The 144,179-nt window shown below is 35.0% G+C and overlaps 7 protein-coding genes, 1 long non-coding RNA gene and 1 pseudogene across 11 annotated transcripts; 6 read left to right on the top strand and 3 right to left on the bottom strand.

Moving 5' to 3' along the window:
• Positions 1-22,436: 22,436 nt before the first annotated feature.
• Positions 22,437-23,393, bottom strand: LOC126695491 (photosystem II repair protein PSB27-H1, chloroplastic). The gene has a single exon (XM_050392249.1). It carries the CDS (start codon positions 23,313-23,315, stop codon positions 22,770-22,772), a length of 546 nt encoding a protein of 181 aa, XP_050248206.1. The 5' UTR covers positions 23,316-23,393; the 3' UTR covers positions 22,437-22,769.
• Positions 23,394-37,509: 14,116 nt separating this feature from the next.
• On the top strand, positions 37,510-40,500 carry LOC126696286 (uncharacterized). The gene is made up of 5 exons (XM_050393049.1): positions 37,510-37,587; positions 37,753-37,840; positions 38,836-39,015; positions 39,089-39,486; positions 39,570-40,500. The coding sequence occupies exons 1-5, from the start codon at positions 37,510-37,512 to the stop codon at positions 40,101-40,103; spliced, it is 1,278 nt and encodes a 425-aa protein (XP_050249006.1). The 3' UTR covers positions 40,104-40,500.
• Positions 40,501-54,890: 14,390 nt separating this feature from the next.
• Positions 54,891-62,571, top strand: LOC126695490 (probable protein phosphatase 2C 52). Of its 3 annotated transcripts, none has more exons than XM_050392246.1 (6): positions 54,891-55,103; positions 56,953-57,455; positions 57,537-57,884; positions 57,962-58,079; positions 58,192-58,415; positions 61,871-62,571. In XM_050392246.1, exons 2-6 carry the CDS (start codon positions 57,207-57,209, stop codon positions 62,348-62,350), a joined length of 1,419 nt encoding a protein of 472 aa, XP_050248203.1. In that variant the 5' UTR covers positions 54,891-55,103; positions 56,953-57,206; the 3' UTR covers positions 62,351-62,571. The 3 variants fall into 3 exon arrangements, with proteins under 3 accessions (XP_050248203.1, XP_050248205.1, XP_050248204.1); XM_050392248.1 differs by lacking the exon at positions 54,891-55,103 and adding an exon at positions 56,074-56,378; XM_050392247.1 differs by lacking the exon at positions 54,891-55,103 and adding an exon at positions 56,074-56,383.
• Positions 62,572-69,026: 6,455 nt separating this feature from the next.
• On the top strand, positions 69,027-69,643 carry LOC126695488 (putative cell wall protein). Its single transcript, XM_050392245.1, has one exon. The coding sequence runs from the start codon at positions 69,083-69,085 to the stop codon at positions 69,395-69,397; it is 315 nt and encodes a 104-aa protein (XP_050248202.1). The 5' UTR covers positions 69,027-69,082; the 3' UTR covers positions 69,398-69,643.
• A 1,016-nt stretch (positions 69,644-70,659) lies between these two features.
• Positions 70,660-72,039, bottom strand: LOC126695487 (uncharacterized). Its single transcript, XR_007646034.1, has 2 exons — positions 71,582-72,039; positions 70,660-70,937 (listed from the first exon to the last, which is right to left on the bottom strand). It is a non-coding gene; the product is annotated as an uncharacterized LOC126695487 (long non-coding RNA).
• Positions 72,040-77,995: 5,956 nt separating this feature from the next.
• Positions 77,996-81,921, bottom strand: LOC126695486 (uncharacterized). Its single transcript, XM_050392244.1, has 7 exons — positions 81,248-81,921; positions 80,595-80,735; positions 80,386-80,499; positions 80,129-80,302; positions 79,330-79,445; positions 78,553-78,637; positions 77,996-78,240 (listed from the first exon to the last, which is right to left on the bottom strand). Exons 1-7 carry the CDS (start codon positions 81,680-81,682, stop codon positions 78,235-78,237), a joined length of 1,071 nt encoding a protein of 356 aa, XP_050248201.1. The 5' UTR covers positions 81,683-81,921; the 3' UTR covers positions 77,996-78,234.
• Positions 81,922-91,276: 9,355 nt separating this feature from the next.
• On the top strand, positions 91,277-92,447 carry LOC126696285 (pentatricopeptide repeat-containing protein At1g03560, mitochondrial-like; annotated as a pseudogene).
• A 21,402-nt stretch (positions 92,448-113,849) lies between these two features.
• Positions 113,850-117,685, top strand: LOC126695485 (indole-3-acetic acid-amido synthetase GH3.10). Of its 2 annotated transcripts, none has more exons than XM_050392243.1 (4): positions 113,850-114,443; positions 114,867-114,944; positions 115,155-115,975; positions 117,123-117,685. In XM_050392243.1, exons 1-4 carry the CDS (start codon positions 114,094-114,096, stop codon positions 117,656-117,658), a joined length of 1,785 nt encoding a protein of 594 aa, XP_050248200.1. In that variant the 5' UTR covers positions 113,850-114,093; the 3' UTR covers positions 117,659-117,685. The 2 variants fall into 2 exon arrangements, with proteins under 2 accessions (XP_050248200.1, XP_050248199.1); XM_050392242.1 differs by having other exon boundaries at positions 113,852-114,443; positions 114,867-114,968.
• A 5,653-nt stretch (positions 117,686-123,338) lies between these two features.
• On the top strand, positions 123,339-135,016 carry LOC126695484 (cytokinin dehydrogenase 3-like). The gene is made up of 5 exons (XM_050392241.1): positions 123,339-124,036; positions 133,103-133,230; positions 133,485-133,751; positions 134,162-134,433; positions 134,559-135,016. Exons 1-5 carry the CDS (start codon positions 123,439-123,441, stop codon positions 134,860-134,862), a joined length of 1,569 nt encoding a protein of 522 aa, XP_050248198.1. The 5' UTR covers positions 123,339-123,438; the 3' UTR covers positions 134,863-135,016.
• The last annotated feature ends 9,163 nt before the right edge of the window (positions 135,017-144,179 follow it).

Below are 144,179 nucleotides of genomic sequence, written 5' to 3'. Positions count from 1 at the left end.
TTGTTTTCTCCTCATGGTAGCTACATGGTTTCTAAGGTTTGTCAACAAAAGAATATCTCACACTTTCAGCCATCATATAGTCATTGAGGTGAGGATCAAAATGGTACTAGGTTTAATCAAAGTTTTGGGTGAAGATTCAAGAATACTCGGCAAGATTTGTTTTTTTATTTTTTCAGGATAAATGCATCAAAGGAACACTTCTCCTCTTGTAAATTCTAGATTCATACTTGTTTGTGAATATGCAAAATATGAAGTAGATCCTAGATTTATTTATGCTGCGTTTAGCATCTATAAAGATGTATGTGAATTTCTCAACATAAGTAACAACAATAGAATATGTAAAAATGATCTCAATGAGTTAAAAAGACATTCGATATCTAAGAAATTTTATCATGAAAATTTTCTTGAAACCAAAATTAAAAAATTTCAACAACACTAGTTATTTATATACTTACTTTCAAATCCAAAGAATTTTTTAAAATTTATACGTGGGCCATTGATTTAGCATTGTATTAAATTCGGAGATATCATATAATGAAAAAGTTGTTGACGTGATGATATGTAGAGCTTCCAAAATGCCTCTTATATATCTACAAAGATCTTAAAAGAAATCTCATGTGTTTTTCAAACAAAGTGAAGAATTTAATTCATGAATAAATTAGAGATACAAATTTTTGTATAATTCTTGATAATAGTCGAGATGGGTCAAATAATGAGAAAATGGTTATAGTTTTAAGATTTGTAGGCAAAGATGGCTTTGCGTGTAAGAAAATGTTTTTTCAACTAGTTAATGTCAGGTACTATAGCATTAATCTGAAAATTGAGATATATTTTGCATTGTCTCATCATATATAGTATAGATATTCAAAATACTTCAGGGCAATGATATGACAATACAAGTAATATGCGTGGTGAGTGGAATTGACTAAAAAATATGATTTCAAATGATTGTTTATATGCTTACTACATCTATTGTTTCACACATCATTTGCAATTAACATTGGTGGCAGCATCAAAAGAGATTATCCATGTTCATCATTTATTACTAAAATGTCCATTGTCAATGTTGTTGGTGCATCATTCAAACACAAAGAGCAACTAAATCATATTGGCACATTACAATGGGTTGGAGATACTTGTTGGAGTTCTTACTTAAGATCAGTTTCTAGATGGATAAAGATGTTCACTGCAACATGTGAAGCTTTACTTAACATCATTGATTAAGGAACTACTCCTTCCAAACAAGGAGAAGCAGATTCATCTTGTCAGGCATTGAATTCATTTAAATTTGTGTTCATCTTTCATCTCTTGAAAGAAGATATAGAAATCATTTATTCACTATGTCAAGCTTTGTAGTGCCGGTCTCAATAAATTTTAAATGTCATGCATTTTTTTCCACCCACTGGAATATTTATCCAAAAATTCAAAGACAATAGATATAGAATGGTTTACTTATTTTAGTGAAATCATTATGTGAGACACTGTTGGAAAAACACATGTTTGTATCGCATACAAAACATATGCAACGGAAAATTAACGAATCTATTTCATTTGCAATTGATAACATGTACTATATAAATTTCAGAATATAAGAACAAGATAGTGTACCTTGATACAGTGAAATTCAAAACCAAAAATTAGAAGTGTGGGGGCCAGTTACTCAGGAAGTATTGATTAAAAGCGATACTAATTGGGCCTATGGCCCTATCCAAGGATGTTGGACCATCCGAGGAGGCCCAAATAAGGCTATGAATAGAATAAAGTTAAGAAAGAAGAGGAGGCTATGTGAGATGGGTCCAATAAGTGTCCGAGGACAAAAGTATCCTCAGCAACATGCGTTCGAGATAAATCTGAATACCTTATTGTGGGGAGTAAAGGACCAGTAAGCCTATGTCGATGTCTATATTGGGCCAAAGGTCTAGCCCATGGAAAAAATTCCTCCTCAGTCGCGGGGAGGAAAAGCCCTTCCTCGGCCACGGGGAGAGCCCTCCTCGGCACAATGTAGCCGAGGATGGAGGAGGTAACCTGCCACTAGTAGTGACACTCTCTATCATCCCACGGAGTGGAAAAAGTACTAAAGCAGAAAAGAACAACGAAAGTGTTTGAAAGAAAGGCTGTCATTATTGCATTCAGTGTCTTGTGCTTGACACGGCCATACTTCTTTGTCTTTACAACCACTCCCAAGAACTAGAGGGAAGGACTGATGGGACAAGTACCTACCGTAGGGACCCCATCTAAGAGGAAGAAAACTATTATAAAAGCAAAGTAAAGAAAAACAGAGAAGGCGGGGTGCGGAGACCCCCAACATACCAGAGGTACAAAAAAAGGCTCCCCAAGCCGTGCCGAGGACCGACCCACTCAGATGAACCCAGTTCACCTCAACTTGATCGTAAAGAACACCATGATAATCGTTGTCTACACCCTAAAGTCTAGCTCTTTGGCCCACTCTTTACAAATTCATTGTACCGGGCTCACTAGTCTAAGGTCCCACGCATCTTGGACCAAGGCCTGAAAAACGTGATCCTACAAAAAGTATTTGGACACACTTTTAATCTTCACTCTAATTCCACTTGTGCCCAAGAAGTGTGGTCTCTTAATCAGTTTATATGTGTGTGATCAAGAGAGAATAAGAGAGTGTCCTACACTCACATACTAACCATTTCATTCTCTTACAAAATTTTGTATGTTTCTCTCTTTATAACTGATTATCTAATTGGGCTAGTCTTTTGGACCATTCCAATTGGGCTTTAGTATGTGGCTTGAAGTGAGACCAAAAGAAAACAAATAAGACACTAGTTTTAATGGGTCTTGGACTTTTCTGTCAACTCTTGACAAGTCCAAAATTACTATTAATTATATTTAATACCACTATATAAATATAATTGCACTCTAAGCCTTATTAATAAATTATCTCACAAGACTTTATTGTACATGCAACCCCTTCATAAAATATTCATAGTAATATAAAGTCATGAATGTAAACTGCCACTTTAAAAATTACTATATCTTAATCCTTAAGTATTTAGTTTAATCCTTTAAGTTATTAATCATATATTTAAGAAATCTAATTTCATAAATAAATATTTTAGTAACTTTTTACTAAAGTGGTTAGGCCTAACACTCTGAATAACTAAACTCATTAAACTTATCTCAAGGGAATATTTTATATTTCCGTTAAAAGATTATGAATTCCATCTCGAGAATATATGTTCCATCAATACTAAATGTGGCTGCCTAACATACTAAGGTTTTGATCGTGATTTTAAATTTCACTCCCGATATATCCAAGCAATCTACACTTTATGATCAAGTTCATTTTTCTCTCAGGATTAAAAGTTCATGTAAATAAAAGTCGTGAGATTTATTATTCATTTGACAGTCGTTAGGGAAATAATAAATCTCACAGCGGTCTAGTTCAATATGTCTTAACTCTTAAAACATATCAACTAAAAATCTCCAACTCCATAATCAAGACAAATCATCTTAGTTGATATGTTATAGTCTTCGCAGATGAAATGCTTAAATTCATTACCAACTACGAACTAAAATTTTGAGTTTATAAAGAATTTGTGACTTATATTTTCTGTGACTAAATTACATAAATTACATTCTATGCATCTCGTGGACTATATGATAATGTCCAAATATTAATGTTACTATTATTTTAGATAATAATAAAACAACTTTATTAATCACAACTTTAAGTCATACATAATGTCATACATAGCTTCATACAATAGGATTTAAGGGCACTAATCCTATCAAACACAACATAGATACACCATATATTAAGGCTCCTTAGGTTGAGAGACAAGGTCAAGCTCATCATCAACAAGATGATTTTATAATTGAGCATCATTATCAAGTAGATCTTTTTTATGCTATACTAGATTCTCAATTTCTAGAATCTTATTGCTGGTTTAGTTTGAATAAAGTGAAATTGCATAATCTTAGCTCAACTCTTGATCCTAGAGAGGCATGTGAATATTTTAGAAATGGTTATATTTAGTTATAGGTAAGCAAGTTTTATCTGCAAGAATTCATATACCAAGAAAGTATATTCTTAGGAAATGGAAGTTCATCATTATGAGCATAATTTGGACTTCAAAATGTTGTCAAGTATTTTCATATTGTAGTGAAATCGCATAATCTTAGCTCAACTCTTGATCCTATAGAGGCATGGGAATATTTTAGAAATGGTTATATTTGGTTATTGGTAAACAAGTTTTATCCGCAAGAATTCATAGACCAAGAAAGTATAACCTTGGGAAATGGAACATCACCATTATGAGCATAATTTGGACTTCAAAATGTTGTCAAGTATTTGCATATTGTACCAATAGTTAATGAGAACTAGAAGATCAATAGCTTACCAACTTGTTTATAGAGTGATTATACGTTTGCTTACTTTCCCAATTTTTGCCGCAACTATGAACTGGACTTTTTCAACCATGAATATTGTTAAAATTAGGCTTCGTAGAATAATGAAAAACAAATTTCTATTGAACTCTTTGATTTTGTACATTAAAAGTGAGATTGTTGCAAATTTTAGTACATATTCAATCCTAGATAATTTTGAAGAAATGTTTATTTTTGTATCTTCTCTTTTGTTGATATTTTGATAATATTGAATAGATTTTAGTTCATGAACTATTTTTGGTTTTTGTTTCCCCCTAGGTCAAATCATGTGTCCGTTAAGAGCCTCCCTATAATGCTCACGGCATACATTTTTGATTCTTTTTTCCCTTCCCCATCATTGATTATGATTTCCTCAATTAAGGCTCTTCCTTCATGTTTTGAATTCAGTAACCTAGGAACCCAACCATCTCGAAGTTAGACTCAAAGAAGAGAGAATACTAGTCTCTTGTGTCCAACTTATTTGGTTAGCTCTCAGCTTTTAGCATTTGTGTACTGTAATTTAAAACTTCACATTTTCTCACATTTTGAAAGTACAAATATAATTTAGCACACTTTCAACAGAAAACTAAACAAGCACATGTACACATCCTTGTTTTGCATTAGATGAAAACACTCTAGCTATAAAGTGGAGAGTAACGTTAGTAGCTTAGATGGCTAAGGTTATTATGATGGAGATTTTGTTTCCTAAACCTTAAAAAGAACTTCAAAGAAAGAAAAATAGACAAAATCGATCGATATAATTTTTACAAAACTTAAAGTGATTGCGCTTAATTTCTAATATTACTAATGGGGTATCGGTGATGATGTGTCAATTTTTAATTTGAACACATCATCTAAAAGAGTAAAAGTAATCAAACTTTATGAACTAAAATCACTCATGAGCTAAACTTTAAAGACCAGTAAGGTAACTAAGTCTAAATATTTGGCATCCACCCATCTCTTTTATTTACTTATTTGACAAATAAATAAATAAAAAGTTTTAATTTTAATGTCCTTATTTCTTTTTCCTATTGAGGAATATAATTTATTAGTGACCCAATAGTTCAAAGATGAGCAAAGACAACTAAAGCAAACTAGCAAATATAAACGAAGAAGTTTTCTTTGATATACGTACCTATATTTTTAATTTACCCCAAAAAAAAATAATAAATAACCCAATATTTATGAAGATCACCCAATATTTTTGACGTAAATCACTGAAAAAGTTTTTGTGTTTTTAGGTTGTAATCTCCGAAATTGGAAGAAAAGAAAACACATAATTGATTGACAGAGACGTCCTTGGAGGCAGTACCGCCACTTTCAGCTGCGTAGTTTGTGCACATTATGTTAACATATTATGAGTTCCAAATGTTGCATATATACTTTGTACAACAAGCCTCGAAATGGCCTTGGAATGTTTTTTTGTTTCTCTTATTGCTGCATTTATTTTTATTTATTACTATACATTACCTCGTGTCTATATGAGTTTGATTTTTTTCCTTTTAATATATGGGAGATTCATTAATCCTATGAACTCACAATGGGAAATAATTTTCAATTATCCAATAAATGTGGGATTTAATCTTACGTCCTCGATACAATATCAAGAGCCATTATCTTAAGGTTTCCTGTTAACTCAAAAAAAAAAAAAAAAAAAGGCATTATGATTCTTGAGCATGCATATAGTTAAACATTTGTCTAATTCTAAATTTCCATAAACTTCTTAAACCCAATTATTATAACTTTGTGGTTAATGATGAAGAAAATGACACTGATTTTGCTAGAGTGACTGCTATCGATGTCACATTATCTCTAACATTTCATTGTTTACGTCGGTCCACCAAAGATCAGCTTTTGATTCTCAGTTTCACATGTCCATGATCTAAAGTCTCTCACTCCCACTCAAGTGGGCCTACTTTGGTCCATATTTATTTGACATTACCCTACGGGCCTACGTAGAGACCCCAAATACATCTTGAAAAGAAAATTAAACCACCATAATAATGAAAGAAAAGCTTTTTTTTTTTTGGAGAAGAAATGAATGAAAGAAAAGCTGATATACATACGAAGGAAATAATGTTATTTCAAAAAAGAAATAGCATTAAACTCTGCCCCACCTCATCAATGTTCTGTCTGCTGACTGAAACTGATCAGTGTAGCTGTGTAGGTGTAGCCGAATTCTTTGAAATTAGCCACAACTAGCAAGATTTCAAGCTCTTGTCCTATGTGCGCATTCAAGAGATAGCCCTCGGTTTGTGGCAATGGGCTCCAGTCCATATGGCATTTTCTAGCTGAGTGTAGTGTGAATTCAACGAGTAAAACTTAGAAAGAAACTTGTGTTGATTTGAAACTGGGATTACATGAAAGTAATTAACCGTCATTCATGATAGAAAGTTGTGACAAATGGCGTTAAATTAAAAGAATCAATTCATAAATAACTCTAAAGACATAAAAAAATTCCCCTATATTTTGTTGTAGGTAAAAAAGTGAAATCATTAGTAGGCTAAAATGAAAACTAGTTAAAACTTACCATCTTAATTGTTGAAAAATAAATGTTATAAATTAGTATATTAATTGTGAATTCAACTGTTGGTTCGATCTGGTTTAGGTGTGTAAATTATTTTATATTATGGGAAAAATCTGTTTTGTTTTGTAATTAATGCATGGTTGAAAATTACATTTGAAGATGAATTTCAAAAAATAATAATAATACTCGTATTATATTATTATTAATTTTTTTATAGATATAATAGAATTTCAACATTTGATGTCTATTCCATAATAATTTATCTTTATTATCAAATCAAAACATCAATTGGTTTTTAGTATAAGCAGGATTCGAACTTTAAATTTTTTATTCAACAAAAAAAAACTTTACTAATTAAGTTAATCAAAATCCACCTACAATTTTTAATTGCTCAAAAATACTTTCTTTGGAAACTCATGAAATATTGAAATTAATCAATTTTAAGGAAAAAATGCACGCCCAATCAAATTCGTTTTCTATTTTAAGCATTGTTAATAGGTGAAATGGTTTTGCCAAAGAACAAAATGTAAGATTGTCAATAGATAAAGCAAAGATCAAAATCTATTAGAACTTCGGCCCAATCAAGATTCAATTACAATTGGATGGAATTGAAGTGTCGGTAGAATCGGCCTAATAAAGATTCAAATCCAAGAAAAAGGAATTTAATCATAATCATACATAATTATATGTGAATAGCTATGATTCTAATAAAGAAATTATAGTATTGTGTGTATTACAAGTATTAATTAAATTCAGGTAATATTATATTATATTATATTATTTAAGTTTCAAGAGATATTTCAGCAGAGTTTCTCAAAGTCAAAAGTTTTTGACCTTTTGATTGATGAAAATGGGGGTATTTACAGGGAAAATGAAAGTCTAGGGTTTGATGGGACATTTGGGCAACCAGTTGATCAAGTTGGTTGCCCTAGAATCTTTTTAAAATCAAATTGAGTGAGTTTAAGCTTCCTATCTAGAAGGTGCGTACACCATAGATAGGGCACATACATGTCATATACCCAGCGTATGCACCTTTTGTAACCCTTGGCCAAATTAGGTCAAAAATGAGCTTTTGGGCTTCATTTCTGGTTCATAGCCGGGCTTGTGCTTGGACTATATTAGGCCACTTTTAGGGTTAGTATCCTCACTGGACTCCATACACGATACTAATCATTTTGGCAGTGATTGAATTTCTTGTCATTAGGACTGGGGAGTTCGGGTATAGGTCAGAACGAAATGAGTTGTATACATCAGTAATATATGATTAATTTTTTCTCATTTTGAGATATATATATTATGAGTTGAAATGATTTTGTACAAAATTGAACCCTTTTTTTTTTTGAAAACCCACCCCTTAGGGTAAATATTTTTAAATCAAATGTAAGTCATAGTTGTACACACAAGAAACGTCTAAAGGAATATCCTCCATATAAACTTGATAAGGCAAAGACTCTCTAGTTCATCTAGCTAGTATATGAGCAACACAATTACCCATTCTCTTAACATGACAGAAACTAGTTTCAAGAAAACAAGAGGATACAGACTTGATGTCGTGGAGGATGTAGGGAGTTGGAGGAGGACATATTATCTTTAACAATAGCCCTAATGACCATTTCTAAATCACCTTCACCAATCACCTTCTCAAAACTTAGTTCCCTTGCAAACCAAATAGCTCGTCGTTCTGTCAACACTTCCACCATCTCTACCAAGGTAGGTGGTGGAATTAAATGTGATAAAGCAACCATAACTAATCCATTTTCATTACAGATTATCTCTCCCAAACCAACAATATTTTCATCTTCAAAGATAGTTCCATCAAAGTTGACCTTGTATGAGATTGAACTATTTGAGGAATAATAACCTTTATTCCAAGTGGAAGCACCAATTCAATAATTAAGAACCATCTAAATTCCTATAAATAAAATAAAAAGAACAATTCAAATTTTTACCATTAAGGTAAAAATAAAAAATAAAAAAGAAGAAGAAGTAGAGAGACTAATATGGAATTTGAACTATTTGAGGAATAATAACCTTTATTCCAAGTGAAAGCGCCAATTCAATAATTAAGATCAATCCAAAATTTTAACACTTAGGCGGGAAAAACAGAAGTAGAGAAAGACTAATATGAAAATTGATAAGGTGGATGTAATTGGAGAAATTGTTGGATCAATAATTTCAACGGTAAATTAAATCTCCAATTATATTTCTTATATATTATAAAGTGAAGAAAATTATGGGCCATAAGCTCAATTTTTGGATTTTAAAGGAATTTAACCGAAGATCCATTGTTTCTTGCTTATATAAAATAATGTCGATGTGCATGGTTTACCCAATAATATTAAGCCATGTGGCCATGAAAAACAAATCCTCAACACCTACTTTGCATGATTACTATGCCAAACTTGCGTTGCAATAGTAGTCTGAAAACTGTTTTCAATTTTTTTATTTTGAAAAAAATTTGATAATTTTTTAGTTCCATTTGACTTTAGTGCCTAAAATTTAGCATATTTATGATTAGATAATGCTAGTGGATATTTAGGAAGTGATTTATTTAATTAAACACTTATTTCTAAGAGCTTTAATTAAAATATAAAACTAAGACTATTTATCCATTACTATTAAATCCTACATATGATAGTGAACCATTGTCCTAAGCCTAGACCAAATGGGATTATAAAACATCATTAATCATAATAATCCGTTAACGGACCAATCATAACTAATTTACTATACTTACACATGTCTACTTCTGATCCTAGGGATGCATATTAATCGTTAAAAATTGATTCTGCTATAATTTTTTAAACCAGCGGTCTAATTGAAACACATGATATATCATTTTGATTGTTAGCACTTTTATGGAAAAAAAAAGTGTTCTTAAATGAGGCATTTTAAATAGGCGTAAATGCACTTTTAGTCCCTACATTTTGACGTTTTTCCATTTTAGTCCCTACATTTTATTTTTTCCATTTTTAGTCCCTAAATCAATTAACGCGTTCCATCACCAATGACACATAGCATATAAATTTAAAAAATTAATTTATTAATTTTAACAAATTTAAAAAACATAAAAACAAAATTTAAAACATAAAAATACATCAATTTGAATCAAACACACAAAAAACCCAGAATTGTGGTGACTTTTTTTTTCTCTCTCTTCATTCTCTCATCTCATCTCTCTCTCTCTCTCTCTCTCTCTCTCTTTCTCTCTCTCTCTCTCGTGTTGCTCTCTCTTCTCTTCAAACCCATTCTCTTCAAGGCTGAAACCCATGGTCATGAACACCATCACTAGAGCCACCCATGGCCGGACCCACTGTCACAGTCCACTGCAAGCCACCACCCACTCTTATTATTTGTCTTCCCTCTCTTCCTTCCTTCTCTCTCTCATTACAGATCAGCGGATGGTGTCAAGATTGGTGTTTAGGTTTTGGTTGTTTGAAGATCAGCATTTGGGGCATGGAGATCGGCCTTTGCCGTAGTGGAGATCGACATTTAGGGTTTCTATAGGGCGTGCAGATTAGCGTTGGCATGGTGGAGGTAGGCGGGTTGTGGAGGTTATGGGCCGTGTGGGTCGTGTGGTGGAAGTTTTGGGATGTGTGGGTCATATGGTAGAGGTGGGTTGTGTGGCGGTGGCATGGCAGTTTCTAGGTTTGGTTGGCAGTTTTTGAAAAAGCAACCCATGGTCTCCACCAAGCAAAACCCAAACCCACAACAAACAAAACCCAAACCCACGGCGAGCAAACCCACGGCGAGCAAACCCACGACAAACCAACAGCGAGCAAACGACGAGCAAAATACATGCAAACAGTGAGCAAACCGAAAACCACCAACCTAGATCACAACCACCGAAACACAAGACCAACACACCGAAACCCAGATCGCAAACCGAAAATCACCAACCCAACTACCACCTAAATCGGCCAGCCACCACCATTGAAACCCAAATCGCTACCCACTGACCAAAATCTTAACCCACCAGCTAAAATCTTAACCCACTACACCCAAATCACAAGACCCATTGATCCACAGTCCCTCCAATCCACTGCCAAAAAATTGAGAGAGAGAGTCCAAGAAAGAATAAAGAAGAAAGAAGAGTGAGAGAAGATGATTTTCTGGGTTGTAAGCTGATGACTGATGATGGATGTTCTTGGGTTTAATTTGATTCAATGGGTTTAGTTTGATTCAATGGGTTTAATTTTGAATTTGTGTTCTTGGTTTGATTTTCTGATGTATTTTTATGTTTTAAATTTTGTTTTTATGTTTTTAAATTTTGTTAAAATTAATAAATTAATTTTTTAAATTTATATGCTGATGTGTCATTGGTGATGTGGCATTTTTATTATTATTTTAATCCTTCCGGCTGCCACCTAAGCAATTTTCGGTAGTGGGCTAACGGAAAGGACCAAAATGGAACGTGTTAATTGATTTAGGGACTAAAAGTGGAAAAAATAAAATGTAGGGACTAAAATGGAAAAACGTCAAAATGTAGGGACTAAAAGTGCATTTACGCCTTTTAAATACAGTGATCAAAAATACGATTTTGTCCTTAGGTCTTAAAATGCTGATTTTGTCTTTAGTAAGATTAAACAAAGATTTCAAAATGTTAGGAGCACGAATTATGGAGGATTGTGAAAAATATTTGGGTTTGCCCATGGTTGGAGGTAAGTCGAAGGTTAACACCTTTAGAGAGCTTCACGAAAAAATAAACAAGAGAGTCTTGGGGTGGAAGGAGAAGTTTATATCGAAAGCGGGGAGAGAAGTTCTGATAAAAACAGTTGCACAAGCCATTCCTACCTATTCGATGAGTATTTTCAAACTTCCTAAGGCGTTATGTGACTCGATAAACTCCATCCTAGCTAAATAACGGTGGGAGCAGACGAAGGATGAGAAGAAAATCCATTGGATTAATTGGAAAAAATTGTGTACTGTTAAGGCCAACGGTGGTATGGGTTTTCGTAACATACAAGCTTTTAACATGGCAATGCTGGCTAAACAAGCATGGCGACTCCTTCACAACACTCATTCTCTTTTCTATAGGGTTTACAAGTCTAGATATTTTCCGGAGTGCTCCTTTATGGATGCTGTTTTGGGCTCTAACCCCTCTTATGTGTGGCAAAGCCTATTGGCTGCTAGGGATGTTCTCAAGGAGGGGGCATACTGGCGCGTAGGGGATGGAAGGCATATTGGTGTGCTTACCCATCATTGGCTGCCACACAGACCCCATTTCCTTGGGGAAGAGCAACCAGATCTGCGGGTTTGTGAATTGATTGATAGCACCACCAAACAATGGGACCGGGAGAAGATTTTTGATCTCTTTGATCATAGAACGCGAATGGAGATTCTGGCCGTACCACTTCTGGACAGGTATCGTAGAGATGAGCTCGTGTGGAAGGAAAATAAGAATCAGGTCTTCTCTGTTAAGTCTGCGTATCAAGTTGCTCTCCAGCTTACAGATTGTGTGCATGCGGAGCACTCGGCTGCTAGATTAGACCGTGCTACATGGAAGAAAATTTGGGCTTTGAATGTACCCCCAAAGGTACGTACATTCGTTTGGCGGGCATGCTCCGATATTCTGCCCACACGTGATAACCTTCACCGGCGTCGGGTGCGGGTAGACCCCAGGTGTGAGCTATGTTGCTAGCAAATGGAGTCAGCGGGTCATCTTCTATGGGAATGCCCTTTGGCTAGGAATGTTTGGGCTCTATGTCATGGACGGATTCAGAAGTGCTCCAATTCGGCTCAGGATGTGTTTGGTTTGTTTCATCAGATGGTTGGCCGTTTATCTCAACAAGATCTAGAAAAATGGGCTGTTATTTCATGGGGGATTTGGAATGCTCGAAACAAGTTTTATTTTGAGAAGATCCAACTTCATCCAAAGGTTATTTTTGATGGTGCTGTTGGTTATCTAGACGAGTATCAACATTTGGTTGCTGCTCAATAGGATGACTGATTTTTTGCTTCTGGTTGATAGGGCCCTTGGCTTTATTGTAATAGGGTAATAGTTTTCTTTTGGCGTGTCTGGTTTTTTTGTCCCCCGGTTTTGAGTTATGGGGTTTATACTTGTATTTTGGGTTTGACCTTTCTTTCTTTTTAATAATATTTTCTAGCATTTATCTCAAAAAAAAAATGGTGTGTCTAGTGTCAGCACATATAAGCTACCACGTCTAAAATTAAGCCGATTTGATACATAATAACTCTTTTCCATTACTAAAATAAACGACCCAATCCAAATAAAAATTTGAGTCAAATTGTATAAGCTATTGACATCATGGCATGGACGATGTGTTATAAATACTACCAAGGAAACAAAATTGCATAGATGTCTATGCCCAGGTACTTTGGAGTAGGGAAAAATTGTGCTTGCTTCTCTCATATTCGTGATGGACGTTACCATAAAATTTAGTGAATAGATCATACTATAAATGTGAAAAAAAAGTGCATCATTTTTCGTATTCCAAAAATACCTAAAAATTACTTAGTCATACCAAGAAGATACTAACAAAAACTGTATAGGATAATGGCAAAGCCGTAAAGGTATAGAAATAATTAGTTATAATCAAAACTAATCTCTCCGTACATGTGTGGATGTCATTTACTCTTACATTTGTATTCTGTAAAGGTACTGTGCATTGCAAATTTGCAACAGGCACCACATTTAAGCAATCATGGAAGTGAAATTATAGGAACATGAAGTTATGATAATGCTACCACTGTCCATTTGGCATGTTGCATCAAGTGCATGCCCAATTAATGGTCGGACTTTGTGGTTGAAAGTCAACAACCAAATTGTGTGACTCCATGATCAATGTGAACTTTGAAAAGAATATAAACATAATTCAGAGGCAGATAAACGTTAAGCACCGTTTGGATAGTTGATTGCGTTTAACGTTTGGTGTTTTTGCTTCTCTTTTTTTGACGAGCGTCTCCTACACTATTTATGGGATATGAACAGTGTAAGTAGGCAAATGAATAATAACCCACGGGTGAACAGTAACTTTTTTATTATTTTCAATTTTCAGCAAAATAAACTGTATCCAAATGTCTAAGTGGGATGTCAACGTCTCTTTTATGCATTAAAATTTAAGATGCTTATATATGTATTAATTAAGCACTCTTTGAGAGTCTTGGATAATAAATTTAAATCTTTTCACTATTTGTTTTAGGTTGGAGAACCAGAAACTAATCTCTTTCAATTATTTAGTAGTACAAGGTATTTACCACTTGAAGTGCAATTGTACCACTGAAATATTGCCAGCCAACTGTTTATCCAGAAGGATAAAATATATAAAATGTACTACAATATAAAAATGTATCTATACATATTATATATATATATATATATATATATATACATATATTTGTTCACTATTGCAATGGGTCCACTGCCGTTTACTTCACTTGTTTTTCTTTTGGGCAGTACAACCTTGAACTTGAACCGAATATTGGAATGACAAAAATGCCCCATCTTGCCCCCACTCTGTTCCAACGGTTTTTCCATGATGAGAAGACAGATTTCGCCCTTTCCGTCCCACCTCAAGTATGTATATTATTTTTATTTAGAATATATTTATACATATCATTTAATATTTTATACCTGTCTTATTTATAATTTAATTTTTTTTTACATATTTTGTTACAATCATCAAAACACTCGTTTATTAGCACTCTCACTACTACAGCTTCCTTGTTTCTCTTGTATTTATTTCATCAATGTTAAATTATCTCATTAAGAATGACAAAATACCTCCATCTTACATCATTCCAACATGCTTGTCCCATGCAAGTTTATTTCGTCCGAATAGCCGAAAGGACAGAGGCAAGCCAACAATAATCCAACCCCGGTCGCACCCCGCTGTCCCTTCAACTCCAACCACAATTGCAAGTAGTTAATAACCCTGCTTGAAATAGAAACAATTTATAAGAGAGCGGATGAAAAGAAAGTAGTTTATCATCTATCCAATCTTAAATTTGATATGTTTCTCAAAATCAGAATAAGAGTGTAAACAATAACAAGTGTCATGGAATTGCTAGCAGAGTATTCTCATTATATAATGCATAATGTTGTAAATCAAATGGGTTAAGCAATGAAAGGGCTGTTAACACTGGATTTTTCGTATCCCCAACCCTGGGCTAGCGACACGTGTATCATCTTGTGCCCAAATGTGCCATGTGCATACTCTTGTCAGTATGGGAAAAGGTGAACAAAAGACAGTTGTCACCGATTATTGAGTTTCATTTTATTGGTCACCTACATCTATTTAATTTTAAATGAAAACATCATTTTAATTCTTGCATTTTTGGAGTTATCATCATTTTGGTCTCTATAATCAATTCACTAATGAAAAATACTTATGTGATTAACGGATTGTATAGTTAGCATACTAATTATTGACATGTCATATGTCTATTAAAATAATAATAAAATATTTTGATTTCTATTTAAAAAAGCCATGTCAAAAAATTTTAAAAATTATATTTTTTTTACAGAAAAAATTAAAATATATATATATTTGTGGGGCCCAATAATTTGTGGTCCTGGCCCATTTTTACATTGGGACCCAAGGCCCAAGCCGAGGAAGGATATAGCCGAGGATGGGTAATAAAAGTCCAAATAGTCTTGAGATACAGTCGAGGATGATTCTGTCCTCAGCATATCCGAGGTCTCCTTGGAAGAAAGGGCAAAAACGGTATAGGAACAGTTTGGGAAAAAATCTAAAATATCTATGTCAATAGAGAAGGAGACGCTGGATAGTATAACGACTAAAGACAAGGGGAAAGCTGTCATTACTGCCATTCAATACTCTGCACCTGACAGAGCCATGCCCTTCAGCTTTTACAACCACCCCCAACCACTCTAGGTATGGGCTGACAGGACAGATCATAAATCCTGAGAAATTGAGCTTGCACGTGGACGCTAGTGAGAGGATAAATGCCAATATAAAAGGATAAGAGAGGCAGTGTGAGCAAGGGGGGGGGGGGACAACCCGTCCTCCCAGCCATGGTGTCCTAGAAACGAGGAGAATAAGACGAGCATAGAGCTCCCCAGACTCCTCGGACGAGATTCACTGACTAGAGCCAACCCGAACTACCGTTCGGTGATCAAGACCTAGCCTTTCAAACCCACGCTCTATAAGTGATATTATTTGGGCATTTTTACGAGCAAACCCAACATTATTATGGGTCGTTACAAATTGTGTCCTTACAATATTAATTCCTAATTTTAAAATAAAAATAAAAATGAATTAAAAAATCAACTTACAATTTTCTTTTTCTTTTTCTTTCTTTCAGTTTCTTGACTCACTATTTTCTTTACATAAACTTATAGCAACAGGCACATCACGCAGGACAATGACTAGTTAATTATATCATAATTATCTTATTGTTGAATAAGGAACTTAACTCCTACTTTACATTAGAAAATATATTTATTGACAATGAGTTTAATTTGTCAAGATTTTTATCAAAACTCTCTCTTCTCTCTCACGCTGGAATTATTACGAGAGCCTAAGTGTGATAAATACGATACGTCATGCGATAATTGGATTGGAGAGACTGAATGGAGAGCTCCTGAAGCTGAGTCTGATAGCCCACAAGAAATAAAATGGAGAGCTCATCATAAGAAAATGAAAGCACACTGTCTCTTAGTACTCAGTAGTGTACTAGTGTCACCAGTCACCTCTTGTTTTTTACCCAAAAACCTCTAAATTCTCCTGCAGAACATGCTTTCACAAAAGGTCATATTCCAAGCACGACTAAATGGGGGGAAAAACAAAGTCAACATTTTGTCAAGCCCCTCCACTGCTAGACTTTAGGTTAATATTGCATTTTTTAATCACATGATTCACATTCATTGAAATAATATTTTGTTCCCGCATTTAATGGGATTATATTGCTTAAAACCTTTCTTATGTCAGGAAATTTAGAAGATGGAAAAGTTAACTTTAATATATTAGGGGAAGAACATGGCTTCCATAATCCTGTTAATTTGAGCATGACCATTGACCATTTAACACCCTTGTAAAATTTAATACAGAAAAAGTCACTTCAAACTTCAAAGCCATCTCCTTAGTCAAATATTTCAATGAGAAAGGGATTAGTGAATAGTGAGGCCGGGAAGGGGTGGATTTTCCATTACATGCTTTGTCCATTAATAATTTCACGTGCTCTCACTTAATTTCAGCTTTATTTGGTTAGATATTTTGCTCTTTGATTAATTATGATTTTCAGTAAACTTTTTACAATTTTCTTTTTATTGTAAAGTAATAATACTAATATGAACATAATATCAAATTATCAATGAGGATAATTGGAATTCAAATTTCCCCATCACTTGAAAAAAAAAATTAATGATGATCATATAAAGTCATTGAAGAAGGGCTAGCTGATGAGCTCGTTGACAAGGTTATAGTGATACGTGAGTGAATGTACATTTTGATCAGGTCAAGAACTTGGATCAGGTCAAGAACTAGCAACAAAAAGTTCTTGACAATATCTTTCTCTTACTCAGTTCCTGGCACAATTTCCGGAAATCAATTAAACCAGCAAGATTTTCAAGTATTTTAGTCTTCTTGTTTATCGCCCATAATTGGCTGACGTGCCAATTGGTGGCCTAGACATCACCGAGTCTTTCCAATTGACTTTATGGTAATGGTGGTTTCTTTGATAAGTTTTACAACACAAAAAGATAAGTTTTTATTTATTCCCCAAAGCAGTTTATACATGAAAGTGAAACACCTTGAGTACTGCTGCACTATATAAAGGTATTGTGACCAAAGTTTTGAATATCATTTTTAGTCTTCTAGGATCATTTTTGATGGGTCACTAAAACATAATGTTTCAGTATTGATGTGTATTGTTTCAAGATTGTCATTATATCATAAATGCTACTATATAAACTTATTATAAAATAAATATAAGAATTAAATCATTCATCACATCTCATTATCAATTATAAAAGGTTTATAACAATTAAAGAATAATGAACAGTAACCAAATCCTATCATATTCTAATCTCAGAATTAATCTTTAAAAAAAATAAATAAATAACTTATTAAAAATTGAAATGTAAGAGATTTGGTTTGATTTGGGAGACAAAAAATTACCAAAACACCCAAAATATATATATTTTTTAAAATAAAATTAAAACTTAACCCAAATTCTATTTCGAGCTGAAAGAATTTTTTGCCCACCAAAATAGGTTAAAAATGCTTATAATGGATCAGAATGGCTTGATATTTGAGTCTTTAGGGAACAAGTGGTTGTTGTGTACTAATTTATGCAATAGTACAATAAATATTGATCAATACGCTCGGCACATAATGGAATTCAATGTGACAAAGACAATTGACGTCCACCAATCTCTAGACAACAGTTGCCTTGTAAAAATTTCGTTTTTGCTACCATCAATTGTTAAGTTTTAGCCTTTTAGCTAGGTTTGTGTTGACAATTTGCATGTGAGAAAACATATGTTGCTTGAAGATCACTAAGTTTAGAAGGCTCATTAAGTGTAAAGTGATCATTAAAATCCGAATTACTGCGAATGATCGAGTTCGTTCATGGTGGATATTCTATAGAAGAGATCCAAAGTTCTAGAGCTACTCTGATGGGATGCAAACAAATCATTAATTTGCTAGGTTTGGAAATATAGGTTGTAACAAAGGTTTGGAAATATAGGTTACTACAGTAAATTTTCTAGTGAGGTATGTTGCTCTCTAAGTGTTTTTTTATTCTTCAAAATAAATAAATAAATATAAACCTCACTTTGTCACCAAATGCTTGTTGATTTTTTTTTTTATACTATTTGTTGGATTTTTCTGATATTCTTGTGATTGCAATATTATCATTGTGAGTGCTAAACTATTATTGAAAATTTGTAAGGTAAATTACATATATCACCCATGTGGTATATATATCCTTAAAACATGAAAGTTCCATGGAGGTTATTTGTGAGACTTGCATCCCTTTTTTAACTATTTGCATCTGCGGTCGTTTTTATTATTATTTGGTAATAGTAGTAATAAAGGTAATAAAATAAAAAAATAGAATAGAAAGAAAATTAATATTAATGGCTTGAATCATGTATCAACAGCCAATATCCATTAGAGGTAGAAATGAAGGCTCCATCAAAACAATTATTTATTTCTATTTAAAGGCACCTTGTCTCCTTTTTTTTTTTTTTTAATTTAAAAAAAAATGGGAAGTGTGAATAAATAAATGACAAGAAGATATTGAAACATCCATTTGGAAGAAATGATGGAAGCAAGAGTCCATTTTGGTCATAATACTGGTAAATGAAATCCTAGAATGAAACCTAATATCTCTTCCAATCTCTTTAAATCCTAGAATCCTAGAATGTAACTTAGTGGTATAAATCGGTTTTCTTTATAAGAAGAACTAAAGGTTCAAATCTTCGTTTAGTAACAATTATATTATATTACTACTAAACTTAAGTAAATGGTCATGATTGAAATAATAAAAATAAACGACTAAGATTTGGATGGATATAGTACCCGCTTAAAAAATAGGTGGATATCATAAAATGACCCATATATATATATAAAATTAAAAGAATTAAATAAATAAAGTATAATGTAATATAATATAATTCTTTGATAGCCATGTCGGAGGAAACCGACATGGCTCTCCTCCGACATGGCTATCAAACATTTGGAGTTCGGACCCACCAGTAAATACAAAGATTGTAAACAGCCACCTAAACATGGTCCCCCACGGGAGGACTTTAGAAAGCCTAACCTATTATCTATATAGCCCAAAAGAGTTATCAATGGGCTGCACAACTATGCTTACAAAGCTACAAATGTATGCAACTTATTCGGTCACTGACTCACTATATATTATGCATTCATACTTTTGTTTTTTTGTTTTTTTTTTCCTGCATAATTTTAAATACTAAGAAAAATATTATACTATATTAATGTTAAGCTCTGAATTCTGAAGGATTGGTTAAACAAGGAACCACAAACATACACACAAAAGGGTCAAATATTGTCTGTTGGCCTAATTGGATAAGGTCAAAAATTGCGAGAGTAAGAAAACTTGTGCTTTTATCCACTAAATCTTGTTCCTGTCATAATTTCCACAAAGCTTTAGAAAAAACAACAATTTTTCTTTTCTTGGCCTAGTTTATCCACAACGGTTTCTTAAGTTCAAGATAAGGCCATCATATCAGATAAAGAAAAATTCGTTTTGAAGAATGTTCAAAATGTATTAAAAACGTTTTTAGGCCCTAAGCCATGAGGTTGCTCGTGGGCCTGTACTATTTGTAAATCAATTTCATTCCTCTTTATGAATTTGCAGCTTTTACTTGGTACGTGGAAACAATTAGCAATTTTCCTAATTTTAAGATTTTGGACCTAACCCAATCACCCATGGGCTAAGGTCTCTCGACTCGCCTCTGCAAAAAGTGGATTCAAAGGGAAATCAGTAACTGAGCTCGTAGTATGCAATATCCACAGCTGTTTTGTGGGCTAGTTTTCGCAAACTAGTTATTTTCATTCTCATAAGAATTATTGTGCAGAAGTTGGGCCAGAGATTAAACATGAAATAGGAAGCACGTCAATCATTGAAATTGTTTCTTTTTACAACCTCCTCCGTGGCTATCTCCTGGTCATGGACCCATGGTGATGGAGGAAGAAGAAAATTACATAGTGCCAATAAAAGAAAAGAAGGTTACACAAAGGAGGGTAATTCAATACAGAAAGGGTTCTGTGTCTAAATTTGTGAACAATGAATCTATTTACAAAACTCTTTTATATATATATATATATATATACACATACACTAGCCTTGAGCATGCGCTTACACATGTACTTGAAACTCTTTTATTTTTTTAAGTAAAAATTAATAATTTGCATATATTATAATTTAAAAATATACATTCTTATTTTTCAAACAAATAAAAATGATAAACTTTAGAGATAAATAGTAACTGTAATTTCTTTTTTGAACACTAAGGGAAAAAAATCCTAAATTTTAGGGGAGTTCTATTTTTTGAATTCATAATGAAATTTGTTATTTAACATTTATGATCTTATTTCTAAATGAAGTTACCTTTCATTAATGAGGGTAATTTTAAACCACATAAAAATCTAGTTGAAATAGAGGAATCCTCTTATATATATGTGTGTGTGTGTGGTTCTTTTATTTACAAAACTTGCTATTGAGATAAGACACATAAGACGGCAGAAGACACATAAAATTGTACTTTCTCCTTCTTCCTAATCCCTAGGAAAAAAGATTATCTCCTATTTAAATACTCTCATTTTCTCTAATTTGAATATAAGCGTAAGACATGTGACAACTAAAAAATTCAATGCTCTAAAAGCAGCCATGTAAACCACAAAATTAAATAAACGTCACGTGTCTTTCATCAAACTAAAAATTTGAGGTAATTAGAGGTTTTAAATGAGAGGGGATCTTATCCCAATCCATTGCAATGTTGCTTGCTAAGACTACTCTTCCTTTATAATTTTTAATTTTGATAAGTTTAGTGAAACAAAATTTTCATCTTCCTTCCTTCCAAATCCCTTGCCTCCTACAACCTCTCTTTCTTTTTTAATTTTTAACAAACAATAACCCAAGAATTGAACAGAAAATTTTAACACAATATGAATTTTTTTTGCCTATTTTATTATAATAAGAATGTATATGGAATTGTCTATTTCACTATTTAATGGAAATATGATTTGAAAATATTCTAGTGAAGCAATTAAATAGAATGTTGTAAAATTCTACCTCAAAAACTTTTGTGGCAACATTAGAAGAAGTTAACAAAAAGTCAAAGACATTATATTATATATATTTTGTTTGCAAACTACACTCCTAATGGCGTCAATTTATTGGACGAACTAAACACACGTGACAAGCTTATGTAACACTCAACAGAAAATATGGACAGATGAAATGCCAAGACAAACGAAATGTAACTTTAGGAAGTAAAATCCAAATTCTAAGATTTCAAGGTGTAAAATTCAAAGACCTCCAAACTTTAGGGGTTTAAATTCTAGATGTTTCTATTAGAAACACCAAGGTGCCAACAAATTAAACTATAAGGCTCTTGCTGAGTACCATAAGTTTAGGGAATCAAATAAAATTCACAAGTGTTAGCCATTGCATTGTATTTAATGTAAAATAAAGTTGTTCCAAACTCACATGAAAAGTGACGATACACTTATCCAAAAAATTACCAATTCAATAAGATGTTAAAAAAATTTTGATTATTTTTTAATAATTTAACAATTATTACCATGGAGAGAAGGATTTGAATCCTAGTTTTCTTAATAAATGAGAGCATGTTAGGCACTCAATTACAATGCACTTGACAACATAACTATTAATAAATATATTGGTAAAATATACTCTATATAAAAACCCCTCCCCAAGGAGGAGAGCAGAGTCTCTACCCCAGTACTAAGAAACCCCTGCTAAACAAATTTTCATCCAAGATTGTAGCCACTTCTACCCAAAGAAAAGGTTAATTGAAAAAAACTCATAAATCGAAAATTGAGAATAGTAAATTTCATTCTGTATGAACAGTGAGATTGCTAATTGACATGCCAGAAACTACACACGCCCCTCGGGCATGGTTGAGCATATGTCCTTACTAAAACATGCACATCTCAAATTTTTCATGTCAATGAAATAGACTCTATCATTTATTTGTAGAATTCCCCCCAATAGTTCACAAAGTGAACTTCATGCTGTAACTGATCAAATTCAAGCAAAATGATATTCGAATACTAAAAATGGAATAGCAAATAAAAAAAAAACCCAAAAATTTGGCCAAAATAAAAAAAAACTTCCTCCATTAGTTACTAACTTCTCTTTATCTTCCTCTCAACAAGGCCTTCTCGGCAGTGTTCACCTCTTCCAAAATCCTTGCCTTCCGCTTTGCCGGAATAGGTGCTGTTGGGCCAAAACTAATATAATGTCCCGAAACAGCATTGAGAGCTGAATATATGTCCCGGAATGAAGCCCTGCCAAGCAAAGATTTCTCCCTCCTATACTTAGCCACCCAATAATTTGAAGTCTCTCTTAGCTCAGCCACTGCAGAAGCCACATTAGGGTCAGTCTTGTCCATGTTAATGGTGTTTCTGACCCTGTTGATTACTTCTTCTGACTCTTTTACGTACTCTTCGTCTGAAGCAGCTAGTGCTGCTGGAGTCATTGGAAAGAGCCATGCAGGAGAGAGGATGGTGGTGGCTAGTGACAAGAATTCACGGCGGCGAGGTTGAAAGGAGGTGGCGGCAGTGTTGGTGGTGGTGGTGGTGGGGGTGGAAGAGCTGCTGGTGATGGTGGTGGTGAATTTGGGTTTGAGAGGAGAGAGTGGTGTTGGTTTGGAGGTTGGAGTTAATAGGGTTGGTGATGCCATGGTTTCTGGCTGTGTGGTGAAAGAGAAATGGAGGAAGAGGGTGATGGGTGTTTTTAGTTAGGGAGGGGAACTGGGTTTCTGCCACGTGGGCTTATCACCTTATCTTAGTTTGTTTGGTTTTTATGGATGAGAAAATAGTAAAGACCCAATGAGATTGATTTGAGATGTTCGTGTTAGATACAGATCAGCTGCAAGCTAGTGTCCTTGAGGTTGAGATCTATATTTACCTTTCTCAAAACTCAAAACCTTGGCCATAGTAAATAGGCAAAGGAGGAAGAGTAAATATAAATTAACTGTCCCAGTTTTTGAAAAGTAAGAGCTCAAGGCCCATGCCCCATAAAAAAAAAAAAAAAAAGAGTTCAAGGCCCATGAGGAGGAGGCTTCTATAGATGGGTAGAAATTTTAAATTAAAAGAATTTTTATTTTTTATATAGGGGAGGAATTTGATTCAAGATCTCTAAGGTGATGTTAAATTGGTGGGCTGAGATCGTAAATGAAAGAGTTTAGAAAGGACCCGAAAAAAATCTATATAAATTTTGGGCCTAAAATGGGATTCATTGGGTCTTTTAAGGTTATGCAAATGTGTCATGTCCCCCAAGTCTTCGACTACAAACATTCCAATCCAATTCTGTGGAGAGGCATGCGTATTCATGGGCCAGTGAAAGAAGTGGTGGACTTAGTTGAACACTTGAACCTCTTTAGGTAAAGGATTAAGGAATGCCTAAAATGGTACGAGACTGGTCGAATGCGTCAAAAGTCTTGAGTCTTTCAAGGGATTTTCCCGTAATCGATACAAATTTTCAAACACCACCCCCCCCCCCCCCCCTTTTTTTTTTTTTTTCCTTTTTCTTTTTTGGAATGGGCAAGCTGTTTAAAATAATGATCAGAATATATAAAATTGTACCATTTTTGTCGCAACTTATCACGTGACAAATTATGAGTAATAGATATGTGTTCTCATATAAACCTACCATAACACTTCTACACTCGTCACATAAAGAATTTTGATAAAAATTGTATTATTTTATGTGTTTCTAATCTCTAGCATTACTCGTAGTTTAATGACATCACTCTTTTTCTTTTCTTTTTTTTTTTGTTGACGAAGACATTGCCCTCTTGATAGAAACGAAGGGCGTCTCCAATTCTGATTTGGGAGTGGAAGGATTGTCCTCGTTTGTAGTCCAATGACAAAAAAATAAATAAATAAAGAATTAGAAGATATTGTGGCTTGGTGATAGTAGCTGAACTAAAAAATGAGAATAAGGCGATGAATATTTCAATCTTTGTTTTTGTCTTGATGTTGAAACAAACAAACAAACACTTCTTAACATAATTTTAAGTAGGAATAAGATTGGGAACAAAACTTATGTTGGATGGGACTTTGGGGTAGCACATGAATTTTTTTCTCTTTTTTATTTTGAAAGAGGTGGGTAGTGGAAGATGTGGAGCGTTACAGATACAGACATAAAAGTTAAAACACTATAAAAAAAAATGCCATTACTATTAAATTTTTATTTGAATTTCATTATATGACTTTTTTGAACATGTGTCATGTATATGAAACATTAAACTCAAGTCTTAGTCCTAGGATTGGTGGAACAGCCTGTTTTGATCTCCCAGATTCTTCATTTTGTAGCATATGGCTATTTCACCTTTCAACCTTAATTTAGGGACATTTTTTCCCAAGATTTCCATTCCAATCTCAGTTTCAGTTCTGTTTATATAAATATTGAAAAAAATAATAATAATACAAACCCCACCAAAGTGTCAATCTCTTTATTTTAGATACTGGATGATAAAGGTGTACAGTCTTCGTAAAGAAGTTAAGGGCAAAATATGTCCCCACTTTTAATGATTGTTATTTTGTACTCATGCTTTAAAAATATAATTGCTCATCTCTTTTTGACTAGAAAAACAGGAAAAGGCAGTCAATTTGTAAGTTTATTGATTCTTTACCTGCCTCAAAGATGAGTAATATAAGTCAAAAACTTTGTGGTTTTTTTTTGAGATGTCCAAGTTTGAACTCTTTGTACTCCATGGTAACTATCAAATTATAAAATTAACTTAAAAAAAAAAAAAAAGAGTAATATAAGAAATAATTTATTTATAATTCAAGCATTCTTTCAACCTGATTAGAAGCTACTGTATTAAATTTAAGAACTGCCTACTGAGTTAAAAGAAGACTAGTTTCAATTAATACAAAGTAACAAAACAAAAACAAGAGTTTAATACTACTTGAGCAGCCAAACCAATAAAAGGCATTAAAGCCAATAGCATTGTAGTCTCCCGAATTATCAAAAATAAATAAATAAAAGGCATTAAAAATAGAGGAAACAGCGATGGAGGAGTATGAATTAATATTAATGTTAAATAAATGAAAGGCATTAAAAAGAGGTGACAGCTAGGGAGGAGTATGAATTAATATTAATGTTAACAATTACAGCTTAAGTTGACATTGATAATGTATTTATCATTCACCTAAAAGAAATGATTCTTATCCCAATTTCATATGGTAATGATCAATAATTGAGCACAAATAATCATTTCTCAAGCTGAAATGAAGATGATGGTTACAAAAAAAATAAAAATGAAGATGATAAATTCAATTGAGAAGAGCTCAAGTTTAAATTGTAGCTTATTCCCCAAGAGAGAGAGAGAGAGAGGACCAGTGAAGCCCATCAAGTTATCAACGGAGAAAACTACAAAACAAAGTACAAAAAAAAGGGGGGGGCCTACATTTTAGACTATTTGTTGTAAAGATAGAGAGCATTTGTAAAGCAATGAGAAAAGGTTGCGGAAAAGATAATGTTTGTGTTCCAATCAATCCTCAAACGAAACAACAAGGAAAGAGAAGATTAGAAGAAGGATATTAGTTTTTGATTGGTGTAGCTGGATATTTAATGTAAAAGTCGTATTATAAATCTAAGCGACTTGAAGAAAGGTAGAGGATATCCGTGTCTCTGTCCACTTTTCTTCTTGTTGAAACTTCAAAAGAGAGTAAGATAATGTTTCAAAATGTTTAATAAATAAGTATGGCAGAGTGGTTTGGAAAATATTTTCAAATTTATTAATAGTAACAAATTTTAAAAGTATTATTTTTAGATATCATTAGTGGAAAATATGATACTTTTTGAAAATTTTTAATATGAAATTTTATTTTAACATTACAATTTTAAGCAAAGTTGGTATGTGCTAACTTGGCAAGGATTCGAACAAGTATAGCTTAAAATCATGCGATAAACCCATGGTTTCAGCTTGAGATAAAATCCTGGTTTCAACTCATGTGGGTTGAATCCAAGTTTTCACTTTAGGAAAGAAAAAAAAAAATCATAAATTGTTTGAAGAAATCTTCTTCAACCATTATGCTTTAATAAAATGACAATACAAGTGTACTTTATTACCCATTAAGTAATTTGAACAGTCATATGGACTATTATATAAGTAAAGTAATTTATAAGTTCGTGCTAATCATCTCATTGCCTTGTATCCGAAGATCTTTGCCCCAAATTGATTTACAAGAAAATTATTCACAAAGAAATTAATATCATATCGGTACCGATCTTATGGTCCATATCTATGGTATGTATTATAATGATACTCACCTAAAACGAACTAGATAAAATACTAGAGTGTGCCATCAATATCAGAGATTTTTCAAATAGTTTAGCCAGTATTGATGTTTTAGCAAATACAATAAAAATAATTAATAAATATTAAAAATTAAAAATACATACACATATATATATACACATGCATGCGCACACATACTAAAATATATTATTTAAGCTAATATATTGGGTTAACATACTTAAACTAATATTTGAGATTATAAAATATTTTGATTTTGATTTATATGTTTGTAAATATATAAATAAACACATGGAGACAAAAACATATATATAAATAACGATACACTAATATTGAATAATACCGAAATATATCATTTTTCTAACCAAACCAAAACAACATCCAATATGATATTAACTCCCTCAGTCCTTCACTTTGGCTGATTTGGGTAATTGGATATGATGAGCCAATAAAGGACTTTACCAAGTGCAAGTTGTAGGACTTAGGGTTAAGGGTTATCGTCATTTTAGGTTTGGTTTGCATCATGTTCATCGTGATAATTGTCATGGTCAGTTAGAGCATTTTCATCCAATTTTATGCAAAATAAATAATATTTTTCATCAAAAAGGACAAAATTAGCCTTGTATCTCATTATGCATCATTGTACAAATTTATACACATTGCTACAATATCATCTATTTTAAATAACGATTGTAGCTTCTCTCTCTCTCTCTCTCTCTCTCTCTCTCTCTCTCTCTCTCTCTCTCTCTCTCTCTCTCTCTCTCTCTCTCTCTCTCTCCTTTAAAAAGCTTTTTTCTCATCTCTTGCACTCCTATTTAGATCTGTAATGGCAACATCTTGACATTGGGTTACGACAATGATTGTCAATCTAGCCATGGGTGGTTATGGTGATCGCTGATCTAGCCTTGTGTGGGTCATTAGCCATTTGGTGGTCGTTAGTGTTGTTGCAATTTTTAGTGTTGTCTCTAATGTGTTGTTGCGGTTGTTTAATCTATTATTGTTGTGTGTTGTTTGGTGGTTGTGGGCTTTTGTAGGAGTTGGGGTGGGTTGTTGCTAGGTTCGAATTATGTTTGGTTTTGGTGACAGGTGGCAAGGACGATGACATGTTTGGCCATGAGGTGGTGTAGTGGTATTTTGGGTTCAATTATTGTTGTTGGTGTGCGTAGAAAATATATTATTCTAATGGAATGTATAATAAAGAATAAGACGTAGAATGTGTTGTAAAAAGTGATTATGTAAAATAGATAAAGTGTTCTAATTTAAAATACTTTTTTTTTTTTTTTGGCATATTCAAATGGGAATGCTCTTAAGCTATTGTGCCAAATATCGTAGGCATTTGAATATTGGACTTTCATGAGGCCTTGCCCACCACTACCAATAATAATCATATTCAAATGAAAGCTTTGGCTAATACTCAAGCTTGATTTCTATCTTCTCTCACCTATTGTTTTGCTTTTGAAAAATGTTAAAAATATTACAAATTTACTACATATTCTTTACAAACTAATATGAAAATAAATGTGATTAGTGAATGTCAAAAATATAATAAATAAATGCTAGAATCACTTTTTTGTGATTGGTGACACATAGTTTTGTAGTAAAATGTGTAGTATTTCAAACATCACTCTTTACTTAAATTTTTTTTTCCTGCATAATGTATTTTTGTAACTATAATTAACATCAATGTTCCTACAAGCTTAATTAACCATGTTAGCGCCCACCTTTCAGTAAAAGTTTTTTTTTTCTTCTTTTTTTACATTACCGCCTTAGCATAATTGTGGGTTTAACACTTGATTTCATCATTGTGTGAAATTTTTAGTCGAATAAACAATTTTTCGTCAAGGTGAAATTGTTGAATGAATTGAGATTTTAAAACTTTCCTTGTTAGATTCTTTTATAAGTTAACACTGGCTAGAGTCAATTTAAAATTGTTAGAAATAGTTATATATTTACAAATAGTTTTAAGAGTTAATTGCATTTTACCCACCTATGGACATATGATTTTTTTATTTTAGAATTGCTTACCTGTGGTATGAAAAGTGTCTCCTTACCCACTTGACATCACCTGCATTAGACTTCCATAACCCATCTCATCACTTCACAATTAAAAAATAAATAAATAATAATAATAATAACAAAATTAGAGAAGCCAACATAAAAAAGTTACGGCCTTTTAAAAGTTAAGAACAAACTCAGTTTCTTTGCTTAGTAGATTGTGCTTTAGGTGGAGCTTCAAAGACTGTTTATGAGATTCCACATAAAAATTAACATCTCCATGTTCATCATCTTCTTCATTTAATATCACTTGCCTACTTGAAGCTCTACAACCAATACTCTCAAAAATAAAATGACATTTGAAGCTTAGGTGATTAGGCAATTAGATACCAGCAAAGGTAAAGCTATTAAAATTGTGGATTCCAACAACTACTTCAACTACGCCAAGGAAGATCAAAATGAGAGTCAAACTAAGAGCAACCTTAACAACCATGGTGAGAAGCTCTTCTTGTTTAGCTGCAAATAAAACCCTACAACAAACTCAATCTAGAAGATTCAACAATAAAAACAATATAATGTGTGCTTAAATAAGATATTTGGATAAAAAATTATAGTTGGATAAAATTTTATCAGTTAACTTATATTAAGTTAAGTCAACTATACTTTGTAATTTTATTTATTTTTTATTTTTGAAAAAGTTAAGTCTAACTACTTAAAATTGTACAAAGCACAGTTTTTAACTAGTGTATCTAATTGAAGACAACCTAAAATACAAATAAAATGCATATAAAATAGTTCAACTACATAGAAAGAATTTTAAAGAAATGGTCATAACACAAACAAATACCCTTATCCCCATTCAGCTTGAAACAAAGGTATAATTGCAAAATATGAGAAATATATGACAATGTAAGTATGTAACTCTTGAATTATAAAAATAAATTAAAAAAAGAATAGCATTGACCCAAAAAAGAAAACACACCATGTTTAATATAAACCTAATACAAAATATATTTTATATACTCACAAACAATGAAAACGACTTAGCCACAAATTTTGAGATCAGTCATAGATCCCCGATAAACTATTAGCATCAACCATACTAAAACACAAATAAAAAACGCATACAACATTTCAACTATAGGGAAAGAATTTTAAAGAAATGGTTAACATAAACAAATATCCTAATCTCTTTTCAATTTGAAACATAGGTATAATTGCAAAATCCAAAAAGTATATGACAACTTTAACTTACAGATTGGCTGATGGGAATTTGGTAGTATTCTAATTTCAAACCAATATGAAATTAGAAATGTAAATGCATGTGAGTGCATACAAAGAGTGATCCATAAACATAGATAATAGCAAACAAAACTTGGCTCTCCAAAAGACGATATCCGAACTTTTCAAATCATTAGCTTCTTGTGCATTAAATTGTTTACAATTTTTTTTTTTTTAACTTTTCCATATCTACAAGGAACAAACATACAATCCAGTACTAAGGTATTTATAGTATAAAAGGTATTTGTTGAAAATTTGCATTAAAAAGTATTTCTGATTATTCATTTTTATGTTGCCAAAGAGTTGGGAACTATATTCCTAAGCATGGGTGGAGCTATGTTGGTGACTGGGGGGGCCATGGCCCCACCAAAAGTTTTTTAAAAAAATTTTAGAGTAGGTAAAATTGCATACTTGAATAATTTTTCTAAGAACTGGCCCCCACATGAAAAATTATTTGGCCCCCCCATTTGTCCACGTTTAATATTTTCCCTCATTTATTATTAGTTTTTACTGCTGAAACTCCTTCATATGTCAGACCATTGGCTTGATTAGAAGTTCTACTTTTTCAATTCCCAAGCTTCAATATATTTTTCTGATCTAGTGTAAGCTGATATCGCTCTTTATTGTTATTATATTGCTCTATGTTGTAAGCTGAGATTATTGTCCGCATTTGTTGCTACTTGCTAGTAAATGTCACTCTCTATTACTGAATATACCTGTAGCTATTTTTCCTGCTTTGTTTTTTTTTTTTTTTTTTTCCTGCTCTATTTTGGTGTGGCCATTCTTTTGGCTTTGTATTCTTTCTTTTCTTTGCATAAAATTTATAATTTTGTCTCAAAAAAGAGTGCTGAGCTTATTTGAAACTAGCAAAAATGACTTTAAGATCTTGAGAAGTACTAGAGTATTCTTCTCCTTCTATTTTATTTTATTTTATTTTATTTTTATTAAACCAATTGATAAGATTTATTCAAAATACCAAAGTCATCTTGTATTTTTATATATAATTTCATATTGGCTTATAAGGATTTTGTTATTTTTAATTCTAAAATTTTTATATTTTCTTGTAGACGTAATTATTATATTTATATCTAATTTCTTGAATGGTTGAACTTATGGTTGTTAAAAGGACTAAGAGAAACTTAGAAGGGAAAATGAACTTAAGATACTTAATTGGTCATTTAGTTTTTTTAAGTGCTAATAAGAATTACATTGATTAAACCAATGCACAAAAACATATATGTAGCATTTTGAGTTTTTCTTGAATTGTGACTCACTACAAGATAGTTTAACCTCGGCCCCCCTAAACCTAAATTTCTAGCTCCGCCCCTATTCCTAAGTATATTTGGGTTTCAATTAGTTATGCCTAAAGGTTTTTTTTTAATAGTTCAATTGTTATAATTATTCCTATGAAAGAGACCAAATAATGCCATTAATTACATAAGCACCAAATAATTTTTGAACCCATGACTATACTTTTCATCTCACTCTTTCGACTATACTTTTGCTCTTATGTTTTTTTAGAGTAGGTATTTTGTTTTTCATGCTTATTTGAAAATATGATAATCAGCCACTCTTTCATAAACACTTAATCTTAAAAATAATGAAAAATACCTCATCATAAATTTTGTAATTAAGAATTTCAACCTTTTTCAATCTAAGGTTCAAAATTTGCTCTATTATTGGAGTATTATCTAGATCTCCACTAGAGACAAGACTAATAGTAGCACGATTGAATTCATTATGCAAAGACCGAGTTTTAGCATTTTCAGGATTAGAGATGCATCAAATAAGATAAAAATAAGGAGTAGAAAACTTGAACAACAAAACAAATATTAAACAACCAAAGGTATGCACAAAGAATTCCTTAGACTTTGCTACTTTTGTAGCCATTTTAAGAACCATATTAACTTTTCAAACTTGCTTGGGACATCCTTAACTTTCTCTTCAAATTTTTGTGATAGTATTGCCAATTCTTGTTAATGAAAACAAAATTTAAATAAAGTAATGTCCAAGTCAAGTAAAAAATTTGAACTAAATAATAAGAGATAAGACATACTTTTTTACGAGCCAAAAACAAAATATTCTTGTATGTACCCAACATAGGCAATAACATATTATAACATATCATTGTCCCCTATACTATACACATAGAAAAAACACTAGTATCATAGTTAGATACATGTATTTATTAAGGAAAATTACACTTTAACCCCAGAACTATACTCCTTTTTATAATTACCCTCATAAACTATGAGAATGCACACTTTGTCTCTTAAACTATTACCAGCATAACACTTGCCTCCTTAAACTATGAGAGTGCATACTTACCCCCACTCCTAAACTAGTACTCGTGTAACACTTGCACCACATCTCATAGATAATAGTCTAGGAAAGTGTGTATTTTCATAGTTTAGGAGGTTAAATGTAAAAATGGTCATAGTTTAAATGGGAAAAGTTCACATTCTCATAGTTTAAGAGGGTACGTGTAAAAATAGTCATAATTTAGAGGGGATAAAGTGTAATTTCCCAACAAAAAATAATCTCAACTATTTCATTATTTAAAACTTGCCTGTTGAACTGACAAATATATCCAAAATGCCTTCTCAAATCAACGAGACTTGAACTATGAATGTCATGGATACATTAAGAGATATCAACCAGTTGAATTACAAGGCTCTTGACCAATGCTCTACATTTTTTTTTTTTTGGATGGGAACTAATCCATCTTGAATTACATTGTTTCCTTATATACCCTCAACGCTTTGCAAATGATTAAGTAACTATCTCATTAATAGTTCAAAGCTAGGATATTGCTGGCCCAATCTCGTGGACATCCAGCTATGTAAGTTGGCACAAAAGTTTCGGCAATTTGATCTACAGTTTTACTTAAAAGAAGCAAATAACTTGTGACAAAATAGCAACAGAAATTGGTTTGGAGGAGCCGTGGCATTCAATTGCCAGCCAACATTTGCTGTAAGTTTTAAGTCCTTGTTAAAGGCCTTCAACTGTTGGGGGTTGATTCGGGAAAGACCAAAACTCAGCATTTTTAATTTTTATACTTCAATTTGTTATTCAAAATCTCATAGTCAAGCGAGGCAAGCATTTTCTTTGCTTGCTTTAAAGATCTAAACTCCAAATTCATTGCAGATTTGCGATCATATATAGTCTAATTTGTGGATGTAATTATTTGGTTTTCCTTTTTACATTTTTTAGTGCTTAATAGCAAACTGACCAAAAAGCTCTAGCCTTTCACATGGTGCTTATGTCATTAGCATCGGACTGATGCACTTATTTATTATTTAGAGAGACAAATAGATTAGGATGAATGCAACACGCAAAAAATTATTTCCATTTTTTTAAAATTCTTTATTCAAGTTTAATGGGTATTTCAAATAAATTAGCCAAGCATAATAGAAAATTTCAGCATCTACCCACAGGAACAAGAAACTAAAAGTTTTGGAAAAAGCTTGGCTCTAAACTAGATTGGAGCTATTTTTCTCCAACCTACTACTATATATATATATGGTGATTGAATAAATCATTCATGTGTAGTTTTAGTCATATGACGATTTTAATAAGTCGTATAACTTGTTTAAATAATACACATGGATAGTCTTATAAATCATTTGGTAATGGGTTGGAAGAGATAACTCAAAACTGGTTTGAAACCAAACTTAATCCAAAACTTTTAGTGTCTTGAATTTTTCTATTATATTGATTATTGTGCTTGGCTAATTTACTTGGAGTACCCATTGAACTTGCATAAATAATCAAAAAAATGAAAATAATTTTTTTGTTTCTTGTTTGTTATTAATTGACTCCTTTTTCTCAATAACAATAACAATTAAACCAAACAATCATCATTTTGTTATCATTAAAAGCTCAAATTTAGGACTAACCACATTCAATTTTGACATATATAAAAAAATCCCTCGAACCATGAAATATGGACACAATCCAAACATGGAGATACCGTTTCAATGGAAAAGAAGAAGGTTTTATTGTAAAATTTATAAAGTAACAATTAAAATTAACTGAGAACTTTATAACTCAAATAGTATTTTTTAGATTTTTCAACGGAGATATTTAGAATTTAAAAATAAAAACCGTACCATTAAAAGGGGTTCTCAATGACTGCAATTATTCTTTGTGCCATTATTTTTATAACACGATGTACTTAAGGTGTTTTGGCATTGATAATTGGTATAATGCTGTTGCAGCAATCCTTGTCAACGCTGTAGACAACACACTAACGACTAATATAATATGACATGTATGTCCCTCTCTCTCTCAAGAAATGAAGTCATAATTTACTAAATTGTACTCCTTGATTGATATAAGCTCACTGTTATTTTCTTTTTAATGTTTGTAAATATCGTGTAAAATTAAAAGTGATACCGAATCTTCCCACATATATCACATGTCTCTACTGTTTTTAGGTTAGATTTTGAAGGGTGAACCTGCACTGGGCCAGATTGATTTAGATGTTATCAAAGAAAGATTTTGCCAATCTGAGTTAGAAATCATTGAAGTTGTAGAAACAATATATTCTCCAGATACTATATCGAATTGTCCATTGACATTCAAAGGTTATAAAAAAAAGAAAAAAAATTCTCTATTTTGGACTTATCCCTGCATGTAAACATGATTTTATTCGCTAAGACAAAAGACTTTTCTTGCTTCTTTTTCCATAAAGTGTAAAGGCACAAAACACAAATGGAATATGCAGCAGTAAAAAGAGTAAAATTGTAGTCAATTTACCAACATGCCTTCATCGAAATATTATGAGAAAAGAAAGGAAATTAGATAATTGGTTTTTGCTATGCATGTAAAAAAAGGTGGACCAATGCTAATAATGGATTACATAATTGCATTAAATAAGATAAACTATAGGTACAGGGGTGCATGGGCATGAATGATTATGGCATAGTGGCATGGTTTAATTAGCTTTTGGGACATAACTCCATTAACTATAAAGGCTATATATGCAATCTTCAACTAGACCTCTTCAACTAACCCAGTGGGTTTAGCGAAGTGGTTGGACACTTGATTTCAAAGTGACTGTCTTAGGTTGGACATTTGGTCTCAAAGTAGCTGTATTGAATTTGACTAAGAGCTCTCTAGTTCAAGTTCGGACACCAATATTTTGCAAAAACTCTCTAGGCTAGCAATTTATCCTATTATAGATCTACCTGTCGTGAACAATAATTAATCTCTAATTGAAAATTTTGAGAAAACATTGAAAAAAAAAAAATCAACTTTTTTTTTCTCTCGTATGTTAAAATTTGAGAGAGAGGGCAGCTTGGAAATAAAAAGAGAGAAGACAGCAAAAGCCAGCACGGACTGGAGGTGAGTGTGTACTATGAGTTTGTTTGTGGAGTTTGTTTGGGTTTTAACTTTTTGACGATGGAACATTTAATTTAGCTTAGAGTGCCACGTCACGTGGTCCGTAGCATGTGTCAGTTAGGCGTGCTTTGCTGTCTTTCAATCTGTGACGGAACCCATTTTCACCCTCTCCTACAGCGCGTGTCCTCACCCAAATTTAGGTACAACGCCACCTGGATATTAATTATCTTTACTTTTTTTTTTTGAGAATCAATTATCTTTACTTTAGCTTAGCAGTTAGCACACACCCATTTGATTTGATTTTATTTTATTTTATTATAAAGATATAGGTTATATTAAGTGGTATTTCACGAAGATAACTCCAAATAACATTGAAGGGGAAGATAGTACAATAATAAACCCTTTTAAATGAGTTTGGAAATAAAATAGAACATAAGAATAGGCGAATCAAACTATATGCATAGAAGATAATTTTAAGCAATAATAAACTCTTGGAAAAAAAAAATTGGTTTATGATGTTTAATTCAAGGATCAGTTCATCCCTTAAAAAAAATTATTAGTTATATTTTAAAATAAATATAAAATTTGTATTCATAATTAATATATTGGGTTAATTTACCAAGCTAATATTTGAGTTTATAAAATATATAAATTTTAAATTATATGCTTATAAACATATAAGTAACCTTAATACATATATACAAACATATATATATATATATGGGTGTGTGTGTAAATAGTAGTAACCTTAAAACAATACATTGATATTAATTAGTACCGAGTATTTTGTTCTCTTAACCAAATTAAAACAACCTTAATACAGTATTGATTCTCTTGAACGTATGGAATATTTACAAATTCTCTTGTTTGTTTTCATAAAAATTTTCTATGATATAGGTATCAAAGATGCTTAGCTACATTGGTGTTGTACCAATTGTTTTTGCTTATTACCGTACAATCAACTACATCACCAATATCAAGGAATTCCTAATTACTAATTAGTGTCTTTGAGGCAATTTGTTTATATAGAAAACTTTTTTTTTTTTTTTTATATATATAGAAAACTCGTATTTTAGAAATTTTAATATAAAATCTTCTATGCACATGCGTAATCTTTCTACAGGACTGATGGATTAGAAAAGTGTTTTTAATTTTCAGTCAAAATTATTGAAATATTATCCTATTGTCTTAAATGAGTATTCGTAAAAGTAAAAAAGAATTAGCAATTCCCTTTAAAGTTTAGGGTATTAGTAAATTAAACCTTAAACTTTAAAAGAGTATCAATTAAAATTTTCACTTATTATTAAAATATTTCAATTTTCCCAATTTGATCATTTTTTGACTAATACCTTCAATTACACATGTTAAAACCTGGATTCTTATATGGTACCTCTACGTATGAAAATAGTATTTTGTATCAAATAATACCTCTGATGACGTCGAAAACCGTCACCAATGGGTCACACCGTACTCGCGACTCGAATCGAACCTGCACGACGAAACAAACAAAAGAATCCTTCAGAGAAGCACCGGTGTGGTGCCGGCCGAAGGCTCTCCGACGGTCAAGTTAGAATTCCTTTGTTTTACTTAGTGCGTTAGAGAGGGTTCATAAAAGCATACCTCGGTTTCTGTGGGTATTACGCCTTTTTATAGTGATAAGGGGTTGACTTTCCCTTTTTGGTTTCCACATCTTTTCAATGTGGGACTCTATTCCCAATTCTTCCAAACGTGGTGAGCAAGGATTCCCATTTCCGGATCACGGGCCCTCGCTGCGTCAGCAGTGATGGGCCTTCAAAGTTGGGACCATACTTACGCAGGCCCAAGAGACCCAATCCGTCAGGCCCATTAAGGTAAGCCCATCATGCCCAATATTTTATCATCTTCAGTTGCCCCCTTCACCCCAATGATCCGTCATCTTTAAGGACAAAGGATCAATGGGGTGACGGTCCTTATGTATGGCTATGACGGATTCATGCAGAATAGGATGACGGTCCCAGATGGATCAACTCGTCAAAGGAAGAATCATCAAGTTGACGGTTACATGACGGGTACAAATCTGTTGGTACGTACTGACAGGTTGTCAGCATTTATTAAGCATGCCACGTGTCACTCTCTGAATGGTCGTTGTATAGGATCGAAGCGTCGCTTCGTCTTCCGTGCACTTCCTATATATATAAGGCGCCTCACTCTTTCATTTTTCAATTTTCACTCAGAAAACATTTGTCAGAGCAAAGCCGTCAACCTTGTCAGAGAAATCCGTCGAGGACGAATATTTGCTGATTACACCAACCGTCACCTATCCTCTGCTAAGTTCGGTAAGTGCTTCTAATTTACTATAGTCAAGTTACATTTTCGTCCATGCATTGTTGTTAGGCTTTCCATACCCGTCAACACTTTCAAACCCATCAGTCTTAGGTTTTATTGTCAATTGTAGGAAATGTCTAGTGCGTCAAGTAACCAGTCGGTGGTTCGTGATGGGACGGAATACGAGGATGTATACCCGTCCGGTCATAAAGACCAAGAGAGCCCCGGCGAAAGTAGGAGTCCGTCTGCCTCCTCTTCATCCTCAACAGATGAGGATGTGGAGATAGTTGAAGTAGATGGTTCCGACGATGACGGGGATCGAGCACTGGAGTCTGTTGTAGGTGCTGATGGACTAAGGCAGTTCATTATGTTACCAGAGTGGACGGTGCATAGGTTTACATCCGTCATCAGAGAGAAACATTTCAGGACCTTCAGAACCAACTTTCAAATCCCTGACTATGTTTCCATCCGTCTACCTTACGTGTCGGAGAAGTGTTACTATGAGGGGGTAGACGGTGTCGGAGTGTACGAGCAGGCGTTGAAGGCTGGACTTCGATTCCCGCTTTCTACACTTCATAGGGAACTCTTACAGTATCTGGGGTTGTCCGTCACCCAGATATCCCCTAACGCCTGGAGGGTCTTCATAGCCATGGAGATTCTTTACGGTGCAATGTCGAACGGGGAAAGGAAATTGACGGTCCGTGAATTTCTTCACTGTTACCGTCCAGACGAGATTTCCGGATCAAGGGGGATGTACAGTTTTGCTAGTCGGAGCTCCTTGTTGAAGGTGATTTTTGAGACCCCAGACTCAAATAGAGACTGGAAGAGTCAGTACTTCTTCCTGGAGGGTGACAGATGGATGAACCATCCAGGGGAGACGGAGTACATGCCCGTCGACACAACTTGGGCAGTAATAAATCAGACACGTATGCATCCGTCTTAATTTTATACTGCTATTCATATCCGTCCATTTTTATGTCTATATCTTGATCACCTTTCTCTGCAGGTAGACGGCGCCCACAAGTCAGCCTTGAGGAGTTTAGTTTCCTTGAAAAGATTTGCAGGAAAACTACGCCGGAGGAAAGGACTTGGGCTAAGTTGGTGAACCCAAGGACCATACATTGGTACTGTGACGGTCCTGAGCCCACCCAAGAAGCAATTAGATACGACGAACGAGTTCATAAACGTAAGCCCGTCAACTTTACTTTGTCATCTAACTGCCCTTACGTAGTTTTAATTTCATCCGTCATTATTTGCAGAGATGGATGACGCAAAAAGGAGAGCTTTGATCAAATCCCAAGCCGTCAAGAAGAGGGAATCCGGCGAGGTGGTTCCTAAGGTGTCGGCTTCAGCACCTAAGAGGAAACCAACATCAAAATCTGACCGTCCGTTTAAGCAACCAAAAGTCTCACTTGAGCCCGTGGTTGGTTTGATGGCAGAGGGTGTCAAGACCGTCACCCCAGCTAAGAAGGGGACGGGTAAAGGACTGATGACGGCCCCAGAGGGTAAGCAAGAGAGACCTCCTCCCCTTCTCCGTGATGACTCCAAGTATGCATTGGAGAAGCTGTCGTCCATCATCACGGCAGAAGACTATGAAGACCTGGGAAACCATTCGACGGAGGCCATGGGGGAGACGGGCCTCTTCTCCGTCGCTCAGGTTGGTTATGTTTGTCAAATAAGTTTTTATTTTTCTTTCTTCTTGTTACCTACATTATGTGACGGTCTCTTGTCTATTTGCAGTCCTTGGTCATGATGAAGGGACTACTTGACCGGTGTCTCAACCGTGAGAGTACCTTGGACCGGGTGCGCGCGAAGGCGCAGCAGACGGAGGAAGAGCTCGGACAACTTCAGAGATGGAGGTCCAAGATGGAGAAGAAGCTGGAGCTTTCTGAGCAGGCGAGGAAGGAGCTGGAGGAGAAGACGGCCACTTCGCTGACGGTCATAGAGAATAAAGAGGCTGAGATTAAACAACTCAAAGAAGATCTCCGTCAGGCTAAAGTGGCAGCCGTCGAGGAATACCGATGCTCGGAGTCCTGTTTGAGCGAGCTGTCGGACTCCTTCCTCCAAGGCTTCGATGATTCCCTCCGTCAAGTCAAGAAGGCTTATCCAGAGCTGGACTTGACAATGGTCAAACTTGAGGATCAAGCCCAGACTTCTGCCCTCCCCGTCGCCTCCGAAAACACGGAGGACCTTTTTGGCGACGGTGCTGCTCAAGGAGACGGAGAGTCCGCCCCGTCGAAGGATGTCCCAGTTGCTGAAGAAAAGAAAGATTGATGCCTATGTACTTTATTTTGTGAACAATCCGTCCCTCTTTTTTATTCATTTTTTAAGACAATCCGTCCTTTTTAATTATATTAAACATTTGCCTTTGGGGCTTTTGGCTTAAAGTTCACATATGCTTTTTATAATTGTTTGGTACTCTGTTTAAAGCTCCGTCTACCTTCTTGAGGGAGTATTTTTGTGAGAATATTTTGTTTGTCCGTCCATATTGAGGACTTATTTTTTTTTATTGAGCACTTACAATTGGGGATCAGTTCATTCTGTGGTGTTGTATGACACTTTTGAACGGACTTATAAAAATTAACGTTGCTAGTGGTCCGTCCACTTTGCGTACATGCTCTTTTATTATCCTTGTGGGATAGTCCGTCCACTGTGTGGAATTATTTTCACCTTAGTGATCCGTCCACTGTGGACTTCTGTGTAATCACCTTGGTAGTCCGTCCATTGTGTATGTTTCATCGCATTAGTGATCCGTCCACTGTGTGGGATTATGTTCAACTAAGTGATCCGTCCACTTTGTGGCCTTGTATTTTTAATCACCATAGTGATTCGTCCACTTTGTGGACTTATGTTTCTTCACCTTAGTGATCCGTCCACTTTGTGGACTTACGTTTCATCACCTTAGTGATCCGTCCACTTTGTGGACTTTCGTTTCATCACCTTAGTGATCCGTCCACTTTGTGGACTTACGTTTCATCACCTTAGTGATCCGTCCACTTTGTGGACTTACGTTTCATCACCTTAGTGATCCGTCCACTTTGTGGACTTTCGTTTCATCACCTTAGTGATCCGTCCACCTTGTGGACTTTCGTTTCATCACCTTAGTGATCCGTCCACTTTTTGGACTTATGTTTCATCACCTTAGTGATCCGTCCACTTTGTGGACTTACGTTTCATCACCTTAGTGATCCATCCACTTTGTGGACTTTCGTTTCATCACCTTAGTGATCCGTCCACTTTGTGGACTTTCGTTTCATCACCTTAGTGATCCGTCCACTTTTTGGACTTATGTTTCATCACCTTAGTGATCCGTCCACTTTGTGGACTTACGTTTCATCACCTTAGTGATCCGTCCACTTTGTGGAAGTGATAATCCTTGTAGGCTTATCCGTCCATCCTGCGGACTTGTCTGTCCATCCTGCGGACATCAAGTGATCATCCATTTGAAGGATCCGTCCATCTTATGGACTTTATTTTGCATCCGTATATTTGGTGGAACTCAGTTACTTTGTGGGCGACATTCAAGTAGAAAATCTAAGTTGATAGAAATGTGTAAAGGAAAAGTGCCTGCCCCCCCGGGCTTAAAAAGGCACGACAAGATTGTAGCAAAAATAGTTAAACAGTTGATGGAAAAGTTAATAATGTCAAAAAGTCTTAAAGGAAAAACTGGTTGTCGTGTCGCTATCACTGGTAGTATTTCCTCAAGTGCTCAGCATTCCACGGATGCGGCAGCTTTTCTCCGTCTACTGTCTCCAGGTGGTATGTTCCCTTCCTTTTCCACGACGCAACTTTGTAAGGTCCTTCCCAGTTGGGGCCGAGTTTTCCCTGTGTAGGGTCTCTTGTTGCACCCATGTCCCTCCTGAGTACGAGGTCTCCTACTTGGAAGCTTCTTTGTCGGACCCGGGAGTTGAAATGCCTGGACATGCAATCCTAGTATCTAGCGATCCTCTGCTCTGCAGCCGACTTGACCTCATCTATAAGGTCCAGCTGTAGCCTCGTGGATTCGTCATTCCTGCCCTCGTCGTGGTTGTGAACCCTGTAGCTTGTGAGCCCAACTTCTGCTGGGATGACTGCCTCGCTCCCGTATGTCAGTCGAAACGGTGTCTCTCCTGTCGGAGTCCTCGCCGTTGTCCTATACGCCCACAGTATGCTTGGCAATTCTTCTGGCCATATGCCCTTTGCCCCCTCGAGCCGAGTCTTGATAATCTTTAGCAGGGATCGGTTTGTGACCTCAACCTGACCGTTAGCCTGAGGATGGGCGGGTGATGAGTAGTGGTTTTTTATTCCTAGCTGTGTGCAGAAATCACGGAAGGGGCCGTTATCGAACTGCCTCCCGTTATCTGAGACAAGGACTCTAGGAATACCAAACCTACATACTATGTTCCGCCAGACAAAACTTCTAATGTTCTTTTCTGTAATGGTGGCCAAGGCTTCTGCTTCTACCCATTTCGTGAAGTAGTCAATACCCACTACCAAGAACTTTAACTGCCTTATCGCCGTTAGGAAAGGTCCCATGATGTCCAGTCCCCACTGAGCGAACGGCCATGGAGCCGTTATGGGGGTTAGCTCTTCAGCTGGCTGTCCGATAAAATTGCTGAACCTCTGGCATTTGTCGCATCTTTTAACGTAGGACTCAGCATCCTTTTGCATGGTCGGCCAGTAATACCCAGCTCGTAGCAGTTTGTGCACCAACGACCGCGATCCAGAATGATTCCCGCATATTCCTTCGTGTACTTCCCTCATCACGTAGTCTGCCTCTTCAACCCCGAGACATCTTAGGTAAGGACGGGAGAAACCTCTCTTGTAAAGAATGTCTTTTATCAAGACGAACCTTGCCGCTCGGACTTTTAACTTTCTCGCTGCCTCCTTCTCTTCAGGCAATATCCCGTCCTTTAGGTATGAAGTTATCTGCATAGTCCAGTTTCTTTCGGAGCGTATCTCCTGCATGTTGTCGGGGTCTATTAGCGGAAAGATTTGAACAAAGGAAAGCACATTACCCGGTGTTATCATATGTTCTGCTGAAGCGGCTTTGGCTAGCCGATCAGCGGGCTCATTGTCTCCCCTGGGGATCTGGACGAATATTGCTTTTAGCCCGTCGACTCTAGCCCTCACTTGATCAAGATATCTCTTCAACCTTTCCCCTTTGCATTCATAATCTCCGTTTACTTGATTGGTCACGACTTGAGAGTCGCAATGCACGACCACACTTTCAGCTCCGGCGGCTTTGACTAGGTCGAGTCCTGCTGCTACCGCTTCGTATTCTGCTTCGTTGTTGGTAATGGGGAAGTCGAGACGGACCATAGATTCAATCTCGTCTCCTTCAGGTGACAACAATATTATGCCGGCTCCTCCAACTCGCTTATTGGATGATCCGTCGGTGTAGATGTTCCACTGGGGGGGTTCTTCTGCCCCCTTGTCCGCGTCATGCGTAAACTCTGCTATGAAGTCGGCTACAGCTTGTCCTTTAATGGCCACACGTGGACGGTATTTGATGTCAAACTCACTCAATTCTATTGCCCACAGCGTCAGTCGACCTGCGGCCTCAGGATTACTTAGTGCCCTTCGCAAGGGCTTGTCGATCATTACGTTCACGGTATGGGCTTGAAAGTAGGGCTTGAGCTTGCAAGCCGCCGTGACCAACGCAAAAGCGAGTTTCTCCATAGGTTGGTATCTTTCCTCGGCACCGCGGAGCGCCCGGCTGGCGTAGTACACGGGCTTCTGTGCCCTGTCCTCCTCTCTGATTAAGGCCGCGCTGACGGCCACAGTGGAGACGGCCAAATAGAGGAAGAGCTCTTCACCTGGTTGCGAGGGGCTCAGTAGAGGTGGTGAAGATAGGTAGGTTTTTAACTCCTCGAATGCTCGTTGACACTCGTCCGTCCACTCGAATGACTTTTTCAATGTTCGGAAGAAAGGTAAACATTTGTCCGTCGCTCTCGACACGAATCTATTCAATGCCGCTACCTTGCCGCTAAGGCTCTGTACTTCCTTCACGTTTCTCGGGGGGGCCATCTCCATTATGGCTCGGATTTTGTCCGGGTTAGCTTCAATCCCCCTTTGAGATACCATGAATCCTAGGAATTTTCCTGCCGTTACACCAAACGCGCACTTTCCTGGATTGAGCTTCATGTTGTAGGATCGAAGTGTGCCGAATGTTTCCTTGAGATCTTCCAAATGGTCTTCCTCCTTCCGGCTCTTCACCAGCATGTCGTCGACATAAACTTGGACGTTCCTCCCGATTTGCTGTGCGAACATCTTGTTCATTAGTCTCTGGTATGTTGCCCCTGCATTCTTCAGACCGAATGGCATTACTTTGTAACAGAAGAGACCTTGACTGGTTACAAACGAAGTCTTCTCCTGGTCGTCCTCGTGCATGCGGATCTGGTTATAACCCGAGAAAGCATCCATGAAGCTTAGCAATTAGTGTTGAGCCGTCGAGTCCACTAGGATGTCGACCCTTGGAAGGGAATAGCTATCTTTGGGGCATGCTTTGTTAAGATCGGTGAAGTCCACGCACATCCGCCATTTGCCACTCGTTTTCTTCACCATTACCACATTCGCCAGCCAATCGGGGTAGTAGACTTCCCTGATGAAGCTTGCATCTTGGAGTTTGCGGACCTCTTCCGCTATTGCTTGGTCTCGTTCCGGGGCGAATACTCTCTTCTTTTGTCGGACGGGTGGAAACGAGGGCAACACGTTCAACTTATGTACCATGACCGAGGGATCGATTCCTGGCATATCGTCATGGCTCCAGGCGAACACATCCTTATTGCTTCTCAAGAAAGCCACGAGCTCTTGACGGATTGCGGGTTTTGCAAGCGTTCCGATCCTGGTGGTTCGGTCTGGATTGGAACCGTCGAGAGTTATCTCCTCTAGCTTCTCTGTAGGTTCTGTCGTCGTTCGGTGTTCTTCTATGTTCAAAGCCTGGATCTGGTCTTCCACCTCCATCATAGCTACGTAGCATTCTCGTGCGGCAATTTGACTTCCGCGTAGCTCTCCTACCCCATACTCTGTTGGGAACTTGATCATCAGGTGGTAAGTTGATGTTGCCGCCTTCCACGAGTTGAGCGTGGGTCGCCCAATAATAGCATTGTAGGCTGACGAGCAATCGACCACCAAGAATGTTACGTCCTTGGTGATTTGTTGTGGGTAATCTCCTACGGTCACCGATAACGTGACTGCGCCCAAAGGGAATATTCTACTCCCTCCGAAACCAACGAGCGGGGCGTTTGTTGGTATCAGCAGCTCCCTATCAATCCTCATTTGTTGGAACGCCGGATAATACAAGATGTCGGTCGAACTACCGTTGTCGACCAACACTCGGTGGATGTTGTAATCGCCTGCCCGCAAGGTGACGACGAGGGCATCGTCGTGTGGATGGTGTAGGCGCCTTGCATCCTCTTCCGAGAACCCGATAATAGGGCCTTCCCTTCTTGCCATCTTTGGCACTGTGCCTGCTAATTGGACATTCTGTACCATCCGAAGATATGTTTTGCGAGCCTTTTTTGACGATCCGGCCGCACCTGTTCCTCCAATTATCATCCTTATGTCCCCCAATGGGGGCCTTGGTCGCTCGTTCTCTCGGCGGGGGTGTTGTTCTTGTGGGGGTTAATCCGTTCTCTCCTTACTGACGAACTTCTTCAATTTCCCTTGTCGGATAAGGGTTTCGATTTGTTGCTTCAAATCATAGCAGTCGGCCGTGTCGTGACCATGGTCACGGTGGAAGCGGCAGTATTTGTCTCTGGACCTTTTGTTGGGATCACTCTTCAGCTTTCCCGGAAACGTCAGGGATCCTTCGTCCTTAATCTGCATTAGGACTTGGTCTATCGGGGCGGTCAACGGAGTGAAACTTGTGAACCTTCCGCCCATTGGTTTTGGGCGTCTCTCCTCCCTTCGATCTCCCATCCGTCCTCTCTTTCGCCCCTGGTCCTGTCGGGGGTCCTCTTGTCTGTCCCTTTTCTTGGGTCTGTCTTCTCGGGCTAACAATGCGTCTTCAGCGTTCATGTACTTGGTGGCCCTGTAAAGCACCTCTGACATGGTCTTTGGGTCGTTTTTGTATAGGGAGAACAAAAACTTACCCCCCTTCAGCCCGTTCGTGAATGCTGCCACCAATATCTTGTCGTCGGCTTCGTCGATCGTGAGCGCTTCTTTATTGAAGCGTGATATGTAGGCCCGTAACGTCTCCTCCTCTCTCTGCTTGATATTCATTAAACAAGCTGTGGACTTCTTATACCGATGTCCTCCGATGAAGTGCGTAGTGAACTGAGCGCTCAGCTCCCTGAAGGTGCCGATGGAGTTTGGTGTCAGCCGGCTGAACCAAATCCTTGCCGCGCCCTTCAGGGTTGTAGGGAATGCCCTACACATAATTGCGTCCGCCACTCCCTGAAGGTGCATCAGGGTCTTGAAGGTCTCTAGGTGATCGAGGGGGTCCTTGATTCCGTCATAACTGTCCATGCTCGGCATGCGGAACTTACTCGGCAGGGGGAAGGAGTTGACGGACGCCGTAAATGGCGAGTCAGTCCGGTTGACAAGGTCGTCAAGATCGCTGGACACTCGCCCCTTGAGAGCGTTCATCAGGACTTCCATCTGTTCCTTTATCGCCTGCATCTCCACGATGATGGGTTGTGGAGCTGTGTCCGTCACTGAGGGGATGCTAGCGTCCCGTCGCACTTGTTTGCTCGGGGCGTTACTCTCCTGTGGTCCGTCATTATTTCTCCTTTCCTCACTGTTCCCTTCTTGATCTTCTCCTTGGCTATTCACGGCTGCACTCTTTTGATTCAGCTGCTCCGTCAGGTCGTGGTTTTGTTTGGTGAGGCGCTCCACGGCTGCGGCGAGCGTCTTGACCTGTCTCTCAAGGGCAGTCGTAGGGGCTTCTTCTTGGACGTCATTTGTGGTTGCCATCGAGCGCGTGAGTACCATGTAACTCCTTTATCTAGGAAATGTTACCGTACCCGGTCGTTTTCCCACAGACGGCGCCAACTGATGACGTCGAAAACCGTCACCAATGGGTCACACCGTACTCGCGACTCGAATCGAACCTGCACGACGAAACAAACAAAAGAATCCTTCAGAGAAGCACCGGTGTGGTGCCGGCCGAAGGCTCTCCGACGGTCAAGTTAGAATTCCTTTGTTTTACTTAGTGCGTTAGAGAGGGTTCATAAAAGCATACCTCGGTTTCTGTGGGTATTACGCCTTTTTATAGTGATAAGAGGTTGACTTTCCCTTTTTGGTTTCCACATCTTTTCAATGTGGGACTCTATTCCCAATTCTTCCAAACGTGGTGAGCAAGGATTCCCATTTCCGGATCACGGGCCCTCGCTGCGTCAGCAGTGATGGGCCTTCAAAGCTGGGACCATACTTACGCAGGCCCAAGAGACCCAATCCGTCAGGCCCATTAAGGTAAGCCCATCATGCCCAATATTTTATCATCTTCAACCTCATCATCCGTATCACAACTTAATAAATAAGAAATATGTGTGTAAAAATAACTACTTACTACACATCTTTCATTTGTTAGTTGAGTACTTATTTTTTACTGATATGTTTCACACTTAATGAATTTTGATACCGTTGATATGGTATCATTTGATACCAAATACTTTCTCCGAAGTATGGTACTCACTATGATTAAAATTGTTTATTTCAAGTTTTACAATCTTAAACCTTTATTTATATTCATAAAATAATAATGAAAATTAACACACTTGAAAATATATGACAATGATTAAAATGGATATCATACCCTTAAAAAATACAGAAATAAATAGTCACATATTATAATTTAGCAATAATATTTTACGATACTTTAATATTCTATTGGTGGAGTTGGGGATCAAGGATGAAATGACCCTTGATTTTTGAAATGCTCTCATCCTTTTGTAAGTTTTTTCATAAATGAACCTTTTTTTTTTTTTTTTTTTTTTTTTTTTCCAAGAGTCGCTCATACTTTACCCTCTAAAGAAAAATTATTGGTTTTATCAACACATAATCTAAAAATTAAAATCATAATATGATTTAACTGGTCATTCAAATCATATTCTTTGTTATCATTGCCAATAGTGCTAAAGCTTATGATGATGAGTACCATTTGACATTCTTCTAATTTGATTTGAATAATTCACATAAAAATCTAATTGGAATATCATCTCAGTTCTCAAAGTCAAACACTTCTTAAAAAATTTCAATTTTCCTAAACCGATCATTTTTCACTAATACTATCAACTAAAACAGGTGTCTTAAAACCTGGAATCTTCTATGGTACCTTTGTGTATGCTACTCACTGTAATTAGCATTGTTTATTTCAAGTATTATAATCTTAATTCTTTATTTATATACGTAAATGAATGATGGAGATTAAGAAACTTGAAAAATACATGGCGATGATTACAATGGATATCATACCCTTAAAAAATACAAAACAATCATAAAAATTTTCCCTTAAAACTCGCATCTTATAAATTTACCAATAAAGGGTGACATGACCTTGACCTTTAAAATACCAGTAATGCTACATACATAAATTATTTTATACTATTTTTACAAACTGTAGATGTAGCAAATTCTTACTAATTTTAATATGGACTCATCACTAACATCATATTTTTATTTACAATAACTATTTGGAAAATACTAAAACCACATTAGCAGTTTATAAAAATGTTGTAAAATAATTTGTGTATATAGCATTACTCTTAAAATACTTGTAGGTTTTTCATATATGACATTATGGCTCTACTTTTTGAAATTTCCAAGAGTCGCTAAATACTTTAACTCCTAAAAAAAATTATTGGTATTGTCAACACATAATCGAAAATCAAATTATATTCTCTATTAATATTGTTGATAGAGCTACAATTTATTGTGATGAGTATCATTTGAGATTTATATAACTTCTAGAAATATCTAATTGGAATTTTATCTCAATCCTCAGCCATACACTTATCTAATAAACAAAGTTTATTGCATAAATGGTCATCATAGCTAATTTTTTTTTATAATTAGGCTAAAAAAACCATTAGATTTTTTATTTTTATTTTTATATGTAGGTGGGATTTATATCTAAGTTCCTTATTCAATGATAAAATACTTTACTAGTTGAGTAACAAAAACCCACATAAATATATTAAATAATTGATTAATCAATTTCCTCATTCCTCAATTGTCAGTCCTTATTGTAAAAATCTTTTTGTTCAAATAAAAATATATCTTTTATTATATCTTTCTATTCACATAATTTCTATGAGGACCAAAAAATCTAACTTCCCAAGCCCACCTAGAGCAGTGAGTTGCACAGTTAAACCTTAACCCAAATCAATAGAATTTGTAAGAGAGGGAAACAAACAACAAGATGGGGCTCTACCCCAGGATCAAAATAGAGAAGAAAAGGTTGATCTTATAAAATAAAGGGGTATCTCTCTCGCCCAAGGAGGCTAAGTTTGTACAAATAGTTACATTGTTCACTCTCCTTTCTCTCCTTTCTTCTTCTCCTTTGTGCTTATCTCTTTTTGATACCTGTGTCCCGATCCTTTTCTTAGCACTTCTTCTTTTCCTTATATACTCATATCTCAACCATCCATTCTCACCTAACTTTCCTCCTTTTATGACATTTGTTGTTTTTAACATCTGAAAAAGATGGTGGAAGGAATCTGCTTAGCTATGATTTACACTGTTCAGGTCATTTCCTCATCAATGCGGTTGATAAAGCTGTTGCCTACCATTTAATGCGGATGCAAACAGGCTACACCAAACCAGAACCTTCCTTAATGTCCACTGACTTCCTCTCTCTTCAGATTCCAACTCCCACTTAGAATACTACATAGTACCTTGATTCATTTCTTCCCTTCCTCAGGCGGCTTTCTTCCTCGGGCCTGTGGCCCGTGGCATTCCCACACCAAGGTTACAACCCTTCAACTTCATCCTCGGTTCTTGGGCACCCACAATTTCTATCTTTGACTTTTGCATATTTATTTTGTTAGTAAGGCTGTGTTTGGTTGCCGTAAAACATTTTCCGGAAAATACATATTTTCCGGAAATACTAATTTCCGGATAAGGAAAATATTTCTGTGTGTTTGGTTGCATTTCAAAAAATTTTCCGGAAAATATTTTCTGATGTTTGGAAAAGAAGAAGGAAAACACAAATCTAGAAAAACACAAGCCACAACCCAGAAAACACGAATCCAGAAAACACAAATCCAAAAAACACGATCGCGATCTCGCCGGCGCGATCTCGCGAAGGTGAGATCGCAATCAACGGCGCGATCTCGCGAACGACGCTTCGCGAGATTGCGCCGTCGATCGCGATCTCGATCTGGCGCGATCTCGCGAAGCGTCGATCGCGGTTGTCGGACTGGTCTTCTCCTCTCGCGCGCGCGGACTGGAGCTCGGACTGGTCTTCTCCTCTCGTGCGCACGCGCTCTCTCTCTCTCTCTCTCTCTCTCTCTCTCTCTCTCCGGAAATCTTTTGAAGTGAAAATGAGGAGAGAAATTCATTTTCGGGTCAAAGGGGAAATTAGTGGTCAACCGGAAATCATTTTCCGGAAAATAATGTTTTCCGTGACAGCCAAACACATGGATTTTCCGGAAATTGATTTCTGAAATTGGTTTTCACCCAATTCAAACGTAGCCTAAATCTACTATTGGTATGTTCCATGACACAAAACGTTGTAATTTGGGTTATTTTCTTTGTATTTTTATAAAAGGTGTAAAATGGGTTTAAGAGTGATGTTCACTATATAGACTGATGAGCTTGTTTGAGTGTAAATTAGAGCTCTCTTGAGAGAAATTGAAAATTAAATAGAAAGTTTCATCAATTTCTAGCTTGACACTCTCTTAAGTGAAACCATTTTGTTAGGGGCATGAGTCCACGAGTTTCATCAATTTCTAGCTTGACACTCTCTTAATTGAAACCATTTTGTTAGGGGCATAGGTCCATGAGTTTGGCAAATCTTATCCAAAACGTTGTTAAAATGTAACTTGAGTTGTGAGTTTTTAGTGTCTAGTTAAGTATTTGAAGATACAAGAAATTGCTAAAGAAGTGCTAAAGATTATGCTAAATCTACTACCTCAACTGTAAGCTTGATTGCAATTTAATTGATTAAGCTTCATTAAAACTTGACTCGCACCTCGGCACTAGTTGATCAATCGAGCTTCAGGAATATTGCATTCTCATATTCATGCCCATGATGATCTAAGCCTTGGGATTTGTGCCCTAGGGTTCTAGACGTATAAAAGGCCATCTTATGTCATTAGAATGTCTAAGGGAACATAAAGAAAATAGGAGATCTTGATACGTCTGTGTGCGCAAGAGTTTTGTTCCGAGCATCATCTCCGGTACCATATTTAAGATCTTAAGGTGTTCCAAGCGAAGATGCTGCAAAAACCTACTTCCATCAAGTTGTTGATGTAGGATTAGACACAGATTGAGTGTCTTTGCATTGAAGAGATTCAGAAGATAGAAGAATCCAACTAGGTTGGAGTTGCCTGTGGACATGTGAGTAAGTCCTATTGTAGGTAGCAATATTAGGATTGGGTTATTCTATATTGTTATACTTCCATTCTACTATAATGAGTTCTTCTGTTGAATGGTGATCAATAATCTCTTGAAAGTTTTTCCTGTTAGGATTTCCCTTCGTAACCATATCGCATGTGTTCTTTATTTTCCACTACATTGGTTAATTGCAATATGGTTGTGCCTATTACACACTAAATTAGATCTTCACATAGGCTTAATTAATCAAGTTGGTTAGTTAACTAAAATCAGCCTTGCTATAAATTTTTCCTATACACATTTTGTAAGATTATGAACCTACCTTCTAAAGGTCACTGCAACCCTAATCCATTCCCATAATAAAAGCATAACTTTAATCCTACTTTTTGGAGAAGAATACAACCACAAAAATAGAGATAAACCACTAAGAGAAAATTCCATTGTCTTTCCAAATTTCTCCATTGAATATCCTTGATAGGTCCTTGAGCCAACCATCTTGATCATCCATTTGTGTGTGTTTTAATTAGACTTTTATCACTAAAAACAAAAAGACATCCTTAGTTATGCATACTACTAAGAAGCTCTTGGAGTGACTAGTGAGTTAGTTCGCAAACGACAATTGTTTGTGAAGTGGATCACATAAAAGGAATAAGGTAGGAGTATGTAGTAGCAATTAGCTCAAGTATGGTAGTTTGTCAACATGTCTAATGATGTTGTGTAATTACGGGCTATATCGCAACAATTTTTATAGTGGATTTGCCTTTTTGAGGTTCTGCCCCAGAGTGTTTTTACCTTGGTAGGTGTTTTTACAAGAGTTTTCACTTCATGAACAAATATCAACGTCTATGTATAATTGTTAAATGCGCTTTTAACTATGTTTATGCTTCATCAAGTAGTACTTTATTTGTGCTTTGAATCCATTGCTAATTAACTACCTTAGCTAATAATTGAATCAATTAATTAAGAATTGGTAGTTAAAATGTATGGGTTTAAAATTTTAATTTCATACTTCTTATTTTGTTAAACCTTAGACAAATCCAAACATCATTCTATTCTTGAAGGAAAAAGTACCATTTAACTAACACAACTAGAATATAATCAGTCTCTAATTTGTAATAAAATAAAATTCCCCCATTCTTATACCATAAATTTTTTTTTTTATCAAAGAAATAGGAAAAAGAATGATTTAAAATATTATAGAACATTGAAACTATAAAGAAGGATGGAAAACTAATTTAAATCTTCTAGTGTTTTAGGGTAATTTCACTGTCAAGTTCTTGAAATCATTTCCACGAATTGTGAAATGAGTGGATTGGATTTGTCACATCACCAATTATTTAAATTGATACCAAAATAGCGATAGTCAATGGTTTCAATTTGATAGTTGGGGATGGGGGATTAGGGGGTGCTTGTTGAACTATAAGCAGGGATAGAGGTAGATATAGACTCGGGGGGGCAATGCCACCCCCACCCCCTCCCCCCCGCCCCCTATTTTTTTGACAAAATATTAGTATATACATAGGTAGTAATTTTAGTAATTTTGTTTTATAAAATTACACTTTATACCCTTTAATAATATCATCGATTTTTTTAAGTGTAATGTTATAGCCATAGACTTTTCTATAACATTTTTACAAACTGTTAAGGTAACAAATTTTTATTGGTTTGCATCTAAGCCTACCACTTATATCATTTTTTTATATACCAATAATCACTCACCACATCAATAATTTGTAAAAAAGTTTGTAACTCTATCATTTTCCTCATTTTAAAGGCCATAAAAAATTAATAGATCTAAATCTAAAACAAAATATACAAGCCCAAAAAAGTTAGCCCAACAACAAAAATTACCGATAGTACACCTAAAATAAAAAAATAAAGCCCAATCAACCTTGTAGTTGCACGATTTTCCTGGCCCAAACCCTATTGATCAGGCATTGGTCCAAGGCGCAACCCACAATAAGTATTTGTAGAGGATGGGTCAAAGAACTTAGCCTCAGTTAGCTTAGTCGGTCTGATGCATGGAAAATATTGTTGCAGGAATAAAAACACAAGAATGGATATCTAACAGAAGATTCTATTTCCTGAGTGCCGAATACATTTTTCGTCCCCCTCTTTGAGGGACTCCACTACATTATATAGCTCTCTCATTCTTATCTGAACCTTACACTTGTTGATCATCTAAGCCCCCACTTGAGCATCTGTCCTATCAGACACCCTTATCACTCCCTTGTGAGTTGTAGTGGCCAAGGTAGTACTGTTCAGGAGTCTTTTCCTCATTAATGCGGCCAAGAGGGTGGTTGTGACACATTTAATGTGGTGGTGGCAGCTTTCCATGAGATATTTTGGGTTTTATTCTTTTTTATATGCTTGGAGGATGAACTGTAATGGTTGGGGCGAGCTCTTCGTCCGAACTTCGTAATGTCCGAGGAGGAGTCACAGCCAAAACCTTATTCAAGCCCAATTGCGGTGTGTAGTAGTGGTACACTCATGGTTGCTCCAGAAGCTTATAAACCATGAGTGGGAGGGTTCTCCAACCGATGTGGGACTAAGGGTGTCAAGCCTCAAAGAAGGTGAAAATCCCAAAAGACCACACTCGGGGCCGAGGACAAAACCGTGAGGGACTGGCTCCCCAAAGCGGACAAAAATCGATTGGTGCGAGTTGTGTACTCACAAACCTATTTTACCCAAAACAAACAACTCAACCCTTTAAAAAAGTTTAAACAAAATAATTTTTTCCTTATCCAACATGAATGCAAAAAAAAAAAAAAAAAAAAAAAAAAAACCTCAATGGTTAAGCAACAGAGTTGGAGGCTGGAGTTGTCACACACAACCAGAAGTAGAGCCACCCCCTAATTCCAATGCCAGAGTCGCCACACACAACTAGAAGCAGAACTGCCCCCTAATTCCAAGTCCTAGCTTCGTCTCTAACTACAATGATATTGGCAATATAATCAGTGCTTATTTATTTATTTGGAGAAGATAATCAATGTTTATTTAAGAATTATATGGTGTAATTACTCTTAGAATTTTAAAAAATTATGATCCCCACAAAAACTTTATGATACAAAATTTAAGACACACAAAGTAAATTTACTTTGGTAAATCATCATATTCTCTAACATTGCATTTAAAATATATCCAAAATTTTGATTTATCATCCTCTAAAACCCTCTCTCTCCATCACCCTCCCAACCAAACACAAATAATTTTTCTCTTTTAATTTTTTTCTTTTTGGTAAATGAAATGATCGGATTCCTGCCCCAAACACATGACCATAATAACTCAAGTCAATGCCCGAAAGACCACAAATGCCCATGTGAAAACATTGACCTCCACCTCCTCAACAAAATCACATAGCATAGGTAACGAATGACTCACATGTGGTGACAAATCATTTTTTCCTCCAGTCAGCTTACCCCGTAAAATCATATTCTTTAAACACGTACTTGATGTTTTGTAGAAAAAAAGATAAAAACAAAGGTGATAGACGCGCCTTGAAGAGGAGAGTGTGGAGAGTTAAGGTGTGTTTTCCTTTGGCGTCATGAAATTGATCCAAATATATAATAATCATTTCTCTCCCGGGAGTGCACGGCCATGGCCAAATCTCTCTCTCTCTCTCTCTCTCTTTCTCTCAAACATAACTTTCTGCTCTGCTTTTGCAATTAATGCACCACTACCTTCTCAATATGATATATTTATAACCAAAACCAACTCTTTTTATTTCTTTCTCTTCTCTCTGCTTCCAATATTCTGAACCCAAAGCTTCATCCTTGCCAGAACACCAAAAAGGTAATCTCTGCTAATAATCCCAAACTCACACCTTTTCTGTTCACTCATTCTCTTTGGTTAATCTTTCCCTTGCAATACCCCTTTTTCTTTCAATTCTTTTTATGCTTCATTCTTCCCATTCCACTCTACTTTTCATAGTTTCTTAACCGGGTTTATTCTATTTTTCCTTGTTGGTATGTGTTTGTTTCAGTTAGTAATTACTTAATTTATTGCTTACGGTTACTACTTTAGCACCCAAGTAAAGCTTGTTTAGTGGCATTGAGTAATGAACCATTTGCATCACTGCATGTACATGTAACACCAATTGTGTTTTAGTTTTGGGTTCTAGGCTTTGTTTGTTGGTTGAGAAAAAACAGAGGAAACTAAACAGAAAATCAGAAATGCTTTTCGATTTCATGTTTTTTGCGGCTGTAGTTAACCAAAACTGAAACTTTAGGCTGTGCTTAGACCGATTGTAAGAAAATTTAAGTTTTTGAACTGTTAATTTCTTTTGTAAACCTCTACATTTTTCTAAACAAACAGGAAAGTAGTCATTTTTGGTTACCCTGTTTTATCTGGTTTTGTCTCTTAGGAAAATCAGCTGTAATTGCTTGATCTCGTTCGTTCTGTTTCTGGGTTTTCTTCTACATTTTCTAGGTTACCAAACGGAACACTGTTTGTCTATTTTTTTCTTCTTCTTATAATAGTATAATTGCATAAGACTTATTACTTTAATCTCTTTATGCTCCTTTTTGGGTTTTGTTCATTGATACTGTGTTGACAAAATCATGCTTTTCTTTCGTCCTTTTCTGCTTTTCTAGCTTTACTTTTATCTCTTTTCGGTTCTCTCCCAAGTGGGATTTCAAAATTTTGTACATTTTTTTTTTCCTTTTGCCCTCTCTCTCTCTCTCTCTCTGCCTGTGTTAAAAAAGAGTCCACTGACCAGTCTTCTGCTCCGTTTGGTTGCCGAGAAAAAAAAAAAAAGCACGGAAAAAGGAAAAGAAAAAGAAAAAAAATCGAAACTTTAACTATGACTTTCTTTCTGTTAGTTGGTTCTTAAGTTCAATAAAATTTAAACAATTTTGAACTGGGCTGAATTGTTTTTTGAAACATCTACAGTAAGAACCAATCAAAAAGTAGGCAGTTAATAATCCTATCCTACATTTTCTAAGCTGCCAAACGGAGATTTAGAGGTTTAAATAAGGACATATTGTGAAATTTTGTCATGGGGTGCGAAAATGTCTGGCTTGCCCCTTGGTGTTGATCTATTTTTTGGTGATGTGTTGAGCAGGAAAGGTAAGGTAAGACTTTTGAGAATTACGTGAATATTCTTATTCTAGTTTTTTTTCTTGTGTATTTCTGTGAAATACAAATGGTGGATGCTTCTTTGTTTGTGTGTTTATGTGTGCAAAGAGAGAGAGAATTGTTCCTCGAACGGCACTATGAGGAGACTGTAGTTGCCTCTTGAATGTACATTTTTGCCTTGTCAGTGGAGATTCCATTGGTCTTAATTCATTATTTATATTTTTTGATGAATATGGATTTGTATGAAAGGGCAAGACATTGTTTGATAGTACCTTTTTTTTTGGCCTTTGCGTGTTCTTAATTTCCTATTTTCAATGGCATTAATACCTTCAATACGTAGTTTGTGGATTAAATTACAATAAAATATCACCACTTGATCTGTATCTCCTGATGAAGACAAATGATCTGGACGGTCTTAAAACATTTCTATCCTTGTTCCCATGGAAGATTTAACAATACTATTTTTCTGATTAGTTGATTTTTCTATACTTTGCAGCCATTGATGGGTTCTGTGAAATTATAGATTAAATTATTTAATAAACTAATATTTTCCTGTTTTGTTCAGTTGGTTTCAATGTCGATTCTCGTAACTTCCAACAGGCTATGCATTTGACCAAGATAAAATGAGGCCAGATTTCTATACAGAGGTGTAAAGTGGCTTGTGTCTTGATGTGTGAGAATCTTTGGTGTTTGAATGGTCTTTATCCTTGGTTGACTATTCTACTATCTCAAAATTTCATGTGAGATCTGGTCTGGCTAAGGAGGAAACTTGTCCCTTATTTACATCTGATGTAATGTTTTCTTTCTGGAGCTGAGTAAATGGGGAGTTGTGTATCAACTAGTAGTCGGAGTACTTGTAGTAGCGGGAGCAATGGAGAGACAGTCTCTCCCTCTTGTTTTTGTGGGCAAAAGAGAACGAGGAGAACATTCTCAGACCATGTTGTTAGCTTGCAGCATCTACCATCCATACCAAACAGGATTTTTATGAATGGAAAGAGCCGTACTTCTTGCATATTCACACAGCAGGGCCGCAAGGGTATAAACCAGGATGCCATGGTTGTCTGGGAAGTAAGTTCTGTTCTTTAGGTTGGAATGATATCTAATTATATTTGGTTGCTGGTTTCTTAGTCTGGATTTGAATTCCTGCAGGATTTCATGTCAGAAGATGCTATATTTTGTGGTATCTTTGATGGCCATGGCCCACATGGCCATCTTGTTGCACGCAAAGTGAGGGATGTCCTGCCAATAAAGCTATTATCATTCTTGCATTCTTATCAGTCAAGGTCAAATGGGTCAAATACAACCTGCTTTAAAGGGAATCTGAAGAGATCGGATGGTGGAGATTCAGAGAAGGATTGTTCAGCGGAGGATAAATTAAATTCTATATGGAGAGAAGCTTTCTTAAAGTCATACAAGGCCATGGACAAAGAGCTGAGGTCTCATCCAAATTTGGACTGCTTCTGTAGTGGTAGCACCTCTGTCACCATAGTGAAACAGGTATGCCAGAAAACATTGCCCATACTGATCATTATACTCCACTTGTTCTGCCTCATCTTATTTGCTTCTGTTTATAGGGCTCAAGCCTTTTTATGGGATATATTGGGGATTCTCGAGCAATTATGGGGTCTAGGGACAGTAATGATTCCATGATGGCAATCCAGTTGACTGTTGATTTAAAGCCTGATTTGCCAAGTATGTATTATGATATACTTATATTTCAATTTTCTTGATTATATATATATATATATATATATATGCTTATCGTGTGTGCCTAATTCTGTTGATGTGATGTAAATTCATATAGGGGAGGCTGAAAGGATTAAACGTTGTAAGGGTAGGGTCTTTGCTTTGCAAGATGAGCCTGAAGTGCCTAGGGTATGGTTGCCATTTGATGATGCACCTGGATTAGCAATGGCTCGAGCATTTGGGGATTTCTGTTTGAAGGAGTATGGGGTGATCTCTATACCTGAATTCTCTCACCGGCTACTTACGGACAGAGATCAGTTCATCGTTCTTGCCTCTGATGGGGTAAATGTTTCATTCTCTGATGGTTGCATTTGTTCTTTCCTTTTTATTTTATTTCCTTCCAATTTCCGTATCTTAATTCAATTCCCCTCCACTTTGTAAAATTCATGGGCAAGAATAAACTAATTTGCCACTCTTAAGTTATGCCGGTTGCTCACCATAAACTAGGTGGTGCTGCCTGTGGATCATATTCTACAATTTGCAATAATCTGGTGACTGAGATTTATTTTTTGGGGGTGGGTGGGGGGAGGCTAAAATGGCTTCCAGAATCCAATATTCAAGTAATAGAATTGGAAAGGATGTTTCTTATAGATATCACCACCAAACATAAAAAAGTTGGATGGACTTATGCTGGGCTAATGAACCAACAGGAAAAATTTTTAGACAGTCGTGGTGTGCTAGGTTGCCCAGACTGCATTCTCTGATTCTCTCTCTTTTTTCCCCCTTTTTCTTAGTGCAATAATTTTTTGCTTTACTAACACTGAGTTAATAAGTAGTTTGAACTTTGCTGCTTTTGATCTGTTTTATGGCTTTATAAAACTTCTTTATGTTCAAAGTATGATGATTTTTGTACATCATTGCTAATCAAAACTAGTGATTTATGGCACATATGTTTGGCAAATGCATGGAATTTCACTTAACAAGTATTGTCTGTTATGTTAGTTGATAGTGATCTGATACATGATATGTTAACATTTAGATGGCCACAAATTCATTACTAGCTATGAGTTGAAAAGAGGCGGATGTCTGTAAGGTTTCCATTTTAGATAGTCAAACATCATGGCTTTTTTGGATTATTGTATTGATGGGGTCAAAGTGGTTGGGTTAAGATTGGAGCGATGGAGCTAGTTCCTTTTTCATGCTTTTTTTCATGTTGTAGAATCACATGGTTTCTTGTTTGGGTGAGGATTGAACTGGGCCAGATTTATATAAATAGAGGCACATGCATCAGTACATATGTGGATGCATGCTAGTGCACTTGTGCACACTTGTGAGCTTGCACACATGCTCGTACATAATCAAGTTAGGGTTGAATTGCTTCTTGAGAGCACACACACATGCGTGTATGTAGTGAAGTAGAAGTGGAAATGCTTTTTGGAGAAATGACACTCAAAAGGGCAAATAGTTTGTTAATCTTTAGGTAATGCTCTGCCTCTTGTATGAGGTTTGTGGAAACAATATAAATGATTCCCACAATTGTGAAAGCAAACATTACTAAAATAAAAGGAACCAATGGTCAGAAATCTTATTGAACAAGTATAAGTGATATGATCCCAAGAATTAGTTGACTCTGAAAACTATTTCTAATTAGATTTGAAACTTGATTAGTTACTTGAAAGTAGACCTAGAGGGCCAAAAGTAAAACTACCTTATAAGCGTTAGTCCTTGCCTTGTATGAATGTCTTCTTGATCATCATAATCTGGGAGTTTGGTATATTGGAAGCATATACCTGTTACAACTGCCCGGTATAGGGGAGTAGTTTCTTCTAGGTTGTATGTTATTGTTAGCCAACCAAGAAAAAGACAACTGCCCGGTATAGGGGAGTAGTTTCTTCTAGGTTGTATGTTATTGTTAGCCAACCAAGAAAAAGAAGAAAGAGGAAAGTGAGTACATACTTATTCTCATAATTATAGGTATTGTGGAGAATAAGAACCATTATGCATAATGATGTTAGGATATGCATAATTAGAATCCTTGGCTTGTAGAAGTGTATGTATAGTAAAAGTTTTTTTTTTTTTTTTTAATGCAGTTTTCATCCTATGGATTTCCAAAAAAAAAAAAAAAAAAAAAAAAAAAAAACATATGAAGACAATACAGTTTAGGCCATAGTTTTTTTTTTTTTTTTTTTTTTTTTTTTTTGAAAACAAGCCATAGTTTATAATAACATGAAAAATTAAAAATATTGCTACATTCTAACAGACGTAGTAGTTCTGAAAAAAAGAAGATGTACTAATTCATAAAAGCAGAGAACTTAAATAGTTTGCATTTTTGCAATAATATAATACTGATGGGTACAACAATGTTTGCACTGTAATTTTCATCTAGGACTTCAGATTATGAAGTCAGTTATGCAGAATGTAAAAGAACTCTTTGAGGTTTATGTCCATGAGATTTACCTCTTATTAAATAGCAGTAATAGTTGCTCTGTTTGCCAATCAGGTGACATCTATGCTAAATTGGTATGATGAATACTGTTGATGTTTTGAAATAATACAAGATATTGGGAATCATCCTCATAAAATAGTTATATTCAAGGATATCATGGTTAAAGAAATTTTACTTAGTTATCAGTGGAAAGCCTCTCCAACTACAGTACAATGTTATGTAAACTTAAATTCTTATTTTACCATTCTTCCCCATTCCAAAACAACTTACTAAGTTGTTAAGAGCTAATGGGTAGGATGAGGGAATGGTCAGATGAGTGATGGTCTGGAATGGAGCCTTTCATGGGCTTACTAGTAAGTGCTTTGATGGTCCTCCTATCTACAAATGATTCTTTTTTCCCTGTAATTGTAGTTTTTCATACACGGAACCCTTCGATCATGGTTCATTAATATGAATGTCTAGATTTGCTATAAAAGCAAAGAAATTGTTGACTCTTGTATGCTAGATTACTCTAATTCCAATGGGAATTGGCCTCTGCCCATTTATTTGTGTTATCCTAGATTTGTAGCCTTGGGAGAGTTAATTCATGAAATATTTTTCACCCCCAATTTTATAATTTGCTAAATTTATTATCCCCCTTGGAATCAGCTTTCTCTGGGTTAGACTTCCTATCAATTACCTCTACTAGATTTCACAAAAGTAGGAGCTTTGTGCATTGGGTACAATCTAATATCGTTATTACCCAATTCTTCTATTGACTAGAAAATTTTGTGCATGCCGTATCATAGAGGTTAGAATTTATCCTTATAGATGGATCCCAATAAAGAGTGTAGAAACTAGGATAGATTGAAGTCTCAACATAATGACAAAGCAGAAACTTAACTGGAACAATCAAAATGATCTTTGTTAAATTACCGATTGCCCCAAAAGCTTAAAATATTAGGAAATGGTGAGTTTAATCACTTAACCATAATTCTAACACTCCCCCTCACTTATGGGCCTAAACTTTCCCTTAATAAGTGGGGGCCCAATAAGTAGGAATTTAACATTTTAAATGGAAGGTAGAGTGAAGACAGGGATCGAACTCAGGATCTTCTACTCTGATACCATGTTAAATTACTGATTGTCCCAAAAGCTTAAGCTATTAGGAAATGGCGAGTTTAATTACTTAACTATAATTCTAACAATCTTCAAAATTATTTTATGGGATCTGGAGAATAGAAAAAGACTTACATGACTTTCTGATAACATTTTCAAGTTTTTCATCTTTGAGCATTGGGTGTCCTCGAGTTGCGTGAAATCATTTTATGTTCTTTTTCTTTTGAATGGTTCTAATTTGGTTTCATTACAGGTTTGGGATGTCTTGAGTAATGAAGAGGTGGTTGAGATAGTATCCACAGCTCCAACCCGATCGTCAGCTGCAAGGATCCTGGTGGACTCGGCTGCTCGTGAATGGAAACTCAAATACCCAACTTCGAAGATGGATGACTGTGCAGTGGTTTGTTTGTTTCTGGATGGGAAAATGGATGCAGAATCTGATTATGATGAACAAAACTTCTCTTCTGCAACCCTTCAGAGCAATCATTCTGGTAATGCTATTGAATCAGATGATGGCCAGAAGTCTGAACCATCTTTGCAAAGGAACTTTACAGTCAGATCATCAGAAGAAAATGATGCTTACGGACGATTACCTGTTGAGGTTGAAGGGAATGAGGAAACCGTAGCAGCTGAAGATCAGAATTGGTTAGGTTTGGAAGGCGTCACACGAGTGAACTCACTTGTTCAACTTCCCAGATTTTCTGAGGAGAGGCCAAACCCCGAAATTTTGTGATTTCTATAGAAATGGAATGGAACTAGTTTTCTTGTATTACCTTGGTCTTGGCACCTTACAAATACAAGAAGAAAACCTTTCTTCTTTGGTGACATATTGTCCAAGGTTTGTGTATGTACATTTAAAGCTACAATCAATGTTTTGTTCTTTTGTATTGCACAGAAATTCAGTCGAAATCACTTTCATCAAGGAATGATATCAGCATGGTTCCAATTTCTGTAGTGATAATATCTCATTGCGTTAAGGATATTTGGATATGCCAAGTTTTGTGTGACACCATTATGGGTTCAGGTCTTAAGCTAAATTGTACTTAATGATACCCTAGTTAAGTTTATATGTTGTGATGTGGAAGATCCTGAAATGCCTGTTTTGTTACTTGAAAGACAGCTTTTGCTGCCTGGAATAGTCTCCTCTTTTAAGGGTATAATTGTCACCGGGTGATATGCGATTGAAAGATTAGTGAAACAAAGGAATTGGAATGGATGTTAATCCTAAAACAGTATTGAGTATCATTTTCAAACAATGTGTTCAATGAGTTGTCCTTGGGTTGGTGAATATGATAATGGTAGATGGATACTCGTGATTACAACTTGCAACAGGGCGTGGGGACGTGGTGGTTCCTAGTCTGCACAATACATTAATGAGTAAATATGCTGTACAATGGTCGGAAGTATCATATATTGAGGAAGTAGTGTTCTAACCTTTAATAAGATTATTCTATTTATTGTTTGTGAAGACTAGGGAATCTAATGAATCTATAATATGATGGATGGAACTCTGAGACTTCCAGGTACGGTATGTCCTTGAAGTCCATTGAGCTCATAACCCAGATGTCTCTAAGAGATGTCAAAAGTAAATAATTAAGTTTAAGTAAACAAAATAAGGGTAAATTAAATTTTTGGTCTTGAAACATTGTTAAGTTGGAATTTCATTTCTAAAATATTTTAAAATGTGACAATTTAGTCTCTCCATCAATGTTTTTGTCATTTATTTTATTTTGGCAGATGTCATTTGATACAATATTTTTAATTAATGTGGCATTAATTAAATATTAAGATAATTGATTATATTTTTGTTCTCTAAAATACGTAAATTTGATTTGTCCCTCAATTTATTAAAAAAAAAAAAAAAGAATTCCATCCTTCAAATATTTAAAATGTAATAATTTAGTTCTTGTGTCAATTCTTTTCTATCTCACATCACTCTCTATTTAACATGGTTTCAAATAAGATGATTGTCATGTGGGATGAGTTTAAGAATCTTGATTGCGTGATGATTTATAATAATATGATGAAACACGACCCCCCACCTCATTAATTAAATATTAAGATAACTAATTATATTTTTGTTCTCTAAAATACATAAATTTGATTTGTCCCTCAAATTAAAAAAAAAAAAAAATTGAATTCCATCTTTCAAATATTTAAAATGTAATAATTTAGTTCTTGTGTCAATTCTTTTCTATCTCACATCACTCTCTATTTAACATGGTTTCAAATAAGACGATTGTCATGTGGGATGAGTTTAAGAATCTTGATTGCGTGATGATTTATAATAATAATAATAATATGATGAAACACAACCCCCAACCTCTTTTCTTATGGAAGGAACATTATTAATGTAGACAAGCTGCATGAGAGAGGTTTTATTGTGTATTCAATTAGAAAATCCTTGAATCTATGGCTTAAAGGCATGCCGTTGTAGCATTGAAGAGGCATGGATGGAGTGGGTTGTGTAGTAGCAATAATTATTTTATGCATCAGGTATATGTACTATTTTTTTCTCGCAATGTATGGGTCTTGTAATTGTGAGAAGATATATATATCTGATACATGAGATACATGTTTGTAATTATCAACCAAAGAGTCGTAGTCGGAGGCAATTTGTTTGATAATTTACATTTATAATGATTTTTGTTGATTCTTACTTTCCCATGGTTGTGAGGTACATGGTTTGGTGGATGGAGAAATAAAGAAGACGGGGAAGAGAAAGATCTTGAAAAAAAAAAATAAGAGAAGGAAAAAGAAAAAAAAAAAAAGTCATATTAATGTAAGTGAGAATTTACGGAAAGAGTAAATTATTATTTTTTAAATATTTATGAGACAAAAAATAAACTTACCCGTTATTTAAGGAGCCAAAAGGTATAGGTTAGCTACGTCAACACTCTATTCAACACTCCACCCACGCCAGCCAAAATGGATCAAAATCAAACTTTTTAAATTTGGAATACCAAATTAATCTTTAATCATATTTTAGGGACCAAGAGTATAAATTATCGTAAAATAAAAATAAACAGTATAATATGAGTCCTATATCCTCCTCTTTATTATTATTTTTGTTCTCTCACTCTCAAATGAAAAATATATATTTAGTCCTTCAAATTTAGTTTATGTTATATTTTAATCTTTGAAATTCTTTTTAGTCTTCAACCTCTTTTTTTTTTTTTTTTTTTTTTTTTTTAAATTTTATAATTGTGATAATTTAATCCTTACACTCCCTTCCTGTTATAATTTTTACTTACATGGCTAATAGAGCGTCAAAGCAAACCTTTTTTTTTGGTCCTTTTATAAATATTTTTTTAATACAAAATAGAAATTCTACTTTAGTCTAATCTAAGTATATATGTGTGTGCTTTCTCAAAAAAAAAAAAAGTATATATGTGTGTGAAACTTCCTACTATAGACTTGAATTCCAGCTCTTACCTCCACGCTCTACAAGCACTTATACTTAGGTCATTTTATTCGTAAACTTGACTCCTTATTTTAGCGACTTTGACCTTGGATAATCTAGATAATACATGGCACTCATTGGCTGCTAAACTAGCCCCAGTTTCGAGTCCCAAAGCCACATTATATTGACTACTTTAGTACTCCGTTAAACACAAAAATAAAAATTATATACTTGGTATATTTTAATTTTTAGGAACACCTAAAAATAACTTTTTTTAATTTTAAAGAACTGAAATAGACCGAACGTTTCTTCTAAAAAAATAAAAAAAGAAGACCAAACATATATATTTTTTGTTTATTTGGTTTTTTTATTATATAAAAAAGAGTATTGTATTATGTATCTTTGAATCTAATTCTTAATAGAGCCTTTTTGCGAATCAATTAAAAATGCTAGATTCACCATCATCCAGTTGGGCGAGTTGATACCTCCCCAAGTCAAAAGTACTTAGAGAAGCCGGTGTATTGGGTTATAACTGCCGGGATTACAATAAAAAAAAAAAATATATATATATATATATATATTTATATATATATATATATATATAAATAAAAGTATTTCTAATTATTAAAAAAGAAAAGAAAAAACAAATGCTAGATTTGACCTTGAAGTTCTTAGACATCACACAAACCCCTTGCTTATAATGTAATAGTCTAACTACCATCCTTAATTAATTTTCTTACTTTGAATTGAATCTAGATAAAAACTTCTAGTTTAATTTTGACACTTCTAAGAATATAAGTTCATATATATTTTTTTAAATAAAAACTTAAAATGAATCATATACTGACTAATAAAGATTTTAACTTACTTTTCGACTTAAACCAATATAATTGTATAAAATTAAGAAATTCAAAAATGAAATAATAAAAAGCCCTAATACTATCAATTCAAACAATCTAAAAATCAAAGAAGTACACTAGTACAATCTAATTTAAAAATATAAGATTTAACTAAATTTTTTACTTACTTTTATCACTTCACAATTTTTTCTTCTTCCTCCTTTTCTCTTTTCGTTTGTATTTTTGTTCCTTGTTAAGCCAACCATTTGGAATCAGGCATAAGACCACCTTTTATTTTGTTTTGAGAATGGAGATTACATCTTAAAAAAATGTGTATTTTTTATTCTCTTCACATTTTAAAACTCTTTCAAAGAATTGGTCCCTCAATTATTATTATTATTTTTTGGCGAGTAAAATTACATAAAACTTCCAAATCATTATATATATACATACACACACTCTGAAAATCTTTGCTAGCAACCAACTACATCAATGAATTTTATTCGAGTATTTTTTAGGGACTTAAACCCTAATAAGTTGTGACTGGTTTTATTAGTGTTTAAGCCCCTAAAAATACTCAAATCAACGAAACCAACTACAACAGCGGAATTTATTCGAGTATATTCAAGGGCTTAAACATTAATAAGTTTTGGCTTAAACTCTAATAACTTTTCAATAATTGACTTAATATGATAATGCCAAAAGCCTTATAATTTAACTAGCTCCTTTGGTGTTTTTAATAGAAACGTACATGGTTCAAATCACCCTCCCTTCCCCTAAGTATCAAATTAAAAAAAAAAAAAATATATATATATATATATATATATAATGTTAAATTAAGAAATGCATTATTCAAAAAGTAAATAATAAATTTATTATTCATTATTCAACATGAGGCTAGAATTAGCGTCATAAATCATAATCTGCGATGATCAAGGCTTGGGGTAGCTGCTCTTAGAAAGAAACTTTGGCAACCATTAGGACCTTTGGAGGTCGAAGCAAAAGCTTTTGAGGTTGGTTTGTTATTTGCTCAAGACATTGTAATCCGATAAATAATCCTTGAGGGTGACTCTTGTGGTTTCTAATGCACTTGCACGAAAGTCTCACTTTTCTTCATCAATAGCTTCAGTTGTTTATGGCATTACCTCCCTATCACATGAGCTTCGTAGGGTTTGAAGTATCACATAAGGGAAGGAATGGAAACCAACCAGCCCACTTGTTGAGCATTATGCTATTTGGATAAGTTGGATTGAGGAAAACCCCTTGTTTCATAATATACACCATCTCAAATGATGTACACTTTTTTTCTTTGAATTAATAAAATTTCAGTCTTGCTATAAAATAAAAATTAATAAAAAAAATGCCCTAATATGATCAATTCAAACAATCTAACCATAAAAAGATAGATTTTTTTTTAAAAAAAAATTTAGGGTTTAAATAATTTTATTTATTTATTTTTACTTACATTCACTGCTTCACAAAATTTTTCTTCTTCTTCAAATTGAGAGGCACCCCTTGGAAGAGGGCTTGGGAAATTTTTTTTGCAATGATCTTTCAAAAGTATAGAAGTTCCAAAATCAGTGGGTGCAATTTGTATGTGGCTCCGCCACTAACTAGAATGATATTAAAACATTTTATTGTTAGTTTTGTACGCAAATTTTCAGCTGAAGTGTTTTTTTAGATGAATAATTTTCGGCTGAAGTTTATTCACGATCGTCAATATACATCCCACAAAAATGAGTGAATCTAGAACACCGGTGTGGAGTTATCACGGACTCTCTGAAGTTTTAGTTAGAAGTCATGCTTTTTTTTTTTTTCCTAAAAGTCAAATCGATATTTATTTTTCTACGTACCTTGTTTTTCAACTTTCCACTCTTGTTTAGGTGGTTACTGATGGTGAACCATTTTCTAGAATCGTATGGCAAGTAACGGTTTATAATTGCCGGGGCATAAATATTCATGAGGTGTGGTTAACTAGTTGTTGTTGTCGGTGATCCTTTTTATAAAGAGCAATGTTAGAGATTCAACAAATTTCACAATTTTTTTTCACCTGGAGCACTCTATCATCACTTTATGACACACCAATTATGGGCTGACACCTCAGCCGGTGTGAAATTTGTTGTCAAGTTCTTTGTATACTTAGACTTCACTTTTATCTTTCCTGGATTGCTATTTGCCAGTCTAACTGTGAAATTATATCCTAACGAAATTCCTTTTAGTTTCCTTCATAACAATTCTTTGTGTCTTTCACTCTTTAGATTACTTTGATGACAATTTATCTTAAGATAGCAAATACACTTTTAAAACTTGCATAATTTAGGTTTATTATAAATTTATACTTGTAATGATACCTTAGTTGTAGAAACTGATCATAAACTCCCAATATAGAGAATGTTGGCCACTCTTGGTTCCATCTTTATTGTTGAGCTAGTGGATTATCATTACCATAATGAAAACATATGAAAATACTGTTTGCCTAAACCATATCATTGCCATTGTGCTGGTTAGCTCTATAATTAATGAAAGAGTGATCCATCAGATGCTGGGAACCTATCTTTACGCTGCTAAAGTGGTCAGATGGGAGAGTGAGGCTGATGCAGAACTGAAAACCGTTCTTCAAGTACAACAGAAGATGGAGGCACATAAATAAGCAATGTACAGAGTCCATTAGTAGCCGCTAGAGCTGTTGGTTAAGAGTAAAGATAATTGTAGTAAGTAGTAAAGTAAAGGCCCAAAACACTTCAACCGTATTAAACCAAAAAGCACATTGCCTTCAACTGGCATGAAATTCTCATTAATCAGCTAGGAAGAGAGCCCATCCGTGATGCACCTGTCCCTTTCCATGTTAGCTAGAGAAGGTAGTCCTTAACCAAAATCAAATTCAATTGTCAGAAGTGAATAAATAAGTCTCATATTCTCAAGAAGGTCTCTCGTGTATCTGATATATGTAGCATTTCTCTTATAATACGTAAATCATCCCCACAAATGCAGGACTTATATATGCTAAAGGATGCATATGCCAGATGGATAAGATAATTATTGCTTCTTCTCACATGCATTTGTATTGCACCATCCATGGCCTTCACGGGGTAAACCATCTCTTAACTAGCCGTCAAAAGTTCACCCAACTTCGTTGAAACCTGAACTATTTATAGAGCAATTCTATACACCTTCTGCCTCACTTAACCACCTTCTGTCATCTTTCTCAAATAGTTTCTCCATAATGGCTAAGAAAACCAGTTCAGTTCTCCTTGCTCAGCTTTTCATAGTCATTATCTTGCTTGCAATAGCTGGTCAAGCTTTTGCTGGACGTCATGTCTCAAACTCCAAGAATGTTGATATGAAACAGCCTGAGTGGTTGATTTCAGATGGCAGTGTGCTCATTCCTGGCATTGGGCGGGTGACATTGCCACCATTTTATAAACAATTGCCTTTTGATCCATACATTACACCCATTGGCAACAGTGGAAACAATATTCCAGGGGTTGAGGCCCCAAATCCTGGCCCTGGTGGCAGTCCAGCACCAAACCATCTATAAATATACTTGGTCGTTAAACTTCCGGGAACTAAGTGTGCTAGAAGCATGTATTCGAGTCTATTGTGCTCCCTAAGATAAATAAATATGCACGTGTTGGAGTCTGCCATTGTAATGATGTATGTCCCTTGTGTTTCCTTATCTATGCAGTAACATTTGTAATTCCAAGTCATTTGTAATCCAGTTGGCATGCTTGGGTTGCATGGTATTTGTTAAAAAAAATAAGAGAGGTTTATTTTGGTAATGTTAGCAATGTGGTGTTTGCATGCACTAATGCATTCTTCCGCAATCAATGTTGCTTTTGCATCTGCACACGCCATTGCCATTATACATGAAAGTGATTTATTAAAGTACAAAACCATTTCGTACTCACAGTTCATTAAAATGAGTATACACTATACCGCATTGAAAGAAATAGGACATCCATTTTTGGGTAGCTCTACGCAAGTATCACAGGAGTAGCATAATAGCATTCATTAGGATGCGGTTTACACTATGATCTTTTTTTCCTTTTTTTTGGCTGAGATACACTATGATCAAACCACTGCATTGAATGAAAGACATTCTAATGACACATATTATTTGAATTGAACTGAGGCAAATTCCCAATAGTCAATTTTTTCGTAATTGTATAATAAGAACCACTTAAATTGAGTGGTTACCTTCCTTAAAAGTCATTTCAACCACAACACAGATAATAAAATAATCTCATTCACAAAATATGTGAAAAGGGAGAGTGAGAGAGAAATCTAATGAAAACAAGTAATGGTTGCTATGACATCTATGTTCTTTCTTCCTACAAAAGCTATCCTTCATTTTTTTTCCCGGAAAGTTAAACAAGCCATCCACTGATCAGATAGAAGGCTAATTAGCTTTTTTAATACCTCATAGCAAAACCATCTCCATCATAAGCCAACCAACTAAATTCAAGCTATCAACTATCCTAAATATCACCACGGAGCTATCAATTTATTAATATTGTGCTAGATGCAACAAGATCACCTTGTTTAGTTGATTTATCTGGGGTCAATTCTGAGCAGTTAGTCCAAAAGATGTTACATGGCTTTCAGCTCAAAATTTATCTTCTTGATGCAAACAAAGAAAAGAAATCTCATTATCAAATACAGAAAATCATGAAGAAACTAATTATGATATTTCTAGATCTGTGTACTGTATAAGGAAATTTTTACTGGATGTGCAGTGCTGAGGCGTGCATATCATAAGAGGTTTGTGGAGATCAAATACAAACAATGAACATAAGCTAATAGCAAAACTAAGTCTCAGATAATATCATTCCTTAATTTCATAGAAGTGTCTAACCATCATAAAATACATGAAGAAAGGGCAACAGGAAAGGTATTAGAAGAAAAATAGTATCAAAATTTCTATGATCAAAAGGACACAGCATTTCTCAACATCAAGAAAGACACCTATAAATCTAAAATCGCATGATCTGAATCTGACCAAGCCAACAGCAGCAAGTGCCTTCAAGCTTGGAACTGAATCTAACATTGCAGTGATATTTTAATGTCATACAAATTCCCTGCAAAAGAAGTGTATATTCTACCTGGGTTAGTAAAAGTAACAAGTGAAAAGCAGCTGCAAATTATTAATAGAAAGTAATTATAGATTCCATGTAATGTGAGTCAAATTTGAAAATTTCTAATATTGTAATCACTGCCTTCTATGAATCAATTATTACATTCTAATCTTAAAACATTCTGTTCTTAGAATTTTCCTGTTAAAAATGTTCCATCCCATTGATCCATATTTGCAATTTTCAAGTACATGAAAGCAAGCAACAAGGGCTCAAAAGAATCCAACATTTGAGCTTATACACAAAGAAAATTACTTGTATTAAGCAGAGCTTCATAAATAGATAAAAAGGAATATAGGAAAACTTTTCAGGAAACAACTATCATGTTATGAACAGTCACAATTGTTTGTTCTCTTTCCGTTTCTGACCAATTTGTTGTTAAAAAAGGTTGATAATTTATGAGGTTGCACCCATAAAAGAGATTTTTTTTTTAGACAAAATATAAAAAGTGCAATATTTCAGATCATAATGCATATCAATTCAATGACCGAAATGAGAATAGATACATACAAAAAAATTGTTCACAAGTCCCAACTCATATCATACAAAGTGGGCAAAAAAGAATAGAAGAGAAGGAATTTAAGGTGGACCTGGTAAAAGGAAATGTGGGTGTTGATTAGAAATCAAAGCCCAAGAATCTTGAAAAGAATGAAGCAGAGGAAGCCAACGAATATGGAGAGGAAAAGGTAATCGATGAAGACAAAGAATTTGGTTGACCCATGATTCCTTTTCTTGTACTTGTTGTTGTTGAGAGTGTTTGTGTTGGTGGCGGTGGCGTTCTTGTAGTCGGGTTCGTCCAGCTGCTCCAGTTTCGCCATTGGAGTTGCAAACTGGATCAGGGATCTATCGTTGCGGGGGTTGTACTTTCTAGGCAATCGAACATATTTTACAGATCCAACCCTCTTTTTTTGAATTACTGGTAATATTGCGTCATTAAAATTAAAAAAAAAAATTAAAACCAACAAAAATAGTACCTTAGATTTTGGGGGTGGGCGGGAGAAATAGCGTAATTTTAGGGAAAAAAAATCCAGGAGATTATTGTTTCAAACAAAAAATGTTTATCCCATATTAGTTGGGTATATTAGAGTTTTAATTTTTATAACCCTAAGCTGCTGCTACTACAAAGGTTAGTATATTATAATATATTATAAGCCTGTTTAAAAAACTTTGTATAATACTTTTATATTCGTGTGTTCTAGTAAGTTTTATTATTTCATTAAAAAAAAAAAACTAAAGTTATTTAATTATGTAGCACTTTTTTGGAGTTCCAAGTGAAACTTAAGTTTTCCAAACTCAAGTTCTAAGTGTCATAATATTTGGAACTCGAGTTTTACTTAGAACTTGAGTTTCAAAAAGGAGAAAAAAAATTGGAAAATAACACTAAGCTTCAAACAATTTCATTAATTAGCAACATTTCTAAACTATTTAGCAAACTCACATCTCAAGTTTTTTAGGCTCAAGTTCACTATAGCAACTTGAGTCTTAGAAACTCAAGTTTTGCATGTCCACATGAAACTCGAGTCTTATAGACTCGAGTTCTTGCTCCAAAAACCCACTTCCTTCTTCATTCTTCATCTCACGATCTCCGAATTTAAAACAAAAAATTCTTAAAGATTCAAAAAAATACATAAAACCCACTATTCTTCCTTCTTTTTTCTTTTTTAAGACCCAAATCAAAGATTTAGAAAATGCCCAAAGGCTTAAGAGAAGAGGGATTGCCGTTGGGTCGAGTCGGCTTAAGGTTGCTCACCTGGGTTCAGTCCGAATCGTGAGGTTGCTCGCTTGGGTTTAGTCCAAATCGCCGCCTGTGTTCAATTTGAACCGTGGGGTTGCTTTGTTGTTGCTTCTTCAGGTGCTTCATTCTCATTTTTGCTTTTTTGGTTTGTTGTTTATCAATGTTTTTGTTTTTGTTGCTTGCTCTGGGTTGTTGTTGTTGTTGTTGCTTGCTCTAGGTTGCTGGGTTGCCTCATCCAGGTGCTTCGTCCTTTAGGAAATTCGAGTTTTAAAGACTCGAGTCCTAGTGCCAGCACATGGAACTCGAGTCTTTAAGACTTGAGTTACCGTAGTGAACTCGAGCCTTTTACACTTAAGATGCTAGTTTCTTAAATAGTTTGGAAATTTTGCTAACTAACAAAATTGTTTGGAGATTGGTATTAGTTTGCAATTTTTTCCTCAAAAATGTGTTATACACCTAAATAAGTTTGGCCAAATGCGTTTCTCCTAAATTTTTTTTCCTAAAATTATGCTATTTGACAAAATTAGCCTAGTATCTAATATTAAATTTGAAAAAAATGGACTTAGACTTGTTAATCTATCTAAACCCACATAAAAAAAAATTAAAAAAAAAAATTGGATAATAAGTGTGAGGACCAAAGGGACATATAGCAAACTGGGCCTTAGATGGACTCTAATTGGGCCTAACTAGAGGTCTGAATGAGCTATGCAAGCCCACATGAACCTAGGAAAAAGACCATCTAAGGAAGTAACTAGTTCGAGAAAGGAGCTAGGAGATGGACAAGCTGAGGAAGCTACAAGGTTCACGGGCCAAGCTAAACGTATCAGTGCGAGGAAGGTAACAATAATAGACCTAGATATGTCTTACAAGAAACTTCCTGGCGAAGATACCATCACCTCCGCATTAAATGCATTGTAGCAACTAGGCATGTTGCATTAATGTCTAAATGACACCTGAATAGTGCATCATAGCTTGTTACCTACTCAGCATAGCCTCAAAAGAAAGGGAGGAGAAGGACGAGACAAGTATCCTAAAGAAGAATCACCCACCATCCAAGTGGAGGGTTAGGATTGAAGAATAGAAACTATAAATAGGAAGAGATCCCCATGTATAGGGATCTGATCATGATATAGAGAGGGAAATAAAGAGAATACAGTGAGCATTGTGAAAGAATCCAATCTTGCATTTGTCTAAGTGTATATGCTCCTTGGTAATTCCGATGAAGAAGAAATAAATCAAAACTTTATTCATCATTAGAATTTGTCCTGTAATGTTGTTCATTATCAGTCATTTGTGAGAATTTACTATTTTAAGTTCAACTATTGATCTAGAAACTCACTTCTACAAATTAATTGTTATGGATATTAAATCTAGCCTAAGTACTCTTTAGGCACATCGGATTTTAGTCCAAACAATAAAAATAGAACAAAATTTAGGTACAATACCTTAGATGCTATTATTTAAGTTCTCCTTAGAATAGGTCAATAGATCATGTGGTTTTTTTCTCAAAGGATGTAAATGCATTTTTAGTTAAGTACAAGCACATAGCTAGATTTTAAGAGGAAAATTTAAAGAACATCACCTGTAAGGTGGTGGGCCTTGTTTGTAATGTTGGGCTGCTTCTTATTGCACTAGGCTCGAGTTTTCTAAATAAAGGAGTTAAGACCAGTCCAACTAGAACCCACCTTGGCCTGGCTTGTGCACAAACTACACCACGTCTACTAGACTTTGGTTACATGCCCATGGCAAGTAGAGCCGCTATAAAGAAGTTATGGCGGGCAGATATAATACGGATAACACAGGAAAATACACTCACTACTTTTAGCCACAATAAATGAAAGTGAGCAACAAAAGGCTCTCTGTACACAGAATAAGCTAAGTGAAGGATAAACACAGTTAGCAAAATCAAAGTGTTAGTCTGCCATGCCAAGTAATACACGGGATTGAAATCAAGAAGGGAAAACCGTTCCCTCACCACGAGTAATCTCAGAGAAGAAACTAATTGCTTTGAGAGAACAGGCCTAAATAGTCTATGCCCAAATACAGATCTTTTGCCTTTATAGAGAGCAAGGCTATTAAGGGAGAGAGGAGATCAACCTATTGGTGCATGCCTGCCGTTTTAAACCGTTTGTTTGTTTGTTTGTTTGTTTTTTTTTTTTTCTCTCTCTCTCTCTCTCTCTCTCTCTCTCTCTCTCTCTCTCTCTCTCTCTCTCTCTCTCTCTCTCTCTCTCTCTCTCGCGTTACTTCTTACTTTTCTTTTCTTTTGTTTTACTTCCTTTCCTTCTCAATGCTTACTTCTGGTTATGGTTTTTCCTAGAAATTGCTATTATTGTGATTTTTCCAATCCCCCCTCCAATGCATAGCAAGGGGTCCTTTATATAGAGTCTGCCATGATTGGTATTTACTGTTTTAGCCCCTAACTACCTTTTTCTGGTGTGGGTGTCCTTACCGACCACTTACTGGTCGTTAATTGTTCAGCTACCACCACTTACCTGTGTTGGCTGTGCTGCTCCCCTCTGCCAGACAAAGAAGACTATTTTATTTGTTTGCTTGCTATGACTTTTCTACCCGTTACAGTGTGTGTGCTCTCTCTCTCTATCCCTCATGGCATGCACGTAGTGGTTCCAACTCATCCTTACTTCTTTTGGGTGGCATGTCATCTCAGCAGGACATTTCCCCCAAAAGAGCTTAGTAAGAATCCCAGAATAGGTTTTTTTTCCTCTCCCCACCACCATACCATGCCCTCTCTTACCTCTGACCCATGACCTACCACTTCCTATATTAGTAGGGTACAGGTTGGTGGTGCCTAGGTCTCGCGCATGCTTCACCTTCTTCGCTTGCTACTCATACATTTGTCGTGATCTGGAGATTGGTTTGTACGTTTTGCTGTGCACTTTTGGCTTCTTATGGCGTGGGCTATTTTCCGATTTGCCATTCTTTATGACTTGCTTCTTTTGGGGGTTAGTCCTTGTCGAATCATGGGCCTTCCTTCCCCCGACCTACTCTGTATTCACTCCGTGGCCTTGTTAGCATTTCTTGCCACATCACTCTACTATTCCTACTGTAATGTTGTTTGACTCAATCCTGCTAGGCCTCTTTGAGCTTGCTGTTTATTTCCCTCCCAGTGACTCAGTGTGTTCACTGGGTCTTTTCTTACATTATTTGCGGGCTCTTATGTCCCATTTCCCTCTTAGGCATCTTTGGCCCATTTGCTTTCCTTAGACTTTCTCGGCCCTTTTCCAATCTTACTTTCCCATGGGCCTTTACTAACTCTCTTGGATTTCCTTGGCTCAATTACTTCAAACCTCATCCTTGGGGCTGATGGGTCTTCCATTAGCCCCTTACTTTTTTTGCTTGCATTACTTTGGACCTGCTGTAGTCTATTCTCGCTTTTCTACATACTATCCATGGGTTTGCTTCTTCTCTCTTTCCGGGTCCATTTAAGCCTGTTTGCTTCCTCAGGACCCACTTTATGAGCTCGTAAGCCGTTCATTCCTGCCACTTGGGCTCAATGGCTTTTTCTTGCTTGCTAACTTTGGTCTACCTGTGTTGCTGGGCTTTTTCTCTTACAGGACTTGTCAAAAATGAGCCTCAACATCACCTAAGTTCTATCCATAAAAATAACATCATGTTTTAATTTGATATGTTTTCATTAAACTTTTATTATAAAATTTAAAATTTAATTTTTTTTTACTCATTTTGTATATTTTTATATTAAAGGTATATTAGATTTTCTAAATTATAGATAATAATACTAATAAAATTATTCGTCAACTTTACCTGAAATTCTCAAATATAAATATTCTCAGTGTTGGATCAACTACAAACATTGATTTTTTTTTTTTTTTTTTAAGTCTTAGTTTCTAATTTGTAACTTTTAAAAGCCTCAAATTTTTAAGTACAACTATACTTTTACCAATTTTTAACAAATAAGCTTGTTAAAAGCTTTCAACTAATTTAAGCTAATCTAATTGCAAATTTAGTTATACATGTTTCATGACTAACATGTATACGCTTCTTCTTTTATTCTTTTATGAAATTATTTGAATATCAATTTGTTTTAGTATGAGGATGAGGGTTTTGTCTAATGGTCCTTTGCACTACACAGGACACTTGGCCGTTAAGTAGTCATTTTATGACGTGTTATACCTATGTCGCGTACAATGCACAAGAGAATACTTAAAACCGGCTAATTTGGCTTCCAACAACTTAGGCATTGTCATTTGTCAAAGGAAAAACGAGGAGAAAATGAAGTGTTGATAAGCCCAAAGGGCAGTGGTACTCATTATATAGAACGCTGGTTGTGGGTAATGTTATAAGTACAACATTCATAACAAAGTTTACATCTGTTAAGTTTACAGGATATTATCGATTCTTTTATGGGCCCACTATTGACACTATTTTATCATCTCCCATCAACAATTTGCCAAGTCAAATGGTTTTAAAATTTGTTGTGAATTATATTGTGTCTCTGGAGTTATTGCTAGGTCATAGTAAAAGTTGGTAGTGAGATCAACTATCGTGCAATCAAGATTAGTGGGAAAATTGGACTCTGAGCTTCTTATTGGGCCTCAGACCTCCAGGTGTGGTTGACCCAATTACCAAAACAAGTAGAGGAAATTCTTTGGACCATTTGAAACTGCAAACGTAAAAGTAAAACTATCTCATTCTATCAGAGATGGTGTACGGGTGCATAACATATGTTTTCCTGGCTAGTAGCTACCATTAAGGTGATTACATATGCCACAAATCTAAGACTTTGGGTGGTGATTGGTGAACCTTTTTTTGATCAGATATGACTCGAAACTGAAGTGATGGGGGTGCCAAAATATCAATCCTCCATAACAGTTAACAGAGGGAATTGTTTGCAATTTCTTTCTTGCACCTTCTTCTAGCCATGATATAAAAGCTCCAACTTTACTGCAAAGAAGATACAGCCAAGACAATACGACTTACACACTGGAATTAGTATGATGGTATCATTAGCTATTCATTAAAAAATATATAAAAAGAGAATAAGATCAATAGCTCTGCAAATAAAAGTATTGATAGCTAGTGACCTATTGACCTTCATTATGTATTGCCACACAACTCCTTGAATAGCTGTCTTATTTGGAGACTGAATCTAGAATACATACAAAACTCTGCACTTCATATAACATGTTGATTTTACCTATTTAATACAAAAGTTTTGTCCCAGTCTTCAACCCCCCACTACCCCCCACACAACCCCCCCCCCCCCCCCCCCCCCCCCCCACCCCCCCCACAAAAAAAAACTATAAACAAAGACAATATTGATGTATAATGACTAAAAGGGGTATGCAGCAGCTGTAGAGGCAGGTTACAGATTATGAGAGTCCATAAATTTGCAGTTTCCCATTGATGATGATAGGCTTCAAGAAGTAAGAAGTACGATATGGTTGATCACTCCTTGTGACTTCTATTGAACACTTCTCAGTTTACCTCCATTGAACCTTGTTCTCAGTTTACCATGTGTACCCTATTCATTTACTCCTGTCAACAAACCACGAATAATACAGCATATTAGGATAGAACATACAAATATTGGAAAAGATTTTTACTCTCTCTCTTTTGGAGAGAAAGGGGGGGGGGGGGGGGGGGGGGGAGGGGGGGAGGGGGAGGGAGGAGTAGCAAAGTGAAATTTGGGCTACCTAAAGGGCTGAGATACTCAAAGATTCAAAGAGGATAAGTTGTTCAGATATTTCCATGCAAATAAAACATCCTACATGGCAATGGCAATGAGCTAAAATTTTTCAATGGGTTCTCCCCCATGTGTCTTCCAAAGATAACAGTGATTAGTTGTACCTTAGGAGGACTGCTTGATGAAGAAGTAGGATTTGCTTTTGATGATACTTCAGATATTCGTGATTCTGATTTCTCATTTGAATAACTACAAAGTAAATAAAAAAAATTCAAGTGTTAGAAGTTTACCCAAACACTTTAAGATCTTACCATGCCTACCAAGTGATTTAAGATTCAGAAATAATGAAGTTCATTTGTTACATACATTCATTGACATATCAGATGACCTATATAAGACGTGAGTCTCAGTATGGAAACCCATTGCTGAAAACTTTAGCTCGTAAAGCATGACGAAACACATTTCTTTTGATAAAACTATAACATATCAACCAAGATGATTAGTCTTAATCACGGAAGTAGAGCCTTTTGATTGATATGTTGATGTATTTAGAATACATTAAACTAGACCGCTGTGAGTTTTTAATCTCGATTTCAACATTTATGTAAAATTGTAACTTGTGCAAATCTAGAGGTGATTTGGTTTTCATTCTGCATGATAAGATACACATGTTTTTTCAACAATAATGGAAAACATTACCACTGATGATAGTCATATGATGTGGCAGAAGAGATGAGATAAGCACAAAGACTTCTGTGCTATGAATAAACTAGAAAATGAAAAGTCAACTTCAAATGATTGACTATGTAATAATGCAGTTAATGTCACTCCAAATGGCCTAAAATCTGAACCAATTAGCTATTAACAGCTTGGCATGCGTTGGCATAAGTTCTCACATAAATACTCGACAAGATGTAAATAGATGTATTTTAGATACTTACGTTGAGAGTATGGTAACCCAGATGAGCTCCACACAGTCCACCCAGAGAAGCCTTTGTTCAACAGGGATAACACCATAGGTTATCAAATGGGCAAATGGCCAAAGCTTCCACCCTGCCTGCAAAGCAAATCATAACAATAAATGATGTTCCCCTCACTCATAAATTGGATATCTGACTTGTTAAAATCAATCAGAACTATGTTGGATGTAACTCAAATGAAGCAAGTTGTAACCATAACACCAAAATCATAACAACCATAAGTAGATATCAGTTAATAAACTTCGTGTTATTGTGCTTGGAACTTCTGATAAATTATTGTTCTTAGAACTTTCAAGATTTTAGAAGTCATGTTGAGCTTTCCAAGTACTTTTAAAAGTGGTAAATATCAGTTGCTGCAGTCTAGACCACACTCAGTTGTTACAGAAGCTCAGTATGCATATTCAAAATTTAAAAAATAAGTAGACCATGTTGAGCATTTACAAGTTTGAAAGCTCCAATTAGAACTACTAACATTTTTTTCCTTGCCCTTTTTATATTTCTGGTAAGCTAATGTTGTGCCAGCAAAAGTGAGGAGAAATTTACCAATGCATAAAGGATAAAAACTAAAAAGCGACATTTGCATGCAATATGTAAGTCCTAAAGTTGAGGAAAATTTCAGTCCTGCAGATTCAAAAGTGTTCTACATATGACAAATGAGTGATTTCACCAGCTAGATTACAACCATGGGAACAAATGGTGATCAGGCGCAATATAAAGATATGTAAACCAAGTGTAGAGAACAACAGGAATGGTTCCTTACAGTCAGCATGGGCCAAAATGTCGTCTTTAGTTCATTATATATATTGGTAGGGGATTCAAAACGTAGGAACCCCAAAAACACAAAATAGATGCTGTTCCAAATTGCCGCCCACACTGTTTGGTCAAAGGCAACTTTAGCAGGGACCACCCACCAATCTTGGAAAGGAAAAAGAGCCTGGAAACAAAAGCAAACACTTCAGGCCATCTGCAGAAATACACAAATAAACCAACCGGCCAAATATGAACCACAATTATCACCTCACAAAATTGGTAGTAATAATGAGAAAGGGATCCATGGAGAGTAAACCCAACTAAGCCTGATCTAAACATGCGTGTCCGGTCAAACTCAAAAAGCGGCTTTCCTTCATAACACTGCAATTTCAGTGGGAAAAAACTCAAAGATCAACAAAAACTAGCACTGAAAGAGAAAATTCATTTAAAATAATTTCCTTCAAACACATACTTACTTGGGCAATCCAATCTCCTACAGAGTACACAATCCCACTTATCGCCATTTTGGATAAAACAGGGTTTGCTTTGAGAGCTTGTTCATAGGCAATCCAATTGTGTTCAGGTGCATACCTCAGTATCTCATAAAGGGTCCATCCCTGATAAAACCAAAACAAAAAGGCACATGTTAGTCATGCCAGGAAAAATATGATCACTGCAGAGGCAATTTTGTTCTTATTAACGAAAAACAGCAAGCAACTAAATTGTTGTCCATTTCTTCATTCTTTTGACAAAATTTCTACTCACAAAAACAAATTGCCATGAAAAAACACTTCTTCCAACAATAACTCATCAATTTTTTATGATTGTATTTGTCTGTCAAAGGTCAATCCAATTTTTATATGAAATTCATATCTATTCAATAGAAATTTGTTACACATGAACAATTCACCACTTTCTCATCCCATAGAACATAATTAAGCAAAAATAATGTCACAATAGCAAATTGTCACATAAAAGAAACACAAAATTGACAATTGAAAGCTGTCTTGCCTACCAAAGAGAGAAACCTATATACATGCAATGAACAATAAAAAAGCCAGGTCTCACAAAACCCATCTCTAAAAAAGCAAGAAAATATAAACAAAGCTATTAATACAAGACCACTCACATGCCAGTAATCAAGGTCAATGGTGAGCAACTTGGTGACAGCAAAGGTCCCAAATCCAAGCACAATAGTAGCATTGATAGCTTTACTAACCAACCTATCGAAATCATCATCACCCTGTTCTTCTTCTCTTCCCTCAGATGGAGAAAGAGGCTGAAATTCGTCAGACCCATTAAGCAACAAGCGGCTTTCTTGGTCCTCAGCAAGTTTATTCTTCACTGGAACCACCTCTCTGTCCTCTGTGACTGACTCAATGACCCAGTTCCTTCTTTTCTGGGTTGAGAAGCTCAAATTATTTGGTGGGTTGGACTTGGACTTGTTGGTGAAGAGTTGGGTGGAGAAGACAGTTGGAGAGAAGTTGGTTTTCTTGGATTCTGTGATGGGTTTTGCGTGTGGAGAGAGTTTATGGGTGGTGATGGTGCTGTAAAGAGTTGCCATGGCAAGTGCCAAATGGTAAGTTTAGAAGAGAAAATAAAAAGAAAAATGAGAATTTCAAATCAATTTTGAATATTCTTCTTATTTCACGTAAGGATTGCGTGCAGTGAACCATTTAATAGGCCAGGGTCATGGGTCAAGTGGAGAGTTCTCTCTTTTTGGGACAAGTTATGTAGATCACCAAGCACCAGCAAGGCTGCTAAAGGAGCGGTACTGGGCACTTTTCCTATTCTCTTATACTCCTCTTATACTTTTTCCTATTCTCTTATACTCCTCTTTTATATATATAAGAGGAGTATAAGAGAATAGGAAAGGTGCCCAATCTCATCTCTAACTTCTTGCTGGAAGACCAAATTAACGAGGGAAGAGATGTTAATAGGCACATCCCGATTACAAAATTTTGCCCAACAAGCTAAGGGGTGAGACAAAAAGTTTACTTTTCTATTAAAAAAAATAAATTCCTAACAAAATAATGAACTAAGAGCTGTCTTGGTGAGTTAGAGAAAGTAAACACAAATTTTGGAGCTGAGAAGGTATTTTGAAGAGTTTCAATGAAAGATTTGGATTGTCCTTCAAATGATCAGGTAGAATACCCAATTTCAAGTTTAGAGGTCAGGGTTCAAATCTTTAGGAGGGAGTTTTATACACATATACATTTAGATTAGATTAGAGTAGAATTTTTATTTTGTATCAAAAAGGATAATACAACATTAAACAGTTATAAGAAACTCAAGGAGAACTTTAAACCATAATCATCCATCATGATTAAATACTAGAAATATAGTTTTTTCCCCCTCAAAAAGAAAGAATACTAAAAACTTGTTCACGCCCATGCCAAACTCTTTCTATATGTCTTTTTTAGATCATTACTCATTGCATACTTTTTTTTTTTTTTTTGAAAGTTAGTCGTCACATACTTTTTTGGTAATTTGCTTTTGAGTTTAAGATTTTTTTTCTCCCCTGTTCAGGGACACTCGGGTGGTGGATTTAATGGACTAGAAGCACATACCATAAACTTGGGAGTACCAAATTCTATCAGCATACTATCAATTTGTGAGGTTTTCCTAAGTTTTTTATGGGCAAAAAGTAGAATAGTCTAGTTAAAGGTTGAGAGTTGAAACCCAACTTCCTTAATCCTTATGCATTTATTTTTTACAAAAAAAGATTAATTTTTAATCTTCTTATAAACTTCGGCGGGTGGTTTTCATCAAAACTTAACCTCAATTTTTAATAGCACTAGGCACAAACCCACACAATGTGTGAGAATAGATAATTATATTTTAGTTATGGTATAATATATAATTTGTTCTCTAAATTTTGTGGAAAATAATTTTTTCTCCCAAAAACTTAAACAATCTCTAAAATCATTTTTCATTTATTTATCTCAAAAAAATATCATCATTTTATTATTTGAATTTATTTTATTGATATTATTCATTTTTTAGACCATCCATATTTTGATAAATTATATTATCGTGCGTTATATTTTCCTTTTTTTTTTCTTGTACAACTAAACTATTTGAGTTTCAAATATATTATTCAAAATTTTCATTCTCTTAAAAAGAGATTATTATATTTATAATTTTTCTTATCATAGGAGTAGCTTCAAACTATTGATTGAGCTTCGTTTACTAATATTGATACATGAAATTGGAACTGCATATTTCTTAGATATTCTTAAGAGACTATACCATATTATAAGTTTAATATTTAAAATAATATATAGAAAAAAAATAGACTTTATGTCTAAAATTGAACACTTCACCTATCGAATTGAAAGAAAATTAATAATCTATATAACATAAAGAGAACATGATCTAATTTTATTTATTATTATTATTTTTTTACAACATACACTTTTATTTATTAAGATTTAATTGCCTTTAACTGGATCTTCATATCGCATTTTTGTTACTACGCTCCTGATGAGCCTTTTCATCTGTCATATCATTAGCCACATCATTATTCTTATTTTTTACTTTTAATTTTTTGAAAATATTAAATATATAAATATATTGCCTTTACAAATTCATCTTAGGCAGTTTTAACTTTATATATTCATTTACTTTAATTTTGATGTTATAATTAAATAATAAATCAATGAAAAATAAAAATAAAAATAAAAATATTGTCTATACATATTCATTTTGGGCAGTTTAATTTTAATAGTTCTTTTAGGGGGTTTAATTTTAATAGTTGATAGATACATTCAAATACATAGACAATATTGTATTTTGATATAAATTCAAAATCTCACTTCCAAAATAACTAATTAAGTATTATGTCAAAAAAAAAAAAAAAATCAAACAAAAGCTAAAAGAGGGAGAGAGAAGACTTGTGAGTTGTGACAGAAAACTTAAAAAATCAAACACACTACCAAATCGTATTGACCCAAAATAGTATTATATAAAAAATACAATGATTCATCAACATAAAGTAAAGTTGCAAAAAAGAATATATATATATATATATAGAGAGAGAGAGAGAGAGAGAGAGAGAGAGTAATCACCTTTTTTGGTAGAGAAATAGAAAATAAAATGAGAAAAAGATGCATCAAATAAAAAATATAGTCATAAGTCAAACGCCAACTTATTTAAGCCATGATATAGAATAGAATAACATTATTTTCTTGTAAACTATATTTATATGCAATAAAATAACATTTAACAATTATAGGAAAGAAAGAAAAAAAAAACTTAAAAACACAAAACCAAATTGCAACCCAAAGTAAAATTCTAAAGAACACATAGAACACATAAATACTTCAATCTAAAGTAGAGATACAAAAAATAAAAAATTCACACAAAAATAAAACATGAGAGAGAGAGAGAGAGTAATAACCTTTTTCATGTGAGAAAATATGTATAGAATATTATAGAAAATGTCATATTTATAGTAATAGAATGGGGATAAGAAGAGTCAAAATAAAAGGAAGATGAAGAGGTAGATAAAGAGTGACATTAAGGTTGAAAGTAGTGAAGAGATGAAAAGGTAAAGGAAAAGTTATGGTTGGAATTAGTGGAGAGAAGTGAGAAATAGGTAGATGATGTGGTCGCTAATATGGCTTAACAGAAGTCTCAATAAATGTTACGCTTAAACTTTTAGAGATGTGTATATATATATATATATATATATATAGATATATATATAGTGGGAGGAGACTAAAATCTAGAGCATTTTGGGAGAACCAACATGATGTGAATTCAGAATGTTGACCCCAACCAAACCACAAGTGAGTAATAAACTTAGTGTAAGATCCTTTTAAAAAAACACGTACACTTTTTTTGTTTGTTTGTTTTTTTTTTTTTCCAGAAAAATTAAAGATGATAATTTAGTTACTTAGAATAGTAACACATTTACACATATGAGTAAATGCATCTTTTTTCTTACTTGATTTTATGCCTTCTCTATTTTAAATTTTGGTCCATTACATTACATTGTAACTTTGTTAGTGGATCAAATTTTTTAAATAAAAAAAATTATTTTAGAATCAATACTGAGCTGTGTTCGTGCAACGAGAAGGTGTAGAAGAAATAAGGTGGAGGGTATTAGAGATGAGGAAGGTAATTGGCGTGTCCAGCAAAGTGATATTGTAGGAGTGTTGGTTGACTACTTCAAGTTTTTTCTTCAAGTGAGTCAAATGGGTATCAGGAGGTGTTATCTTGTGTCCCTACAATTATTGATGAGAATATGAACTAGATGTTAATCCAAGAATTTAGTGAACAAGAAGTAGCTACTGCTTTGAAGCAAATGGCACCCCTCAAGGCTCCTGGACTGAATGGAATACCACCACTTTTTTATCAGCATTTCTAGGGCACAGTTGGTCAAGACATCACTTCTTCAATTTTAACATGGCTGAATTCAGGTATCCTACCCACTCCTCTAAACCATACATTTATTGCTCTCATCCCCAAAATTCATAATCCTGAACATGCTCACCAATATCGCCCCATTAGCATTTGTAATGTTCTTTATAAGATCTATTCAAAAGTCCTTCCAAATCGATTGAAAAAATTAACTCCACATATCATAATGGAACACCAATTGGCCTTTACTAAAGATAGATTGATATCTAATAACATCCTGGTGGCTTTTGAGACCCTACATAGTGTACAAAATAATAAGTCTAGAACTCATGGTTTTATGGCAATTAAACTGGATATAAGTAAGGCTTACAATCGGGCAAACTGGAATTTCCTTGAGCAACTAATGAGGAAATTGGGGTTTAATGAAAGGTGGGTGCAGCTGATTATGGGGTGTGTGACAACAGTTTCCTACTCGGTTCTAGTAAATGGTGAACCATGTGGTTTGATTCAACCTTCCTGTGGGATTAGACAGGGTGACCCACTATACCCTTTCTTATTTATGCTTTGTACCAAAGGGCTAAATGGGCTCATAAAGAGAGCAGAAAGTAATGGGGATATACATGGTTTTTCTCTTTGTAGGAGAGGATCCAAACTAACCCATTTACTCTTTGCAGACGATAGTCTCCTCTTTTGCAGGGCAACTATGGAAGAATGTGGCAAGGTGTTGGAGATTTTGGAGATGTATGAAGCAACTTCGAGACAAAAGGTTAATAGAAGCAAGACATCATTATTTTTCAACAAGTGCACCTCCACTGAAGTGAAGCATGAGATTATGGTGGCTTTGGACGTTCTTGAAATTAAGCAATATGAGTGGTATTTGGGTCTTCCTTCCTTTGTGGGTAGAGGTAAAAAAGCAAGTTTTAACTACATCAAGGAAAGGCTGTGGAGAAAATTGCAAGGGTGGGAAGGAAAATTACTTTCTCAAGCGGGTAGGGAGGTTTTGTTGAAGGCAGTTATCCAAGCTATTCCCACCTACACAATGGGATGTTTTAAAATCCCCATTAGCTTGTGCAATGAATCAGAAGTTTTAATAAAGAAATTTTGGTGGGGACAACAAGGTGACCGGAGGAAAATTCATTGGGTGAGGTGGGAAGAAATGACAAAGTCCAAGACAATTGGTGGAATGGGATTTAGGGATCTAGTCATTTTTAATGACTCGTTACTAGCAAAATAGCCGTGGAGACTCTTGCACAACCAAACCTCTCTTTTTTACAAGGTGTTCAAGGCCCGGTTTTTCCCCAACACAACAATCTTGGAAGCTTCAGATTCAAGGATGGGGTCGTACATTTGGAAGAGTATTTTGGTAGGGAGGGATATCATCCAAAGGGGTTCAAGATGGAGGATTGGAAACGATGAGAAAATAAATATTTGGCAGCACCGATGGCTACCAAGAAAACATCCACCCTTTTTGCCCATATGCCCTATTGAAAACTTTGAACACAACACAGTGAGCTACCTAATTGATCAAATTACAAGGCAGTGGCATACAGATTTGGTGGATGGGCTTTTTGTGGAGGAAGATGTTGAGTTGATTAAAAAAATCCCACTAAGCAGAATTGTAAAGGAGGATGTCCTATACTGGCCTTATTCAAGTAATGGTGAGTATAGCTGTAAAACGGGTTATAGATTCCTCAAGGAAGAAGCAAAGCTGACGGACACAGAAAGGGTACCACCACTCAGGAACAAAAAGTTGGGCTATGCGAGTGCTGCAGAAGGTAAAGACCTTTATATAGAGGGCTTGCCGCAATGCCATACCGACAAAACAAGCTCTGGTAAGAAGAACCATCATCATTGACCCCATATGTGAACGGTGTAGAGATGCTGTTGAGGATCTGTTGCATGCATTGTGGTCCTGTGTAGTTGATATTGTTTGGACAAATCGGACCTTATGGGATTTCTGAAACTCAGTTGGTTTCACAGATTTCAAGCATCTAGTATCGTGGTTGGTTGAGGAAGACAAGTAATTGGAGCTGTTTGCCTTTACGACCTGGTCAGTTTGGAATCAATGAAACAAAGTCCATGTACGAGCACCTGCAACAGCGCTTCACCACGTGGCTGATGTTTCAAAACTTTCCTTGAATGACTATCGCTCAAAGCTCTTGGATACCGAACCTCATGTATAGAATCGAAGTCAGAACTCCCAGTCTCATTGGACGCCTCCTCCAGTGAATTTCGTCAAAGTAAACTTTGACGGCACGATAATTTCAAAGGAAAACAAGTCAAGCGTAGGTGTGGTGGTCCGGGATGAAAACGGGTTGGTTTTAGGCTCATGCACTAAGCGTCTGGCACATGCTTACAATGCAGTGGAGGTTGAAGCAATGGCAGTAGCAACAACTTTGGAATTTGCAAGTGAGTTGGGTGTGAGGCGGGCTATCCTTGAGGGGGACTCCCTGACTGTTATGAAAGCTTTGCATGAGGATGAACAGACATTATCCCCAACAGGTTTGCTACTGGAGGATGTGAGATTTTTTTCCCAAAGTTTTGAAGAATTGCTTTACTCTCATACTAAAAGAGAAGGCAACTTTGTAGCGTATAGTCTGACTAGATATGCTAATAGCATACCAGATTTTTTAGTATGGATGAAGGATGTTCCACCACACATTCAGTCCTTTGTACAAGCTGATTTGGCTCACGTGCATTAATAATATTTACACTTTTCACTCTAAAAAAAAATACTGAGCTGTGTTTATTAAAAAAAAAAAAAAAAAAAAACATAGATTATAAGAGAATTAAAACATCTGAAGGAAGAGACTCTATCCAAACTAATAAGGAAGAAGAAAGCCTACTTCTCCTAGCTAAGGCATAAGCAACTAAATTGCCCTACTTTCTAGTGTAAGAGAAGGAGAAGTTCATAAGAGAACTAGCAATAGACTTTGCGTCTTTAACAGTGTCCAATGGAAGAAAAGGGATCAACATCAAGGGTCATAGCCTTAAAAACAATCTTGGAGTCCCCTTCAAAAATAGAGTGAAAAATGTCAATTTCAAGAGCAAATTGAAGAGTTGCAAGAATCTCCACCATCACAAATAACGAAGGCATAACTATATTTTCAGACAAGGCCGCCAAAATTTCACCCTTATCATTCCGAATTACCATTTGTGAATGAACTCAAAGTAAAGTTTGGGAAAACATGGAGTGATTGGACTCAAAGTTAGAGTGATTGAATACAGGAAAGTATAAATCTTTTATATTGAGAGTATAGTACAAATTCCATGTTACAATAAACATAACATGGGTATATATATGAGACTAAATTTAAGATTTCTAATACAAGTAGAAGTGTGTGGGCTTTATGGTTCAATCAGAATGAGGTTCGACATGGGGGAATAAAGAAAAGTGATCTCCCTTTTATGTAGTGGGCTTTTACAGTACTTGGCAGCAATGACAAAACCAGAACTTGGAGTTAGAGAGGGTGGCTTTGTTGCTGGCTATGTGTAGCAGCTTAGTCGTTGAGGGTTTTTCTCTTCTTTTTTTTTTTTTTTTTTTTTTTTTTTTTTTGTCTTTTTCTTTAATGCATGTGTCTATTACTGGGTAAGTAAAAAATTATTTTTACAATTTACTCATGTGATGAATGGTTATTGATAAGTAAAAAAGTGATAGGCCCATATGTGAATTAATATAAATTTGCTATCTCAAAAATTTGAAAAAATATTGTAGAAAAGTTTGTGGTTATAACATTACTTTTAAAATAATCAATGATATTATTAAGAGTGTGCAAAGTGTAGTTTTATAAAATAAAATTGCTAAAATTAGTACCTATATATACTAGTAATATTAAAATAAAAAAAATTGGGGGGGGGGGGGGGGGAATTGTCCCCCAAGTCAAAGAGTAGTTTCGTCCATGCTTGGCAGAATATAACACAACTATATCTTCTGGTCCAAAACCACCTATGCTACCTTCAATCTCTTGGTCTCCCCCATCGACATTATTGTTCAAAATCAATGTCGATTGGGCTGTCTTCTTTGTGGAAGCCATTATTAGAGATGATAAGGGTATGGTGGAAGTAGCGCTAACTAAGAAAATTTAAACACCCTTGGGGGCGGTATAATTGGAAGCAAAGGCTTTAGAAGCTAGCTTAGAGTTTGCAGAGGATGCCAGTATCCAAGAGTTTATCCTGGAAGGTGACTCCCTTATTATGTATTGAGTAAGTGAACTATCTTCACCCCCCCTGCTTTGTGGCTTTAGTTGACTTAAGTATACTTGCCTTATGTAGGGACTTTTGTTGGGTTGAATTTTCTCATGTACATAGGCAAGGTAATAGACCAGACTAGCCCATTTATTAGTAAAATATGCTTTAGGCATTAATGACTTCTTTACTTAAATTGAAGAAAGTCCTTATTTTTTAGAATAAACTCTTCTCTAGGATGTAGTCTTTATTTCAATTTATGAATAAAATTTTCAGTCTTCCCATAAATTTTTTTTTTTTTAAATCTAGGGATGAAAAAAATCATCATTCCCACTTGACCCACGCTACTTTGTACATGTTTTTCATGCTTTGAAGAGGTGACAAGGTTGGGAGGTTTTGCTTGCCCTAATCTTTTACAAATCTTATTTATGATTTATTTTTTTGTGCATATTCTATTATCATCTCCAAAAACACTTGCTTTCACTCTCTCTTAGCACTCTCATGACTGTCAATTCCCTACCTTGTTTCATCATCTTTACCATATTAATGTTAAAGATGACAAAATGCCTCTAATTCACCTCAAACTTAACTTATCCACTCATGCTCCGCACAAGTTTCCTAACTCCTAAGAGGAATGAGGCACATTTAATTCAACCCCGTCCTACCCTATTGCCATCTTAATAATTAAGTAATTATCATTTTATACATTTAGTGTTTGTTTAGGAGTGAATTATAAGTTAGTTTATTGCTTATTTTTCTTACTATTTGGAGGTTCCATGTTAGCCATTTACTTATTTCATTTAATTTTTGCTTATTTTTTTACTATTTATGTATCTCACGTGAATTTCACAGTTACTTATTTTATTTAACTTTTATCTTTTATCTGTAATACTTGTAGTAAAAAATTAAATAAATTTTTCTCAAAGTACACATTGAAATCATTTTTCAACCAATGATTATCATTTATTTTTTATTTTTGAACCAAGAAAATGACCACTTTGCCACCGAATTTCCAATTACCCATTATGACGTGAATTTCAAGTTAGGTTGTGAGCATGGAAAAGGGCAATTTTACCCTGAACGTGTGAAAGGTGTTAACTGAAAAGATCAATTTTTCCTCTGTTGGAAATTTTTCTCAGTAAATTGAAGGTTGCCATCTCCTTGATTCCCCCAAATTTTCAATCTCCTTGATTATCCTGGACATGGAGCCCAATTTAGAGTCTTGCTGCCACAAGTTCTTGATCAGGTTGTCTCCTAACTTTGTTTCATTTGTTTTATAGTCTAATAAACTTCATGAAAACCCTGATATTATTGCTTTAAGGCTCTTTTCTTAGGCTGCTAAGCAAAACAGTTATGTCCATAGAGTATTGCATGTGTTTGTGTCTTTGAGTGAGGTTTATCTTTATGTGATTATGTAGATAGGATTGTGTAATTGTCTCATGATGACTGTTTCAGTGGCTAATTTTTTGCTTAGCAAGTGTGGGAATGGTTGAGGAATTGTTGTGGGTGTGGCGTAGAATGAAGGAGAATAGGATTGAACCCGCTTGTTTAATTTATTGGTGAATGGGTTGGTGAATCAATGATGATCGACAGAGTTGAAAGAGTACTTAGAGGCGATGGAAACTGAGAGGATTGGACTGGATGTTGTGACCACTAATACAATTTTTTTGAGAAGAGACCACTAATACAATGATTGAAGGGAATATCAGGGAAGACAAAGAAGGGAATGGAGAGATTTAAGGGATATGGAGGTGGGGAATATGGAGCTTGATATGAGTACTTATATGACTTCGATGCAGGCTTGTTATACGGATGGGAATTTTGATGTTTGTTTGGGTCTATATCATGAAATGGAATAGAAGAGGTTGGAAACTCTGCGTTATGCCTGTAGTTTAGTGATTGGTGGGCACTGTAAGGATGGGAAGTGTGCAGAAGGATATGCTGTGTTAAAAAAGAAAAAGAAAAAAAAAGAGTATGATTTAGAAGGGGTATAATGTGAATGTAGCAATTTATATGGCGCTGATTGATTCCTATGCAAAAATTGGGTGCATGGAACAAGTGAGGGTATATGGGATTATTGTTAATGGATTTTGTAAGAGTGGCAGATTGAGGAAGCCAAGGAGTAATTTGAGTTATAGAGGTAATGGGGTGGTGATGGCTAATGACATGTTTTATTCTAGTTTAATTGATAGTCTTGGAAAGGCTGTGAGAGTTGATGAAGCTGAAAGGCTCTTTGAGGAATGGTTGGAGAAGGGATGCCCACAGGATTCATATCGCTACAATGACCTTATTGATGCCCTAGCTAAGTGTGAGAAAATTGATGAAGCATTAAAGCTCTTTAAGAGGACAGAAGAAGAAGATTGTGATCAGACTTTTAATACATATACATTGCTTATCAGGGACTGTTCAATAAGCATAGAAGTGAAGAGTCACTGAAGATGTGGGACATGAGGATCATTAAGGGTATTACATGAACTGCAGCTTTTTTTAGGACTCTTTCAATTAACCTTTGTCTTTCAGTCAAGGTAGTTAGGGCTTGCAAGATATTAGATGAGCCAGCTCCATTGGGAATTCACCCCAAGATACTGCAAAGCTGGCCGCATCAAGGCCTATCAGTTGGCTGATGGGATTGTTGATTGGGGCAGAGAAATACCAAGCATAGTTCGTACTATTTTAATCAATGCCTTTTGGAAAGCGACAATGCAGACTTAGCCATGACGTTCATGCATAGTAAGATTGGAATTGGATATGATAGAATGGGCAGCACCAAAGGGTGAGTGAAGGGGTGGCGGTACGTTATAGTCAGGGGGTTCAAATGAACCCCCTGATATATATATATATATATATAACATTAAAAGAAAATTTTGTTTTGAACCCCTGCAATACAAATTTGCACAACCTCACCATGAACTTGATCCCCTTTTATTTAAAAGCCCAACTTAAACTCTGAAAAAAAAAAAAAAAATTGGTCTTTAATTTCAAAATAAAAAGGGATAAATCAAAATTTAAAAAATCATTAAAAAAAATGAATAAAACCTAAGGTTATGTTTGGTAACCGTTTTTGTTTTCTATTTTCAAAAACTTGTTTTGGGAAATATAAAGAAAAAACAATTTTCTTATATTTTTGAAATCAAAATATGTTTGGTCAGTTGAAATTAAAAAAATTGCTTTTTGAAGAAAAAAAAAACTAAAATATATTGTTACTAGGTTTTGAACTTTAATGCTAACTTATTAAATGAGACAGATTCATTAAATTAAATGCATATTATCATTGACTTTTGAAAATTAAAAACTAAAAATAGCTTTTTGCATGTTTTCAATTTCCTTCACAAATTGAGTTTTGAGAACAATTTTTGTTTTTTGTCCATTTTGGATTGTCAAACAAGTTTTTTAGTTTCAAAAATAGAAAATTGTTTTTGAATACAGAAAATAAGGGGAAAAAACAATTACCAAACATACCCTAAGAATTTGCAGCTGCCTAACCTCCAAAATCTCTTATTATCCTTCTTCACTCTCCAAACCCAAAGGAAAAAGGCTGCCGTTGCATAGCCCCCACGATTTGCCATCGCTTGATTGTCCCTAATCTGCCGTCGCCGCCGCTTGATATGGTTTTTTTAGCTCTCTCTTTCTCTCTTTCTTTCACTGTGAGAATGTGTTTATAGTGTTTTGATAGGCTATTTCACTAAATCTGTGTGAGTGAATCACCATGTGTGTGGAGTTATCTTTTGATTTCTTTTGTTGAGTTTTGAATTTTGGACTCTGTGTGTGTGGGGGTTGTGGGGTTAAGAACTGTGACTGTGTTCTGATATTTGTTGTTGTGTTACTCAACTAGTCAACTTGAGTTTTGAGTCTATAATAAGTTTGACCGTGTGTGTGGGCCTGTGGGGGTTAATGGGTTATAGAACTTATAGTGTTTTACTGTTATTGAGTTTTGAGTTTCTTTATTGTTGTAGTGTTGCTGTAAGTGTTTGTATTGATTTGATATAAAGTTGAGTTATGACTCATCTTGGATTTTTTTTTTTTTTCAAAATAATCAAATCCCTCAAACAAATTCATTAGTTAGCAAGGTTTTGAAACTATTTAACAATCTAACAAATCGAGTCTTTTAGAGCTTGTTTGGATGTAGTGAGTTTTGAGTGATATCACTCAATTTTCTGTTTTCATCATCCAAATCATGTGGGTCCCACGGAAGAGCACTTGTTTGGATGAGTTTTGGATCATTGTCTCATCACTCTATTTTCAATGGCATTTCCGTAATTAAACATACATTGAGGGACCCACTAGTCAAGTCAGTTGTAACTTTTGACTCTTTTTTTTTTTCCTCATTAGGTTCGGTGATTTTTTTTTTTTTTTCAATTGGGTTCGGTGAGTTTCGATATTGGGGGTTGAAGGAAAAATAGAAAAAAAGAAAAGAAAAGAAAAGTAAAAGCTGCACCAAGTGATAGGTATGGGGCCTACAAACAGTTAAAAAATATTAAGTGATGGCAAGTGAGTAATGGCGCCAAATGGGTGGGGTGTAAGGAGTTGGGGTATTTTAAGTGATGAGTGATGAGTGACAAAAATTGAGTGATGAGTGATGAGCGACCATTATTTTTTAACCAAACAAGCCCTTAGACTCGATTTTGCTCCTTGAAATCGCACTTGGAAATTGAGTGTCTCACACTCGAGTTCCATAGTAGAAACTAGCACAACAAAATCGAGTTCTCTGCACTCAATTTGTTAGTTTGCTAAATAATTTCAAAACCTTGCTAACTAATGAAATTGTTTAAGGGATTTGGTTATTTTGAAAAAAAATCTACTCATCTTTTGCACTTTGACTATTTGACTAATTTGTGACTTGTGAGTGGTTTTTTAATTTTGCTGAATGTGACTTTTGAGTTGTGAGTGGTTGTTGGCTATGTGACTTGTCAATACACTAACACTAAAAGACAATAAAAATATAGAATATTTAAAGAACTATAAACTTATAAATTAAATAATTGCAAAAAAATCACTTAACAATAATTAATATGTTTATTTTATTGGAAAGAAATATGTCAAATGAATTTATAATTTATTTTTTTGCTAGTATTATGGACAAATTTGTAATAAGGAAACCCCGTAGACTGCAAGATTCATCTCCTACCCAAGATTCATCTCTTATATAATTTATGTTTCTTATTGACCACCCTAAACAAAAATCCTGGAGCTGCCCCTGTCAGTGAAGTTCTGGACTATATTTGACAATTGAGTTTTTAGGTGTATATTTGGCTTTGTAATTTAGGCAGTTAGTTTTTGGCCAATGTATCTTATCTTTGTCCTTACAATTGCATCCGGATTACATAAGGAGGTTGAAAATGTGTCCCCCTCGCTTTAGTCATTCTACATTTGACAATTGAGTTTTTAGGCATATTTTTGGCTTTGTAATTTAGGCAGTAGTTTTTGGCTAATTGCTTAAATTCTGATCAAATTGTTTGCTTGTTTACCATGTAAAGATGATGGAGCTGTTCTTGACTCTCCAGTTCATCCCTGCACTTTATCATTCAATTAACAAATAAATTCTCTCTCACACAAATGATCTAAATGCTTAGTAAGTTTTATGAATTGTGTGTGTTGGCTCATAATGGTGTCAGATGCCACTCATTGATAGTCTTTTACTGCTTGGTTCTTCAATGTGATTATATTGAAATCTTTGGGTCAACAATTCAGCATGCCAGGTAATGTTTCTTCCTTGATCTCATTATGAACTTCTAATAATATATAAAAAATCAATTAAAAAATGTGTATTTAAGTGGGATTTTTCCCATGCTATCTAAGGGAGACAATATTGTGGTCTTCTTAGGGTTCCTAAAGAAGTGACCAAAAGAGTTAATGGGATTTAACCCTGATGAGGGCCAATATATCTTATGTCCTTACAAATGCATCCAGATTACATAAGGAGGTTGAAAATGTGTCCCCCTCTCTTTAGTCATCCTACATTTTTTCTACTGTGGAGGAAAGCAAAGGTTGGAGTCAACTAGGATTTGACTGCACTTGATTTTCGGCAGATTCAGAAATAACGTAGCTGCAGATGGATTTCCTAACTATTATTCTAAGGGCAAAATTGAGGGGCAGGTTAATTTTGAAGTGGCCCAACCAAGTAGAAGCTTTAGCTCTTCAATAAGTTATTCTCCATGATGCAAATGAGCAAAGATGTTCTTCCTCAAGTATGAACTAGATTAGTTAGATAATGGTGGTACCTAAAGATTCTTTCACCTGTAAAACTTAAAGCTTCTCTAACATGTTGCTCCTTGGCTTAAGGTGAACTTTCCCTTGGATGATTTGAGTGAGTTAGATAAACATGTAAAGAAGACAACTACTAACATAGTTTTTCGTTAATATTACAATTTCGCAATGAAAGACAATCAAATAGAATTTTCCCTGTGAATAATATTGGGTACTATTCAAAATCTATATGGTATAGATTTCTTTTGCCCAGGTTAAGATCCATGTCACTTAGTGGCTTAACCAACTCTTTTTTTATTAGGAGAATTAGAGTTCAAATCTCTCATCCTTAGTTGTAACTATTAAATTATCAAAAATAAAAAAAGGGAACTGTTTTGCCCAATCTTGCTAGTAGTTCAACATTATAAAACTACTGCAATTGCTTTACTTGAAATGAGAAGTGAGACAAGACAATGTTGCAATAGGTGAAGTATCCCCATGTCTGCTTTCTTATGTTTGAGCCTTTGTTTCAAAAGTCAACTCCCACACACCTCTTGGGGCACGGTGTGGGTGCCTTGGTTCAGAAAGACCGGGACATTGGAACATGACTGCCTTAAATGATAGGCTGTGTTGCTGCAATAGCGTCTTGATTAGACATAGCCTTTTGCTTTCCGTAACTCTTTTTGAGTGTGACAATTATCAATATGAAATTTCAGAGTATGTCCTATGCAATGTTTGAGGGGATTTATCTGTAGTGTCTCAAGGGCCCAAGGCAGTTTGCTCATACAAACACCCTCCATTCAGTATATTGGGCAATACATGTATAGAATACCTACAATGTTTCTCCTGTAAAGATATACATGTAGCGGCCCTGTTAGTTTGGGCCACAGAAATATGACGTGTAGTCATAGTTACAACTTTATTACTTAGAAAACCAATGAGTATTTGTGGAAGCCACTTTTAACAATTTCTTTACTCTTTCAGATTTCAACACTTCCATCACTGTATCATTTTCAAGCCAAGTGTGGGTGACGTAGGACGAGGGGAACAAACAAAACCTGATTTTTAACTCTTGGGGCAGATCTGGATAACTTGGGTTTTGAAGAATTAGGGTTAGATTTTGGTGGGAAATAGGCTAGAAAATAATAGAGATTAAAGGGTTTGCAAAGGGGATAAGGATTAGTAGGGTTTGAAAATGAAAATAAAGGTGCAAATCAAGATTTGGGTTGCTGGGAACAGTAACCGTGAATAGTAAAATTAAAGAAAATAAATAAATTCTAGGCATCATACCTAAACTTCCTAAGTATCACACCTAGGGTTCCTTGGTATCGCACCTCGGAGAAGGTTGCATCACACAAACCATAAAGAAAGCTTCATAACTCTTAAATTCTAAAAAATTCATCATCTCAATATAAAGCATTACAACTCTTTAAATAGAAGTCTAATACTTGATCCAAGTTGAATTAGGATTTCTTAAAACCCTAATAAGACTTGGACTTGGACACTTAAGGCTTTTACTACTAAGCCCAACTAAATATCCAAACTTAAAATAAAACCCAAAAGAAGATCCAATGGATGGTTAGTACAGCCCATTTCAAAATATTATGAAATTACAAAATTGCCCTTGTTACATAAAATCAAATAAAATATCATAAATTTGTCTTCCCATGGCCTTTGCATCAATGGGTGAATATACCATGGGTTTCAGTTAGATCATCTAGTAAAAATTTTTATTATTGAATAAGAGATCTGTGGTTCAATCTCCGCCTATACCAAAAATTGATTGGTGTCTGGTCTGATGATTAAGAGCTATCATCAAGAGCAGACATCATAGGATAAAACTCTCTAAAAAAAAAAGTGGGTGAATATACCATAGTCTTTCCTGAATATTTTTTGTTCAGTTAACATATATTTCCAATTAGAAAAAAATCAATTGTACCTTCATCTTGTTTCGACACACTACCAATTTCTTTTCCTGCTTCCATTTCCTGCTGCTTTACATTTGGCTTCTTGGGAATAAAAATATCTTATATAGTTTGAGTTTATTCTCACATAAATTTGTTCCATATGACAATCTGATAGATGGGGTTTTTGAAATTTTTCCTTGTCCAGTATTTTTTTTGGAGGGATTATCCAGTATTAATTAAGCTGAAGCAGAAAATGCCAACAAATTTGGCTTGTTGTGCATATCATCAGGAACCTACTTTCCATCTCTCTTTGACTTTTATATTTCTGTTTGCATTCTCTGTATTTGAAGAATGGGAGTAGTTTGGGTCCAGTGTCCAATAGCACTGGACCCATTGAGATGGTGACACATGTCCAATTTTGGACATATGTTACAATCTGACTGGGTCAAGTGCACTGGAAGCACTAGACTTAATCCGGACCCTTGAAAAATGATGGGATTGGAGTGTACAAAAAAGTTGAATTTAATGCCATGTTGTAGGTCCAATAACAATAGTAAGTGATTAGCGGAAAGGCCTAGCTCCAGATACTTGTGGGGAGGGGGAGGTGGGGTGAGCATCTTTTAATTCTATAATAAATTATAAACACAAAGGTTCAGCCCTACCTGGACCACTGTTGGGTCCTCGGGACAGTTTTTCTATTAAACATGACCAATTAACCGGCATAGCATAGGATGCTCAATCAGGTATTGAATAAGAATTCAATCTAATTTCAGTGAACCCACTTGACAATACTCAATAGCTGTCAGTAAACGACACTTGAAATAAGTGTTGCTGAAGTGAGACAGAACGGAAATATCAATAAAGATGTTTCAGAGATAAACTCATTCTAGCAAACTTACAAGTTACAATACTTTCTAGAATTATGCAGAATGATAAAGTGTTGAGTGAATGCTCTGTGATTTTCAGATATGACAAACATATAGATAGGTGATGTTGTTTTAGACCATCTCCAGCCGCTTCTCTATATTTTTGTACTGTTTGAACAGTGAATAGTGATATTTATCTTTTATCTAACTATTTTTTCAAATTCATTTTTCAACAAATTCTCTATCATTTCTCTATCTCATTTAAATATTATTTATTCATTTTTTAACACACGTATCTCCATACCCCCATCCCCACTCCTTTCTTTGCTAATTTATTTTTTTACTAATGAACAATAGCACATCAGGTTTGGAGAATAACTGTTCATTAGCAAAAAACTTTTTGAGTTTTAAAGAAGCTGTTGGAGCTCGTTTTTCCTCTTTTTTCTGGTTTCATTCTCTATATTTAGACAGCCCAGAATGGCCATAAGGCTTTTCTTGTTTCCATTCCAAACAGATGCAAGTTGTTGTTGAATGAGCTTTGGGTACTCTAAAATGCATTAAGTGCCCGTTTGGATTCCACCGAATCACGCGTCCACGTTTTGCGTTTTCATGCTTCTTTTTTTTTTTTTTTTTTTTTTTCCTGTACGTGAACAGTAACCTCACATGGATTCACTATGCAGGGGACAAAAATCACTATTCACACACTGTTTATCACTGTTCACAGCACTGTTCACGTACTAAAAAATATTTAAAATGGGTCCCACGGTACTATTCACACATTTAAAAATTATTTTGCTACAGTATTTTCAGTTTTCAGTTTTCAGTTTCAGCAACAATAAGTTCAATTCAAACGGATCCTAAATGATCAAATCAGCAACATTGACTCTGCTTATTAATCGTTAGGTACTCTTTTAACAATATTTTTGAATAAGTGCTTACATGAGTTAGGACTTAGGATAGGATACCATAAAACTAGTGCTTTTCTAGCTGTGTTAGGTGTACTATTTAGCTACCATTCAAGACTTAATTAGGGACTGTCATTTGCTTATTCAGTTTCACATTTCCCAATTTCCATGACCAAAATGACAAGAAGATTGAAGTAATTTTTACGCATCTTCTAAAAAAAAAATTAGTCGTAGTTGTTCTGCAGTACATATTAGAATAATTCAACAGTGAAATTAAAAGACAGAAAAATAAAGAATAGAGCCTATGAGTCAACACCTAAACTTAATTTTGAAGTCAATACCAAGCGAAGAAAACCGCTAGAAATCGGCACCTAAGGTAGGCTAGATTCGGCATGAGACCATGAAGACAATTTCAACTGAAACTTTCATTCATCAAAATAATCTCCAATTTGAAAGGTGTAACAACACTTAGCTTAGCTATAGGAAAGGAGCACTAAACTCTTATTATAAGTTTATAACTGATGTAGGAAATCTTACTTTTTGAATGACAAAAATACCCTTGACTTTAAATAAAACATACTATTAACCAAATTAAATACAAGGGCCTAAATTGAAAATACAATCGATGTCCAAAAAGAAATTAAAATAAATATTTGCTTGTGCTACCCATCTCGAGTTTTATATGAGATAAGAAAACCATGGGGTTGTGTTGTTTGCAAGCTCCAGTGGTTACAAAATTATGGGGCATTAGCTCTTGCAGGTGATGGCCCATTGTTCAGGCGAACTTAGATGTGGTAGTATGGCTCCATTGTTACGTACATATCAGAATTAATGCAGGGACAATGGTTTTGTTGGTTATGGCAAGAAAATTGGCTCATGTTTTAGTGAAATCGACTTTGAATAATAAACAAAATGGTCCCCCAATATCACCACCCCAAAACCAAAGAAAGTGATAACTCCACGATGTGTGGTAGCTCTGCACTTGGGGTAGCTCTTCACTTGGGGATGATGTAAAATAGTCTACCCCAATTTAAAGACTCTTGTTTTTTTCTTTCACTAAAAACATTACCTACTTTTTAAGTACTGTCCATATATCATTGTCCTTCTACAGTTTTAATGAAGCAATTCTGTGACTTGAACTCTGAAATCCCTTACATTGTGGCTTTGCTGCATTAGTCTCTGTCAATTTGATTGTTCTAGTATCCTGATGGCACTTCAGATTCGCCAAACTCCTGCTACTACAATCAAACGTGACTTACAAGAAACATGATATCTAGACTCTTACTAATTAATTCACCTTGCACAAATTACATCCCACTCTAACAAATTTACATTTGTTGAACTTCTTTTCTTTGAGAATCAAACATTTGTTGAACTTGATTGCATATTTTCTGTGATTGTGTCGTAAATTTACTGTGTTTTTTATACTTTTTTTTTATATTTTTTTTTATATTTTTTTTATTTCCTGCTATGCGTTGGAGGATCCCCTTTTTGGCGTTGCTTCAAAGGTACAATTTGGGATTCCAAGATCATTTGGGAGTGTATATAAATCTACGCAGGTTCTCATGGCCAACCTTCATTTTCAATTTGGAGGGCAATTTTTTGCCAAATAATCATTTTTTGCAAAAAACATATTACTAAAAAGTATCAGCCCAAAGTTATTTTGTTCTGTAATAAGTTTTTGGAACTTGAGTTTGCTAAGCTCGAATTCCAAGCAGGTAGCTGCTGTCTAATTGAAAATACCACATCAAACAATTTACATGAAAATCTATATTCTTGAAACTCGAATTTGTTAAAAAGGAGCTACATGATAAAATAACTTCGAGTGGAGACTTTAATAATATTTTTTCCTAAAAGTTTAAAACTGAACCTTTAGCGGTAAAAGCCCAATTTGGAGTATTGGATATTATCATTTTGCGGCAAACTTCATTTCTTTTTCAAATTTCTCGTGCGATTTCATTTTAAAATATCCTTCTTGCTTTTTGGTGACAAGGTAATATGTGAATGCAACAAAAATTGACTTCCTGATTTATCATTGGGGGATTATTCACGACAAAGAATTGGTTAGATCTCTGGAAATTAAAAACTTGATGGAACCAACTAATTGGCGCATTTCACATGAATGATGTTGGTTCTGTTCAAAATCACCCTCTTGTTGAATAACCTACTTGTGCTAATAAACTAAAGCATGTATTTGCTGACTTGAATTGGTAATCTTAGCCAATTATGATTACATATTCATTTTTAGTGGTCCCGTTAATGCTGCTATCTTGAGTAGTCCCTTTCTGTTTTGTCTTTCTCTACTGATATGAGCCAATAGCATTGGAACTTTCTCTTTCAACGGCTCATGCTTGGTCCACAGAAGAAGGTTATAGAGATTCTATCAAGTTATGGCCAAAATTATTGAGAATCTGAAATCCTTGATATTACCAAGAAAAAATAATAATTGATGGAACAATAATTTAAACTCCAAAAAAAAAAGGAAAAAAAATTACTGTTTAAAATAATAGGAAAATATTGTTTCCTTTTGCAAGTAGGTGAGTGACTCAAGAGTGATGAAACCACCCCTTAGGAGTTAAGGAGAATGGCAAAACTTATGCACTGTACTTAGGTGTTATTTTTTAGATTTCTCATTTAAAATTCAGTCATGTGTAGTACTTAATTAAAAATATATTTCCATCCCATAAGAAAAAAGCCATATGACTAAGTGTCCATTTGGTATGATTAATTTTGTCAACTTATGTTACTATTCAGCTCATTTTTTATACTATTCATAGGTCCCACTGCACTTTTTGGTATTATTCATTGGTTTCACTGTACTATTTCAGCTAACTTTTACCTTTATTTACAGTACTTTCAGTAAAAAGTTTTCAGTTTTAGCAAAATAAGCAAATCATATACAGACCCTAAATTTTAAGAGACGACTCTAAGTAACAGTACCTAAGTTTTGTCCTAAGAAGAATATGTCCACGAAAAGACAACTTTGTTATCTCAAGACAAGTTGACCATGAAGGTCCCTTGGGACCAACATCCGAAGAAGGCCTAGCAGTCGAACCTCCATTATAAGGGCTTGGGGTCTTTTGTGGAGTTTATCCGAGCTGAAACTCACTTTGGGTGGATGACTCGAGATGCCTTATCCCACTGACCTTGGTGGGCCTAACCATGGGCCTCAAGGCTCCTTTGGTTGGATTGAAATCCTATATTGGGTCTATTAGGCCCTCCCCCTTGAGCAAAGTTTTTAAATGTCTAAACATCTAATTGACATGTAATTGGTGATGGAATATTTATTATAATTTTTTAATAGATATGATAAAAATTTTAACCTATGATATTTGTTTTATGATGATTGCTCTTTATTACCAAGACCGAGACACCAATCAATTTTTTAGATAGGCAGGGTTCAAATCCCAGAAAAAAAAAAATTACCAGTTAAACCAACTAAAACTAACAGAATATTTATTATATTTGTGCGGGACAAAAATCTGAGGGCCCTAAAAGGTATTGGGCTTGGACTAAGGTCCACAACAATTAATTTGTAGAGTTGGGGTTCTAGACTAACAATTGATCTTATAATGCTAATTCTTATTTAAGGATTAACAGGTAGCAAATGATTTGAAAAGGATAGATAATAAAAAAGAATCTGTTTTTTTATTCTTCCTCAGAATGATCGAGGAGCCTCTACACTTTGCAAAGAAAAACAAGATTTTCACTAGTCAATTTTGTTTTCTCTCTCTCAATTATGATTTGATCTCTGTTCATTGGGAATCTCTTCCCTTTTATAATACCCCAGCTTTGATCTTGGCCCTCCACTTGGATGGTTGTTGATTCTCTATAAAGATACTTGTCTCATCCTTCCTTTCTCCTCCTTTTGAGACCATGCTGGGTAAGTAACAGGTTGTGATGGCACTATTCAAGTGTTATTTGGCCATTAATGCCGCAAGTTTAGTTAGTGCGGTGCATTTAATGTGGAGGTGATGGCAACTTTTTTGGGTGATAGCAGCTTTTCTAGGTAATTTCCCTTTCTTCTTATCCACATTGGATACTACTATCTTCCTCGGATCAGCGTCCTCGGCTTTGTGCAAACTCCTTCCCAATTTCTTCGGACTGTCCCTGTCCGAGCACCTTCCTCAGGCTAGTTGCTTCCTCGGTCAGTTCTTCTTTTCAGACAATTTCAGCCCACTTGAATTAGGTGAGATGATGATTGCGCCTTTTGACTCCTCAGATCAAGCCCAACGGGATTAATCTCCTCCCTCCCCCCCCCCCCCCCCCAATTTTTATTTGTACTATAATCTACAGTCACAACCGGCATAATAAGTTGATACTTGACACTGAAAAATCGATAGCAATATCTAGATATTACATTTTTTTTTTATCCCCTGAATGGATATTACATTTTACATATGGTTGGATGGCTATAGAATTCTTTGAATAAATTTTATAGGATTTTGAAACATGTAAGTGATACTGACAGAATGACATGGTAGAATACCTTTTCAATAAATGATCGGTGTTTCACTAATCTTCAGATAATTTACATATTTCATTCTCCTTAATTTACTTTTCGAAGGGCATTAAAAATGAAAGACATGGGTAACAGAGCCATTTTGTAGCATAGCCAAAAGCCAAAAGTCATTCAGTTAGCATTATCCAAAAATGAATAAAAGAAGAAGAAAAGAAAAGCGCAAGCCAAAAGCCATATATCAATAGAAATTTGTATAATTTCTGGCCTAGTAGAGATTTTTTATTTTGTTTTTGTTTTTTCCTCTTTTGACGAAAGCAACCTTGGCCTAGTAGAGGGATTGATCATCAAAACCTGGAAATTATGTGCAAAAAACGTGGGAAACGAGGAGCCAACAAAGATCTAAATACAAGATTGATGGAGATATTAGTGGCTTATAAATATTACATGTTTGTCTATATAGGTTTTTTTTTTTTTTTTTTTTTTTTTGAGATATTAGGATTTTTTTTTATTGCGATATTAAGTTATATATATATAGATAGAGAGAATAATGTGAACACCCAATTTTGGAGGCAGTGGGAATTGAGAAGTATCTAGTAAAGAAAGTTTTAGAGAAACGCATGTGGCTATATTAAAGGATGAAAGTGTAGAAAGTAGGCTAACAAGATAGTACATGAGTCCAAAAGCTAGGATGTAAAAGATTTCTAGTAACGTGGGCAGTTTGATAAGAGACTTCTAGTAATGTTATTTACTTATTGTGAAAATGCATGTGGGTGAAAAAGTGTTATGGAAATATGTGTACAGTTGTTTAAACAACTAAAACTGTTGTTTAAACAATAATATCAAACAGGCCTAAAAACTAAAAACTTCTGCTACTAAAATGACATGCAAATCCCTACCATTTTACAATATATCCAACATCTCAACTTTTATTTTAACATATAACACATTAAAATAATATAAATTATACAATAAAAATAAAAATAAACTATCTCTCTTCTCTCTCTTTTCTTCTCCCCCTAATTTTTGCAGTCAACAATAGACTTGACAAATTTCCAATATCACTTGCCTCAATCCTTTTCTTGATAACCCAAGGGTCAAGGCTAACCTCAAGTCCAATGAAAAACCATTATTCTCCTCATAGCTTTTAATTTTCATTCTTTTAACTCCACAAGTTCTTGATGGCACAAAGAGGTTGCCATAGTTTTCACTTGCTTTCCTCTTTTTGGTGATGCTAGCCTCTTAACCAATTTCAACTCTGTTGAAACCTCTTCAAATTCATGTTGGTTTTTGGTTGCACACCCTTCTACTTGGATGATTTGAGGTTGATCAGTCTTCGAAATACCCATAAAGTTAAAAAAAGAAAAAAGATAGGTTCTTTTCCTTCAATTTCAGAACCCATGACCTCCACAGCTCCATTAAAACTCACAACCCACGACCCACGTTACCTAGCCACAACCACGGCTCCATAATCTCCATGCCTCCACCACAAAAGCCGATCTCCACGCCTCAACCACGATACCCACCAAAAACCCAACAAACCCATAGCAAAAACAACCCAATCACCACCACACCACTACCACGCTCACCGCGCCAACCCAAACCAACCAATCCAAATCCAACCCAAACCTCGTCGGAATCCAAAATCCAACCCATCTGAACCCAAAAGACAAAAATCCATAGCAAAAATCCAGTGGCAAGTTTTAAATGAGAGGGAGAGTTTTTTTTTTTGTTTTTCTTTTTTTCTTTTTTGACGAAAGCAACCTTGGCCTAGTAAAGAGATTGATCATCAAACTTTGGAAATCATGTGTAGAAAATGTAGGAAACAAGGAGCCAACAATAATCTAAATACAAGATTGGATGGAGATTTTAGTGGCTTATAAATATTACACGTTTGTCCATATAGGTTAGAGAGAGAGAGAGAGAGAGAGAGAGAGACAATAATATGGACACCCAATTTTGGAGGTAGTGGGAACTAGGAAGTATCTAGTAGAGAAAGTTTTAGAGAAACACACGTGGCTATATTAAAAGACGAAAGTGTAGAAAGTAGGCTGACAAGATAGTACATGAGTCCAAAAGTTGGGATGTAAAAGATTTCTAGTAACATTGGCAATTGGGTAAGAAATTTCTATTAACGTTGTTTAAGTATTGTAGAAATACGTGTAGGTAAAAAAGTGTTATAAAAATACATATACTATTGTTTAAAAAACTAAAACTGTTGTTTAAATAACAATACCAAACAGGCTTAAAAACTAAAAACTCCTGCTACTAAAATGACATATGCAAATCTATACCATTTTACAATATACCTAACATCTCAACTTTTATTTTAACATACAACACATTAAAATAATATAAATTATACAATAAAATAATATAAAACTATCTCTTTTCTCTCTCTTTTCTTCTCCCCCTAATTTCTACAATCAACAACAGACTTGACAAATTTCCATTATCACTTGCCTCAATCCTTTTCTTGATAACCCAAGGGTCAAGGCCAAGCCTCAAGTCCAATGAAACACTGTTATTCTCCTCATGACTTTTAATTTTCATTGTTTTGACTCCACAAGTTCTTGATGGCACATAGAGGTTGCCATAGTTTTCACTTGCTTTCCTCTTTGTTAGGTTCTAAAGTTTAGGACTTTATGTATTTAAAACTCTAATTTGTATTGTTGGCACCATAATCAAAACAATGTGTTTAGAAGTGTTTAAAGCTAGCTCAAAGTTGTATGTCAATGTAAAGTTGGAATCGAGTGTAAAGCAGAAAGCAGTGTGGCTTTTGGCCTGGCTCGATCAATCGAAGCTTAGGCTCGACCGATCGAACGTCGGGCAGATTGCTTTTCTGCAGAATTTTCCAACTCAGCCCTAGTTGTTTTAAAATGTTTTTAGGGTTTCTTATTTGTCCTAAGTATAAAAGGCAAACCCTAGCCACGTTTTAATGTTGCTCATATTGCGGTTTGTGTAAATCTCTTGTGAGATCTAGAGGAGCTTTCCTTTACACAAACTTAGGGTTTTCAAGGAAGAGATATTCTCTACACCTTGATGATCAAAACAGTTTCTGCCATTAAAGGTTAAAGAATACACAAGCGAGGGTGCTTGTAGCTGGTAGGAATCCAAAGAAAGAAAGAGTCCGTGGATTCGGAGCTTGCACGTGGTCGTGTCAGTAAGTTCTACTAGTTGGTAGCATTAGGAAGTCGAGCGGGGGTGCTTGTAAGTCCTTTTGTATGAACTTCGATTCTTTCTGATAATGGATTCAAGTTTACCTTAAGGATAGCTAGGTCAAATCCTCCTCAGGTTTTTTACCGGTTTGGTTTTCTTGGGTGATCATATCATTGTCTTATTTATTTTCCGCTGCTATGCATGATATGATTGTTTGATTGTGATAACCTAGACTTGGAATTTGGACTAAGTAACAACTTGGCTAATTAACTAGGTTAATCCAATTGTGTTTTAAGGGGTCTAAAAACTATCACTCTTTTTGGTGATGCTAGCCTCTTAACCAAATTTCAACTCTGTTGAAACCTCTTCAAATTCATGTTGGTTTTTGGTTGCACACCCTTCTACTTGGCTGATTTGAGGTTGATCAGTCTTTGAAATACCCCTAAAGTTAAAAAAAAAGGAAAAAGATATGTTCTTTTCCTTCAATTTCAAAACCCATGACCTCCACAACTCTACCAATACTCACTACCCACAACCCCACGTTACCTAGCCACAACCACGACTCCACAATCTCCATGCCTCAACCACAATACCCACCAAAAACCTAGCAAACCCATAGTAAAAACAACCTAATCACCACCACGCCACTACCACGCTCACCGCGCCAACCCAAACCAACCAATCCAAAACCAACCCAAACCCCATCGGAATCCAAAATCCAACCCATCCGAACCCAAAAGACAAAAATCCAGTGGCAAGTTTTAAATGAGAGAGAGAGAGAGTCAAAAAAAATATGACACAGAGAGACACAGAGAGTGGGAGATGAAGAGACCGAGTTGGAGATGTAGAGAGAAAAAACTAATTTAATATTATACAATATACTGCAGTAACGTCATACAATTGTAAGACAGTACTGTAAATTGTAAAAAATTTTACAATTGGAGGTTCGAGTAATGCATGTATTTTATGCTTTGATGCTAAAATATAGCATACTATGATTTATACCAGCTCGGATATTGATGCTCTAAATGGGCTAACTCTATAATTCAAACAAGTAATTATAATTCATTTTCTATTATCATATGCGTTTTTATTGATGCCTGACCATTCATTCATTAGTAAAATATTTTAAATAAATATTTTTCTAAAATAAATTATCAATGTATGCTTTAATGTTTAGTTTGTTTTGCAGTGTATGTTCGGTTGGTGTGATTTATGGGAGATGGAAAATGAGAGAGGAAAATAGGGGGGATTTTGGGTAGAGGAGTTGTTTGGTTGGTAGGGAGAAACGGGGAGAGAAAATGGTGAGGCATAGTCACATTGTTGTTTTCTCCTTTGGCCTACTAATTCTTTGTTTGTTTTCTCATTGGGCTCACCAATACACTGTCTCCCTTAATTGGGGAGAAAATTGGGAGGTTGAGGGGCTTAGATGCTAATTTACCTATATGTCCCTCTCCTCCCTACAAGCATTATTATTTTCTTTTTTAACTAATGATCATATATTTTTTTTCTTTTAAACATTAGGTTTTTTTATATTATAAATTGTAATTTTTTATATATTATGTAATAGGGGCATGAGAATAAATTTATCGAGATTATATTTTCTATACTCTCATTTTTCTTTTTAACCAAACAAAATAGTTTTTCATCCTCCAATTTTCCATTTCCTCACGATTTTTTATCCCTTTCTTTTCCACCTCAAACCAATAGAGTTTGTCATTTATACTTACATTTTCCACATCTTATATTAAAATATTCTATTCACTCGCACTTAGCATTAGTTTATACTATATAGGGCTATTATCACTTCTGATTAAAAAAGTTGTTAGATTTTTTTTTTCTTTAAAATATTAGATTTTTTATATTATAATTTTTTTTTTATGTAACAGGGGCATGAGAGTAAATTTATAGAGCCAGACTGAAAAAAAAAATGTTTTTCATTATCCACTTTTCACCCCCAACCAAACATACATGAGGAAAAATTAAATATTTTTCATTCAAAAAGTGTTATGTCGACAACATATTTACAGTACTTCACAAAAAATCATATCTGATAAGTTATTATTAGTTCTAATTTAAACCTACCATTGAAATTACTTTTTTGCTCACCAATAACAATCTGTAATAACCTGTCACTTATGATTTTTTTGTGAAAATTTTGTGGACATAGAATTTCTCTTTCCATTCTCCACTTTTTCATTTCCTCACAATTTTTTATCCCCCACTTTTCCACCCTAAACCAATAGAGTTTTCCATTTATACTTACATTGTCATGTCTTATAATAACATATTTTGTTCACTTGTTCTTAGCATTAGTTTCTACTTTATAGGGAATTTATTTCTTTAGATTAAAAAAAGTATTAAACTTTTTTTAGGATAAAAATTATTAATTTATAGATTGTGTTATTAACAGACCGTTTTCTATATCTTTTTTGCAAGGTTTTCGGACCCAAATCGGACTTGTTGGTCCAATTGGGTTAACCATGAACCAAGTATAAAACCGGATTTTTATGTGTTAGAACTGACTATTTGAAGAATCTAAGAAAATTCCTTGAATTGTGGTTCGACCCGTAAAACAATTTGAACCGTAAGCCAGTTCAACTAGGTCAAAGAGTTGACTTTATTTATATATATATATATATATATATATATGTATATAGAGAATTGAGTGTCGTGGGGGTGTAGAACCTGAGATCTCACCCTCAATTAAGAATCAAGACTAGCAGTGTTACCAACACACCACTTGGACTCCTTTGATGATTTATTGGCCTCTAGTGGTTGATTTGTTGACTTTTGGATCTCCTTTGATCTCTGACAATTTTTTTGGTTAGATCTTGCATCTTTGGTGGTTTGTTGATAATGATATTGAAGCTCCCCAAAATTTGGTCAATTGATTCTTGAAGAATTAATTTTTAAACAAGTTAGACAAAGGCTTTGAAGGTTGCCTTATAGCTAGCCATTGTAGGGGCTTCTCTCAAACTTTTAAGAGTCTCCATTGGTGTATCATTGGCTATTGATCAAAACCTATCTTATAAGGTGCTAATGAACACCTCCCAACTCATGGAATTTACTTGATTTTTTTTTTTTCTTTTTTTTTTTTTTTTTGCTTCTTGATACCATACAAAGGTCTCTCCATCCATATGACAAAAGACCATAAGGACCTTTCTATACTCTAGGGTATTGTTAAAAAAAAAAAAAATGATTGGCTTTGCAAATCTAGCGGATTTTTGCCTTTTGGTGGGTTTCAATAGGTTGAGAGCATGAACACCACCTTCCATGAAGTTCATGTCTTTGGGCTTTTCATTCCCAAATGAGAATTTTCGAGGATGTTTTGATGTCAACAATGATGTGCTTGATCATGTTAATTGATTTTCTAGTGAGTTGCAATGGTTTTAATTTTTATTATCTTGAATTGATAGCTCTAATACCAATTGTAAAGAATTCAATTAGGGTTAGTGTTCCTTAAGATAATTCAAGATAGTTCTTGATGATTGAGATAATATGATTTATTGTCTAAGACTCTTAGGGTTCGAGTACAACATTGGTCATTGGGGGTTAGGGTGGATTTAGTAGTTGGTGATGGTTTTCAAGTTAGATTAGTAAGTGGGTGTTAGGCTTGATTTAGGCTTTCGGGTGCTCAATGGTTTTTATGAGTAGTTGATGGTTGAATGGATTGTGACTACTTTAAGAGAGCCACCACCTTCAAGAATGATATTATTTCAAGGGAGTCTTTAGCTCCAAGAGAAAGACTAGAGAGAAAACAAAAAATTAAATAATAACTTAAATATAGTTTCACTGATAAAAAATGATGAGTACATGGCTTGATTTATACACTCATTGCCTCATTCTAAGTGACCATACATGGCTCATTACTATTGAAAAACTAATTAGGGATGTACTTTAAAGAATACTCCCTTGTGTTTAATTTTTTACATGTGCACTTTTCTAACAAACTATAACTAACTAACTTTCTAACTAACTCTAACCCTAGCTAAATTCTAGCAAATGGACTTTATTAGTTTTACATGAGTTACGATACTAATTCAAGCTTGAAAATGAGTGTTTGATGTCTTTGTCTCCCATGTATGAGAGGCATTCCTTACACTTTGATACTTTTTTCTTGGAATAGAGTACTAATTTAAGTATCATAGGAGTTTTAGCCAACACCACACTGGTGTCACTTCAAGTTTATGTATTTCTATTTCGTAGGCTTTTTGGGAGTGCAAACCACTAAAACCGATGACTCAACATTAAAGCAACTGGTGTCGAAGATCAGATGATCAAACCACTAGAACTAGCAGTCAGAGCAGTGGCTCTAGCAACCGGATTGTCGTCGATCACAATGGGAGTGGTATCTCCAATGATCAAACTACCGACACTAGTTGCTAGTGTGATGTTTCTGGACATCGATGAACAGAGTCACCGAACACCAGACCATCGTAGCAAAGTCTCTGGCCACCTGATCGCTGTCGCCAGTCACCAAAGCAGAGTCTCCAGCCACCAAACTGGTGACCTAGCGACCAAATGGGGGAGGAGAAGCCACTGTATGCTTTTGGAAAATGTTTTACCAAATTTTCAAAGGTAAATTATTTTACAATTTTTTATAAAGGATTTTACGATCAACAAAAATATTGTACAAGTTTGACTACATTTTATCTGCAAACAAATACCTGAAAATGGGAAAACATTTTCCGTAAAATATTTTACTTCAAAACAAATAGAGCGTTAAGATTCCTTGTGTCATCACCTTTCAAGGGCAAAGTACTTCTTCCAAATTGAGGGGAAGTAAGAAAAATAAATTGATTCATCTTATTTGGCTTCCTTCCAACTTCAACGGAAATAAGAAAATAAAGAGAAGATGAGAGGAAGAGTGTAATTTTATTCTTTATTATTATGAACAATAAGAATTTAATTTTAATATTCTTCACTTGTAATTAATAGTTTTTTTTTTTTTTAAATCAAGTTACTTCTCCTTTCCTTATAAAAATAGAGAGCTCAGTGAATTTATAAATCAAAAAATAAAAAATAAAAAGACAAAAAATATTTTATTTGCCTCCATTTTTTAAATATAACTAAATTACAACATAAATTGCATCATGAATCGATTTTTTATTTTTATCGTATCCTATCATATCATGTTTTTGTAATATAAATAATCATTTTGTAAAATTTATATTAAAAAATGGAACATGTTCAACTAGTGATTAATTGAATCATCGCTTATGTAATAATATTTCACAAAACTAACTAAATAAATTTAATTAAAAATATATTTATAGCATCCATACGCAAATTGGTCAAACTCAAAAGGGATGATATGTGATATATAAATTCAAATAATATTTTTTTGTAATCATATTCATCATATTACTTAATCAATTTCATATTTATAGTCCAAGACAATGTTATCAATATCTTCATCATCTTGCATAATTGTTTCATCATTAGCATCAATTTCTTTTGTCCACCTTCTTCTTCCTCATTTCCAATATTTGCTATCTTTTCTTATTCTTCTATTTCAATTACTCTTCTTTCTTAATTTTTCTTTTTGGCGTTCAATTTTCTTGAACTTGTAACTATAATACCAAAATATAATAACAATAATATCAAAATGTAATGATTATGTTCTCATTTAATATTGTATTCATAGTATAGAAAACAATTGTGAACGTTGAAGTGAAATATTAAGTTTGTGGTCCAAATTATGAGAGAGAGAGAGATGGGTTCAACTAATAATTGTGTTAGAAACAGGTCTAACAACTTGTGGGATTCAAGTTAAACTATAACATTTAACCAAAAAACTTAATTTAAACCCACATGTATATATATAGTCCAATACATTCAATTCATATGATACACATCTATATTACATACGACTCATGAACATAATTGATATTTATGATACAGGACTTTTTTTTTTCAATTTGATACATATCTTATGATATGAACAAAACCGGTTACCTCAAGGGAATAGTAGCTTCCTTTCCCTTCCCTCTAGCTTCCTGTCTTTCCTCTCCCACTTTGCACGTGCAAACATAGTGTTAGACTGTTATCCTTGATGGTGAGCTGCAGTTGATCTAGTCATTTTAGCTTACTTTAAGTGGATGCGTGCAATTTACTACTTTATTTGTTGTACCTCAATTGAGTTTTAACTACTTTATTTGTTGTACCTCAATTGAGTTTTAACTACTTTATTTGTTGTACCTCAATTGAGTTTGGCACTGAATAGTGACTGCCCTCATACCTTCCCGAAAACCCAGCAAGTGGTCCAATGAGTTGAAATTTTGAAGTAAATTAAGCTCACTAGTCATTAGTCATCACATTAAAATGAGACTAGCATTTGAGTTGGAAAGAGAGAGTAATTATTAGGTACTCTTGAAACACGAAAAATGATACTTTTTTCTTTTATATTCATGATAAGGTTGATTTATTATATTTATGGTGGAGACCAATATCAACGTAAAAATATAAAACACAATTTCACTGTTCCGAAGACATGAAAGATGACATGAAACACGTATCATTTCAAATGGTGGCTCATAAATTGGAGGGAAAAAATAACAAGGTGTGTCGAGCTGTCAAGGCTCGTGGGTTTTGGTCCACTGGCCACATTAGTCCACATATCATTTAAAAGAAGAATCTCCATCTCTCTCTCTCTAAAAATATGATAACACTATTTCTTGTGGTCCCTAAACAATCGTACCATTAGACAATGGAGCTAGACTGAAAAATATTAGGAGAGGTCTTTTGAGCTATACTATAAGGAACAAAGCTCTATCTACACATAACCATAGCCCAAGATAAGGATCTTTCAATTTGTGGGCTCCTTGCCCTTGGTTCTTCACAAAAAGTACCCCCTCCCCTCTCCAACCCATCTATAATAACTATTTTTTTTATTTTTTTTTTTTATACATTTCTGATTTGCTGCATCACCAAAATCCATAATGGAACCAGCTGTGCCAGTGAGTTATTATAGCAAAAACAATGGCAACCACGAGTATGATGACATTATCGACTGGTTCGAGAACTTGTGTGAGAACGCCGGACATGTTCAGACTCAGACACTTCGCCGGATTCTTCAGCTGAACTATGGGGTGGAATATCTCAAAAAATGGTTTGGGGAGAGAGAAAACTTAAACATCCAAAACATGGATGCATGTGCATTGGAATCACTCTTCACTTCCACGGTGCCCCTTGCCTCCCATGCAGATTTAGATCCTTATATTCAGAGAATTGCAGATGGGGACGAAGCTCCTTTACTCACTCAACAACCCATAACAACTCTCTCCTTAAGGTAAATATTAAATACCTTTTTATTCATTTAATTTTTTTTCTTTTGGTTTGATCTTCATTTTAGCTTTTACTATATTTTCTTTTGGAATTATAATCTTTGAAAAGGAATCAGAATATAGAATTTAAGTTAAGGGCTGTAATTTGCTCCTTTTGTTGGCTCCCATCTCTTATCTTATTTTATGGGGTGCCTAAAAGTTGTTCTGAATTTTTATAATGTTTTTATGACATTGATTTGAAAGAAAACCACTAGCTTTTGTTTTTTTGTTTTTTGGTCAAAATTTTATTTTATTTTATTATTATTATTTTTTAACTTTGTAAAGAAGTCTCTGCTATATTCCCTCCAACCTTGTTGAGAAGTATTTGTACAAGGTTCCACACCTTTCACATGTGTAATTTACTGTAATCCATGGTCACGGTTTTGTAGTTCTGGAACAACAGACGGGAGACAGAAGTACGTACCCTTTACAGGGCATAGCGCCCAGACAACGCTTCAGATTTTTAGGTTGGCAGCTGCTTATAGATCAAGGTTCATCTCACTTTTTGTAAACATCTTTTTTCTTGTATCATTAATAACTATCACTATAAATTTCCTTTTTGACATGTATAGTTTGCTAATTGCCAGTGCTACATGCCTTTATTCCTTTATTGTTTTCAGAGTATATTTTGTATATCTTTCTTTATGTACATATATTTTTATGTTGAATAATTGTAGGGTTTATCCAATAAGAGAAGGAGGGAGAATTCTTGAGCTCATTTACAGTAGTAAGCAGTTCAAAACAAAGGGAGGGTTAACAACAGGAACAGCCACAACGCACTACTTTGCAAGCCAAGAGTTTAAGATCAAACAGGAAAAAACTAAGTCTTTCACTTGCAGCCCAGAAGAAGTAATTTCCAGTGGAGATTACAAACAATCTAACTACTGTCATCTCCTTCTAGGTCTCCTCTTTTCTAACCAAGTAGAGTTTATAACTTCCACTTTTGCCTATAGCATAGTGCAGGCATTTAGCACATTTGAAGAGCAGTGGCAAGAGTTATGCAATGATATCAGAGAGGGAACTCTTAGTCCAAGAATCAATATACCGGAAGTGCGAAAAGCCGTCTTGGAAATCATCTCCCCCAACCCAAGTTTAGCATCCAAAATCGAAGGGTGTTGCCAGGAATTACAAAATTTGGATTGGTGTGGTCTAATTTCTAGGCTTTGGCCAAATGCTAAGTACGTGTATTCTATAATGACCGGTTCAATGCAACATTACTTGAAAAAACTAAGGCATTATGCAGGAGAGTTGCCACTAGTGAGCGCTGACTATGGTTCTACTGAGAGCTGGATTGGGGTGAATGTGGATCCCTATCTACCCCCAGAGAAGGTGACCTTCGCAGTAGTACCCACTTTCTCTTACTATGAGTTCATTCCACTCTATAGGCAGAAGGAAGATTGCCATTCGGCCATTGATGACTTCTTAGAAGATAAACCTGTCCCACTCTCCCATGTCAAGCTTGGACAACAGTACGAGATTGTTCTTACCACTTTTACTGGTAAGTCATTTTAGAATCTTTGGCCTCAATTTGAGTGTTCTACTTTCTTTAAAATGATAATAATAAAATAAATAGTAAATCCCAATAACATACCCGAGGTATAGATTAATACCAACTAGGTTCAGGACTTTCTAAAATTGACAAATTTAGTTTTTAAAGCCAACTTAGTTTCAAGCACTGTTAAACTAGTTAGTTATTTTTTATTAACTATTTTAGGAATTAAATTGGTTTTAGAGACCAAATTAATTAGTTTTGAAAAATTTGGGACCTAATTGACATTAACTCAAATCTCAAAATATGTTAATAGAATTTATCTTAAAATAGATAATAATAATAAAGAAACCCAACATAAATGATATCGTGAGTGTAAAGACCACTCATCGTGGGACAGAAAAATTTCTATTCATTCATTTTTTATTCCGACTATACCTTCTCATTACTTTATCTCCTTTTTATAAAAAATAAAACATAGGATATAGATTTTTTTTTTTTTTTTTTTTTGAAGAAAAAAAAGGATATAGAGAGATACCTATTTCTGTATAGAACTCAAGCAAGTCTCAAATTTTAACTATGCTTGTTCTATATCTTTTTGATATGTACAGTTACCTAACTGCTCGATCCTAAGCGAATTCTTTAGTCATTTAATCATGGAACGTTCATATCATCATAGTCTCTATCGTTGAATTTTCCTGACATTATAATCTATACTTGGGACAATGGATTAGATATGTTTGTACTCCTTTGCTTTGTTTTTTTACTACAAGCTTAAGCTTCGATTTGACATGGATGAGTACTGTTGACTATATGCAGGCAAAAAGATCTTGGCCAAATCTAATTCTCCTTTTTATATTAATGATTCAGCAGTACAACTCAAGACATTTGGAGAACAAGGATACGTGGATAAATTTAAAACCATATAATCATTGGTCTAAGTAATTGTTTTTTGCTCATTGTGTGGTCACAAAACACACTTTGGTTTCCTTCTTTTCTTTTAACTTTTTTTTTATTTTTAATTTTACTCTTTAGAGTAATTCTACAGTTTCTGAAGATCAGGATCCCATTTTGTTCTTTCGAGAATCAATATCATGTTGTGCAGTTTTCACACAGGCATTGGTATTATTGGTACTGACTATTAAATTATATGCAGGGTTGTACAGGTACAGGTTAGGGGATGTGGTGGAAGTGGCAGGTTTTCACAAAGGAACCCCTAAATTGAACTTTGTATGCAGGAGAAAGCTAATTTTGACGGTAAACATTGACAAAAATACTGAGAAGGACCTTCAATTAGTAGTGGAAAGAGGGTCTCAGCTGCTGAGTCAGGCTAGAGTGGAGCTGGTTGATTTCACTAGTCATGCTGATATAGCTAACCAACCAGGTCACTATATAATTTACTGGGAGATTAAAGGAGAAGTGGAAGAGCAAGTTCTTAGCGAGTGTTGCCGGGAAATGGATGCATCATTTGTTGATCATGGGTATGTTGTTTCTAGGAAAACTAATTCAATTGGGCCACTAGAGCTTTGCATTGTGGAAACAGGGACATTCAAGAAGATTTTAGATTACTTCATAGGCAATGGGGCAGCAATGAGCCAATTTAAGACCCCTAGGTGCACTAGCAACCAGGTCATCCTGAGAATTCTTAATGTTTGTACCATTAAAAGGGTTTACAGCACAGCTTATGGTTGAAATAGGCAGAGAAAGAAATTCATCTTTGCTGGGTTGCTTCCAAAAGAAAAGTGCCAAAGCCAAGAGTTTTTTTTAATTTTTTTTTATTACAATTTTCAAATGTAATAAAAATTAAAAAAAAAAAATCATTTTGGTAGTTTATATCAGGTAAAAATTGATTTAGTTGGGTGCATATGCATGAAGAAACTACCTAGGGTTGTAACAACAAAATACAACTTCCCGAAGGCAAGAGGAAATTAGGACATCAATATTTTACTTTCAATGAAGTTTTGAAGGCCAAATAGACAGGGAAGTTCACCAATCCAATTTGCTAAGGAAGACCAAACAAATAAGGAAAATTCATCAACTAAAATAAAAACCGTATCTGTGTGCTCAGCTCAATAAAATTCAAAAGGAATGTAATAGTTAAAAACATAAAAACAACTTCAGCATTGTAGGGACTTTTTTTTTACCGCTAAAATGTATATTGCACTATTATGTTTGACTGAAATTTATTTCAATTCTTATACGTGCAAGTTAGATTTGAACTTATTTATGTGAGTGAAATAAGTTATCTAACTATACATTTACATGAGAAAGCTCGAGAAGATGCAAGCTTTGACATGACTCAAACAAGAAATAAAGAAAGCCATGGTAGGACATGAAAAAGACGTACATTTAAACAAGAAGAAAAAACTAATTAAGAAAGCAACACAGGATGCACATGGAAAACCCTAATGAAGGGATAAAAAACCACGATTTGAGCAAGAATAAAATAATCCTGCTTGGCTCAGCTTGTATTATGTATGGGAAAGAGATCAATTTACAATGAAGTTGTCTTTCTTTCCTACCAACTCTCTACTTTCATCTCAAAATATCTAGTTGGGTTCTTGGATTCTTGCTCTAGAAGTTCAGCTGCATGTTCCTTTTATACTCTAAGGAACATGGCTCAGTACAAGGATAGGTGTCAAGTCATCATATTCTTTTTCTTGAGATCTTTTTTACAATTGTGATGTTATCTACTGACTAAGGGATAAGAGCTATGCCAACGTGGCACTGGGACCCATAGGTAGGTAGCTTTGCCATTGCTTGGGAGACAAGTCTTGGCAGACATTAAAAGGGACATCAAGAGTACTGTGATTGATACACGTGTTCCTAAGGTGACTCATGGTGCACTCAACCAATAAGGGGTATCCTTATAGCCTCTGATCTTAAAAGGTCACTATCTCCTTTTTTATGAGTGCTTAAGTACCATGTCAGGTGTAAATCCTACTTCTTTCCCAAGGCAGTCACACCTTCAGTATTGACCAAGACAAAATCTCTTAGCTATCACCCACTCTCCCTTTCCTCATAACTACTCCACGTGTAGAGTCCAGATTCAACCACTTACGCATTCTCTCATGCCTTAGTGATGTTATGTACAGTCCTCTAACTTTACTTTTGTTTAATTAAGTTCTTTAAGTTTCAAATTTATTTAATTCAGGCCTTGCATCCAGTTCCATTAAAAATTTGTCATTAAATATGTAATTAACTAATGAAAAAACATTTAAAATAATATATACAATAATTTTATAGATTTTTTCATTGGAGAAAATATTATTTAATGGAAATATTTTTACAAAATTAGATGGAAGATCTTAATTGAATAAATTTGAAACTTAGATGACTTGATTGAATGAAAGTAAAGTTAAAGGATTGAAATGAATTTCAGTTAAATTTAAGGTGTGCAATTTGCATTTATTTTTTATAAAGAAAATTTGTCTCCCTTTTCTTTTTCTTTTTTTATTTTTTCTTATTGAACCATTTATCTCCCAAATTTGTGTATACAAGGTACAAATTAACAAGACATTGTAAAAAAGAAAAAGAAAAAAAGAATACTATAAAATAGAAAAATAAGAGAGACTCCATGAATGTGGGATGTCCTGGTCAAACCATGCTAATTTTTTTTTAGAGGAAAACATGCTAAAATTGGCGTTCCCTTTATTTTCTGTCTCTATTTTTGCATTTTTACATGAAGAACTTGAAACATTCATAAATTTTTCAAAATGATGATTTAAATTATAGATATTTCAATCATATTGCAAAACAACAATAATGATATGGTATCGTGACATTGGTTATGTACAATGGCAATGGTGTGGCAATAGTGAGGGCAATTGTGGTAGTAGTGGTAGAACCGATGTCAACAAGTTGTAGTTGTTGGAGTTAGCTCATATTTGTTTGTAGGTCAGCTACCCTAAGGGGATGGGTGTAGCTTAGTGGAGCCCATAAACACAATTGTAACCTGTTCTCATATAATAAAATAAAGGGTATTTTGGAAATTTATACATAGTAGGGTTATGATATATATAAATACTATTGTAACCCTAATTTCTCGAATTATTAGCCGCTCACTCCCATAGACATAGGCAAACTTCTGAACTACATAAAATCTATGTGGATTTCCCTATTCTTTAATCTTGCTTATAACCAATTTTTCACAATAGTGGTGGTAGTAGTTGTGCGAAATTGATGACTGGTGAGTGATGAAGGTGGTTGTTTCAGTGATGATGGTACCAATGGTGGGTGACATTGGCAACTACAAGGAGGGTGGTGGCTGTGTGATGATGATAATATGGATAGTAGTAATGGTAGGTTCTATTACAAAATTATCGAATTATTTTTCTCATTAATCCAAACAAAATAAATCAATATTTAATAGGTGAATTTCCAAATTATAACTTTGAGTAGTCAAGAATTTTGAGGTTAGTGAAATTGTCCAAGTCTTGGAGAATTTGGAATCGAATCCTTAGCTCCTACTCGTTTGAACAAAAAAAAAAAAAAAAAAAAAACAAAACAAAACAAAACAAAAAAATGAGTAAAATTATGCTTCGAAATTATTTTCCCCCCTCCAAACAGCATTTAAAAAATTTAATTACATTCTGACAAAGGCGAGAAGTTGGTATAGTTCATCAAAACTTCATAAATTAAAGGACAAAACGTGATGAGGATTGCCTTCAACATGGTATCATAAATTCATTATGGTTATATGCACTACAGAAGGCATGTAAGGCTACTCAGTCAGGCGCAATGAGTGAAAAAGTAGTTGTTTTATTCCACGGTGATGTGTTTGATTTTTTTTTTTTTTTTTTTTTTTTTTTTTGAGGAAACGGTGATGTGTTTGATGATAATCAAGGCAATACTACAAAGTAATGACGATTGACGAGAACAATTTTTTAACTTATATATAGAACGAAGAATGTGTAGGTAATTATGTATTCCTCTAGAGTAGATATATATCCTATATATATTTGACCACATAAGTAATTAATGTTGAAAGATTCCTAAGTCACACAAGGAAATGCACATGCTTGTGAGTATATGAATTCCCACTAAATCTCACATTTTGTAAGATGCGGATTCCTATGTAAAAAGTTGGCATCTAAATTAATTCTGAGAAAAAAATTATATAAAGTGACAATTTTAATCCATTCCTCTATGTCTTTCAACCAATAAAAATAAAAATAATCTTATTTTACAAAAACAATTGTATATTAAATGGTTATGATAAATATAGAAATATGAAATGTGACACTTTCTTTATTTGTATTTCCTATTTGGATTGAGTTAGATGCGGAAAAAATTATTTTTATTAACAAGGCATGATATATGTTGGGATATGCCATGAAGTCAAATTTAAATTTGACTTGATTTACATTATATGTTATTTTTCTCATTATTTACTCCATTCCTCTATGCCATTTAACCAATAGAGATAAAATTAATCTTACTTCACAAAAACAATTATATATTAAATAGTTTTGATAAATTTAGAAATTTGAAAGTGATATTTTTATTATTATTTGTATCTCTTATTTAGGATTGAGTTAGATGTTAAGAAAATTAACAAGTTATTTTTATTGATAAGGCATGATGTTGAGATATGCCATGAGAAACATGAATTTTAAAATTATCATATGAAATGTTAGACTAACTTTGTAAGAAATTTAACTTAATTTATATTTCGTGTTATTTTTCTCATTATTTCTTTTTAGAAAGATACCAAAAAAGGGACCATTTTCCCCCCCATAATGAGAGGTAAGTAAACAAAAGGTGACTTTGATATTGTTCATGTTAGTAAATCTAAAGTATTTTGAGAATAATAAATCATTTCTGTAAGATTTTTTTTTATAGATAGAAGATAGAAAAGATAGTATTTCTAATATTTGGCAATTTTTTTATAAGATTTTTTTTTTGCATAAAAATTTCTCTCTATGATTATTTCTTTTTATTATTAGGCTAAGATACCAATTAATTTTTTGTATAGACGGGATCCACGGGGATTAAATTCTTGATTTCTTATTCGTTCATAACATTCCATTTGTTTCAACATTGTCGTTTTTTTAAAAATAAGTCATTTTCAATTTGTAGTTTTTGGAAAACATCTTATTTTCATATTTTGGTACCAACCTTTTTTTTGAGAATATGGTAACAACCTTAAAAATGAAAATATATTTGTTTTTAATAGTTTTCATATTGCCACTTAACTTTCTTTATTTAGCGTGATATGAAATTGAGTTGTTTTTCGAAATATGGGAAAACAATCTCTAAAAAAAAGTTTTCTTTTAATTCAGAATAGTTTTCCTTTGACTTTTTTTATACTACTAAATACTGGAAAATCTAAAAAACTATTTTCACAAGAAAATTCTCGTCAAAACAAACAAAGTGCAAAAAAAATTGCAACAGTTGAACTAACTGGAATTTCTTAGAATCTTATAGATTTGCTAAAGATTTTTTTTAGAAAAAAAAATCTTTAAAACCAATATAAGAATCATTTTTATTAACTTTAAAGAAAGTCAATTTTGATTAAAAAAAGAAAGTCAACTTGATAAAGTCAAAGAACCAATTACAAAAGGAAATGAAAGATTTTGCAGTAGCTATGATCCATGAAATGTTTTAGAATTCTATTATAAAATCAATGTCAAATAAATATGTATCGTTCAACAAAAGTCATAACCTAATTTGGGTAGTAATTACTCAATATGATGAGTTATAAATTAATGCAAAGGTAATTAAATGCTAATTTGTGATAAAGGTATATAAATTTGATTAATGGGTGTTCTTAGAGTATTTTTTAATAAACTATTTTTGAAAAATTTTAATATCACTTTTATATAAATACAAAAGTCATTAAAAAAATCAATTACTTTTTTTCCTATAAAAATATTTTTAAAAATACTTCATAAATTAATGTTCTTAAGGTATCTTTTAATATTTCCCAATATGTATTATAAGCATTAAGTTTCATTGATTCAATGAACGCAAGCTAGCTAGTAGCTAGAATCCTTAATTTATTGGTGTAATTCATGTCTTATGACCACATAGAATGAATGTAAATTATGGTTCCGAATCCCATGTCATCTCCTTGCTTATTTTTGAGAAAGAATACAAGTTAAAAATCTCAAGTCCTCTTCTCGCGGATTCTCAACCCAAAAAAAAATGTCTTCTTCTTGCGTGCATATATAAGTCTTAAGCTTACAAATTGAGCCGACCCCGTATGTACATAAATATATATATTTATAAAGGGTAAAATAATAAATAAATAAGCCGACCTCTTTAGAAAGTCAAAGCAAATATAATTAATTCCTAATCAACCGAGATTTACCATGTACTCATGTAATCTTGCTTCTTTTTTTTTTTTTGGACAAACAAGAAAAATATTATGTAACCTAGCTTCTTCTATGTGTATAAATTCCTTCTTCCCCCTCTGCCTCCTCCACCATATACCACCACTTCCATAGTCATTATTTGCTCTCTCAAAAATGGCAAAACACATCACAATTCCAAAAAATTTCATGACGATATTCATTGTTACTTTTTTTATGTCCAACGCATTGGCAACAACCTTGCTCCCACCCAATGATATTGCTGATAGATTTCATAATGATTCTGAGACCATCAAAATAGCCTCTAGTGATTTTGGCCATATAGTTCAAGAAATCCCAGCTGCTGTTTTTTATCCGAACTCCATAGATGATATTGCAAGTTTAGTAAAATATGCCTACAATAATTCTGTTCCCATTAACGTAGCAGCTAGAGGTCAAGCTCATTCCACATGGGGACAATCTTTGGCTCGTGATGGTGTTGTGGTCAACATGACCTCTTTGGAAAACCGTTTAAATGGGTCTGGAATAATAGTCTCGAGCGACTCTTCTTTGGGGTCCTATGCTGATGTAGGAGGCGAGCAACTTTGGATTGATGTGTTGAATACAACACTACAGTATGGTCTTTCACCAGTCTCTTGGGTTGACTACTTGTACCTTACTGTTGGAGGGACACTGTCCAACGCAGGGATCAGTGGCCAATCTTTTCGTTTTGGTCCTCAGATCAGTAATGTTTATGAACTTGATGTTATCACCGGTATGTAAATTAAATTCTCTATACTTTTCTCATTTTTCTATGGATTATGGACTTACTAATGCAGACCTTAAAGTAATTAGTATTGCTGTCAAGGACGGAGCCACACTATGACCTAAGAGGACACTGACACCTTGAGTTGTACCAAGAAAAAAAAAAAACTCCCCACCTCCAAAATGTTATCCTCTCTCTATAAATCAACTCAGACAATTCCACAATTAACCCAAACAATATCACAATATCAGCCCAAATAACCATATATAAAGGGCGTTTGGATTCAACTTAATCCTACGTTTATGTTTTGCAACATGTTTTCAGTCCTCTTTTCTTTCTTTTTTTTTTTTTTCTTTTTTTTTTTTTGTGCATGAACAGTGATTTTACTGTTCAGGAGACAATTTTTACTATTCCTTCACTGTTTATATACTGTTCATTACTGTAGCAGCACTGTTTATACATTAAAAAATATTAAAATTGAGTCTCACGACACTATTTACACATTTAAAAATTATTTTGTTACAATGTTTTCAGTTTTCAGTTTTTAATTTCAGCAACAATAAGTTCAATCCAGATGGACCCATAGTCCACAAATCATTAGCACAAATTTTTATATATAAAATAATATAAAATAAACTTATACAAAATAATATAAAATATTTTACAACCAATCATAAGTACTTTTTCTTTCTACCTAGACCCCCTAACTCAAAATCCTGGATTAGGAATTTAGGGGATTTTCAAAATATATGTCAAGTGATCAAGGGCCTAAGTTGAAAATTTTAGTAGGTTTTTTTTACTAAATATTAATTAAATACTATTTATTTGACTTACTATTTTATATACATTTTTTATTAAAATCGTTCTTCATTTTTTAGATGTAAAATTGCTAATTAAGTTTTTGCATTTGGGTTTTATTTACATCTCTTTCATAAGTTGTTAGGAAAATTTTGTCAATGATTATTCGGCACACTCAAAACATATATAGGGGCCTTCTTGGAGGTGAGCAGAAAAAATGCATAGCTCACCTATATTTTTTTTTCTTTTAAAAAAAAATATCATTCTTTAATTTTAAGAAATTTTTATATAATTTTTGGAGGTCTTTTGCTTATGCAATTGGGACCTTAAGTTGGCCCTTGCAAGTGATGACACATGTGCATGCATGCACACACATGTATCTGTGTATGTGCATATGTCATCGCTTGACATATATTATGAAAAATTTATGATTGTATTAGTTTGAGTAATGATTACAAGTTAATTACTAGTTGACAACCATGGGAAAGATTAACAAATTATGATCATTCTTAATAGGAATTAGGTTATTTAGCAATTATGGTTTTTATTGAAATACATTTATTATTATTGTGTTTATATTTAGAATTATGTATTCCAATATTTAAAGGAAATATGACTTGGCTACTTGTAAATATAAATAAATTACAATGTGAAAAAAAAATTGAGAGGGCCATGGCGCCATGATTTACTTGTGGCTCAACTGCAGTAGTTCTTGAATACTAAATATTATTTATCATCCAAAACAAAAGAAGAAAATTAAAAAATAATAATAATCTAGTCCTTTTGTGGTTAAACTTAAAAATATATAATATTGAACAAAATTTAGGTACAACTTTTTAGACATTGTACTTTAGATATTGTTCTTCAATTAAATTCAATAATGAGAAATTGGGGAATATAAAACCCTTTTTTACTGCATTGATTCCATACAAGTGAATTTAGTTGAAGTAGAACATTTACAGAAGTGGCCAAGAGTATAACTCAACTAGCACTCCCATGTTTTTAATAAAGACATCCATGCATGGTTTAAATCTACCTTCCTCCTCCTCCATGATTGTAATTATAAAATTATTAAAAGTTAAAAAAAAAAAAAAAAAAAAAAATTTGTGTACAGACTAAGTTGGGTTGACTTTTCTTTAGTATTTCATCAGCTAATTAAACGTAATAGATGTGTTGACTCCTCTCAATTCGTCAACTAATGGAATAATATAATCAATTAGTTTGATCTGCTCCATTCAATATTTTGATAATACGAAGTCTCTTACAAAAAGTTTACGTGCTAGGGTGTCGTGGGTTTGATTATATTAAGTCCCGTAATTTTCTTTATTCATGAAATTCTCTTGTAAATGTATACACAGTTGTTAGCTTGTATCCTTATAAAAATGTGGATAATTTTTTAAATAATATAATTAGATGCATATAAAATTCTTGCATAAGTTAAATATCATTTGATGACCAATCTTATATTATGTTAACTCTTTAAAAAGCCTTGTCATCATAATATTATTTGTTAGATCAAGCAAGTTGTTCATTCTTGTTTATTTTTTGTTAGAAAAAAAAAAATTATCTTCTTACTTCTTAGTTCATAATATAATATTTGTTACTTATCAAAAAAAAAAAAATTTGTTATTGTGATGCAATAAATTTATTTCATGTGTGTATTTTTCAAATAAGATATTAACAACCAATTTTTAGAACATGGTATACTCTTTTATTGAGATTTATGTATGAACTAATAATAATTTTTTATACAAAAATCTGGATTTCTATAAAATAGATTGGAAGTGGTTTTAAATGGAATTTAAATAGAATATACTAGAAGTAGTTTATCTGAATTTAAAATAGTTTTTAATAGGTTAAAACATTTGAAGTTTTTTATAGAAGTACAATCATTTTTAATATGAGTCTTTTTATATATTTTTAAGCTTAGATTCTTAAAATATACTTGTAAAAACAGTGGGCAATTAAAAGGACAAATTGAAACCCAATTAAAATATAAAAATACTTGTCATCAAATTAGCGGGCAATTAAAAGGACACTTAGCACAAAATTGTAGTTCTTTTAGAATCTAATTTGAATTCTTAATTCTTTCTCAAAATATAATTTGAATTCTTAATTGAATTTTCTCTTCTTTTTTTTTTTTTGAGAAAAAGGTAAGGAAATTTTATTGACTCAAATCCGATTGGAATACATTATCCAAATCACTAGGTAGAGATTCTATCCATACATCCGTGTCTGCAGATATAACTGCTCTCCTAGCTAAAGCATGCGCCAACCTATTCCCTTCCCTCCTAACGTGGTTGAACTTGCAAGAACAGAGTGACGCCCCTAGACTCTTGCACTCATCAATCACATGACCAAATAAAGTGCTACAGCTCCTCGCCATGTTTAGAGCAGCAAGAACCCCTGAACAATCCCCTTCTATCTCCACATCAAACAAACTCAGCTCTTTGGCAAATAACAAGGCCCGACGAGCAGCCATAGCCTCTGCCAACTCCACCGATTAAACCAAAGGAATTTTTTGACTCAAAGCTGCGATCACTTGGCCTTGGAAATCACGAAACACCACTCCAACACCCGCGCAACCAAACGTGTCAAAGAAGGCCGCATCAAAGTTTCCTTTATATACCGATTCCGTCGGCGGAGACCAAGACACTTAAGCACGCCGAGAAGAACCCTGTGAGGGCTGGGAATTCGCGTTGAGAAAATCCACAACATAAGCCTTAGCTCGACTGCCCAACTCATGAAGAGTCCATGATGGCTGCTTCTCCCTGAGCCTATTACGCCGCTGCCATAAACTCCAAGCTGTGGTGCAAAACAGAGCAACCCGAAACTGAGAGCTTTTCAGCATCACTGCCTCAAGCAAGTCCCGAAAAGATCGATACCCTTTCTGAAACAAGGGAGCAAAACCTGGATCAGACTTCCAAACAAACTGAGCATGGTCACACAGCCATAAACTATGCAGCAACGTCTCTTGATGATCCTCACAAAGATCACAGGTTTCATCAATGGGAATATGTCTAGCATGCAAATTCTGTTTAGTCGGAAGCGCATCTTTTGCTGCACGCCAAATGAAATGTTTTATCTTATTAGGGGCTCGGATCTTCCAGATTTTTTTCCAAAAGTTCTGCTGCTCAATACCTGACGAAGAGCTTGGTTGAGAGCTAAAATTTTCCGAAGCCAGGAATCTATAAGCACTACAAACACTGAAGGAACCATCAGAAGTCAGGGGCCAAACCAGGAGGTCTTCGACACTACCAACACTAACTTGAATTCGACTTACCATCTTTGCCTCCCACGGATAGAAATTCTCCTTAAGCTTTCCCAGATCCCATATTCGAGTATCCGGATAGAACAACTCAATAACCCGAGACACAGAAGACTCTCTTCTTGGAGAGATAATTTTGTTGTAGGTCGGGTTTGGGAGCCAGCTATGCTTCCACACATCTATCCCATGACCACTGCCCACACGCCAAATAGCACACTTCTCAATGACCTCCCGAGCTTGTAAGATACTCTGCCAAGCATATGAACACTTTTGAGGAACTGAAGCGTCCATAATACTCCCATGAGGAAAGTATTTCGCACTAAACACCTTGTAGAGCAAAGTGTCTTTTTGATGGATCAACCGCCATACTTGTTTAGCCAAAAGAGCATTGTTAAACTTTTGGATATCTTTGAAGCCCATCCCACCAATCGACTTAAAAGAGCACAAGGAACTCCACTTCACCCAATGAATCTTTTTTGAATCACCTTACCCCCACCAAAATTTGCGAATCATTGTTTCAATATCCTTACAAAGACTGATCGGTAATTTAAAAACACTCATCGAGTACGTAGGAATGGATTGAATTACAGCCTTGATCATAACCTCCTTTCTTGCTTGAGACAAAAGCTTTTCCTTCCGACCTTGCATCCTCGCCCATATTCGTTCTTTCACCTTAGTAAAACAAGCCTTCTTTTCCCTGCCAATAAAGGATGGAAGCCCCAAATATTTTTCATAGTGTTGGTAGGGACATTGAGTGCCACTTTGATTGCATCTTGCGTTTGTGTATTTGTATTTCCGCTAAAAAATAGCGTAGTTTTCTCCTTATTAATCATCTGGCCTAAAGCCACTTCATAGATATCCAACAGTGACTGGATCTTAAGGCACTCCTCCAATGTCGATCTGCAAAAGATAAGACAATCATCTGCAAAGAAAAGGTGCGTAAGTTTTGGTCCATTCCTACATAAGGAAAAACCCTCAATCTCTCCGTCCAAGGCTACTCTCCTGAAAATAGCATTTAAACCCTCCGCACAAAACAAAAATAAGAAAGGAAAGAGGGGATCACCTTGTCTTAAGCCTCTAGAAGGAGTAATTAAACCCTTCGGCTCTCCATTAACAAGGATTGAATAAGTCACAGTATGAATACACTCCATAATTAAAGCCACCCAAGAATCCTAAAACCCCATCTTCAAAAGAATCTTCTCAAGGAAAACTCATTCCACTCGATCATAGGCCTTACTCATATCAAGCTTTAGGGTCATAAAACCTTTCCTCCCTGTGCAATTAGTCTTCATATGGTGTAAAGACTCAAAAGCTATCAAGATATTATCAGTAATCGATCTATCAGCAGTAAAGGCACTCTGTGTTTTTGAAATAATGGAATTAAGAAAAGGTTTAAGGCGATTGGCTATCACCTTACTAACAATCTTATAAATCACATTACATAAACTGATAGGCCTAAAATCTGAGACCTTTTCTAGATTATTAACTTTTGGAATCAAAGTAATGAAAGTATGGTTAATAGATTTCAAGATAGCACTTGAATTTAAGCTGGACAAGGCCGCTTGATGAACATCCACTCCTACGTCCGACCAATAGGTTTGATAAAATAATGGAGGCATACCATCTAGCCCTGGAGCCTTCAAAGGTGCCATCTCCTTAATAGCAACATCTACCTCATCAGAAGTGTAAGGACGTGCTAACTCTACCCTCATCTCTTCAATAACAACTGTATCAACCCCGTCAAGGATACGATCAAAATCATGAGGATGTGAGGTTGAGAATAATTGAGAGTAGTACTCAATAAGCAAACCCGAAACTTGATTCTCCTCTTCATGCCAGACACCTTCATCGTCCTTTAAACCCTTAATGAAGTTTTTCCTCTTCCTTTGAGTGGCTGTCCCATGAAAAAATTTCGTATTTTTATCCCCACTTTGCAGCCACTGAATACGAGAGCGCTGTTGCCACATCTTCTCCTCCTTTTCATACAAAACTGAGAGTTCGGATTTGATACGAGTTGCTTCCTCATAGCTCCCAAATCTGACCGACTCCATCTCTGCCTTCCATAATTGTTCTTTAAGCTTCTTTATATTATTCTTTACACTTCCAAAATGATCCCGGTCCCAATCCTTCAACCTCTTTTTACACTTCTTCAATTTCTTCGTGGCAACATACATAGGAGTACCCACGACATTACAATCCCAAGCTTTTGTGACAATTTCCTTGCACCCCGGATCTGTCAACCACATTGCCTCGAACCTGAAGGGTTTCCTTCTCCACCTTTGCGCCTCCCCATTAGAATCAAGAGCTAGAACAATTGGCCCGTGATCAGAAGTAAAACAATGCAGATGACGAATTCTAGCAGTAGGAAACTTAGCCAACCAATCATAATTAGCCACCCCCGGTCTAATCTTTCCCAAATCAATTCATTACGCCGTCTTCCATGCCAAGTAAAATCCGGCCCTGAGTACCCTAAATCCACAAAATCACATTGACCCAACAAATCTCTGAACATTTGCATTTGATTATGAACTCTCGGAGCGCCCCCTTTTTTTTCCTCTACCTCCAGCAATTCATTAAAGTCCTCGAAGCAAACCCAAGGAAGCTTTGGTTTGGAATTAAGCATTCGGAGCATATTCCACCCTTCAATTCTATGATTAGTATCCGGCTCTCCATAAAACCCCGTTAATCGCCAAGCACTCTCTGAATTTCCATCTACAATGGAGTCAATGTGATACTTCGAAAAGCTATCCACCCAAACCTTTACACCCCCTCTCCAAAGCAAGGCTAATCCCCCCCCCCCTCGCCCATCAGTTGGGACAACAAACAAATCACCAAACACTAACCTCTCCTTAATACTAACCATTTGTTCCCTATCTTACCATGTTTCAGACAAAAACACCACCATGGGATCTTGAGCTCGTACAATATCGACAAGCTCTTGAACTACAGGACGATTCTCAAGCCCCCTGCAGTTCCATGCTAAGAGTTTCATTGTTGTCGGCAGGGCTGGTCTCTAGCCTCCACCAATAAATCATTGCTACAAGCTGCCCTTCTCTTCTTGCTGCCTTTAACATCCTCCATCTCTTCATCAGTGTCCCTATTCACTCGTTTCATCAACAGAGATTCCTGCACTTCCTTCGACTTGTTTTTTTGCCATGGCTATCTTTTCCATGTACCAATCAAATTCTCCTTCCCCAAAACAGCATCATCTTCCTTATTCATTGGTTTGACAACCACGTGGCTACCATGTTTGCAATGTGATGTAAGAATCTTTTCCATATCCAATGCTGTAGTTGCCACATATGGATCACTAGTGGGTAAGCCATCTCCTTAACTGACACATACTCCCTTTGAGGTCAGCATTGGTTCATTAGTGGACAAATTCAGGTCCTTGTCTATTTCCTGTAAGTGAGTATTGAATAAAACAGGGTCAGTTATAATATCTTTATTAGTTGGTACTGGATTACCTCTTCATCATCTGCATGCATTGGATTTTTACTCCCCATAGTATTCTTTGTCCTTATGTCCTCCTCATCATTTAGTTCAGTAAGTCGGAGAGTTGAGGGAGCCTTTTGTGGCATATGATTTTTCTGATCAGAATTGGCCCTGCCCTGCTTAGTTATGGGTTGTGACTTGTAGAATCTCTCCATCGTAGCTCGCATCCACCCCCCATATTGTTGCTCCTCCTTTCGTAAACTCCCTTTACTCCTTAACCACATTGGACAATCTTTCTCATCGTGGTTCAAAAGTCCACACCAGTAGCAAAAAATAGGAAGATGTTCATATTGAAAAGATATCCATTCAGGTTTTGATCCTCCCATGTTCACCATTCTACCTCGACAAAGGGGTTGAGATATATCAATATTAATCCGAACTCAAATACACCAACCACGGCAATCTCCAGAACTGGATTGATCAACACTCTCAACTATGCCTAAGGTTTGGCCGATAGCTTCCGCAGTTACTTTATTCATCAGTCGTATGGGCAGTCCATGGATTTGCACCCAAAAGGAGGCTCTGTCAAAGACTGCATCCTCCACAGCAACATCGTTCCCAGGTCTAAACACACCGATTAAATATTTTTCGAAGGTCCAAGGTCCCTGTAAAAGAATCTGTTGCACATTTGCTTCATCGTCAAACAAGAGTAAGGCTGTGCTAGAACCAAGTTCTCTGATCTCAAAAGCTCCACCAGACCGCCACATAATTCGAAGAGTGCGAGTGATGGCTTCCATATTAGGTCGTCGTTTTGTGAAGAACTTCACTACTAGAACCTTACTGTTGTCCGATTCGGCATCACGAGGCTCTAAGTCCACATCATCGGTTTCTTTTGTGTTAAGGGTTAAGTTAGCCCAGTGCCCAGTGATGTCTTCCATGGCAGAAGACGGTGAAGGACTGGCAAAGGTTCTACCCAGGAAGGAGAAAAAAAGGCCCACCTAAGGTAGGCAATGTGTTCCACTGCTCTAGGGTTTTCTAGAGGGAAAACCTAGATGCGAGGAAAGCACGTTACGCGTATTGTTATGTGTACAAACTAATTGAATTGAATTTTCTCTTAACCTCCACTTTAATATAGTAATATAAATGATGATTAGTAAGAAACATTATACGTGAGAACAATGATGTGGTACTCTATACTTTCAAATTCACGGTGTGATGAATCTAAATAATGATACCTACTATTTTTGAGAGAAAAGAGAGTATCACGTCATTATACCCCGTAGTACAAACTAATAACAACCAAATAAAGCTACGATTACAACAATTTCATAATATCCAATTCGCGTATCACCTTGCACATGGACCACTAAAGAGAATTTAAGATTGTGGTTGATTCATATGTGAGGCAATAGACAAATTGGGTGAAATTGTTTTGAATTCTTGTTATGCCACTAGTTTTATTGATAACAAATCCTTTTTTTGAAGATCTTTTTTAGTACGTATTTAAGTTTTCTAACATTTATTAGTTGTTTATAAAGCTTTACCTTATATGAGGTTATCTTTCTTTCACATAGGGAAAGGTGAATTTGTGACTTGCTCGCCAAAGGAAAACTCCGAGCTATATTATGCGGTGCTTGGAGGCTTAGGTCAATTTGGGATTATAACCAGAGCAAGGATTGCCCTAGAACCAGCTCCAAAAAGGGTACGTTTTAAGCACACCCAAAATAAGCTGTGATATTCACGAGCCTTAAAATTCAGTGATATTACTTGGTTTTTTCTTCCATGGAGAGAACTTGAAGTCAAATTCTCAATGTTCCACTTTTTGTAAGCAAAAAACCAAATAATAAATAACAAAAAAAAACAATTAGGAATTTCAGATTGTCAGATGTGCTTATTTCCTATTCATGTTTATCATTTTAGTATGTTTTGTTTTAATTGCAATGAACTTGTTTGTAGGTTAAGTGGTTACGACTGTTTTACAGCGACTTCTCTGCATTTACTAGAGATCAAGAAAGTTTGATCTCAAAAAATGAAAGGAGGGACAACAAAGCACTTAATTATTTAGAAGGCATGCTTCTACTAAACCAAGGTCCTCAAGATCTTTCCTTTTACCCAGTATCTGCCTACGCAAGAATAAATTCGCTAGTAACCAAATATGGCATCATCTACTGCCTAGAAGCAGCCAAATATTATTATGATGACAGAGAAAGTAGGGTGGAAAAGGTACATTGCAATCACAATTGTCCGTATAATTTCTGTCCTTTATTTCCATGAAAACTGTGTGTTAAATGGATGGGGCATAATCATATCATCTCAGTGCCTTGTTCCTATCCCGTTCTTTGTTCAGGGTCAAAAAAACCCGCAAAGGAAAAAAGAAGAACATGTCGGGGTAAAGTGGAGTCATTTTGTCTTCTTAGTGAGATATAATAAGCATTAATCATGGTCTAACAAAGGCAAAAGAATATTATGTTTCGGATTATATGCCTCTCTCTCTCTCTCTCACAACAGGTGGGTCTCACGTGTTGTGAGATACATAAATATATACATCTAAAACATGATATTCCCTCTCGTAATAAAGACGAGAAATATAATGATTAATTTGATCACTATTATTTATTCCCTTTCTTTCTTAGGAGCTACTAGATTTGCTCAAAGGGAACCTAGGCTTTCTACCTGATTTTATGTTCGAGAAAGATGTGACATACATGGAATTCTTGAATAGAGTCAGAAGTTCAGAGCTATTTCTTAGATCAAAAGGACAATGGGAAGTTCCTCATCCATGGTTGAATCTCTTTGTACCTGAATCTCGTATCTTGGATTTCAATTCGGGTGTTTTGAAGAACATCATTCTTAAGCAAAAAATTCCCGCAGGAATTGTCCTAATTTACCCCATGAACCGAAACAAGTATGATCTTTAAGTTACTATATATGCACCTATTGTTTAAACACTAAAAAAAAATATGTATGATTTTGCTCTCTTTTTTTTTCATTTGATTATTATATAAGTAAATGTTAAATGTTTAATTGTAGGTGGGATTATAAGATGTCTGTGGTTATACCGGATGAAGATGTTTTCTACGTTGTAAGTATGCTGCATTCAAGTGGATTCAATAAATGGGAGGCATATGATAACCAAAACAAAGAGATATTACAATTCTGTGATGGTGCCGGTATTAAAGTTAAGCCGTATCTTGGACATTATGAAACACAGGAAGAATGGATAAACCATTTTGGCTCGAAGTGGGAATCTTTTAGGGCACGAAAAGCTCTGTTCGACCCTAAAATGATATTATCTCCAGGACAGAGAATCTTCAATAACAATTGGGGTGTTTAGTTTGGATGAATCCACATTATTATTATTCTTAGTGTTAGATTCTTGGAAATGTAATGCCTCACAATTTCGAAAGTCAGGGAATATAAATATTTCTATTTTTAGTTTGATTATGAATCTAATAAATTTCCTTTAAATATAAGATCTTTAGAGCATTCGTAGCAGATGTTGCAAAAAAAATGTCATTTTGACACACCAAAAGCCTATTTTATTATTTTACCACATTATTTTACAATATCTCATTTATGAGATGTTCTATCATTCAATTCTATACATTAAAATAATATTTACTACACATTAAAATAATATATTATCTCCTCTCTCTCATCACTATCAACAACATCAACAACAACAACAACGGCACATCCACCACTGCCGCAACAACAGTCATCAACAACCACTGCCGCAACAACACCGACCAGCCACCACCAGCACAAACCCACATCCACCAACGCCACCTTAATAAAAATTAAATTAAATTTAAAAATAAAAAATAAAATCAATAAAAATAAAAATAAAAACACACACACACAAAACTAGAGAGATCGGCACGGCAAATCAAAAAAACCCAAAAGCAAAACCCACATCAAACACAACCAGAGAGATCGAACAGAGAGGAGAGAGCGGGAAAAAAAAAAAAAAAACGGTGAAGGAAACCACCCCAAACCCCATCTGAACCCACCCATCAAAACCCACTCACCTCTGCTGTGAGTCCGTGACCCACCTCGCCACGACCCAACTCACTGCGACCAACCACGCCGCCATACCCACAACCCACATTGTCACCTGACCCACGCCCGAGCCCACGCCAGAATATACCCACATCGAAACCCATCCTTCATTAAAGAGAGGGCGATTAGATAGAGAGGGAGGAGAGAGAGTAGGATCCGGAGAAGTGGAGATGGAGTGGCTCAGAGTGGGATGAGAGAGAAAGATGAATAAAAAAATAATAAAGTACAAATGCCATTTGAGTCCGTACCATGTCAAAAATGCAACGGTACTGTAACATGTTACAAACATTTAACACATCTAAGAGCATTCTCATCAGCTCTCTCAAAAAAAATGTCATTTTGACACACCAAAAACCCACTTTATCATTTTACAACATACCATTTATCAGATGTTTTATTCTTCAATTCTATACATTAAAATAATATTTACTACACATTAAAATAATATATTACCTCCTCCTCCCTATCCCTATCACTACTATCATCATCATCATCACCACCAGCGGTCACCACCAGCACAAACACCGACGGCCACCACCGGCGCCTTAAAAAAAAAAACACAATCAGAGAGATCGGCACAAACCCAAACCCACCACCGGTACAAGCCCACATCCACCACCAGCACAAATACACATCCGCCAACGCCGCCTCAACCAACAAAAAAAAAAAAAAAAAACAACCAGAGAGATCACAAACCCAAACCCACCACCGGCACAAACCCACATCCACCACCAGCACAAACCTACATCCGCCAACGCCGCCTCAAAAAAAAAAAAAAAAAAAAAAACCCACAACCAAAGATCGACACAAACCCAAACCCACCACCGACACAAATTCACATCCACCACCGGCAGAAACCTTAAACAAACCACATCCCAAATCCACCAAATCAATTATAAAATTAATTACAATTTACACTTAAATCATAAATTGAATCGACACAAACCCATTTATTTTTTCTTCCTTCAGTGTTTGTTACCTTTCAAGAGCAACAAACCGTCTCCGTCGCCGTCGCTGATGGAAGTGGGTCAGTGACCAGTGGCGAGACGTCTTGGCAAGACGGCGTGGTGAGATCGGCGTGGCGAGACGGCTTGGCGAGACGGCGTGGCAAGACGTCTTGGCAAGATGGCATGGCGAGACAGCGCGGCGAGCCGACGAGGCGAGACGGCGAGGCGAGAATGCCAGACAGAGAGAGAAAGAGAGCGATGGGTTGCAGACGGAGTGACCAAGAGAGACAAATGAGGGAGGAGGGAGAAAAAACGAATTAAATATGGGTAACAGTGTATAGCATTTTGTTTCGTACCGTCTCATATTTGAGACGGTACTGTAGACATGTTCTAAAATTTTTGGGATATAGAACGGCTAATGAGAGCTTACTTTTGTGTTTGGTGTGTTAAATGTGCCAAATATTTGGCATTTGGCACATTTAACACACCTGATGGGAGTGCTCTAATAAAACTCCGTTTTTGTGTTTTGTGTGCCAAATGTGCCAAATATTTGGCATTTTGGCACATTTGCTGTGAATGCTCTTATATTTGGTTTATTTCTAGAATTCTTACAAGTAATTTTTTTTTTTTCAAAATATTCTCTAATTCATAAACATAATATTAATTCTTTTAATTTTTTTTATTTAAAAAATGTATTTTTTAATAAAATTTAATATTTAAATAATTATTTAAATGTCAATTTACAATCATTATTTTTAAATTTTATTGTTATTGGTTAAAGGGTAAGGTGGAATGGGTAAAATTGTCCAATTATAAAAAATATATAACTTTTTCCCTTGTGTGATTTGCAACTAAATGTGAGAATGTTAATTAGGAAATCTTTCAACATTCTTGAGAATTTTAAAATTTTACTCCATACCAAACACCTCCTTAAGGCATGTTTGGTGTGATTCTAGTTTTAATTTACAAAGAAATTAATTAGTATGTTATGATAGCAGCAGTTAAAAAGACTAGTTTAGACCCCCTCAAAAAAAAATGTGCAATAAGGGGCCTATTGGGATTCTCAATATGAAGTTACTTCTCTTCTCTTTTCTTTTATTTTTTTCTCATGGCTCACATGAGCAAAGTTATAAGGATTGAGATCCTACACAGGATCGGTGAGAGGATTTTGGGGATCGAATCATAGAATCGGCACAAGGATCATAAGATCCTCCTTTCTTATTAAAGAAATATACTAAAAATACCTATAATTATAATTAATAATATATATCAAAGAAACATTTAATAAAATAAGTTTTTGACACAAATTACTAATAAAATGCAAAGTACCAAATAATAAATATATAAACAAAGTTCAAAGTTTAAAAGTTACATCGCACAAATTCCAAATTCTAAGTTCTAACACCAAAAACATACATAATGTCTCACATAAACAACTCTAAAAAAATAACAATACCTAATGTCTTGTATAAACAACACAAAGCAAATACCAATTCCATTAAACAATTACTAAGATAGTAAGACTCATCAAATAATCTTTCTAATGTTGAGAAATTGTAATTATTGAGTGTTTGTGTTAGGCAACTAAGTAACTAATCGGCATCCAAATTACACCCAAAAAAAAAAAAATCTTTGTCAGCATCAATAGTCTTTCTCATAGTTGCACCACCATGCTTGCACTCACTCTCTACTCTCTACTCTCTACTCTCTTCTCTTCTCTTCTATTTTCTGTGATTTTGTTGATTAGGTTAAGCCATTAAGGTGATGTGAGACTTAGGGGTTTTTTTTTTTTTTTTTTTTAATCAGTTTGGGCCCTTTGGGCTCCATTTGGAGCCCCAAAATAAGCAAAATAAATTGAATTTTCCTTCATTGCACGAGATCTTTAGTATCGTTACGGGATCGAGATTCCACACAGATCTCACTTTAGTAAAGATCCTAATGAGATTCTGGACGTTTTAGGGGTGTAGGATCTTTAAGAACCTAAGATTCAGATTAGGATATTGATAACCATACATATGAGCGCTATATATATATACACACACGCACACACTAGGTGTATGTATATAATATCATGAGGCTTTTTTTCTATAGTATCATAATTTTTCATTCAATCCAATTTTAAATTTACACATTTTCTCATTAATATTACGCATTTAGAACTACTAATACAACCAGGAGTGTCATGAGGCTAGATTCAAAAAATGAACAAATATTACACGTTTATTTTGTAGCAAAAAAAAAAAACTTGTGTTTTTATTTTATATATATAATATATAATTTTTATTTTGAGAATCTAATTTATAAGTTGATAAAGTAATTTGAAAATCAATAGGGAAGTGACGCTATTTTTTAGGCAATATTTTAGTGGTAGTTAAAGTTGTATTTTTACTGGATTATCCTTTAGTTTTGTCTCTACTTAAACATAGGGGTATAGGGGCATTTTTAAATCAAAAAAATGAGGATTCCAAATAGGAAACCCCTTAAATAGTAGTACATATACATACATATATATATATATATATATATAATTTCTGCTAGTAAATTGACAGAAAATTGAGAGCAAGGATCTATTTGATCTAGAATTAAAGCTACTGTACCAAATTGGTTAACAGATAGATTAGTAGATGTTAGTGCAACAGTATTCAGGTGATTTTTGTGCATTTTACCCTTTATAATATTTTGAAGTTCCGTTTAGGCTTGGTGGAAAGTGACATTGGTTTCTTTTCCCCATATATATTGTCATATTCATTTTTTTGAATTTTAAGCTTGTCTATTTTTGCTCTTGCGTTTCTTATGTATATTAGTTTCGGGTTCTAAAAATTTCATTTAACATTTTATTAAAAAATATTGTTTATATATATGTGTGTGTGTGTGTGTGTGTGTGTGTGTGTGTGTGTGTGGGGGGGGGGGGGGGGGGGGTAAAATTGAATAGTCTTTATTCTAACCACATTATAGAGATGAAATGCCAATCAACCTTAACTACCCTTATAAGAGTGAATTAATCAGGATATATTTGATTTCGTGCTTGGAATATGTGTAAGACAGAGAAATTGAATAATACTAGTCTTGGATTGATTAAGTTATGCTCCTTGGGTTTGGTCCGAGGTATAAGTTTACACCTATTTTGATTACAATGCTATCACTTTCTTTCTCTTCTCTCCAAATGTTTCATCCCCCTCTTCATAGGGATCTCTCTCTCTTATATAGTTATCTAGGTTGTATCATGGCCTTCCACTTGGAGGGTTAGGACTTATTTCTCTTGATACTTGTCCCATCAAGGTCTTACTAGAAGGTTTTTCTACTAGTCTATGAATTGTGATGACACTGTTCAGGGGTCATTCCTCCATTAATGTGGTCACCTAAGTGGGTACAGAGTATTGAATGCGGAGGTGATGAATGTTTTATCCGTACTCTTCCTCTTCTTACTTGATGACAAACTTTCCTTCTTTTCCTCAATATGTGCCCGATGGTCTTTAGAACTGGACTTCGGCCCTTCTGAGGACATATCAGTATCCTCGGGGTCCTCAGGCATTTTAATCTTCTTGGGTTTGTGGTTGTGTTGTCATATTTGCTATGAGGATTCTTTGACAGTACTTCTCAATGTGTGCTCCTTATAGGTTGAACTCTTCTCACTCATTCTTGTCATCGGCTTCTCATCTTCCCACAATATATATATATTGTCATGATTGTTTTTTATTTTTAATTATTGAAAAAGAAATATTACATTTTGCTTATTTTGTTGGAAAAATTTTTATTATCATTTAGAATGTATAATTCTTGTAAATTTAAACTTCTTACTATTTGTTATTCCAAAAAAAAAAACAACAAAAAACAAAAAAACAAAGAAACAAACTTCTTACTATTTGAAAAATCCTGAGAAAATAATTTTACTATTCAGTAAGTCCTAAAAACCTAGTTTTAGAAATCACGATAGTTAACGAGGTTGAAACAGTCCACATAGCTATTGTAAAGTTGAATTTTAGCAACCTAGTTTATCAACCATCTTGTTGGCTTTATTTCGTGCCAAATTTGCTTGTATTTTAGCAATTAGTAACCTTGTATTTAGGTGGGAATCATGTAAGGATAGTGAGTGAGAGAGTGTGAAGAAATGCTCAAGATTGTGCAAGGACGCAGAGACTCGCGGCTGGACTCGCAGGTGACTCGCGACTGGCAAGCCGCCAAAGTTGGCACACGTGCGAAGCATGCAAGGGAGCTGAAGAGTCATGCCAGTTGTTGCACTACAGGACAAAAGTCCCAGGCTGGCCAGGCCGTTAGCTCGCGGCTTGAACTCGCGACTCATCCCAGTCGCGAGGTCAAGTCGCCAGACCACCCTATTTGGAAAAAACTATCTTTTCATATTCCTTCTCACCCTACTATATATATACCCTTATACCCACGATATTTTGAGAGCTTCCAGAGAAAATTTTGAGAGAGAAATCTTAGAGAAAAACAAAATTGATTCATCCACAATCTTCACATAGAGACTATTCAAATTCCTCTACTCTCTTCCTCTCCATTGTCAAATCCTTGAGAGGTACATTACCAAAACATTTTCTCACCATACTCATATCTGTGAGAAGGCCATTTGGTGTTTGGGAAGCAGTTAAGAAATGACCAATTTCATATTGGTTGATGCTATGGTCAAGTACCGGAATCCGGTAAGCTAAAGAAGAAATAGGTTCGACGTAACCTCATTGGAGTAGGAGCTTGAAAGGCTTAGGTACATTGGGTAGATTAGGCTTGGAAGGTCTTCTGCTATTCATATATCCCAACTACATTCTCTAGTGGATTATTTACCGCTTGGAGGGCAGCGAAGAGGTTTTACGCCAGGAGATTTGGTTTCCTCTTCGATAACACATCGTGTGTTGTCCTTGTGTTTGCATCTCTCTTCCCTTAATCTTTTCCATTTAATTTATGCTGTGGTTGTGATTTTATTTGGTTTAGATTGTTTATCAATTCTGTTTTAAGCTTAAGTTCATATTCCGCACATTAATTATTTGACATTAAGCTTGAGTTCGTAATTTGTAAATTGGGGGTCTAAACATTCATAGCTATAAGCATGATATGGGAAATTAAGGAGACCTGATAAGAAATCTTGTTAAAATTTTATTTGAGTCCAAGATATGAGAGTTAAAATTTCTAACTTCAAGACAACTTGTTCAGACCCCAAAATTAATTATACAACGGAGCTATTTGTTAATTACCTATTGAACCAATTATGTGATCACAATGCTAATAATTTAAACAACAAAAATAGCAAGGCATTAAAAGTAATAAAATCATGAGATAGCAATACGAGTGATTAAGTGGGAAATTGATGGATAACTTCTCTAAAGGAAAAACCACTATGGGGATATGCACACTCCAACTAAGGTAATCCACTATATTAGAATGATCTTACAAACTAGAATAATACCCTTGTTATCTAAACACTACATCTTAGTAGATGACTTCACTATTCAAAACTCCCAACTTCTCGTACATGGACCACGACCCATTCATGTCAACAAGAAAAACCTCTTACTAACTTTAAAGAATATCCTTTGACCTATCGGGATAAAACACTTCACCTAAGACTCCTCTCCTTGAGAACCATCAGCCTCCCAGAGACGCGTCGGGTGTCATGCATTTAGGCCTGACGGGTGGTTTGCATATGAGCCCAACGGTGGCTCCATTTGAGCCCAACCGGTGATTTGCATACCGATGATTAAATACATTAGGTACCACAACCTTTTATGTGTTCTCCACTCAAATCTCCATATATGGAAATAACTTGCACGCTACACACAAAGACCCTACCAGGCTAGCACATATTTGTATCCTCCCAGTATGGGAAGAAAGACCCTAAGATCTCGAAGCCTTAACTCCAAAATTTTCTCTACAAGGAAAGATCCTACCTTCAAGGAATCTTGGTTAGCTCTACACCACTATATAAGCATTAAGCCTCCTCTTCCTTAAGGTACATGAAATTTCTCAGCTCTCATACTTTTGAGTTCATGGAGATTCTTCTATCACTAACTTAACCTTCAGAGGGTCTTTAGCCGGCACCCCACCGGTCCTCTCTATTAGTTCTTTGTTCTCTTGTTCTTCAGATATCCTAATTGGCGCACGTGTGGACGATTAGCTCACTGATGATTTTGTGCATCATCATCCTTGAAGGTTTAAACAATAATGGACTCAATGGGATGGCAAGTTTTGTGGTCTCACAATCTTGATCACACGCATAGATGTAAACTAGTAGGATATCATTTTTTTTTTTTTTTTTGTAATTTGATCATACAATGGAGGCTTTAATTTGATCTTTGTATAATACATGATTACTTCCTCTCTCAACCTCTTAGAAGTAGTGTTTATGAGGCTTTATATAGGTATTTTAAGTATAGTTAAAATAAATAACAAAACTTGATCAAAAACATGCATATTCGTAAAAACCAATTTGCGAATTTCGATTAATCATGGATCAATTGAGATTGGCATCTCAGTCCATCAAGCATCAATTGAGAATCAATCAAAATTGGAATCTCGATCAATCAAGGATTAATTAAGCTTGTACAAAAATGAATTCTTCAAGCTACTTCAAGTACAAAATTAATTCCTATTTTATAATATGTAAAATACACCAATAATATTGAAATTGATTACTCAAAAATTATCATGGAATGTGATAGGGTAATTTTGGCAAAGAAATTAAGACTCATAAACAAATGTCTGTGGAAGCTAACGACACCCATAAGGCCGTCGGCCTCATAGAAGTTGACAGAGGACCCAGAACGACGACAATGATGATGATGCACCCCTAAAAACCGACGAGCTCATCTCCCCAAACTGACAAGGAATCATTGAGTGACGGTAGACCTTAAACTGATGAAGAGGAAAGTCGGAAAGCTGACAGATCCTACGTGGCCTCACTTGATCCACATGCATACTCATATATGGAAATATCTTGCATATCACGCACAAAGACCCTATCATGCTCCCATATCTTCCATATATGGAAAGATACCATAGAATCTTGAAAACCCTAATATTAGATCTCCTCTACAAGAAAAAATCCCTACTTCTGAGGGATCTTGGTTCACTACTCGCCACTATATAAACACCAAACCTCATCTTTCCTCAGGTACGCAAAAAATCCCTAGCGCTCTCACTATAGAGTTCACAGAGATTTTTCATTCACTAACTTGATTTTCCAAGGGTCTTTCACCAATACCACACTGGTGCCTTCTATTTAATCATTGTGTCCTTGTTCTACAGGTGCCAATTACCATGATTTAGAGCCAATAACTCACTAACGATCTTCATGCATCATCAGTTGGCACCGTCTATGGGAAACGAGTGATTAGTCATATCACCAATTCTAAGACAAAGAGTTTCATGGTCCAAACGCATTCAATGGCTACCATCAACCAGGAAACAGGGAATCCCTCCAACGCCTTGGAAAGACAAGTGCAAACCCTGGCCACAACAATAGAGCAACTTACCCAGCGTAACCAGGAGTTGGAGCAACAATTAAACCAAAAGAACGAGCGACGTCCAGAAGACCAACACGATGAGTGAAATAATGACGAGCAGAATGGGAGTCACCTGCCAACAGGGGACCGACAAGAAAGGGAAGACCTGGAAGAAAGCAACGTCCCTAGCA

This window comes from Quercus robur, chromosome 8 (assembly GCF_932294415.1).
Source record: "Quercus robur chromosome 8, dhQueRobu3.1, whole genome shotgun sequence".
Classification (NCBI taxonomy): Eukaryota; Viridiplantae; Streptophyta; class Magnoliopsida; order Fagales; family Fagaceae; genus Quercus; species Quercus robur.
The sequence above is the reverse complement of the archived record's forward strand: the minus strand, read 5'-3'. Positions and strand labels throughout refer to the sequence as shown.

Coding starts and splice junctions, on each gene's coding strand:
- LOC126695491 (XM_050392249.1), bottom strand. CDS start 23,315: ATGGCATCACCAACCCTATTAACTCCAACCTCCAAACCAACACCACTC.
- LOC126696286 (XM_050393049.1), top strand. CDS start 37,510: ATGACGGTCCCAGATGGATCAACTCGTCAAAGGAAGAATCATCAAGTT. Junction 37,841..38,835: donor CCTATCCTCTGCTAAGTTCG/GTAAGTGCTTCT, acceptor CTTTCTCTGCAG/GTAGACGGCGCCCACAAGTC. Junction 39,487..39,569: donor GCCTCTTCTCCGTCGCTCAG/GTTGGTTATGTT, acceptor GTCTATTTGCAG/TCCTTGGTCATGATGAAGGG.
- LOC126695490 (XM_050392246.1), top strand. CDS start 57,207: ATGGGGAGTTGTGTATCAACTAGTAGTCGGAGTACTTGTAGTAGCGGG. Junction 57,456..57,536: donor ATGCCATGGTTGTCTGGGAA/GTAAGTTCTGTT, acceptor GAATTCCTGCAG/GATTTCATGTCAGAAGATGC. Junction 58,416..61,870: donor TCGTTCTTGCCTCTGATGGG/GTAAATGTTTCA, acceptor GTTTCATTACAG/GTTTGGGATGTCTTGAGTAA.
- LOC126695488 (XM_050392245.1), top strand. CDS start 69,083: ATGGCTAAGAAAACCAGTTCAGTTCTCCTTGCTCAGCTTTTCATAGTC.
- LOC126695486 (XM_050392244.1), bottom strand. CDS start 81,682: ATGGCAACTCTTTACAGCACCATCACCACCCATAAACTCTCTCCACAC. Junction 80,500..80,594: donor TAGGAGATTGGATTGCCCAA/GTAAGTATGTGT, acceptor CTGAAATTGCAG/TGTTATGAAGGAAAGCCGCT. Junction 80,303..80,385: donor ATTACTACCAATTTTGTGAG/GTGATAATTGTG, acceptor TTTTGTTTCCAG/GCTCTTTTTCCTTTCCAAGA.
- LOC126695485 (XM_050392242.1), top strand. CDS start 114,094: ATGGAACCAGCTGTGCCAGTGAGTTATTATAGCAAAAACAATGGCAAC. Junction 114,444..114,866: donor ATAACAACTCTCTCCTTAAG/GTAAATATTAAA, acceptor ACGGTTTTGTAG/TTCTGGAACAACAGACGGGA. Junction 114,969..115,154: donor GCAGCTGCTTATAGATCAAG/GTTCATCTCACT, acceptor GAATAATTGTAG/GGTTTATCCAATAAGAGAAG.
- LOC126695484 (XM_050392241.1), top strand. CDS start 123,439: ATGGCAAAACACATCACAATTCCAAAAAATTTCATGACGATATTCATT. Junction 124,037..133,102: donor TGAACTTGATGTTATCACCG/GTATGTAAATTA, acceptor TCTTTCACATAG/GGAAAGGTGAATTTGTGACT. Junction 134,434..134,558: donor TACCCCATGAACCGAAACAA/GTATGATCTTTA, acceptor GTTTAATTGTAG/GTGGGATTATAAGATGTCTG.